The sequence below is a fragment of the Xiphophorus couchianus genome, chromosome 24 (genome assembly GCF_001444195.1).
Source record: "Xiphophorus couchianus chromosome 24, X_couchianus-1.0, whole genome shotgun sequence".
In the NCBI taxonomy this organism is placed as follows: Eukaryota; Metazoa; Chordata; class Actinopteri; order Cyprinodontiformes; family Poeciliidae; genus Xiphophorus; species Xiphophorus couchianus.
Window position 1 is genome coordinate 5380694 of NC_040251.1, and position 130122 is coordinate 5510815.

Here is a 130122-nt window from a genome sequence, read left to right on the forward strand (position 1 = left end):
ACCAGCCAGGTCGGGAGCGTTCAGGCCGATGTACCAATGAGGAGGAAGACGAGGATGGCGATGGCCACCATGAACCAGGTGTTCCCATAGAGCGCCACGGTCTGCACCAGCCGGGACTTGAAGATCCGACTCCACCTGAACGCACCAGGAGGAAAACTGGGTCAGAACCGGGATGAGTCCAGTTCCCGGTTCAGAAAGAAAGAGTAAAGATACCCAGCTCAAATTCTCAGGGTTTCAGTTTCAGACCAGGAGAAACGAACTCAGAGTAACTGAACTCTGAGTCCAGAGAACAGGACGCCCCGACCAATGGCATGCAGATAACGCGATTCACCATGACGACAGCACAAAAGAAACCCGAAAGAGTCGGGTTCCAGCAACCAGCGTTGCTGATGTGCTCAATAGTACTGAAGTCACAATAAATGATCTTCAGTCTGGACTCAACGTCCTCCAGAATCAGAATTATTTTATTAGAGCCATTTTCTCTCTGGAAGCTTCTAGATCAGGGGGGTCCACAGTCGGTCCCGGAGGCCCGACATCCTGCGTGTTCTAGTCTCTCCCTGGTTTAACACACCTGGATCCAGTGACGGCTCCTTAGAGGCCTTGGAGAACCTTGACCTGCTGAGAAGGTTGTTGGTACCAGGGAGAGAATAAAACATGCAGGATGCCGGACCTCCAGGACCCACTTTGGGCTCCACAGTTCTAGATGCAGCAGCAGATCTAGGTGCAGCAGATCTAGGTGACTGACCTCTTAGGTGAGACGAAGGGAATGCAGAGCAGCAGGACGAGGAAGACCTCGGCGTAGAGGAAGGTGGCCACGGCCGTCCACTGGAGACTCATCTGGACTCCTGGACCGGACAGAGACAGACCCATCAGAACCACAACAGAACCACATCAGTCCAGTTGGTTCAGAACCATTCCTGATCTGATCCGATAATCTCTGAGCTTCCTTGTGGAGTTGGACCAGAACCCGATCAGAACGGTTAGTCTGGTCCCGGTCATTCAGACCAAAATCTCCAGGTCAAAGGCCACCACCAGGTGAAGTGGCCTAGCCAAAGTCTGACCTACAAAACCTCTGAGTCTGAATTCAATCAACTCAGCAGGGCAATGGGGGTGTCAAAGGTCATTCTCAGTGACCCTAGATATCCTTTTAGTAGGTTCAGGGTGTAAATACTTTAACAGAGCAAATCAAGGAGGCGCCTGGTGTGAATATTTCTTGTGGTTCTGGAGAATCGGTTCTCCAGGAATGTTCCGGGTCCAGTGGATCATTTCCCGGGAGGTGTGGCAGCCTGAAGGCTTCCTTCAGCTCCAGAACTCCGAGGGAACAAGAACCTGGACTGGTTTCCCGAAGAAGCTTTAAACTGGATCCGGCTCAGTCGATTTCCTGAAAATTAAAGTCAAACTGTCGAGTGATGCTTTAATCAACTGATTCCGTCTATTTGCTGGATCCGGCAACCTTGACAAAACTGGACCTGGCCGTGGAACTCTGAGTAATATTTCCTTCAGCCCTCCTTCAGCGTCCCTGACTCACCTTACAGCGCAGAACCGGGACCAGAACCGGAATCAGAGAGGGAACGAACGGACTGCTGGCTGCTCTATTAGCCGTTAGCTTAACCTGCTATGTCGAGTACTTCCTGGCACGTTTATGCCAGCTCACCCTGGGCGCTGATTGGACAAACCGAGAAAATGGGCGGGTCATAAACAAAAACATTGCAATTAGTTTTATTAGCTTGTTTTGAATTCACGTATTTAATTTAAAATATAATTGAACGTAGATTGAATTAAATTCTCTTTTCTCATTGAAACTGTGGTTTGGTTCTGGTCCAGTTTGGCGAACTGGGTCAGTACCGCTGGCTGTCAAACGGCCCATTAAGACCACGTGTTACCAGCAGCTTCCTGTTTGCTGCTTCCTTCAACCACCAGCAGAGGGAGACACTGACTACAGAAAGCATCGCCGCTTGACCAGAGATGAGCTTAACAACAGCGATGTCTCACTCGGACACATTTATCACAAATCAAAACCCCTCATTATACTGGTCCAGGGGTCTCAAACTCCAGGCGTCGAGGGCCGCAGTCAGTCCTGCAGTTTTTAGATGTGCCACAGGTACAAAACGCTGGAATGAAATGGCTTAATTACCTCCTGCTTGTGTAGATCAGTTCTCCAGAGCCTAGAGACCTAATTATTAGAACAGAATAGAATTACTTTACCCTGCGACAGACTGGCGACCTGTCTAGGGTGTACCCCGCCTCTCGCCTGGAACGTAGCTGGAGATGGGCACCAGCAACCCTCCCGACCCCATTAGGGACAAAGGGTGAACAGAGAATAGATGGATGGATGGATAGAATTACTTTATTCATCCCAGCAGGGAAATTATTCTTTTCAGGTGTGGTGCAGCAGAGGCACGTCTAAAAGTTGCAGGACTGCGGCCCTCGAGGACTGGAGTTTGAGACCCCTGCCGGTAGCAGCTCCGGTTTCTGTGTAATTATCAGCACGGAAGCTGTTCTCCACACCATAATTGTCTTTCTATATTATGAATTGTTATAAAGTCCTGACCCTTAAATTATAGCAATGTAATAATTCACTTAAGTCGTGCTTTTGAGAAACACGAAGTGATTTTTTCTTAACTTATCATACATATCTGAATATGCCAAAATATGTCCCCATCTTCAAAATACACATTGATGTGCAATAGCAGATTGATCCGTCTTATATTTGAAAGCCATGTCTAAACATTAAGCATTGATGATGTAATCTGCACTGGATTATCTCAGTCTCAAAACTGGATTTGTTTATATGAATTTGAGACAATCATTACTTCAGACTTTTTGAAAGATCTACTACAATATACATGTTTGTGGATTAATCAGTACAAGTTTTCTCTTGCATAGTGTCACCAGATGTTCTGTGTGACCCGGTGAAGGTGGAGCTCCCAGCCGCTTCCAGACCTGCAGGACTTTCTCCAGGTCTTGGTCTTGGTTCTGACTTCCAGAAGTTCTGGTTTGGACTTGTTAGGGTCTCATGTCATCAACCTCTAGTCAGTATCTCTTCTGAAATAAAATCACTTAAAAATTAATTAATTCTGAAGCTCATTACCTACATCTGTTGAGTTTTTTTTCTTTTTTGTGGACAATGACCGTTTTTAATATGTTAAGTTCCTGGTATGGGAACTAGTTCTATACCTTTTATTTTAATTCCTCATCTAGCACTGGGCTCCTCAACTCCAGACCTCAGGGGCCGGCAACCTGTAGATGTGTCCCTGGTCCAACACACCTGACTCTAATAGCTGAATCACTTCCTCAGTGCAGTCGGGTTCTCCAGAATAACATCCTCATTACTTGACTTGGGTGTGTTGAAGAAGAGACGCCTCTAACAGCTGCAGGACAGCGGCCCTCCAGGCCTGGATCTGAGGATCTGATCCAGCTGGTAGTTTGCTTTTGTGAAGTCATCAGTTGCAACAAGCTGGAATTGCATAAAGATCATCTCTGTCCTACTCAAAGTCACTGGCATAGATTGGATAGAGCTGTGGCCTGATAAAGAAGGCTGGTTCTGTTCTGGGACGACTGTGGAACCTCTGGAGACAATGGTGCAAAGAAGGATTCTTCATAAAATCAAAGTTATGGACAACCTTGAGCATCCTCCCAACAGCCATCACCATCTTCAATAACTCTGAAGAATCTGAATGAGTTACAACATCATTTCATTTCCCTTTGTGATTGATAAAGTATTTTTGAATTTGAAAGTATTACCACAACCTTTTTTCAGTACTTTCTTCTAAATATTACAGAGTGTGCACACCACCGTTGTGTGTGTGTACTATTATTAGTGCTATGTTAAATTAGCCAGGTTTAGTAAAAATGTACAATTGTTACCCTGAAAAGCATGAAAGCTGGTACAGTTGTAAAAACAAGCACTTTTTCGTAGTGTGTATGCAGCATGATCGTCCTGGTTGATGTAGCCATTTGTTGAAAGCTGTGGTTCTTAACCTCTTTTGAGGTACCGAACCCATCAGTTTCATATGCGCATTCACCGAACCCTTCTTTAGTGATAAATAATTTTTTTTTTTTTCCAAATTCAAGACATACAGTACAGACCAAAAGTTTGGACACACCTTTTAATTCAATGAGTTTCCTTTATTTTCATGACTATTGACATTGTAGATTCACACTGAAGGCATCAAAACTATGAATAACATGTGGAAATATGCACTAAACATCCATCCATCCATCCATCTTCTTCCGCTTATCCGGGGTCGGGTCGCGGGGGTAGCAGCTTCAGAAGGGAGGCCCAGACTTCCCTCTCCCCAGCCACTTCTTCTAGCTCTTCCGGGGGAATCCCGAGGCGTTCCCAGGCCAGCCGAGAGACATAGTCCCTCCAGCGTGTCCTGGGTCTTCCCCGGGGCCTCCTCCCGGTGGGACGTGCCCGGAACACCTCACCAGGGAGGCGTCCAGGAGGCATCCTGACCAGATGCCCAAGCCACCTCAACTGGCTCCTCTCGATGTGAAGGAGCAGCGGCTCTACTCTGAGTCCCTCCCGGATGACTGAGCTTCTCACCCTATCTCTAAGGGAGAGCCCAGCCACCCTACGGAGAAAACCCATTTCGGCCGCTTGTATCCGCGATCTCGTTCTTTCGGTCATGACCCAAAGCTCATGACCATAGATGAGGGTGGGAACGTAGATCGACCGGTAAATCGAGAGCTTCGCTTTTTGGCTCAGCTCTCTCTTCACCACGACGGACCGGTACAGCGCCCGCTTGACAGCAGACGCTGCGCCAATCCGCCTGTCGATCTCCCGCTCCCTTCTTCCCCCATTCGTGAACAAGATCCCGAGATACTTAAACTCCTCCACTTGGGGCAGGACACCCCCCCTGACCCGGAGAAGGCACTCTACCCTTTTCCGGCTCAAGACCATGGCCTCGGATTTGGAGGCACTGATCCCCATCCCGGCCGCTTCACACTCGGCTGCGAACCGATCCAGCGAGAGCTGCAGATCACGATCTGATGAAGCCAAAAGGACCACATCGTCTGCGAAAAGCAGAGATGAGATCCTAAGGCAGGGGTGGGCAACTCCAGGCCTCGAGGGCCGGTCTCCTGCAACTTTTAGATGCATCTCTACTTCCACACACCTGAGTCAAATAATGAGGTCATTAGCAGGACTCTGGAGAACTTGACTGCACTCGTTGAGGTGATTCAGCTGTTGGATTCAAGTGTGTTGGACCAGGGAGACATCTAAGAGTTGCAGGACACCGGCCCTCGAGGACCAGGATTGCCCACCCCTGTCCTAAGGCCACCAAATCGGATCCCCTCAACACCTTGGCTGCGCCTAGAAATTCTGTCCATGAAAGTGATGAACAGAATCGGTGACAAAGGGCAGCCCTGGCGGAGTCCAACTCTCACCGGAAACGAGCCCGACTTACTGCCGGCAATGACTCTGACACCGGTCATACAGGGACCTGACAGCCCGTATCAAAGGGCCCGGTACCCCATACTCCCGGAGAACCCCCCACAGGGCTCCCCGAGGGACACGGTCGAACGCCTTCTCCAAGTCCACAAAACACATGTAGACTGGTTGGGCGAACTCCCATGCACCCTCCAGGACCCTGCTGAGGGTGTAGAGCTGGTCCAGTGTTCCACGACCAGGACGAAAACCACACTGCTCTTCCTGAATCCGAGGTTCGACTGTCCGACGGACCCTCCTCTCCAGGACCCCTGAATAGACCTTGCCAGGGAGGCTTAAGAGTGTGACCCCTCTATAATTGGAGCACACCCTCCGGTCCCCCTTTTTGAACAGGGGGACCACCACCCCAGTCTGCCAATCCAGGCGAACTGCCCCCGATGTCCATGCGATATTGCAGAGTCGCGTCAACCAACACAACCCTACAACATCCAGAGCCTTAAGGAACTCCGGGCGGATCTCATCCACCCCCGGGGCCTTGCCACCGAGGAGCTTTTTAACCACCTCGGCGACCTCGCCCCCAGAGATTGGAGAGCCCAACCCAGAGTCCCCAGGCTCCGCTTCCTCAGTGGAAGGCATGTTGGTGGGATTGAGGAGGTCTTCGAAGTACTCTGCCCACCGGCCCACAACGTCCCGAGTAGAGGTCAGCGGCACACCATCCCCACTATAAACAGTGTTGGTGCTGCACCGCTTCCCCCCCCGAGACGCCGGATGGTGGACCAGAATCGCCTCGAAGCCGTGCGGAAGTCTTTCTCCATGGCCTCTCCAAACTCCTCCCACGCCCGAGTTTTTGCCTCAGCAACCGCCCGAGCCGCATGCCGCTTCGCCCGCCGGTACCCATCAGCTGCTTCCGGAGTCCCACAGGCCAAAAAGGCCCGATAGGACTCCTTCTTCAGCCTGACGGCATCCCTCACCGAAGGTGTCCACCAACGGGTTCGAGGGTTGCCGCCGCGACAGGCACCGACAACCTTGCGGCCACAGCTCCGATCGGCCGCCTCGACAATGGAGGCACGGAACACGGTCCACTCAGACTCCATGTCCCCCACCTCCCCCGGGACGTGTTCGAAGTTTTGCCGAAGATGGGAGTTAAAGCTCCGTCTCACAGGGGATTCCGCCAGACGTTCCCAGTAGACCCTCACAACACGTTTGGGCCTGCCAGGTCTGACCGGCTTTCGCCCCCACCACCGGAGCCAACTCACCACCAGGTAGTGGTCAGTGGACAGCTCCGCACCTCTCTTCACCCGAGTGTCCAAGACATACGGCCGCAGATCCGATGAAACGATGACAAAGTCGATCATCGAACTGCGGCCTAGGGTGTCCTGGTGCCAAGTGCACATATGGACACCCTTATGCTTGAACATGGTGTTCGTTATGGACAATCCATGGCGAGCACAGAAGTCCAGCAACAGAACACCGCTCGAGTTCAGGTCGGGTGGGCCGTTCCTCCCAACCACGCCCCTCCAGGTCTCACTGTCGTTGCCCACGTGAGCGTTGAAATCCCCCAGCAGAACAAGGGAGTCCCCAGGAGGAGCACTCTCCAGTACCCCCTCTAAGGACTCCAAAAAGGGTGGGTAATCTGAACTGTCGTTCGGCCCGTAAGCACAAACGACAGTCAGAACCCGTCCCCCCACCCGTAGGCGGAGGGATCCTACCCTCTCGTTCACCGGGGTAAACCCCAACGTACAGGCGCCGAGATGGGGAGCAACAAGTATGCCCACTCCTGCCCGACGTCTCTCTCCCTGGGCAACTCCAGAGTGGAAGTATGTCCAGCCCCTCTCAAGGAGACTGGTTCCAGAACCAGAGCCATGCGTCGAGGTGAGACCGACTATTTCTAGCCGAAACCTCTCGACCTCACGCACTAGCTCCGGCTCCTTCCCCACCAGAGAGGTGACATTCCACGTCCCAAGAGCCAGTTTCTGCAACCGAGGATCGGACCGCCAGGGTCCCCTCCCTTGGCCGCCACCCATCACACAGTGCACCCGACCCCTTTGGCCCCTCCCACGGGTGGTGGGCCCACCCGTGGGAGGGGCCCACCACTAAACAAAAAAGTGTAAAACAAAACAAAAAATGCACTAAACAAAAAAGTGTAAAACAACTGAAAATAGCCCTTATACTCTAGTTTCTTCAAATTAGCAACCTTTTGCTGTGATTACTGCTTTGCACACACTCTGCATTTTCTTGATGAGCTTCAAGAGGTCGTCACCTGAAATGGTTTTCACTTCATAGGTCAACCTGCCCTGTCAGGTTAATAAGTGGGATTTATTGCCTTATAAATAGTCATGAAAATAAAGAAAACCCATTGAATTAGAAGGTGGGTCCAAACTTTTGGTCTGTACTGTATGTATATGTTTTTTTGCTGGTGCACAAAATGAGCCGTACATGAACGTCACTTTGCTCAAAGAACAAAACCATGAACTCACAGCAAGTTACAGTGTTATTTTATTCTGGCCCCCCAAAAATATTTTGGCTCCATAAAAGAATTTCAGCCCCCAAAAATATTTTTTTACTATTTTACTAATTAAAAATAAATTTGGATTTTTTCAAAGAATTAAATTTTTTTTTAATAACTTAATTTTTATTTTATTTTAAATGTAATTTGTTTTTTGTCGTTTTGAATCCACAAAATACGTTTTTGGGGCCAGAATAAAGTGTTGCACAAATGACATACCTGTAAATCAGTGAGACTCCTGCTGTTGTTTTTGGGAGACCAGTTCAGAGAGGCGTGGCTTCAGAGAGGCGTGGCTTCACCTTGGCAGGTGCGTCTTCAGAGCGAAGTCTGTTCATTTTCTTCTTTTTTTGCTCGACATATTAAGTATGGATTAAAATATTAAGAAAGAAACCACGCGACGTACAACTACGACAGCCGCTGATACTGAGCGCACTAAATGCCCCGCAGCCCTGATTGGCCGAGCAAAGTAACATGATCCTCTGGAGCCAGTGATGGCCAAGAGGGGCGGGGCATCACGACTTTACACAGGTGTGTCTTTACCTCCGCGGCAGAGGCTCCGCCGAACCCCTGAGACCGTCTCATCGAACCCCTGGGGTTCGACCGAACCCAGGTTAAAAACCACTGGTCTAAAGCAATTAATGTTTAAAATACAGGAATTATATTTGAAGCAGTACATCAGTCTTTTATTAAAATGTTCAAAACAATCTGCATATAGGAAGACCTCAAGTTCAAAATCCCAAAAGTTCTGGAAATCCTTTAAAATGGACCTGGTCCATGGAGGACAAAGTCCGGGTGGATCAGGATCTTAGTCCTTCTCACAATCTGAAGGATTTCATGTCTCACTGATTCCTAAGGGACACAAATAAATATTTACTTTTAATCACTTGCTGTTATTTGATTTTTATTATTATATTCAGGGATGCGCGAGGCGTAGCATGTTTTGGCAGATAGCATGTTCATCAGCCTGGTAGGATAAATAAACTAAAAACATCACTTTGTGTTTCTGAAAAGCAAGACTTAAGTGAATTATTACACTGCTATGATAATTCATCAATTAAGGACTAGGGTTTTATAAGATAATATAAAAAGGCTACCTTGAATAAATTCAACTATATATAGAAAGACGCTAGCCTGACGCTATTAGCATGCAGAAGCGCTAGCATAGCTCGGTAGCACAGCTTACTCACTTAGATCGCTAGCTTGTGATGACAGTTGCACAATTAAATCAATTAACATTAATAATGATAACGTGGAGATAAATAGCTAAATACATTAGATAGCTATTTCACTTACAGCTCCTCTGTCCCAGGCTGAGGTCTAAACTGTCGTTGCTTTGTCATAGCTACAGCGCTGTTGGAATGGGTTAATGTGATTGGCTGAAACATAGGTTACCCCAACGTGGGACTTCGTTCATATGATTGGGTGAAACAACTTCAGCTAGCTGATTGGTTGCTGATAATCCAATCAGATATACAATTTATTTTAAAAAAGACATTTGTGGATTGAGATGTCAGGGCAGTCTCAAAATTCACACACAAATGCAGCGAAACTCACAGGCCAGAAACAGCGTGTAAATCAAGATATATTTGTGTTTGCATCAAAAATACAAGTGTGGATCTTGTTCTTTGCATTTGTGAATTTTTTGCATTTGTGAATCTTGGTGTGTGCATTTGTGAATTATGAGACAGTTTTAGCTCCATATAGGTCGGCCCGTTGCTGTGATTTGTCACAGCGTCCGCCATATTGAACGTGGCCTATGTGACAGTAAGCTAACACAAGTAACTGGACCAAACTTCACAAAGTGCTGTTCTACTAAGTATTTTAAGTTAATAAATGTCATTGACACATTTTCTCACACACACTAATATATTTGGTAATCACAGAAATGACTAAAGACAGAGTTTCTAACTTTTAATGTGATTATTTAATTATTTTGGGAGATTTCTGAATAAAGAGCACAATATTTTAATTTGCTAGAAAAGATTCTGATAGTTTTTTTATATTGACATTGATGAACAGACACACTTTCACAGTGTTTTATTCAAGAACATATTTACATGATTTCATAATTTAATGTACATTCAACATTTCAAGAGAAGAAAAAAATTATTTATTTTTTTATATTTTATTGATAAATGACTTTTGATTTATCAGTTATTGTCAAACATTAAACTACATATTTTTCTTACTTTTTTCCAGAAAAAAAATTAGATTATGTCAACTCTGCTATTGACAGCAAAGGGTGAAAAAAAATCTAAGAGTAAATCATTTTTATTTAATTACATAAGCTGTATTAATACACTAACACTTCCGATTGATTTATTTAAAAGTACACAAAACGTGAAAGAGTAAAACATTTATTTATTATACTGGGAACACTGGCCACAGGCAGGGCTTCAGTCTGCTGGTCACACTGGGAGAGGTCCAGTGAGTTCTGAGACGTCCTGGTACTCAGGCTAAAGCCCAGGATAAAAGAGAAATTATCCAAAGGTGTAATAGAAAATACATCTATTTTTCCTTCCCATTCAGAAAAAAGACATTTTTATCGTGTTGGGCTCTGACTCGTAGCATCTTTATAGCTAAAGATGGCGGCGTTGTGAAGCTGAGCTGTGTTAAGGAAAAATGATTATTTTTAGTGCTTAATACAGTTAATCTTACGAATGTGTAAAAGGTATATTCAGCACTCTTATTTGGAACAGTTTTCTGTTGAGCATTTGGGATTGAGCAGATGAGCAGGCATTCAGACAGGCAGGAGCCTCCCCACTGTGAGGCCGGGCCATAGGAGGCCATAAAATTAGCATTCCCGGCAGGGCAGAGAGACTTTAGATTTCACAGGTATCTGTGAGGTCTTATCTCAGGTTGTTCTGTACTCAGAATGACCGTGGGAGCCACGGGGGGTCAGGGCCAGCGATCCTCGCCAGAAGCCAGATGGTCTTTTGATCTTTGCTGTAGATCAGGGGGAGTTTCCAAGTTTCTCTGAGTGCTTATGGGAGTTTCCATTTGGTCAACAGGAGGAACGCCTTGAGTGCATAAATTAAATAGAAAAACACCTCCTTACTATAAGATTACGTGTTAGGAGAAAAAATACAGAGAGCAGCCACCATTTTGCCTTTTTGCATTGGCTCTCTCCAAAGACGCGTCTTTGTCTTTTTTGTTCGTCTTTGTTTTGTGTTTGTCTGTCTTCCCCTTGTCTGTCTTTATTTTTATGAGAAAATGCATATCTCTGTTCCTCTGCAGCTTTGTTGTTGATTGCTTTGTATGAGATTAAACTCTGTGATCTGTGATGTCAACGCGCTTTGTTGTTGTTTCAGTTTAGTAGCACGCCGCCGCCTGCTGAGGATCCGGGACATTAAGGAGGAAAGAGCCAAACGTTTTGTCCAAAGTTAACATTAAATTATCCTCTTTTTTTAATAGCTGTGAAACAGAAGAACAGCAGCTCCAGCTCTGACCCTGACTGACCTTTCCTCTCTAAATCCCCTGGTCTTTAATGCACTTCCTCTTGTTAAGGAAAATGATTATTTTAGTGCTAAAAATACACTTAATCTTATAACATGTGTAAAGGTATATTAAGCACTCTTATTTGAAAAACAGGCTTTGTGTGACCCTTTGAGATGGCCCGATCGAGACAAGCAGGCGCCTATACAAGGGCCATAAAATTAGCATTTCCATGGAAACGGCGCTGGAATGTGGAGGATAGACGTTAGAGTTATCTGGGAAATCTCAAAACAGGGACTCTTCCGCCCGAGATCGCCCGTGCCAGACAGAGATGAGCACGAAGTGGTCCGCCCTCATACTGAGATAAAAACCAGACATCTGAGCTGCAATGAGGGGAGTTTCCAAGTTTCTCTGGGGGGCCGAAACAGGTCTCTGATTGGTTGAACTACGGAACGCCTTCGTTGCATAAATTAAAATACGGAAACACCCCTTTGTATTAAGAGGACATGTAAAGAGAAAGAAAGAGAGTTTTTTCCATCTTTCTCTCCACGTGGGCGCCTTTGTCTGTCTGTGTGTTTCGTGTTTTGTCTTTGTCTGTTGTTATTTTGTGAGAAAATGCATATCTCTGTATCTCTGCAGCTTTGTTGTTCATTGCTTTGTATGGAATTAAACTCTGTGATCTGTGACGTGAACACGCTTTGTTTAGTTTCGTTTTACAGCTGGCCGCTGCTCGCCGAGAAGAACCCGGCTGTGTTAAGGAAGAGACGAGCCAAACGTTTGTTCAAAGTTTTAATAATTCTTCCTTAATACTCTCTAACAGCGGTTTCTCATCAGCTCTCTCTCATTAAAGCAATATGAAAACGTTAGCTACGCTAACAATCAGTGGTTACTTCGGGCTAATTTCTACGGAGCCCTCTAGAGGACATGGGGAACTTTTTTTCTTTTGCGTTCCTTCGCAAAACTTTTGCGTTCCCTCGCAATACTGTACTGGTCAGTTATGCAGCATAATTGAATCCTGTAGCCTTTCTTACGGTGGGCGCCGTACTTTATGCTTTAATAGAAGGTTATGTGAGGTTTTTCCATGAATTTTAATATCTTTTTGTGAAATATCTTTAGTTTTATATCTTTCTTTAGGATAGAAAGGCGCCACAAACCTACGATATAAACAGAAACTTTCCGTAAGTAGGAAAGAAATAAAAACACATTATAATTTGGACTATTTCTGAGTTATTATAGCGGGTAATAAATCATCTGACAGTTTTGATTGTGTCTCTGTTGTTCTAGTCTGAATGGTTTAAAGAGCTGCTTTCAGTTCCATCTTAGCCTTAACAGACATAAACATGCAGGAAAAAATAAATTGATTTTCAATCAATGTTTTGCACCAAACAGTTTTTACTATTAACAAGTTTTTATTATTAAAAACACGACAAACTAATGATGGTAAAGGGATTAACTCTGGGTTAACTTGGGGAATCTAACCTGTCTGTGTATCAATCAACTCCAAACCATTTCTTTGTTCTGTCACAATTATCGATTTATTCCATTTTGATGATCAGGCTCCAAACTTTGCCAGGACTGACCGCCCCGCTCACCGCTTCCTCATACACACAAAGCCAGTTTCCTTCCATTCATACCTGGTGACGTCACTCCCACGTCGACACACCTAAGTGTCAAAGCCTCCTGCTCCTGTCATCAATAATTACTTATTTCATTCATAAGGCTCCTACAGAGCCTCAGTGAAAACTTGTCTATTATTATTAACTGTTTGGTGCAAAACATTGATTGAAAATCAATTTATTTTTTCCTGCATGTTTATGTCTGTTAAGGCTAAGATGGAACTGAAAGCAGCTCTTTAAACCATTCAGACTAGAACAACAGAGACACAATCAAAACTGTCAGATGATTTATTACCCGCTATAATAACTCAGAAATAGTCCAAATTATAATGTGTTTTTATTTCTTTCCTACTTACGGAAAGTTTCTGTTTATATCACAGGTTTGTGGTGCCTTTCTATCCTAAAGAAAGATATAAAACTAAAGATATTTCACAAAAAGATATTAAAATTCATGGAAAAACCTCACATAACCTTATATTAAAGCATAAAGTACGGCGCCCACCGTAAGAAAGGCTACAGGATTCAGTTATGCTGCATAACTGACCAATACAGTGTTGCGAGGGAACGCAAAAGGTTTTGCGAGGGAACGCAAAAGTATTGCGAGGGAACGCAAAAGAAAAAAAATTCCCCATGTCCCCTAGAGGGCTCGGTAACTTCGGGCCAATTTAGCTACATAGGAAATATTTCTCGGTTGTTTAGAAGCGAGTTTCTGGCTGCAAAGTGAAGTAATTCTGCTCTTTCATCCTTACCTGTGAAAGGTAATCCCAATGAATCCAGTTTGTATTGTAAAACGATTGAAACAAGTCCACACAGGACAGGACTTGGAGCTCCGATCGATCTGCTGCCACACACAACATGGCGGCGACGTAACGTAGGACTCAGCGCTCAATGAGGCGTCTACGTATTCATGTCTCTGTTTAAAACAGTCTTTCTCAAACTGTGGTAACACCTGTTAACTGGTAGTCCGCGGGCCCCCTAGCGGTCAGCGAGGTACTGCATGTAAACGACCGTTTATTTTCCGTGACGTCAGCTCAAAGTGCGACGCTACAGCTAACTTAGCAAAAGATTGTATTAGAAATAATAATGGAAAACTGGCTTAAAACCGGGTAACTCAAAAGAAAAGCTGCAGATACCAGTGGAAAGAAAACAACTCCAGGAATATTATATGAGCAGAGGAAGCTGAAGCTGCTTAGTGTCGATGTGTCACTAGCGACTGGATTCCTTTGAACCGGTAGGAATCGACTCAGTTACGGAGTACTGTTCTTTGTTTTTTATGACTTTGCTTGTGTAGCTGAGTTAATTTTATTTATTTATTAATTTTCTTATGAACCTTCTCAAAACACCTTTTTGTTGAATTGACATGTCTGATATCGCTTTTGCACTGCGGCAGGCTATTTCTGTTTTATACTGCTTTTATTTTTGGTTCCTAAATATTGTTCTGGGAGGACGGTTATTAGTGTTGCACAAAGCAAGGTTCTGTGACGTAGATGCAGCAGCCAGGCAGAAGCTGCCTAACTGAGTTGCTGGTAAGATGCGTGCTAATGCTACCTCTCACTCTCAATAATGTTTATATCGTTAAAAATAGTTCTCACAGTTTTTGTGCTGCATAAAAATATAATGTTAACTGTCTAAGTGTTTTAAAAACTTTGGGTTTGGTTAAAATTAAACTGTTACGCTTATAAAGTTTGTCTGAAGTTTTCCCTCCAAAATGTGTTTGTTGGGCCGCAGGGATCAGACTGACTGTGACCAGATGATGGTCCCACACTGAGTCTTATAGGAATAAACCCACGCAGATCCTGATTCCAGTGTTGATCCTTTTAACAACTGTTACACTTGGTAATGAATGATGCTCTGCTTTGAGGTCACCTGACAGCTACTGTAATTTTTATTTAATTAAAAAATATTAAATTGAATTAAATAACAAATAAATACAATTGATAGAAGTGGTTGCTTATTTTTCTTTAATTGTGCTTCTAAATCACAAATAGCCCTAAATGTTATTAATGCACATAACACTTGGTAGTAAAGAACAACTTCTTTTTTATTTCCACGACATCATTGGAAAGCTTAGACACTTTCAGAATCTGTAAATAACTCAAAGTAGACATGTTCATGGCTCTGACGTCACATTTATCAAATAGCACAACTCTTCATTAGGAAGACCTAAGAAAACAACAATACCCGAGTTAAGAGACTGATATTTTCATTTCAGGTTGAATTATATATTAAGTTATGTTATAGAGGGGAGATTTCAGGTTAGGTGATCCATGACTGTTAAATGGAGCAAGTGGTCCTCAGCCTGAAAATGTTTGAGAAACACGGATTTAAAAGACGCATTAGAAATGCAGGATGCTGATGTGCAACCAGCAGCAGCAATGCATTTTTAAATTAAACATGCTGTATGGAAGTAAATATGTGCCATCAGAATTTGAATAAAAAATGCCTCTGAAATTTGAATGTTGAATATTAGTGCTTACTTTTTCAGTGTTAAAATAAATTCAGAATATATTTTTAACCTAAAAAAAAATTCAGTGTCATTATTTATACATGAAAAAAAAATTCGGTGTCATCATTTGTACATGGTTGCAATTTTCATTTATTAAAAAGATTCACATTCCTATTTCAAAGTGATCAAATTTTCAATAAACATATTTTTCACAGTTTAAATTTTCAGTGTTAAAAAATTCAGCATATAAAAAATTTCAACTTTTCAAAATTCAAATGCAATAATTTCAGTGTCCTCCAATTCAACTTGCTCAAATTCGCTGTAAAAATGGCGAGGTTACTTCAGGTCACAGACATTAGCAATGGATGTCAGATTCCAGCTCCCAGCTAATCACATGACACAACCGTCATATTGAAGAAATATGACCCAGGCTGGCGACCATGGAGGCGACCGCAAACCCAACGGTGAGTTTAATGCTTTCATATTTCTGTAGTATATTTTATTTTGCGCATGAAGTTTGATATATTATCTTAAATCTTGATTTAAAACACGGTTTGGGCCGTTGTTAATCTTACACCATGTAGTGCTAGCAGTATTTTGGATGATGTTGTAATGACAATAAATTTCTTAATTAATTCATAAATGAAGTCACCTGAACTATTGTTCAGGTGACTTCATTTAGCTGAACAGAATGGGGTTGTGGTTATAATTAATGTCGGTAGTTATCACAGCCCCTCCTTGAAGCATACAAGGCAGCCATATTAGCTTAGTACATTAGCGGTAGCATCTCCTGAAATATTACACTTTACTAAGACTGCCTGTCTCAGTCTCACCTAAGACAACATCAAACAACCCAGAAAGTCGCCACCCATCAGTTCTCTTTCAAGATTCTAGACTTGGGGCAAGTGGTATTTCTTTTTGAAATAAAACGGAGTAAAGTGGGTGAGGGGCAGCGGGGAGGGGCTGGGGGGGGCTAGTAGGTAGCTAGAGGTAATATGCTAGCACTACATGGTGTAAGATTGGAGGACACTGAAAATATTGCATTTGAATTTTGAAAAGTTGAATTTTTTTATATGCTGAATTTTTTAACACTGAAAATTTAAACTGAAAAATATGTTTATTGAAAATTTGATCACTTTGAAATAGGAATGTGAATCGTTTTAATAAATGAAAATTGCAACCATGTACAAATAATGACACCAATTTTTTTTTTCATGTACAAATAATGACACTGAATTTTTTTTAGGTTAAAAATATATTCTGAATTTATTTTAACACTGAAAAAGTAAGCACTAATATTCAACATTCAAATTTCAGAGGCATTTTTTATTCAAATTCTGATGGCACATATTTACTTCCATAATGCTGTTTATTTTCAAACTATTTTGCTGTTTTTGTCAATAGAAATAGCTCAACATTGTTGCTCCAACCAAAGTCAGAAAGCATTGTTTCCTCATTTCTCAGTCTACAGTATATCAAAACTATATCTTCACACAATGTCAGAAATCCTGTCTAAAATCCCATCTCATTATTGGGGGACCATAAACAGGGACATTTCTTAAGAGCAATTTTGGGGGTGTCGACAAAGTTACAGTAAAATGTGATTTAAAAAACATTGTGTTCAAGCTACAGGAGCAAAAATGACTAGTAAGTATCAATGTATATCAAATGTGTTTTTCTCAGTAAACAACCTTTAGAGAAGTCAAACTAAGATTCTTATGTTTAGATCTGAGTTTGGTTCTGAGTCATTGATCTAATCTCTGCTACACCTTTACAAAAATGTAAGGCTCTGACTAAAAGCAAGTTTTAATGAGTAACTCCACTTAATAAAATTCCTCATAAATATTGATTTATTGCAGTGGCTCTCAATACAAGTTATGTGTTTTTTAAATTATAAAGTTGCTTTAAACCCTTTTTTCATGATGGCTGTGAACTTATAAATATGTAGAAATTGAATATCTGGGAGAATCATAACTGAAACTTAAGGCTCAGCACCAGAGTCTTCTAGAAAAATATTCAAATTTTATTTTGTGGTTTTAAAGGTGTTGAAGAAGATAAGAAATAAAGGCATATTTTATTTTTACCGTCAGCTGCAGTAGCGCCTCTGCTCTCAGCTCCCATACTGAGCTAGCGCTAACGCTCAGCCGCTCCAGTTTCAAACTCTTCTTATTAAAGTTAAACAGCTAAATATAATTGAAATATTGGCTACCTTGGACAGAAAAAGAACTAAGTCTATGAAAGCAATGTAGCAGTTTAGCTAGTTTTGATTTAACGAGCTTAACGAGGCAGTTTATCAAGATTCAGTCAAAGTAATGAAGCAAACTGCAGTCTGATTTTATTGTTCATGTGTTTCTTATTAAGCAGTGGAAGGAAATAAAATGTTTTTCATGTCTTTTGCTGTAAGTATTTACTTACTGGAGGGTTTATGTTTGTGCTGCAGAGCCACAGCTAACAGCTAGCTCCTCTCTTCATCCGGTACCGTTCAGCTGCTCTTGCTCCTCCTACACTTTGGACTGAACCATTGTTCTAATAATGGGGGGACGTAAGAATTCATTCTTATTTTTGTCTTAGATGAAAGGCGGATTTATTTTGTTCTTTTGCTTTTTCATATTGCTATTGTTTAAATACAAGGGTTTCCTTCATGATTTCTTTGGGGGGGGGGGGGCAGTCTGGACTTTTCCAAGATTGGGGAGTTTGGACCCCCCCCCCGGGGGATATACGCCCATGTCTTCACACTAATGGGTGATAAAATATTAAGTATAGAAACTTGTCCTTGTTTAAGTCTGTTTTGCATTCATTAACTCAATGAATACATTCATAATTCTGTATGTTTATTTTATGATGACTGCCCTGTTTAATCTGGCTCTCTCTCATCCTGCTGACTCAGCTTCTTCATCACTTGTGTCCCATCAAGTTGCAATATTGGCCACATCATCAACTCCAAAACTGAAACAGATCAATTAAATCCTCGTCCGTTAAATTTAACTGATTGATTAGGCGCTGTAATGGACGTCAATCTTAACGAGCCATTAGCTAATTGGCTGGAGCTCCGCTGAGGAGTGTGTGTGTGTTCCCATTCAGACTGATGACTTTAATATTTAGTCATCGATCAATGGGAGCAGGCCGTCTGTTTCCAGTGTTCTGACTATCTGTGCTACCTCGTCAGATTTTCCTGCCGTAGCACGGATAGATGGCTATGTCTACCTGTTGGTGCTACCCGTCTAAAACTGCTACATCATGTTTACAAACTAAAACTACAGCAGGTTGTGTTAATGTTAAATATATTGGATAACATTATTTGAGTGACTGAAGTGGAAGCTAAGGAGTTATGGTTAGCTTAGCAGTGGAACAATTTATATCCATGACGAAACCACAAGAAGATCACTTCCTTCATCTGAATATCCTACCCATTTAAAATGGAAAGCTATAGATGTTTGCACTACTTATTAGAATTTGCTACCGTTTTCAAATATTTTAAAAACCGGCGGTGTTTGTAAGCATGAATCAGTAGCAGACAGAGGAAGACGATTTTTATTAAAATTAAAATAAAGATCTGCAAATACAGATCACTGCGACTCCTTTATGCGCATTAATACTTTATATGTCTGTTATCAGCAGCAGCCATAATGTGTCGCTGATGTCATTAAGATACACTAATATTACACGGCTTCAATCCCACATAGTATCGCTACCAAAATCTATGTAGCAAAGTTTAATAAAAAACAGTGTAATTAAACTAAAATATTTTAAAGTACAGGGACAGGGCTACAAATCCAGGTGTAAATAAAATAAATTAAATAAAGCTTACCTTAATCTTCGACGAAATAAAACAGGCGAAACGAAACTTCCATGGAGTTTCGTTTCCATGTCATGTAGGATGACAAGAAATCTGCTGAGTCAGCAGATTGTGACGTAGCATCGATGTGCGCGTCACAAGGCAGGACGGAATGATGGGTAGCACAGATAGTTAGGACACCTGTTGTTGAACGCCAACTGAGTCTAATCCAGGTTTTAGACGCATCCCAGAGTTTCTATCGATCAGACCCTGCAGATTCTCCAACCTGCTGCATCAAGGGGTGCACTTAGTTTTTTTCTTCTGAATTATCTTTTTACACTCCATGTCAGATTAAAATTATTTGCCAATTTTCAGGAGGGTGTACTTTCTTTCTTCCATCACTGAGTCCCATCGCAGAAGCGCTTGCAGGGATGTCGGTTGATTTGGTTTGTCATCTGAGAACAGACGGGTCCAATGAGGGCCTGGGGTGCTGTCTAATCCCTGGATATCTAGTTTTAGCTGTGGAGATGAGCGGAGTCTCTAACAGTCAGCTCTGGGAATGCAAATAAAAACAAACATAATTTCAGTTTGGTTGTTACTGAGGGACTCCAGCGCCATTAAGGGCTGGGTCTAATCCCTGGGTAGGACATCAGGAATTCCAGGACGACGATGAAGATCTGAGTGGAAAGAGATGCTCCTCTTACTGGGAAGAACCCAGTGAAACCTTAACTCCAAACTGGGGACCAGCATGGTCCCCCAGCTGTGTGTTAAAAAGCTTAAAGACGACCATCTTTTATTATCTGTGCCCTGCTGCAGAGCAGTAACTTCAGCATACCAGGACCGATCCGGACCACAAACCAGAAGAAAAACCGTTCACAATGATCCGGTTGGACCCAAACCCAGACAGAACCGGAGGAGGAAGGTAAAAAAAAGAAATGTCCTTTTCTGTCCACAGTGGGAAAATTCAAGGCCATCAGCACCAAGTTCAGTTTATCGTCTCAGGCCATCCATCCATCCATCCATCCATCTTCTTCCGCTTATCCGAGGTCGGGTCGCGGGGGTAGCAGCTTCAGAAGGGAGGCCCAGACTTCCCTCTCCCCAGCCACTTCTTCCAGCTCCTCCGGGGGAATCCCGAGGCGTTCCCAGGCCAGCCGAGAGACATAGTCCCTCCAGCGTGTCCTGGGTCTTCCCCGGGGCCTCCTCCCGGTGGGACGTGCCCGGAACACCTCACCAGGGAGGCGTCCAGGAGGCATCCTGACCAGATGCCCAAGCCACCTCAACTGGCTCCTCTCGATGTGAAGGAGCAGCGGCTCTACTCTGAGTCCCTCCCGGATGACTGAGCTTCTCACCCTATCTCTAAGGGAGAGCCCAGCCACCCTACGGAGAAAACCCATTTCGGCCGCTTGTATCCGCGATCTCGTTCTTTCGGTCATGACCCAAAGCTCATGACCATAGATGAGGGTGGGAACGTAGATCGACCGGTAAATCGAGAGCTTCGCTTTTTGGCTCAGCTCTTTCTTCACCACGACGGACCGGTACAGCGCCCGCTTGACAGCAGACGCTGCGCCAATCCGCCTGTCGATCTCCCGCTCCCTTCTTCCCCCATTCGTGAACAAGATCCCGAGATACTTAAACTCCTCCACTTGGGGCAGGACCCCCCCCTGACCCGGAGAAGGCACTCTACCCTTTTCCGGCTCAAGACCATGGCCTCGGATTTGGAGGCACTGATCCCCATCCCGGCCGCTTCACACTCGGCTGCGAACCGATCCAGCGAGAGCTGCAGATCACGATCTGATGAAGCCAAAAGGACCACATCGTCTGCGAAAAGCAGAGATGAGATCCTGAGGCCACCAAATCGGATCTCCTCAACACCTTGGCTGCGCCTAGAAATTCTGTCCATGAAAGTGATGAACAGAATCGGTGACAAAGGGCAGCCCTGGCGGAGTCCAACTCTCACCGGAAACGAGCCCGACTTACTGCCGGCAATGCGGACCAGACTCTGACACCGGTCATACAGGGACCTGACAGCCCGTATCAAAGGGCCCGGTACCCCATACTCCCGGAGAACCCCCCACAGGGCTCCCCGAGGGACACGGTCGAACGCCTTCTCCAAGTCCACAAAACACATGTAGACTGGTTGGGCGAACTCCCATGCACCCTCCAGGACCCTGCTGAGGGTGTAGAGCTGGTCCAGTGTTCCACGACCAGGACGAAAACCACACTGCTCTTCCTGAATCCGAGGTTCGACTATCCGACGGACCCTCCTCTCCAGGACCCCTGAATAGACCTTGCCAGGGAGGCTTAAGAGTGTGACCCCTCTATAATTGGAGCACACCCTCCGGTCCCCCTTTTTGAACAGGGGGACCACCACCCCAGTCTGCCAATCCAGGGGAACTGCCCCCGATGTCCATGCGATATTGCAGAGTCGCGTCAACCAACACAACCCTACAACATCCAGAGCCTTAAGGAACTCCGGGCGGATCTCATCCACCCCCGGGGCCTTGCCACCGAGGAGCTTTTTAACCACCTCGGCGACCTCGCCCCCAGAGATTGGAGAGCCCAACCCAGAGTCCCCAGGCTCCGCTTCCTCAGTGGAAGGCATGTTGGTGGGATTGAGGAGGTCTTCGAAGTACTCTGCCCACCGGCCCACAACGTCCCGAGTAGAGGTCAGCAGCACACCATCCCCACTATAAACAGTGTTGGTGCTGCACCGCTTCCCCCCCCTGAGACGCCGGATGGTGGACCAGAATCGCCTCGAAGCCGTGCGGAAGTCTTTCTCCATGGCCTCTCCAAACTCCTCCCACACCCGAGTTTTTGCCTCAGCAACCGCCCGAGCCGCATGCCGCTTCGCCCGCCGGTACCCATCAGCTGCTTCCGGAGTCCCACAGGCCAAAAAGGCTCGATAGGACTCCTTCTTCAGCCTGACGGCATCCCTCACCGAAGGTGTCCACCAACGGGTTCGAGGGTTGCCGCCGCGACAGGCACCGACAACCTTGCGGCCACAGCTCCGATCGGCCGCCTCGACAATGGAGGCACGGAACATGGTCCACTCAGACTCCATGTCCCCCACCTCCCCCGGGACGTGTTCGAAGTTTTGCCGGAGATGGGAGTTAAAGCTCCGTCTCACAGGGGATTCCGCCAGACGTTCCCAGCAGACCCTCACAACACGTTTGGGCCTGCCAGGTCTGACCGGCTTTCGCCCCCGCCACCGGAGCCAACTCACCACCAGGTAGTGGTCAGTGGACAGCTCCGCACCTCTCTTCACCCGAGTGTCCAAGACATACGGCCGCAGATCCGATGAAACGATGACAAAGTCGATCATCGAACTGCGGCCTAGGGTGTCCTGGTGCCAAGTGTACATATGGACACCCTTATGCTTGAACATGGTGTTCGTTATGGACAATCCATGGCGAGCACAGAAGTCCAGCAACAGAACACCGCTCGAGTTCAGGTCGGGTGGGCCGTTCCTCCCAACCACGCCCCTCCAGGTCTCACTGTCGTTGCCCACGTGAGCGTTGAAGTCCCCCAGCAGAACAAGGGAGTCCCCAGGAGGAGCACTCTCCAGTACCCCCTCTAAGGACTCCAAAAAGGGTGGGTAATCTGAACTGTCGTTCGGCCCGTAAGCACAAACGACAGTCAGAACCCGTCCCCCCACCCGTAGGCGGAGGGATCCTACCCTCTCGTTCACCGGGGTAAACCCCAACGTACAGGCGCCGAGATGGGGAGCAACAAGTATGCCCACTCCTGCCCGACGTCTCTCTCCCTGGGCAACTCCAGAGTGGAAGTATGTCCAGCCCCTCTCAAGGAGACTGGTTCCAGAACCAGAGCCATGCGTCGAGGTGAGACCGACTATTTCTAGCCGAAACCTCTCGACCTCACGCACTAGCTCCGGCTCCTTCCCCACCAGAGAGGTGACATTCCACGTCCCAAGAGCCAGTTTCTGCAACCGAGGATCGGACCGCCAGGGTCCCCTCCCTTGGCCGCCACCCATCACACAGTGCACCCGACCCCTTTGGCCCCTCCCACGGGTGGTGGGCCCATGGGAGGGGGGGCCCATGTTTCCTCTTCGGGCTGAGCCCGGCCGGGCTCCATGGGTAAAAGCCCGGCCACCAGACGCTCGCCATCGTGCCCCCCCTCCAGGCCTGGCTCCAGAGTGGGGCCCCGGTGACCCGCGTCCGGGCGAGGGAACACCAAGTCCAAGGTTTTCCTTCATCATTGGGGTCTTCGGGCTGCACTTTGTCTGGTCCCTCACCTAGGACCTGTCTGCCTTGGGTGACCCTACCAGGGGCATGAAGCCCCAGACAGCATAGCTCCTAGGATCATTGGGGCACTCAAACCCCTCCACCACGATAAGGTGGCAGCCCATGGAGGAGTCGTCTCAGGCACTTTACAGAAAATCATCCAGTTGTCAGTCAGTGCTTAAAGTTCTGTTTTGAAACAGAAATATTTATTTTCTTGATTTTGGGTTTCTTTTCCTGATGGACATTTCTCAAAATGGCTGCCATGGTTGTACTGGAGAAGATACGTTAGTTATAAAATCAGCAGTAGTTATTACCAGTGGTGTGTTCAGCTAACCTGTTAGGCTACTATGGCGCCCCCTAGCGGACATGAGGTGAAATTTCTTTTGCGTTTCCTCGCAATAAGCAAACACACCCTGGTCTATTTTGTACACAGAGTCACAAATGTCAAATATATACACTTTTAAAGAGCCTCGGTGAAAACATATTTATATATTTGGTTTAAAAAGAACGGCGGCCATCTTGAAAAATGGCCAACACCCTGAAACTGAAGTGGCTGATGGTAAATTTGGAAAACATCCAGCCTGAGGGGTTAGCACGCTAATGTTTACAGTAATTTGCTGAACTATAAAACAAGTTTTAGTTCTCATCCAGTTTATTTGCTGAATTTATAATGAAAATGAATAAATATTATAGTTTCAAACCTTAATGCTCATGTTGAGTTTCTGGTGCTGCAATAAATCACCTTTAAACTTGGACTTTCAGAGCCGGTCCTGTTTGAGGGCTCTATCGTTTAGCATGAACTAAACTCTGTGGTTGCTGTGTTGCCAGCAGCAGGTTGACCATCGGCTGACGTTGCTCCTCAGGTCAACCTCAGCGAACGCTGCTGACCTCCGGCAGGAAACAAGCCGTAATCACTGACAGCGGTCCAGAACAATCCGTCTGATCCAGAGACGCTCCGGAGTCCAAATAAAATAATCTGGACTCACAAACATCAGCAGAAAATGAAACATGCTGACAGCAGAAAAGAGAAATTCAGCACAATGTGTGTGTGTGAGAGAGAGAGCAGCAAAGATGAGGAATCGCATGACTCAGCTCTTCTTATCGTTTATGATTAACAGTTAATTTGGGAGAGTGGCTGAGTGTGTGTGTGTGCGCGCACTCACACACAGCTGTCTGTGGCACTGTGACGTTGGATGGAGCAAAGTGAGAGGAAAAAGCTTTTCTGGGACTTTCTTCATCAGCGGGGTGTCAGAATGTCGGGACATTTCATGATGTCGGGTCACCGTTACATTCCAAATTTGGATCGTCCTTTTGAAAAAGCGGTGAATAAAATCTGAGATCTGGAGGGTTAAGCTTTAAAAAGATTGAACAAAATCGAGGAGCAAATTACCTGAATGCAGCGATGCGAATTGGGAACCAACAGGTCCCAATCCGCAAATCACACTAAAGTTCCTTAGTCTTACTATTTTTGTCATTTTTCTTTCTAAAGAAATGTGCTTTCCTCCTGCGTCTTGGACCTGTGCGACGAGTTTCAGCACGAGGACAACGTTGTAAAACACACCTCAGGCCAGTGGAGACGGGTCTTGGTCTCCAGTCCTACAACAAACCATTAGCAGCGCAGGAAATGGAAATGTTGTAGGACTGAGCTGGAGTCAATATGCAGCTTCAGAAACACTGCAGCAGGAAAACCTTAAGACGACGGATCGGTAACAGAAATAAATCCAGAAGGTTCTGGATGTTCCACCGGGTCAGAACCATCATCACCCTGTTCTGAATATCCTGGAGAAAATCTGGAAAAATTCTTTAAGCTGGGAAGGCATCAGAACTATAACTGGGTCGGGTAGAGTCCAAGGTTCTGTGACTGACTGCGGGTTCTAGTGGACAGGAGGGCCAAACAGGACCGGTTCTCAAATGCAGACCAAAAACTTTGTCTTGATGCGTTGGTTCAGTTCTTCTGCCTCCAGAACCCGGACCTCAAAAACTGCCGAACAACCAGGGGCTCTGGCTAGTTAATGGACGGCATTGGTATCCATTAATTAGCCAGAGCCCTTGGTGGGAGGGGCTAAAGTCATGTGATCTTCTTCTTGTAAGAACATAAACAACCAGACAATTTTCTTCTTTACATTTAGTGAAATCACACAAATATACAAACTGAGCAGAAGGCAATGATAGAAAAACAGACGGTGGCCATTACGAGGCATCGACGTTCAAATCAGCAAAACCACAAGAAAAACAAGGCAATGGCGAATGGAACCAAAGATGGGCCCCGACTACTTCCTGGACTTGGCTGCTCCTCGGGGAATAAAAACGTTCCCAGGAGGAGCGATGGATGGCCTGACGGTGGCGCTGTGACCCGCAGGAGGCCGATCAGGTGCTAGAACCACGTCACCTGATCAATGACATCACAGCAGCCAGGTCAACTGGCTGAAACAGGAGAGGAGGAGCTTCTGATGTCAGAGTTCACCTGAGGGAAATCGACCAATCAAAGGCAGTGCTGCAGCACAGCAGAGGAGGGGGCGGAGCCTGAAAGCTGCGCCGGTTGACCTTTCCCTGACCCAAGACACCAGGCACGGTCTGCTCAGGTGTTCAGATCACCTCTGCCCTCCTCTTCGTCAGGACGAAGAGTCCAAGCGGTTCTGGACATGATGGCGGTCCGTCCCCCAGGTCGGACACGAGATCGCTGCTGACAAATGTCTCCATCCTCCCACAATAAATAAAATCCATCACAAAAATAAATTAAAATAATAAATATCCCACCACTGTGTGGCTGTGCGACTCGGGCCGGGTCTAATTCCCGGTACCAATCCGGTAGTGGGCCATTCATTGGTAGTGGTGTGTTGGCGCAAGGATGCATAAAATCTGGAAGCCCCCGGTGTAGACTCCAGGAATTAGACACGACCCTCCCAGATTGGAATCCCAGCGAATCACTGATCTGCTTTGAAATCTGCTTATGAAAAGAGGCTCATGATTGGTTAGCTCATGGACCTTACCAAGCTCCGCCCACAACCGACCCACGTGACCGCAAGTCTCACAAGCAAAACCTCGCAGCTCGTTGTTTCTATGTAAACATGACTGATTAGTGAATCATTTCTAGCGGATTTTCACAATAAATCAGCTACTAAATGGACAGAGGATCTAACAAGTTCATGTCATCATCTGGGAGGAAGTTACTGGTTTCTCAGTCACAAGCTGGTTGCAAACCTGAGGCCAGCAGGTATCAGTCAGTTATGGTAGATCTGAACTTTGACCTCAATATGAGAAGCTACAGTCTGACAGGAGGAACCAAAGAGCTCTGTAAAGGTAAAGGCAAATCTTCTGAAGTTGGGATATAATTAATTTAATTTCACATAATTACCACAGTAGAAGCCATTTGTTTGTTAAAATTTTATGAAATATATTTGTTCTATTTGATGTTTGTTGTGAATGACGTAAACTCACAAACTAACGAGGTAATTAGTCCAACGTTTAGAAACTACAGTGGCTGTAATGAGCCACAGCAAAGGGAAACAAAGGTAAAATAACCTGAACAGGTGATCAACTCAAAACCACTCCTACCTTTTTACTCTCTCTCTCTCTTTGTAGTTTAAGCTTACCTGTTACCGTGGCAACCGCCTGCGCCCCGCAAGACGAGCAAAGATTAGTTAAAAACATAACATTCAGTCCGTTACAATATCAAGTTTCCAGGCTTGATATTTATTTCTCGATTATTAATCAGAGCTTCCCTGAACACAGCGATGGTTGACTGACTAGCTGTACTTGGTGCTAACATGGCTAACAGGAGTAACAGTTTAGTCCAAAGCCTTTTCTGCTAAAATAAAACCTTTAGTGTATGTCAGATACAGACACATTGCATATTGATCTGTTTAGCTAACGTCAGACTGTGTAGCAGACAGGCTACAAGGTGTACAAGTTGCATCAGTTCTGCCTTTATGCTGTACTTAGCTAACGGGAAGCTAAGTGTGTTTGTGAGACGACCACGTAGAATGGGCATCAGCCAATGAAATGTGGCCCCTCTGGTAAGGTCCATTACCAAGGAGACAGAACCTTTCCTTCGTGAAGTTCAGCACGAAGCTGAGAAGTTTGGTGGAGGAAGATCTCTGAGAAGCTGCATCCATCCATCCTCCTTTCCTCCATCAGGTCTTCAGCTGTGGATCTGATCTCAGATCACAATTTGCTGGTTTAGGCGGAGAAGAACAGGAAGTGGGCGGAGCTACAGATCTGATCAGTGACTAGCTGGTTTGGTCTGCTCAGACACCCAGTGGGGGGCGAACAGTGGTGCTGGTACGCTAGTGGCTTCAGAACCCAACCTCTGCTACCGAAACAACGCAGAACCCGCCCTCCATCTGGTATTTTTGAGCCCACACAGATTAAACGGCTTCAGCCGAGCTGCAACATTTCACGCCAAGCACCTGGAGGCTACGGCCCCGCAGAGGTCAGAGGTCACCTGCTCCACCTGTAGCCGTCTGCAGCTGCTGTTCCCAACCCGACCACCAGGTGGCAGTAGCTGCTGCAAACGAACTTAAACTCCAACATTTATCATCATCCTAATAAATTAAACATTAATGGAAACTTTCGTTTAAATTTTCATCTTTTTTTCCCAAACATCGGTTCTGAAACTCAATGTGGAATCGGACCTGAAGGGAGGAAGTCCACTGGGTTTCTGACCCTAGTGGAAATTATTCAACTGGAACAGAACCGGAACCAGATTCTGGTAGAACCGGCTGTGCTATCTGACGTCGGAGAGGAACCGGACCTCTGAGCGGGCCAGAAGCAGCGCTGTGATGTGTGAATGTTCCAGAACACAGATGGAGCGTTTCCTGCCGAGTCTCAGGCGGTCCAAACCTGGTCCTCGGATCGAGCCATCAAACCCGCTGAGCTCCGGTTCCGCTCGTTAAAAAAGTACCAAAAAGCCCATTTGGATCTGCAGAACAGGATTGTTGTGGCTCGGTCCGGGCCAGTCTGCAGGGTCCTGGGCCTGTCGGTACCATCAGACTCAGATGTAGCGTTCAGCTTTATACAAGTTCTGGTCGGTAAAGTCCAAAAGGTTCTGATTACATTTGAACATTTTTTAGATTTTATCATTTGATCTTCATTTTTTCTTCTTTACAATTATGGCCACGAGTCTCAAAAGTTCTAGGAGTCCGGCCCGGTTCAGCTCCACTCTCTTGGTTCTGGACCGGATTTGGTCCTAGTCCTGTCCAGGGAGTTCTGGTCCGGTCTTTGCATGGCACTAGGTTTGTAGCTCTGCACAGTATTTCCCCATCGGCGCCGTTAGCGTGGCTGTGTGTCCAGTCCAGATCGGTTCCAGATCCCAGGTGGTTCTGGTACTGACCCGGACGGCGTTGCTGTGCTGGAATGTATTCAGAGGTTCTGTCCACAGTCTGGTTGGTCAGGCAGTGCGTCCTCCCGGCCAGCGGACTGACCAATGAGGAGCCGGGGGCGGGGCCAGGGGCGGGGCCGGGGAGCGATCGGGCTCAGTGTGCTGCGCTGATTGTTCACAGAACCGGAACAGAACCGACACCTGACGTTCGTTTTGGCTCCGCCTCCTTTATTAAAGCTTCAAACTGTCCAGAATCCGATACTCGTTCTGGATCAGAACCAGATCGCTGTGAGGTCCAGATGAACCCCGGTTCTCATCTGGAGGGCCGGGACAGGCTTCTGTTACTCTTCACTTTACATTCTGAGCTCAGTCTGTAGCGGTTCCGATCCAAACAGACCCGGTTCTGCTGTAGAGCCTGTTGAGGTCCTGTTGGCTCCATGAGTCTCAGGAAAGGTTCTGCTCCGCTGGGTTCTGGGTCCAATCAATCCATCTGACCAATAAATCAATTGATAGATTGACTGCTGGTGATTCGGCCCGGTCCGGCCATTCAGCAGAACCTCATCCCGCCCAAGCCCCGCCCCCTCATCGGTCCGGCTCTCAGCTGCTGCCGGACATCAGGTTGATGGCTTGGTCCAGTTTGTGTCTCAGCTTGTGTTTCCGACAGTAACCGTCCCGGTCCAACGCCGTCAGGATCTGGAGACGCAGAGGGACGGAGAGACAGAGACAGAAGGACAGAGGGTTAGAGGGTCCAACATGGTGGACCAACCATCTCCTGATTCAACACTGTGATTGTGTCAGGAGGCATCAGAGTCGGTTCTGGTTCTGTTTGACCCGGTTTAAAATCCTGATTACTGGAGCCTTGAGGCCCAGTGAAGAAAACTGGACATCATTTAGATATAAAGTAATGTATAACAGGCTTTAGTTATTAAAATATTCACTCTTATCTTTTCAAAACTAGTTGTAACTCAGCTTCTAAAATATCCAGGAGCAGATAAAAACATCCAAACTGGTCCTTCTGGAGACGCCTTGATATTTCCTCTGGATGAAAGCAGGAAAAGCCTGGAGGGAAGTCCTGAGCTGTGAACACAGAGCGGAACGGACCCAAGTATGCCACCCTGAGGAGCTCCACACGTTCCTGAACTCACGTCTTTCTGCTGCAGGTGACACATCAGGCTCTTTAAGGAAGTTTTGGCAGGAGACCAAAAGCCTCTACATCTACATCTACATTGTACTTTCTTTTTGGAAAGTACAATCATGGAACTGAAGTGTTTCAGGAAATGCTGTGAAACCAAGAACTCCAGGAGAAGGAAAGAACAGCCTCACCTCTTCCTTGTACTTGTTGATGTAGAAGTAGAGTTCATTGAGCGCGCTCAGTGTGTTGAACTCATTGCCATGCAGACGGGACTGCTCCACCAGGTAGGCGTCCATGTCCTGATCGCTGATGCTGGGCATCTTGGAGATGTCCCTGTAGTACCTTCATGACAGACAGACAGGTGAGACCCATCCGGAACCCAAACACCAGCTTCTGGTTCTGGACTGAACAATTTTAGACTTTTCAAATGCCTTTGAGGATTTGTGGACTAATCATAAGACGGGTCTGTTTTGAGATTCTGAAAGTAACGGTGAATTTCTTTTAAGACGCCACATTTTCCAATGAAATCTACAAAAACCCAACAATAATCAGCAGCTTCCAAATATTAGACCACTATGGTTTGAAATCTGATCTGAAAAACTGCTGAAACAAGTCTCAAAGTCTCTTCCTGTCCCCAGTGAAGGTGGGCACTTTTCTCTCTCCTGCCTCTCCCATCTGCACTGCTTTTGCTCTTTGCTATCTTTTTCGGGGCATCTCTTAGCATGACCTCCAAATTGTAAATTATGGATCTGGTCAGCTGGTCTTTCAGCACAGTTGACCAAATTTTCTCAACAAGACCGGTCAAAGCAGAGCCATCTGGTCCGATGGGACCCATGCAGCTGGAAGCACCGTGGACCGGGTGTTTGTCCAGCAGGATTATTATTCTGGCCTAATGAAAGGGCAGCGCCTCGATGATGGCTGCAGCCTCAGGAACCTGTCTACCCATGTTTTATTGTTCTTTGGATGGGCTGTACTCAAACGTGCTTCTTTATACAAGAACAATAAAGGATAATGGTGAAAGTAAAGCCAATGTTGACAATGTTGTTTCAATAAAAAAGAAACTAAATGTGTACATGACCCATCTGGTGACCTCTGATGGTTTGTTACCTAAACTCACGTCTCATCTGGTTGTTATGGAGAAACTATCAATGAAGTGTTTCATCTAATTCTTCTAAAGTTTGGGCTGTGAAACATGTGAAAACCCCAGAGACAGAGACGACCAAGGTAACTGCTTTTCTACCTCTCCACCCAGCTTTTGTAGTTGGGGATGTCTTTAGCATAGAGCAGCTTGTTGGACGGCGAGTCTTTGCCGAGCCGATGTTCGGACGTTGAGCACGAGTCCATGAAGGTCTGCGCCACAACCGACAGGCAGGCGTCTGTGATGCTGCTCTTATGGATGTCGAAGACGAACTGTGGATTCTTAATGACGTTGACCCAGAACCTGAGAGGAAGACTGCACACCGCACAGAAGAGACTTATTCAGACCGGTCCTAGGAAGATGTGCAAGGACAAAATTCATGGGGTCTTGGCTCACCAGTTGCTCTTCCAGGTGTGCCGGACATCTGGGTCAGTGATTGACCGTTTGTCGGCCTGCTCGTCCAAAAAGTCGAACATGTATTTAATCGCCAGCGGCAGTGCAGAGCCACGATGGGCCGTGCTGAACACAGTCTCAAAAAGGTCATCCACAAACTTCTGCAGCGTCCCCTGGTGGTGGAAGGACCAATGTATAATTTAAGAGTCAGAACGATAATGCAATATTTGACATCAAAAGTCAAAATAAATCTAACAAACAGACTAAGAAAAAAATGAATACAGACAAGTTCATGATACCCAGGCAGTTTTTGTGTTTTGGTGGGTTCTTAGGAAAGCTTCTGTGTCTCCAGAAACTAGAGGAAAAACCATCTGTTCTTTTAAATAACGACAGGAACCTTTAAGTAAATCAAATCCAAGTTCTAAAAGTCAAATCAGATGAAGCTTCTACAGCAGGGGTGTCAAACTCCAGTCCTCCAGTCGCTGTCCTGCAGTTTTTAGATGTGCCACAGGTACAAAACGCTAGAATGAAATTGGCTTAATTACTTCCTCCTTGTGTACATCAGTTCTCCAGAGCCTTAATGACCTAATTATTCTATTCAGGTGCTGCAGCAGAGGCACATCTAAAGGTAGCAGGACTGTGGCCCTCGAGGACTGGAGTTTGAGACCCCTGATCTACAGCTTGCAGAGTGATCAATACTCGGACCACAGTCTACCCATCTTCTTATTCCCTTCTTGTTTTCCTGAACTGGAGCATCTCAGGTGGATCTTGAGTCACAACTAGCCCAAATAATCTCTGTGGAGATTCCTGGGTCCGACTCGTTCCAGTGGGAGCAAAGACTCCACTGCAAGTCTTTGGCAAGACTTTCCGACTATGTGGCATAGCTTCTGCAAAAGAGCCAAGAACTCTTCTCTAATCCTAACTCTGGATCTTACACAAACTCTGATGATCATGTCTTACAGTGTTACCTTGGGAACCAGCAGTCTGTTTTAAGGCATTACCTTGGTGGCCAGCAGTCTGGTCAGGTAGATCTCAGAGACCATCTTGCTGCCCCGGTCTCCTTCTCTCTGGTCGCTGTGCTCATGGTTCTTCACCAGGTGCCAGAGTTTAGTTCCTGCAAACAGACAATGATGGAGCGTCACCAGAGGCCAATCCGGATCTCTACTGAGTCAGACCTGGCACCTACAAACACCCATGATGATCTCAGATGTTTCTGCAGTACCTGTCTCCTGGTCTGGGGTGATCATTGGAGCTCTGGATCTCAGGCTGTCGGGACTGCTGGACGTCCGCAGTAAGGACTCTGATGGCGGAGACGAACAGATGAGAACCAAAATATTTATGGTAAATAAAACTACAATCAGTCTGGAAGCATTCAGTTTTCTCCACAGTGAACTGGTTTTAAGGACTGGTAAGGCAGAAGTCCTGGATCTGGACTCTGTAGCTGAAGCCGACCTATTAAACCCGACTGCAGCGACCGGTCCGGCTCACCGTATCTGCTGAGGGATCTGGTGAAGGTGAAGGAGTTGGCGATGTTGTAGGCAGAAACCTGCTTCTGGACCAGCGCCACCAGCGAGCCGTCTGTTACCTAGCAACCAGAACCACACATCAGTTGACGACCCGCTTCACCGGCCAGTTTCCGCCAACAAGATTCTCTGAGCAAGAACCGGGCCTGATCTGGACCCGGTTCTCTTTAACTCGGCACAACATGTACCAGTACAATCCTCTGACCCGGTTGTGGTGGGCCCGGTTCCGTACCTGGTAGTGAGCCAACGTGTTCAGCCTTTTCCAGTCACTCTCTATCTTGGTCGTCACATCTTCGTCCTGCAGGATGATCCGGGTCAGCCGGCCCTGCCGCCATTCTGAGAACACAGAACCATTAACAGAACGGGTCAGAACAGGTCAGACGGGGCCACCAGAACCGGGCTGCGTGGCGGTGCGGTACCAAGGTCCATGTCGTCGGCCTGCGGTCGCTGAGAGAACGGGATTCCTTTGTAGACAGCGTCCAGCAGCTTGTCTTTGACCTGGGTCACCGTGTCACAGTTCAGAACCTTCACCGGTACCTCGGTTCCGGCTTCGCCCTCCGGAGGGATGCACATCAGCGTCTGAGGAAGAGATGCTCCGTTTCTACAAACTCCTGCTCCAGAACCAGCAGCAGAACATCTCTGGATCTGGCCTGCTGCCTGGAAACTCTAAAGGTCCAGTTAAGGAGCCCAGTGGGACCCCAGCCTGATGTCTGACTCAGTTCTGACCCGGTTCTGTCCCAGATCTGGGATCAGCAACCAGAGAGGACTGGGTTCTGGTTGAAGGCTCTAAAACCAGAATGCCGGGTCAGAACTAGTGACGGGATCACTGGGAGTCATGCAACATTTCAGAGTAATGTGTTCTAGGTTCTGATTGGACCGGCAGACTGTCCAAGGCTCTGCATCAGGCAGACCTGATAACGCGTCGATCTGGATTTTCCCAGGATTCATTGCGATAAATGATAATATGCTAAAGGGAAAATCCTGTCAGCGTTCTGAAAATCATTGAACTGGAAAACGTTTTAAATATCCAAAATACATCAACTGGGAACGGAACCAGGACAACCGAAGACCGACTCTACCGAGAGAACCGGCCCGCGACCAGCTGGGCCCGTTAGCTCGGTTCTGAACACCTGGGTTTCTTTGTGAGCTCTTGTCTTTCTGGCGATTTTCGGATTGGTTCCGGATCAGTTCTGTACCGGTTCCTTGTTAATGCAGAAGCACTGAACCTTCAGTCTGCTCCTAATCCGAATGGGAAACCCGTTGCTATGGAAACGGCTCAGCTACCCAGGCTGGATTCAGTAAATAGTAAAATTATTGAGATTCAAAGGTTCGGTTCTGAAAAGTGGACCCTCAGCTCCACTGGGAACCAGAACTAGAACCTTTACCAGCTGCTTGTAGTCAATCTGCTGCCGGATCAGCTTGTCTTCGCTCAGAGAATAGCGCGCCTCTCCGGTGATGGCGTCGATCGGCCCTTTCTCCATCTGCTGCTTGATGGCGCAGTAGAGCATGAAGAGCGGCTCCCCGGCGCACTCCTGGGGGGACAAAGTGGGGAGGGAAGACATACGGGGTGGGGGCCACAGGCCCATCAGCGTCCAACTCTCCTCCTCTGTTCGTCCGCCACAGCAGTGATCTGATTGGCCGGCAGCCCGGGGGCGGGGTTACCTTCAGGAAGCGATGCAGCAGGAAGGTGAACCAGTTGGTCAGCATCTTCTCAGCAACAGACTCTGTTCTAAATAGACAGAGGTCAAAGGTCACATAGGAACCGACTTGGTGTGGTGGTGTGGGCGCCAGAGCGAACCTCCTGAGGAGCAGCTTGGGGTGGTTCCGGTTCTCCAGGTTCTTCTCTATCAGATCTGCCAACAGCTGCTTCAGCACCACAGTGGCGTACTCCATCCGACCCTGAGGAGACAGGTCGGAGGTCACAGGTCAGAATCATAGTCTGGGACTGAATTATGTACGGCGTCCCTCAGGGTTCTGTGGTCGGTCCTCTGTGGTTCAGCTAGTGTCGTAGTACCTGAGACCGGTCTTGGTCGTTGAGAACTCTGGATTTTACTTCAAGGCCAAAACTGTGGAAATGTCCCTGAATTGCCACCATATTGTCCAGTTTATTTGCCAATATCTTTGTTTTCGCTGGATGCTAAACATACATTGCGCCAAGCAATAAAGCGACTTCCTAATTACGTGTTTGTGTTTCGTTCTCGTTTGCGGCGCTCTGACACACGCACAGTTTTCTTGGAGCGGGAGAAGATGTCCATCTAATCATCTGTAATAAATTTCCCTACATGCATGTAATGACGTGTAAATTCAGCAGCGCTTCGCTTTCAGATATAGGGGGACTCTGTCCAAAGAAGCTGAAAAGAAAGTTGAGCTCTGTGAGGTGATGCTGTACAGGGACACATAAGTTGCTCACTTACTGCGCTTGTTGTTGACTGGCGTGCTGCACATGTTGTGATAAAGTCTGTAATATAGCGATGTGACGTTCATGAACGATCTGATTCTTCTGAACTCTTTACTGTGAACGATAGAACTGGAGCCCCACTGAGAGCCGTTCTTTGTTCTTGTAATGCTCTGGTGCACTGCAACAGCTACTCTTATTCTATTTTATTAAGAATATATATTTAATTAATCATTGAATAAATAAAATAAAAGAATGTAAAATCACAAAGAGAATGTTCATTGCTCTTTGATTATTTTGTCACCTATCATCTGTGCTGCCTGGTTTCATGCAGGAGACAGAGCGACAGCAGTCACGGTTCTCCTTGTGCCTGGTTATTTCTTGCTAGTTGCTCCTTGGACAGTGTTCATACAGTAGTTGACTGTTTACCGTTAGTGCGTTCTCATGATTGCTATGTTTAATGGTTCAGACAGTGGTTTCTGACATGGGCCACATGAGCAACCACCCAGGGCGTTATGTTGTTAGGGGCGACATGAGACCTCTGCAGATTGTGGCACAGAGATGGAAGCAAAGCAGAACAAAGAAGAATTTGAATTGATAATTCTAATTTATTTCAGCTCTAAGCAGAGCCAGCCCCAGACCTTTGGGGCGGCATCAGAACTTTGGGCCGGTCCCAGACTTTCGGGTCGGTACCTGCAGAGCGGCCATCAGCAGGGAGGCGACGTTCCCTCGGTCCCGCATGGAGAAGGACCTCTGGGCCTCCAGCGTGTGGATGAAGCTCAGCAGGAACATCTTGTTGTTGAGCAGCTGGCTGAAGAGACGCAGAGCTTTCTCCACGTTGGCAGGAGACTGCAGGGAGAGAGGACCGTTACCGGCCGGGTTCATGTCAGGACCGTCTGGGATCCGAGGCTCGGCCGAAGCGTGGGTTTGGGCCGAACCGGCGGTCGTACGTACGTCAAGCTCCTTGAGCACCGGGTGCTCCTCTATGCCGGGGAACATGACCCTCATGGTGTAGGTCCGATACTCCAGGAAGGGGATCTTGACTCCATCCATGTCGTTGGTCAGCTCCTGGATGTCGGTTTGCAGTTCGGCGAAGGCTGCGGGACGGACAGGAAGTTATATTCACGAGCGGACTGAGGGCGATGGAGCCAAGCGACCACCCACCCTCTTTGCACTCTAGCGCCACCCGGCTCTCCAAGTTGTCCATCTGCAGCTGGAGGCGCTTCAGCGTCCGGTCGGCGTCTCGGGTCTTCCTCTTGTAGGCGATGAGCACGGCAATGATGGCGATGAGCAGAACGCCGCCGCCCGCTCCGATGCCAATGATGGCGGGCAGCGTCAGCGTGTTGTCGGAGTAAATGTGGAGAATCCCCGGGAAGTACTCCAGACCGCCCACCTGGATCTACAAGAGGACACTCAGGTTAGGGTCAAGGGTCATCTGACCAGAGGTTTGGCTGTAAAAAAAAAAAAAAAAAAGAATTATGTTCCATAATTCATTTTATGGAAATATTTTAAATAAATGTTTTTGCTTTTTATTGGCTCTAGTGGCCTTTATTTGATAGTGAATTGACAGGAAAGAGGGTAATGAGAGACGCGCAGCAAAGGTCACCAGGCCGGGAATCGAACCTGCGACGGCCGCGTCGAGGACTGAGGCCTCCATATGTGCACTGTGCTTAACGCCTGCACCACCACAAATTATGTTTATAAACATAACCTTGTTCAAAGTATTAATAATATATCTTGATTAATATGCATGTGTATATATTACCATATGATACGTGTACATATGATGCATTGCATTCATGTGTTATTATTATACGTATAAGTATATTCCTCAGTTATGTTATGTATATTTTCGGCTAATAACTGGAAAAAAAATCACTCATGCAGTAATGAGACGAAAAGAAACAAGATTAAAAACAATAACTAGAACAAAATATAAACATGCTGTTTGCTTTAACTATTAAATTCTCTTTGGATAAAAAATGTAAAATAAATATTCACATAATTAATGACATATGAAAGATTGACGGAGTTTTACAGTTTATAAAACACACACACACACTGTGCTCCTGCTGGTGTTCAGGTGAGTCTCCATCTCAGCTCTAATTAAAGTGCTTCCTGTTTGCAGAGTGAATATTGATCCAGTTTGAACAAACTGATGAGTTAATAACGGCGTTTAATAATCAATGATGTTAATAATAGCTGCTAGCGAAGCCTGACTTCAGGTTCACAATCTGGAATCTGCAGCTCTATAATAACTACCGTGGTTTTCTGGATCTTATTGAGACGTTGAAACTGCGTTCTGTCGTCTGATGGAGAATTCATCTGGCGAGGTTCTGACTTCACCGCAATTAGCTTCAATAGCATCCTTAGCTCCAATTAGCTTCATTAACTCCATCCATCCATTTTCTGTTCACCTTTGTCCCTAATGGGGTCAGGAGGGTTGCTGCTGCCTCTCCAGCTACGTTTCGGGCGAGAGGCGGGGTCACCCTGGACAGGTCGCCAGTCTGTCGCAGGGCAACACAAAGACAGACAGGACAAACAACCATTCATACACACACTCACACCTAGGGAGAATTTAGAGAGACCAATTAACCTGACAGTCATGTTTTTGGACTGTGGGAGGAAGCCGGAGAACCCGGAGAGAACCCACGCATGCACAGGGAGAACATGGAAACTCCATGCAGAAAGACCCCAGCCGGGAATCGAACCCAGGACCTTCTTGCTGCAAGGCAACAGCGCTACCAACTGCGCCACTGTGCAGCCCTCATTATCCCCAATTAGCTTCATTTACTCCAATTAGCCTCACTTGTGGCTGCAGCTAATGACTTTCACCTTTACAGCTCCCTCCTCTTCCTGAAGAAGGACCGACCTGCTTCATGCTGCGGGTCGGGTCCTGACTGTGTGAAGTGATTTTGCGTGGCAGAGAATCCGATGCGGCGCGACGTTTCAGGCTAAACTCAACGTGGAGCGTTTGTGTAAATATGGGATGCCGTGATGATGATGGTTGATTTGCGTCTGCAGATTTTCATCCTGGAGCTCCAAACTGGTCCCAGCGCCACAGAGGAAAACCAGCAGGAGCTGGTGAGGAACCGGTCCCAGTTCAAAGAGAACTGGTCCCAACTGAACCTGCGACGCATCAGGAACGTTCCCAAAAGCTCCAGATGGGCCCGTCCGGACGGAGCCGCACTGTCCCGTGTGGGAACAGTCGGTCCTCGTCCTGGGCGGACCGATCAGAACCAGTCAGGACTCACCGCGACCCGCTGCTCCCCGGTCAGGTCCGGCGAGTCGCAGAGCAGCTGGTTCTCGGAGACGGTGAGCAGGCAGGGCGATTCTCCGATGAGGACGGTGTAGTTCAGCCGGGCGTTGCCGGGCGCCGGCGGTATCAGGTTCTTCCCCTGGAACCAGAACACACCTGGTAAGCCGCAGGTAACCACCGCCACGCCTCGCGCGTCGCCCCCGTGACCTCTGACCTTCAGGATGATGGGGGAGCCCGGCTTGACCTCCAGGATCCCGGTGGGGCCGAGCGGGTCGAAGGTCGGGTTGGGGTAGTGGGTGAAAGGGGTGGAGTTCAGGACTAGCAGAGACGACACCTGGACAGGTGGAGGAGAGAGAGAGCTGGGATGGAGTCCACACACAGAATCTAGTCGGAACCACATCAGAACCCAGCCGGTACCTGGTCCAAAATGAAGCCGAACTCATCGGGCCGCAGCGCCCCCTCTGGCTGGTCGGGCTTGTTGTAGACGAGGCCAGGAGCCAGGCAGGTCATGGTGCTGTCGTTGACCACGGTGCAGTACTGCAGAGGAAGAGGAGGATGAAGAGGACGAAGGATGAAGAGGAGGCGGAGCTCCAGCCGGTGTCTTACATTGCTGGTCTCCACGCCGCCGTACTTGGCCCTGACCTTTGGCTCCTGGATGGTCTGCAGGTTGGTTCCGGTCACCGTGATCAGCGTGCTGCCGCTGGACAAACACACAGGGATGGGGTCAGGGTTCTGGTTCGGTTCTGGTTCTGATGGCTCAGCTCCTGGCTTTGGATCTACAACCGGACATTGATTAATGATCAGCTCCACCAGAGCCCTGATTGGTCCAGATGTTCCTAACATCTAACTTTTGCACACCGCACTTTTCAGTTTTTTATCTGTTTAAATTGTGAATGTTTTCCTTCCCAGTTGTAAACCGTCATGTTGGTTTTCCACAGTAAACTCTAATGACGTCTGTGGTTGTAAGCAGGCAGCCTGATTGCTGTGTTTGTGGCGCAGCAGTGAAACCGATCTCACTTGAAGATGGTCCAGTTGGGCTCGATGCCAGAGACGGTTGGGTCCTCGCTGTAGCCGTAGCTGACCTCAGCGTTGGTCACCTCGGCCCGGTCAATCATCAGACGCACGGGGGCAGGGCCGGCGCCGGATGGCGAGGCAGGTGTTATGCAGACTACCTCCCGATTGGTGCGCCTGCAAGAGGAGAGACGCCGTTAACCTGCCGGCGGTCTGGAGGTTTTCTGGGCCGGCTTCCCGTCTGCTCAAGAACCTGAAGCTTCCTCGATGGACTCACTTCACAAACAGACATTCCTCCTTGTGGACAAACACGGAAACGCCGCTGCCGGAGTCCAGGTGTCGCCCGACCACTGTCAGCCGGGTTCCTCCGGAGACGGGCCCCATCTGGGGACGGATCCGGGTGAAGCTTGGGCTCTGAGGAAACCAAGGAATCAGTTTAACGGATCGGTGGTTCTGACCAGAGTTGTGACCAAGTTTTTGTCTTCTAAACCTAAGAAGCTAACTGAGCTTGCTACATGGAAAGCTAACTGGAACCTGGATTTGAGAAGCTAAGTGGGCCCAGTGGAGACTCACCACAAAGGAGTAGGTCTGGGTGGACAGGGTCCGGTACTCGGCGCTGCACACACCGATGCAGAGCTCCACCGGCCCGCCAGGCGAGTGGGGCAGCAGGGCTTCGGCCATGTCGCACACGATCCTGCAGACAACCCGGCAGAGTCAGAGGTACGCCTGCATAACATGTTTTAGCATGTTTCCTACCATGTTCCTTAGCATGTTTGCTAGTACAGGCTCGCTAATAGGCTAACATCTTTGCTAGCCTGTTTTCTAGCTTGTTGACCCAGACTCGTCACACTGACCTTTCGGCGCTGACGTACAGCGATGGCACCGGGTTGCAGCGGACGCCGGCCACCTGGATGTGGGTGATCTCCTTGACCTGCAGACCCAGGTTCTCGCCCTCAATGGCAACGCGGGTGCCGCCCTCGCGGGGTCCTGTCAGCGGGTCGATCTGCAGGAGACGGCGGGTCAGAAGCGCCCAACAGAACCTGGAGGGGAACGCTGCGGCAGACCCACCTTGGAGATGCGCGGGTGGCTGCAGCGCAGGTTGTGGCCGCCATGGTGCATCCAGTTCTGCTCCGGCGACGGGCAGTGCTGCCGCAGGAGGCACTTCCTGCTCTCCACGCACCACCCGCACTCGAACACAGGGGGCGCTTTGAGGCACTGGCCACAGCTGGAGCGCTGCGCTTCACACTTATACAGCAAAGCTGCGGAGAAGTCCAACAGGCAGAATCAGAACCGACCTCTGGCCCACTGAGGTGGTTCTGGTTATTAATTGTCCCCCAGATTAATAATCACCAATAATTGCCTGAATGATGATGAAGGAGGAATACCTTTCATGAAGGTGGGCTTGTCAATCAGGAAGTTTTCATCCCAGACGATGGAGAAGTCCACCTGGAGGTCTCCAGCCTCATCTCCTTCATACCAGTACTGCAGAACCAGAACCAGAACCTCCTTCAACATCGAGACTTCACATCAGAAAATTACACATGATCATTTACAGTCAGGTGGATGAGCAGAACCAGCAATATTTAGTTGGTTCTGGTTCCACTCCAGCTGAGAGACGGGTCTTTGTTGTGGAGATGGAGCCAGCAGGAATTCTGGGAGTTTACGGCTAAATGGACAATTTCCACCGGGAGCCAAGATTTAATTAAAGACACACAGAGGGTCTGTCTGCAGGCGCAGCATGCTGAGTTTGTGTGTGTGTGTGTGTGTGTGTGTTAGGGGGGCAGCCTTGCTGACAGGAAGAGAGATGAAGGACAGGAAATGAGCAGACGGACGACATTTGGTGTGCATCCTCAGAAAGAGACGGATCTGTGTCGTCGCTCAGAAGACATGTCTTGGTGAAGACCGAGGTCCAGACGGTGGACCGGGATGGGTCCAACAAGGGCCAGTCCAAACTGGTCCAGACAAATCAACAAACAACACCTGGAGACATTTTCAGTCTCTGAAGATCCAGAACCAGGAAACAGAACTCTGCCTGCCTCATCCCTACCGATGGGCAGAACTTGGACAGTGGGTCAGGCTCGGACCGGTTCCTCCTGGGTCAGGCCCGCTTACCGAGGTGTTCTGGCACTGGATGCAGGAGGAGTTGAAGCGCACGGCGGGGATGCGCTGCACCTTGCCCTGGATGCTGAACACGCACTCGTAGTTCTTCTGACCCGACTGCGGCTGCGGCAGGTTCCGGGCCCGCAGCGTGATCGGACGCACCATCCCAGCCGGAACCAGGATGTCGGCGGTGGGGAGGATCTGGGGACAGCCCTGCAGAGACACATACTAAGATTAAGGGGTTCTGTCTTGGTTCTGACCCAGTTTAGAAAATGTCCATCCTGAAACCTCCTGACTGACCCGGTTTCCACAAATCGCAAAACTTTCCTCACGATCCCGTTTCCATGGTAACATCACATTCAACCTCTGATTGTTCCCAACCTTCCCAAACTGTTCCCAAAACGTCCCCACATTTTTTCCAGAATGTTCCCAGAAGAACCTCACCTCCATGCTGCTGACCCGGCCCTCCTGGAAGGAGCAGTCCTTCAGGTTGTTGGTGCAGATGTGGCGAAATTTACACCAGAGGCAGGGAAAGCTGCTGCTGACACAGGAAGTACACCTGGGGAGAGAGGGAGAGGCTCTGATTGGTCCAGCAGGGTCAGCTGTAGGATGGGTACCGAATTTGGTACCTTTATTGGTACTGACCGAATTTTGCTGATACTACCGAGTACCTATTCAAGTAAAATCAAATGGTACAATGTTTCATTATCCAAGCGCATCATTGTGACCGTATGGAGGAAGAGTGGGGCATTTTCCATGCTTGACCTGAACGCAGCATAGCAGAGCTAGAGCGTAACGATGTCAGCAGCCGCTACTTCAGTAAACCAAGTAAGCATAGAAGATAGAAAACGCTCAAAGGTATGGCTCCACTTTTCAAACTGCTATGCAAATTATGCTTATTGCAATATTATTGCTTATTGCTGCATTAGCCTCTGTTAGCTCGCTTGCATCTGTCCACAAGTCTTTATCTGTAGCCATCAACACGGACAAACAAATGTTCAACACATTTGGTGATGGCTACAGTGGCGTTTACGATACAAGTGAGGGGAAATGACAGACAGGATGGAGCTGGATCTTAAAAAGACAAAACAATCCATTTGTTACTCTGAAGAATTTTAGAATTTTGTAACATAGCTGTGATGTTGTCTTGATATATTTGTTAAATTTTATTTATTGAAAAATAAATACGTTAAAAAAATAATAGCATTTGGGCGTGCCGTGGTGGGGGAGGGGTCAGCGCGACCCACATTCAGGCAAAAACGTAGCCTCGACGCAGCTGTCGCAGGTTCGACTCCCGGACCCGACGACGTTTACCGCATGTCTTCCCCCTTTCCTGTCAGCCTACTTTGAAAAAAGGGACACTAGAGCCCACAAAAAAGACCCCTTGCGGGGCGATAAAAAAAATTAAACATGCAAAATATACATACATGCAAAAGTATCGAAAACTGGTAGTGATTCCCAGGTACCAGATATGGGTACCGAGTTTCAAAGGTACCATCAGCTGACATGATGAAGAGGACGAGGAAGAGGAGACTCACGAGCCGAGCACAGAGCAGTTGTAGTAAACCAGGTTGGTGGAGATGAACCGGAGACCCGTCTCCGTGGAGCGCAGGCTGAGCTGGACCGCACGCTTCTCTCCTGGAGGAAACATGGCCGACCGTCATCACACGACCTGCACACGAGTGTGTGTGTGTGAGTGTGTGTGTGTGTCTCACCATAGGGAGGAGCTTGTGCCGGCAGCTCCTCGAGCGACGGCGACATGCACACAACCTGACCTTCTGCCTGCACCTGTCCAGGTGTTTCTGTCAGGTCTTCGAACACACAGGTGACCCCGCCCGAAAGCTCTGGGACGTTCTGCACCCTGATGGTCAGCTGGATGAAAGGAGGAGGAGGCAGAGCTTAGAGCCGACACAGCCCAGGCCGCAGGTGGGTCGGGGTGCGGCCGCTCACCTGAGTGGGAGGAGAGGTGACGGACATGTTGCTAGGGGAAACCGAGATGAACACGCATTGGTCCAGACGGGTGTTGAAGTGCTGAGGCTCCTCCCACCGGTCACATGACTCCTTCCTGGAACACCTGCAAAGGTTAAAGGTCACCACACAGTTAAACCAGCTGACCATCCATCCAACCAACCCTCAATCTGTCTAACCGCCCATCCAACCGTGCATCCATCCGACCAACCATCCATCCAGCCATCCAACGGTCCATCCACCCAACCATCTGTCCATCCATCCAACCATTCGTCCATCCAACCGTCCATTCATCCATTCAATCAACCGTCTGTCCATACATCCATCCGTCCAACCGTTCGTCCATCCATCCAACCGTCCGTCCGTCCAACCGTCTGTCCATCCATCCATTCATCCAACCAACCGTCCGTCCGTCCATCCATCTAATCACCCATCCATCCAACCATCTGTCCGTCCATCCAACCAACCATCCGTCCAACCAACCGTTTGTCCGTACATCCGTCCGTCCATCCAACGATCTATTCATCCATCCAACCATTTTCAGGCTCATCTTTTTTTGATTTTCAGATGATCATCTCAGTTTTTCTGACCCAACTTCCTGTCTCCTGATAAACGACCGAACTACCAAGGAGGCGGCGATGGAGGTGGAGGCTGAGCAGCCGACAGGCGGAGGTGAAATCTGCAGAAAGCAGCAGCTCCAACCTGCAGTGATGATCTGTTTACTTCTAATTACCAGCAGATGGACAGAGAGGAGGAGGAGGAAGAGGAGCAAAGCTGCATACCAGAAGCAGCTACCATCAGAGGAAACTCTGAGCTGGCTCTTTAGCCTGAATAGACGGAGCCTTGAAGGCGACGCTCAGGGTAAAGTGTAAGGGCATCATGTCTTCAATAAACCTTCAAGCTGAGACTTTCCAGTTCATAAAGACAGAAACACTCAGAGACCCATCCAGCCGCCTCCTGGGTCTCATCTCAGCCTTGTGGCTGAGGCTTTTACTTTGAAGGGACAGATGACTGATGGAGCTCTAAACAGGAACTTCCGGCATGGCCTGGATGCTGAACATCAAACATCCTGATGAGAGATTGGAGAATTTATAGCAACTTTAATGACGCCTGAGGGGATCACACTCACACACACACACACACACACACACATGTTTGAGTGGCTATCTTTGTGGGGACTTTCCATTGACTTCCATTCATTCCTCAGTCCTAAATCTGACCCCTGACCCATAAACAGCGTTTTCCCTTGTGGGGCCCAGGTTTCGGATCCACAAGGAGCAGCGGGTCCCCACAGCGTAATATGTGTCAGGAAAATGGTTCCCACAAGGTATTACAAACAAACACACACACACATAGTGGGTCTTTCTATCTTCATGAGGTCTTTGCATTGACTTTTATCCAAAGTAAACAGTCCTACCAGGACCTTCCAGGTCCTCCAGGTCCTCCAGGTGAGCCCCTGTGATGAATCAGTGAGTAGAAGAAGAAGAAGAATGCTCTTACTTGTTGAAGAGGACACACCAGCCGCAGTGCGGGTCTCCTGATCCCAGACAGTCGGAGCAGCTGCTGTACTGCTGGCAGCTCTCCACCGGCAGCCTGGTCACCTGGAGAAAGGACCGGTACCAGAACCTTCAGTTGGGTTCTGCTCTGACCCGATCTGGTGTCAGGTTTCCACTGGCTGTGTTTCAGTACAGACATTGAACCGGGCCAAACCAGGCCTGTTTAGAAGCAAACTGATGTGTTTGTTCAGAAAAGGGTTCGGTGTTTGAGGCTCGTTTTGTTGTTTGGCTTCTGGTCTTTTTCTGGAGGCTTAAAGCTGCAAAACGGCATTTTTACATATTTGTTTAAACCGGTCCGTCACCCTGGTGGCTATGCTAACCAGCTGTAGCATTCAGGATGGCCTCTGTTATGGTTGTAAGGTCAGGTCCGGTTGGAGGTCCGGTTTGTCACAGCAAGCAGAAGTTCTGGACCCGGCCGTTGGTTCTGGGCGGGATCAGAACCGGGCCTTACCTGTCGGTGGCTCAGCAGGTAGATGCTGCGGTGGTCCGGACTGAACACCATGTCCCTCAGGATGGGCTGGCCCTCCGCCACCGCCACCGTCTCATATAGCAAGGCATTCTGGGCCGGCGGCAGCACGCCGTCCACTCGGATCTGAAACACAGAACCAGAACCGTGAGACCGACCCGACAACATGTCTGAGCTGACAACAAAACCACACGATGAAGCAAACAGAACCGGGTCCAGATTCTCCACAGACCCGTTTCTTTGGGTACCAGAACCTTTCAGCAGACCTTGAGATAAAGACTGGATTCACTTCCAGAGTCTGCCCGACGACTTCATCTACATCATCATCATCACCTTCTTGATCTTCATCCTACGATGAAAATCTTCCGTTCCTGCAGCGTAATGGGATTACTTCTGACTGAAGAGGAGGAAGAGGGATGCTGAATACAGCAGGAACCCAGCAAATATGTGGAGCAACTAAAATAAGACCCAAATCCTCCCCTCCCCCCTGACCCAGAAAAACACCATCGAGGAAGAGGAGGAGAGGAAGAGGAGGAAGAAATGGCCAACAAATAAATAGAAGGAAAAAAAGACAAAGAAAATAGAAAAAAATATGGAGGAAGAAAAAATGCAAAAGAAAGAAAGAGAACAAACGATGTAAGAGGGGAAAGTCAGACAAGGGATGAAGGACGAGTGTGTGTAGTTAATTAGCTGTCTGCTCGTTAAGCAGCCCAGCTTAATTAGAGCTGACGAGTTACACACACACACACTTGTACAATCCTGTTTAACGGCGTCGGAGCAGCAGGGAGGAAACGATAAAGTAGGACACTGCAGCAAGAGAGACCGGCAGCAACACGGTTAGAAGGTTCTGGAAAAAGCTTCCAATCCCGAACCGGACCGGAGATGTGAAGACGGACGGGATGAGAGTGAAAGCAGAAGATGAAGGAGAGCTCAGTGATAGAGCGATACAGGAAGTGACCTGTGACCTTTGAACTATGAACCCCGGCTGGCATTCTAACCATCAGCACCTGCTTTGTTTCCGACACACTCGACCCTTCTCCTACACATGACCTCTGACCTCGCAGCCACAGATAAAGAGCACAGCTGTTGGAAAGCTGTCGGTTCTCATAATCATTTCCTATGTTCCTACTTTACCCACCATGTGAGGACCAGACCTCCAGAACCAACACAACCAACAGAATTTCCAGAACCAATGCAAACAACAAATCCTCCAGAGCCAACAGAACAGAACCGACAGATAAAACAGAACCTCCAGAACCAACACAACCTCCAGAACCATGTCGGGGTCATGTGACCTGGACAGTCTCAGCCCTCTTGATTAGCATTAACTTTAGCCTCCTGCAACAGCTGTTTGCATCCGAAACGTGGCTCTTAAACAATCTGTCACTGGGTCGGTTCTGTGGGACCTTTGGAAGGAATACTTAGATTTTTCCTGAAACAGCTTACCTGACCCGTTTCAGAATCAGAACCTATACTGTAAACACTTCAGTTTCATTTCCATAAAGCTGTCACTGGTTCCGTTGGAGTTAAACAAGCTTTTTAATGCTAAGTTTATTCTGCTCAGCTGGTCACATTCTGCTGGAAACATGATGCTGCACACACACACAGACATTCCTGTGTAACGTAATACCTCAGAGTGTGTGTGGGGGTCGGCATGGGGGTGGAACTGGGAGGTCTGGTCTGGTAGTTGGAGTAAAGCTGCAACTCATTTCAGATAAACTGACTCCAGAACTGATAATACCTAGCCTCTGTGTGTGTGTGTTCACTTGATAACACACAGATTCAGTCCTGTTCTGACTAGACTCTACAGCAGATCCACTGAATGAGACATTTATATGGATTTTATCTTGGCATTTCCAAAAACATTATTGTTTTCTGTAATTTTTTAAAAATTGTTTCCGAAGGTTTTACTTGTCTGTATTTGAGGTTGATGTATTAGAGAGACTAAATCTGGGCCAGAAGGCCATTAAAAATGGAAAAATGACAGCAAAACACAGAAACTACAATAAGCTAGTTCTGTTGTATCTTCTGAAGTTGCTCCAAATAGGCTGTTTCCTCCTGATTGTCCGGTCAACCCGGTTCTACTGGAACCAGAACTCCATCATCTGCTCCACCTCCAGCTGCTGTGGTTCTGACCCAAACCAACCTGTTCCCCTCCTGGCCTGTTGGGGCGCTGCACCAAGAACCACTGAAGGAAACAACACAAAAACCTCTGAACCCTTACCCTAACTTCCTTCTTCACCAGATGGAAACAAGATGGAGGCGTCAGATTTTAGTGTTGGAGGATTTCTCTTTAGTCTTTGGCTAAAGACCAGAAGACATTTCTGCTGCTAGCGCTAAGCTAGCATGTTAGCTTTGCCTGTATTTACCCAGAATGCCCTGTGCTGTAGTCCAGTTTCTGCTTTTGGAGCGGTCTCCGGTACGCTTGGTGTTCACATTCAAACCAACCAGAGTTCACTTCAACGGAACCCAGATCGAGGTTTGGAGGACCAGAGGTCAGAGGTCAATTAGGGTTCACACCTCACCTACCGGACTTTATAAGCAAACGAACTGAAGTCGGGTTAAAGCGAACTAGACAGAGCTGGTGGGAATGATGCTGCCTCAGTCTCCATCCAGAGGACTAAGACTGACAAAAGACTGGCTCAGACTTTCTGCCTCTGAAGTTTTCCCTCATTTTGTGTCATGTTTTTTTTTAAAGGGCAGCTTTGTGTTTTCCAGGCACATAGTCCCATTTTATATTATAATCAGCAGCTATTTTGCCTTCAGTTGTTATGACATCTTTTAAATATGACTTTAAATAAATTTGACTTCCTGATGTAACGCCTTGAAATTGGGTCTGTGTCTCTTTAAGATCTGCTCTTTCTGAAGCTCCGCCTCCAGGAAGTCATCCCAACATGGCTCCTCTATTAACCCTTTAACGTCTTTACCAGCATTGCTCTGAGCAGCAGCTCCTATGATGAGCTCAGCTGTTTGCTAATTGCTGCTGGCTAGTCTGAAGGAGCCAAGTGGGGGAGGAGCTGCGCCTCGAAGGCGGGGCTAGGGTCCACCCAGATGTTTTAACAGCTGAATGGTTGCCATGGAGAGTAAAGAAATTCTCCAACATGAAAGAATCAGAGCAACACAGCAGGGAAAACCAGGATGATTTACACAATACCGACCCTTTAAGAACAGACCTTCAGAACTGACCTGGGCTTTCTCCAGGAAACTGGGTTTCATCAGAACCATTAGTATCTGTTAGCCGACCCATTCAGCTCATTCCATCTGTCTGCCTCACACTGCCATTCACAAACACATTAGCAAGGCCTGAAACTCAACACCTGCACCGCTTTCACTGCAACACGAACACACACACACACACCGGGCCGCTCTCGGGTTTCATCCAGCTGCTGCTGCTTCTCTTCTCAATAATGTGGACAAATTAGAAAATTATGCTTTTGGTTCTGAGGACAGGAAGTTCGGCAGAACCACCTGACCTCTTGTAACAACCTTTGACCTCTTCGGGCTCTCAGGACTTTATGTTTTTCCGCTTCAAACCCGGAGTTTTGCCTCATTACCGAGTTTCGGTTCTGGCCTGACGGAACCGGGTCAGATAGAACCGGGTCAGGCAGAGGAGCATGGAGTCCTCTACGTCTGAAACAAAATAAAAACTTTTACTGTTTCAGTTTTAAGCTTTGCTAAGGTAATTTTATTTCTATAGCAACAAGGCAATTCAGAGAGCTTTACATGAATTAGAGGAAACACAGACAAAATGGATGGAAATAACACCACTGGATTCACCGGATCCAGTGGATTCACCGGATCCCTGGATTCACCAGTTCCACCCCAAACTGTTTTCCCTGCAGAAGCCATTGTTGTCGCCATGGAAAAATTAGAGACTATACCATGGAGACTCTCCACGGAGCCGCATGATTCGCTCCTTCCTCCATCGTCTCCATGGCAACCGAATAATAATGAACCCAATGCTTTCTGCACCACAGCGCCTGTGGTGATGCAGCTCAAACAAGGATCTGAGAACCAGAACCTTCCTGTTCCCACCAGATCCAGCTCCTCTTCCTCCGGCCGAAGGTCTGCACTCAGACCGCCTCTGAATGGATCAGCTGTTCATTTATTATTATTACATATTATTGTCATCTTTAGCTCTAATATCACCAATATCTATCACACTTTTCTTCCAACATTATTTATGTTCGTAAACACAGATTAAAACATTGAAAGATATTTGTGAATTTTTAAAGATATTTAGGAATATTTGGAGTTCATTTAGGATTTTGTCCCTGGCTGAAACAAGAAAAGCAAAGATCTGTAATTTGTACTGTAGCTCACATAGAAATCAGATCAGAGATCATAAATGTTTTTATCAGAAGGAAAATATTCAGGATTTTCAGTCCCCCTAAAATCACTTGTTTGATTAAACTGTAACTTTATTGACACAAACATTTATATGTTTGAATTCTTCAGATCTATCATTGTGTCATGTAATTTTTATCAAACATCTTCATACCCTTGGAGTCATTTCATCACGTAAATGTAATTTTGAGGCCACAGATTGAGATCAGATTTATGTGAGCTGAAAAAGAAAAGCTGATAAATCAGATGAGTTCCGGTGAGCTTCACGCCGTCGAACTGGCGCATTGCAAACGTCGGCGATTGGGTCGAATGTAAAATGTTTAGGCCACGCCTCCAGTCGTTTCTCTCTGAGGGTCCGGACAAAGCAAAGTGAAGCGTCACCAGCTGGTTTTTAGCGACTCAACTGCAGTCTGTGCTCGTTTGCTTAATTGGAGACAAGTTTTGATTGGATATTGGCTCCAGAGCCGGTTAGCGGGAATCAGACAGATTCCACAGTTGAGCTGATTAAGGAAACAGGAAGTGACACGTGGTGTTCAGAGGCCAAACCAGGAAAGATGACAGTGAGACCCTGCAGGACGGTTTATGAAGACATCTTCCGTCCTTTCTCTCCAGCCTGATCTGCCACCAGGGGGCAGTTTGGAGCTGGATCTCCTCCTGGAGTTTCCTGATCATGTGAGGGTTAGACCCAAGCTTCTCCAGATTTCCCCCCTCTCAATATTAGATGCTGATATTCCCGTTCCTCCCAGTTTCTGACCCTGAAGGCATCACAACAAACCACAGCTGTATGTTTTCTACCTGTGGCTCAGATTTATTCAGAAACATCCTGGACGAGCGCCCAAAAAGTATTTAGCCTGGTGGGCCTGCCATCAGCCTGGCGGGCCCCTCAAGCTTTACTTGTCCTCTGCCAGACTGAGCCTCGTTCATTTTTCACGCGTTTTTAGATAGCAGAGACAGTGAAGACAGCGTAAGCTAGCCTTATAGCTGACACGTTGATCTGGCCGTTCTGATTGCACCGTTCCTGCAGCTGCCTGTTGGCCTCATGCGCTACCGTTTCCAGATTATGATGCCAAATTATGCAGCTCTAAATTATTGTAACTTTTAACATTTTAACAAGGTGGGCCACTGGTAGACTGCTCTAGCGCCCCCTATGACCAGGCTGAGGTGACCAGCAGGTAGCATCCAACACCCTGGACAACGCCCCCCACCCCACAAAAAAAGTATTAGCACCCAGCCTGCTGTACCACAGGGTAACTTACCAGCAGATGATTACAGCTGACCGCATGCAGCTCTGTCCGTGACTCTGGCCTGATGACCAGGCAACCAAACGCAGCTGGTTCTGAGAGTCAGACCAACAGCAGAACCTCGGTGAGGATAGATGGGGAGCGACGTGCGCGGGAGCGCAAGGACAGATCGATAAGAACAGATAACAGAGCTGACAACCATGAGGAGGTTAGGCACCGATTATTCAGAGATATCAAAGATCTCCTGATCTACAGAGGATCGACTAACGTATTAGAAACTTTTAGTGATGAGTTTTAAAGTACTTTAGCCTTGAACACAAAACTGCTTTCATCAGATCTGATTATTTCTCTGTTCATCTTCAGATTGCACATAGTTACTGGAAAGGACAGTAGGGCGTAAATCCCATCTAATTTTTGGGGGAACCATAAACAACAAAATTTCTTAAGAGCAATATAACATAAAATGTTACATTTCAATGGTGCAGGACCAAAATTGACTAGTAATGCACATCAAACATGTTTTGTTCTCAGTAAACAGCCTGCAGAGAAAACTAAAATTCAAATGTTGCTTAGTCTGACTGATCTAAACTCTGCTGCACCTTTACAAATATTTAAATTTAAGGTTCTAAATAACAAAGTTTTAATGAGTAACTGATCTTAATAAAATTCCTCATAAACATTGATTTATTGAAATGGCTCATAATACAAGTTATGGGCTATTTAAATAATAACTTGTTAAGTTGCTTTATTTTTAAGCCTTTTTTAGTTTTGTCATGTCCTGGATGACTGAGAACCAACAGGTAGATAGAAATGAATATCTGGGGAATATTATAACTTAAACATAACATTTAAAGCAGCAGGGTTTATATAGAAAAATATTCAGATTTTATTTTGTGGTTTTAAAGGCTCTGCATTGAGGACAGTGAGAAATAAAGTTATAACTTTTAGTTTTCTCTCTGTTCTGGGTTCCCACTCTGAGCTGCTCCACCTGCTCAGCCCCTCCCTCCCGTTTCAAACTCTTCTAATTTACTAAAAGTTAAAGAGCTAAATATGAATTAGATGTTTGCTACCGTTGACAAAAAAGCTGAAGTCTATGAAAACAGTGTAGCAGTTCTGCTAATAAGGCAGCTTATCATGATTCAGTCAAAGTAATAAAATAACGAACTGCAGTCTGATCTTTATTAATGTGTTTCTTCTTATTGAGCAGTGAAAATAAATAAAATGTTTACATGTCTTTTGCTGTAAGTATTTACTTACTGGAGGTTTTTTTTTATTTATGCTGCAAAGCTAACAGCTAGCAGCTAGCTCCTCACTCCAGCGGTTCTAACGGAGCCGGTGCCGTTCAGCTGCTGTTGCTCCTCCTACACTTTGGACTGAACCTAATAATGGAGGAGGGACCTGAAAATTTATTCTTATTATTTTCTGAGATAAATGGCAGATTTATTGTTTTTTGTTTCTTTTGCCTTTTCATATTGATATTATTTAAATGCAAATGTTTCTTCAATAATTTTTGGGGGGGGACAATTCTAGACTTTTCCAAGATTGGGGGGGTCCGGACCCCCCGCCCTCCCAGGATTTACGCCTATGGCTGTAAATCCTGAATATGGCAACAGTAAGCCTGAAAAATCACAATATACATCATACAGAAAGGCCAAGACTGCAGTAAATATCAGATAATCATCTGCACTCAGGCTCTGTGCAGAGAAACAGCACATCTATTTTCATGTCTCTTCAAAAATTCAACATGATAAACATCAGATGATTTCCTAATATCCTGCTGCTCTTAAGAACAGGTTGGTTTGACCCAAAACCATTTCAGTTCAGAGTAATTATCGTCCCAAACAATTTAATTAACTCACTTTCACATTAGTCAATATATATGCACATAATTAATAATACTGTTGTTTTACATTGATTCTTAGCTAAATGTTTGAAAAAGTATGTCGCAATAAAAACTGCTTTGCTACTAATAAAGTAACTGAAGAAATCAGTTATATCTGAAGGAGGCTGACAGGAACCATTAGTCATTTAACAGATATAATTTAAATACACACACTGTTTTTCATTCAGGGTTACATAAATAAAAATCCGTCGCTGTTCTTTACGGAGTAGAGGCATAATTGCTATGGAGAACCTCGCCGAGCGGAATAGCGGCATTGTTTACACGCGTGAACGGCTGATTGCGCTGTGTGGGCCTCTGCTGCTGCCCGGAGACGGGCCTGTGGTCCCAGAGGAGCTACGGAGGAGACGACGGGGCTGCAGGTCTGGAGTTAAACAGAGGGAGAAGAGGAGACGGCACAAACCGGCGATTATTGTGGGGAACGTGAGGTCTATGGGGAATAAGACAGATGAAATCACGGTGCTGGTTAGGACCCAGAAGGAGTACTGGGACTAGGCCTGTCACGATAGCAAATTTTGCTGAGCGATTAATTGTCTCAAAAATTATTGCGATAAATGATAATATTGTTTGCAGATCTTTTTACACTGATTTAATGGAAATGATGTAATAATTCATGTGATTTCCTGCCAAAGTTAGATACACTTTATTTTCAAAAGAATATTTAACACTGGAACTGATAAACAAAAAAAACTAAACAACCAAAAACAAAAATAAAATGGATTCTCAGTCTCCATTAACAAAAAACTCACTTGAAAAAAAAAAACTAAACATAAAGCCAAAGTGGAAATAAATACTGCATTCAACCAAAAGATTATGAAGTCTGTATATTATGTTGCCCTTCAGTAATAATTAGATTTAAATAGAGAAGATGGGCACATCGACTACCTGATGCAATAGTTCACACTACATGATTTTTTGCTCCTATTTTTCCCCATACAACAATCTTAGATCGTTGGTCGTTCTAACATTGTGTGGTGTGTTACGGTAGATCGTTGTTGCCGCTCCGATCTAAATCAGGGTTTTTCCCAACTGGGATCTTAACTCAACCTGTTGAATGTGACAGGCAGCCAATCAGAAAGCGAGGATTCTCCTCCGTGTTGTCTGCGCGAAATTATGGAGGGGAATCCCAAACAGCTGACACGGGGCAACCCGAAGTCCAGCCGACATTGGAGATGATATGTGGAAACAACATTAATGTTTATTCAACATGCAAAGAATATAGAAATGACAAGAGGAGGAGTTGGAGCGAAATTGCTACTGCAGTTGATAAACCCGGTAACTGTTCAGCTGTTCTTCGTTAACGTGACATAAACAGGTTATAATGATTTTCATTCAGTCAGGACTTTACGCTGACACTAGCCACATGCATTGCAGGTAGATTGTAGTAAAGCATTGATTAATGAGTGATTTTAAAATTAGTTCACTGGACTTGTAGCCATTATTTTGTGCCCATTGTTGGACACCACACGGCAGGAATGAACCCGATCGAACCGTTAAACCTAGGATTTCTGTCGGCTAATGTTTGGTCTGTCAGGTTTTGAAAATGGGCCGACAATCGGCCGACAGGTCTAAGATCGTGTCGTCTGCGCTGGGCTTTACACTAAGAAAATGAGGAAGGAGGGTCAGTGGAGCGCACCGGAGTTGAGCCTTTTTTCATTCGGTGTCATCAACAGAAAGAGAAAAAGGTCGGAAGAGACGATAATGCCGATAATTAAAATGACGTCGATAGTTTTAATTTATCATACGATTAATCGATTTATCGTTTATCGCGACAGGGCTAACTGGGAGTGCAGTATCTTCTGCTTCACGGAAACCTGGCTGCACTCGCTTATTCCGGAATACAGCGTGGAGGTTCCTGGATTTTCCTTGGTGCGCAGGGACAGGGACTTTTCCAAGAATCGGAAGAAGAGGGGCGGCGGGATTGCACTTTATGTGAGTGAGAGGTGGTGTAATCCCGGCCATGTTAACGTGAAGGAACAGATTGCCGTATTATTTACCGAGGGAGTTTATGTCCGCCATTTTGATCGCTGTTTACATTCCCCCATCAGCTGATGCAGCAGTGGCCTGTGACGTCATCAGCTCTGCCACAGCCAAACTCCAGACTAAACACCCGGACGCCTTCATGGTCATCACAGGTGACTTTAACCATGCCTCATTGGACAAAGCGCTACACAACTTCCAGCAGTATGTTGACTGTCCCACCAGGGAAAACAAAATGCTGGATCTCCTGTATGCTAATGCCAAAGATGCATACAGCGCCACAGCCCTGCCCCCCCTTGGCAGGTCGGACCACATCTTGGTAAGGATGACTCCCAAGTATGTCCCTCGACTGAGTAGGCAGCCTGTGCGCATCAGGACGGTGAGGAGGTGGACACAGGAGGCAGCTGAGGCACTGCAGGACTGCTTTGGGTCGACAGACTGGGATGTGCTCTGTGGGCCTCATGGGGAGGACATCGACAACATGTCTGACTGCATCACTGAATACATCAGATTCTGTGAGGACACTGTCATGCCAGCCCGGACCGTGCGCTGCTTCTCCAACAACAAACCCTGGATTACCAGCGACCTGAAGGCACTTCTAAACAAAAAGAAGATGGCTTTCAGGTCTGGAGATAAGGAGGAGCAGAGGAGAGTCCAGCGTGAACTCAGAGAGACACTGAGGACATGCAAGGACAACTACAGGAGGAAGCTTGAGTCCAAACTCGAGCAGAACAGTGTGAGAGATGTGTGGAAAGGAATTAAGAACATCACTGGAATGAAGGGGAAGGACACACAGACATCTGGGAGCCTGGATAGAGCAAACCAGTTCAACCAGTTTTTCAACAGGTTCAGCTCACCTCCTGCTACTCCCCTACCACCACCAGCCCCCCACACATCCACACTGCCCCAAGTCGTTCAATCCACCTACCGGCATTCTCCAGCACACCACCTCTCCTTCAGCCCCCCATCCTCCCTCCTCCCCCATCTCCACTGCAGACAACAACACCTACCCCCAGCTAACGGTGACTACAGGCCAGGTTGAGAGACAGTTGGAGCGATTACACCAGGGTAAGGCTGCAGGACCTGATGGCATTACACCACGGATCCTGAAGACCTGCTCCATCCAGCTGGCCCCTGGACTGGCACACATGTACAACCTGAGCTTGAGGCTGGAGAGAGTCCCACTGCAGTGGAAGACATCACATGTGGTTCCTGTTCCCAAGAAGCCAAGGCCAGCCGACCCAGAGGACTACAGACCAGTCGCTCTCACATCTCATGTGATGAAGGTCATGGAGAGACTGGTCCTGGCCCAGCTGAGGCCTCCGGTGAGGACGTTTCTAGACCCCCTGCAATTTGCCTACCAGCCCCACTTAGGAGTTGACGATGCCGTCATCTTCCTGCTGCAACTTCCTGAGCACTGTCGCACCTGGATGGTGGAGGAGACACTGTGAGAATCACATTCTTTGATTTCTCCAGTGCCTTCAACACCATCCAGCCTCTGCTGCTGGGTGAGAAGCTGCGGAGGATGGGTGTCAACGACTCAGTGATCTCCTGGGTGACTGACTACTTGACAGGCAGGCCACAGTTTGTCCGTCTGGGCAGTGTCCTGTCTGATGTGGTGGTCAGTGACATAGGAGCTCCACAGGGAACTGTGCTTTCTCCCTTTCTCTTCACCTTGTACACCACTGATTTCCAGTACAACTCTGAGTCATGTCACCTACAGAAGTTTTCTGATGACTCAGCGGTTGTCGGGTGTATAGGGGATGGAGGGGAGGGGGAGTACAGGACACTGGTGGACGGCTTTGTGGAGTGGTCTGACCAGAATCACCTCAGGCTCAACATTAGTAAGACCAGAGAGATGGTGATTGACTTCAGAAGGAAGAAGACATCTTCACGGCCACTAAAGGTCAAAGGGGAAGTGGTGGAGGAGGTGGAGGATTACAAATACCTGGGAGTTGTAATCGGCAACAGACTGGACTGGGCATCTAACACTGACGCTGTGTGCAGGAAGGGGATGAGCAGACTCTATTTTTTAAGGAAGCTGAGATCCTTCAATGTGTGCAGCAAGATGTTGGAGACCTTTTATCACAGTGTTGTTGCCGGCGCCATCTTCTTTGCTGCTGTGTGTTGGGGAAGCAGCATCAGAGCCAGCGACTCTAATAGACTAGACAAAATCATCAGGAAAGCTGGCTCTGTACTGGGACTAAGGCTGGAGTCCCTGGAAACTGTGGTGGAGAGGAGGACACTGAAGAAGGTTCTGTCTATTATGGACAATAAACAGCAGCCTCTCCACCACATAGTGGACAGACAGCGGAGCACCTTCTCACATAGGCTGCTCCAGCTCCGCTGTCGTAGGGACAGATACAGGAAGTCCTTCCTGCCACTGTACAATAAAAGCTAAATCATTGTTCTGCACTAATCAGTCCAATTTGCACAACTGCACTGTGGCACACTGCTGTACATATATTTACATATACATATCTGCATTTTGAATCTTTGCAAGGACTGCTCTAAGCTGCTTTTTATATTAACAGCATGTTATATTTTATTCTATTTTATCTTGTCTACTTTGCTACTCAGTGGTGGTTGTTATTGTGTCTTGTCTCTATGCTGTAACTGCGAAATAATTTCCCTGCTGGGATGAATAAAGTACTTCTATTCTAAAACAGTTTTATACTTTAAATCAGCTGAAATGTCCTGGTTTTTGTTCTTCAATTTTCTTGCAAAACAAACCTAGAAATAATTTACCATTAAAATCCCATTTCCACCTTTCAGTAATTATGAAGAACTCACTAATTTGCTTGACTTGCTGTGACACCAGAAGCCCCCCCTCACACACACACACATTTGCGTGGCTATCTTTGTGGAGACTTTCCATTGACTTCCATTCATTTCTACCTTATCCTAACCCTAACCAACCAAAACTCAATTCACACCTTAGTCCTAAATCTGACCCCTGACCCATAAACAGTGTTTCCCTTGTGGGGCCCAGGCTTCGTCCCACAAGGAGCAGTGGGTCCCCACAATGTAGTGTGTCAGGAAAATGGTCCACCACAAGGTATTAGAAATAAAAACAGACACACACACATCAGTCTTTGCTTCCAGAGGATTTCTGCTGGCGGGGATTCTGTGGGGAATTTCTCAACAGGAAGTGAATGAGTGAAATTTGGAGACTGAAGGTGAAAGCGGTGACACTGTGCAGCGGTTTTCTGCACATGCTCCGATTTATCGGGTGTGGCCGTTTAAATCTTTCCCAGGTTTAACAACCACCTGCAGTCTTTCCATCCAGGCCACATGGTTTTAATGTGTCTCTATTTGTGTCTGACGTCAAGCTGAAATGCCTCCTAGGAGACCATCTTTATGGATTTATCTCTAAAACAAAGTCAATAATAAGGGCTGGGGTCTGGGAGGTGGGGAGGGGCCGCCAGGCGGGGGGATGACAGAAAGAGATGAAGTCATTTCCCAAGGTGAAACAGGAGGATGAACACATCCTTAGAAAGCACCAAGCATTTCACTGAAATAGGCTTCCCTACTCTGGATAATATTCCAGAGATTTTGTCTGATTTAAATTCATTTAAACAAATAACAGGTATGTTAGGAAACCGCCTCCAGCAGCAGCTGGCGTGATCTCTGTTACGGTGATAACGGCAGCTGCAGGACATGAAGTAGGCGACATGGTGGCACTCGGATGGAAAACGAACCATGAACCTTTCTACACATCTTCTTTCATCCATAACTCTCAACTGCTTCATTCACCAAAAATATTTGCATGTAAAGACAAAAAGGAAGCAAATCTTTTAAAAACATCCATGTCTGAGTTGTTCTGTAATTTGTTGATAGATTAAAGAAGACAATTATGTTGATTAAAGTAGCCAGATATGGTGACACTTTCCAGTAACAGCCATGTGAAATCTGTAGGTAGTCACAGTGAATGAGTTGGGTCTTAAAATCTGTTAAATTTAAAAATATTACATTATTTGACTAAACATTTGCTTCACTTGGGGGGGGGGGAAGAAAAGATAACAGAAAGCTTGACTTCAGGACTGAAGCAAAGTCACTTTTAGCTGCACGTGGATGTAAAACAACTTTTGGATCAAATGGGTAAAGTTAACTGATAGTCCAGAAGCAGATGGAAAGATTGTAACTTGACTGCATTAAAATGTTTAATCAAGTTTACTGCAGGGTCTGTAACTAATCTCATTTTAATAAAAAAAACATTCATCAACAAAATTAGCAACATTCTAATTTGAAAACACTTTATTGCTGCTAAATTATTGAAAAAATATCCATCAGAGTTCAATGACAAACATATTTATAGTTTTTAATCTATACTTCAGGTTCTTCAACCTTTGGATTGGAGTGATGTGTTTTCATATTAACTAGTTGAAGTCCTGGCTCTGGAAAGAATACTAGAAATGTTCTTTACCAGTTGAGTCTATTTATCTGATTATTATCAGAATATAAACAATAAAAAACAAAATTCACTGTTCAGTGCTTCTCATCCTGAACTAAACCAGGTCGAATGAAAATGTCCCCGTATCCACAGGAGTCCTCATATTATCTATTAATTACTGCGATCTTCGAATAGGCGCATTTACAAGTACATGCACACACACACACATGTATCTCTAATCATAATAAATATTACTACTGACTTCCACTCGTTTCAGAAACTCCATCTGGGCCTAACTAGAACCAGTGTCAATACAGTCCCGACCCAAATCTGATCCACTTGACGGAACCAGAACCTGAGAAATGGGACTTTGCTACATAAACGTCAGGTTTTTCTCTGGTTCCAAAGGCTCAGCTGCCTTCAGGAGATAACTGATTCTAGCAGAAAAGGTACTAATGAACAACATGACTACACACACACACACACACACACACACGTAGGCATTTAAAGGTGCCTCAAAAACGCCTCTATTTATTACTGTGGCAGCTGCAGCAAAAAAGGAAAACAGAGTAACAAGCCGCTGCATTAAATAATTACTGGAAACATACACAAACAGAACCGCAGCAGAAAGAGCCTGGCAGCCAGCCAGCCACACACACACACACACACACACACACACACACACACACACACACACACACACACACACACACACACTCTGGGGGGTCAAACAGTCAAATAAACAGAGTAAATCACTGCGGCGCACACTGACAGCTCCAGAGCCGTTAGCTAACAGCGGAGACGCTTACAGGGACAGATGATGAGACAAAGATCTTCCACCCTGCAGAGATGAGCCACTCGCTCGCCTTTTTAGGCAGCGTTAACAGTTTAACAACAGGCTGTCAGGACTTCAGGTTTACTCTGTCCAAAACAGGAAATGGATCAAAAGCATCTGTTCACTTCTAACACCAGCCATCGGAGAAACGACCTCCATCAGGACGGCTGGAGCTTTCAGTGCAGAGTGAGAGCCAGTACCAGTCATACCAGTATGGGACCAAAACACAGACGATATTTTTATTTAGATCCGTCTATTGATGTAGATCTGAGAAGTTTTATTGCATAGAAATTACAAATAAAGCCAGCACTAAATCCAATCCACATGATTCAAATTCAAAATATCTTGGAGCAGACCTGGAGAACATCAACACTTCTTCTTGTCTCGGACGCAACAAAACAATGAACAGCAGCGGGTCCAACAGAACCAGAGCCACACAGGAACAGCTTCTTCTCCAATGTTTAGATTTCATTTTCTTGTTAATTTGCAGAAGGACGTTTTCTGCCTCAGTGCCGGATTTTTACAGAACCGACACAAACTTGGACCGGACCAGTCAACCCAGGGTTAGGGTGGGTTACGGATGATTGCTCTGTTGCCACGGCAACAGCAAATCGTCTCTAATCTAATTTAGATACAATCAAAACAAAAACACCAGCTGGTCCTCAACGGAGGCAGAGCAGAGACAGCTTCCTGTTCAGTGTGTGTGTGTGTGTGTGTGTGTGTGTGTGTGTGTGTGTGTGTGTGTGTGTGTGTGTGTCAGAGCCCAGGTGTGCAGCTTCCTGCTGCAATAAGACCAATCAGAGCGGGTTTATGTCAAAGCACCGAGTCTGGCTTCTTCGGCTGCAGCCCTGCTCCTGGTTTCGGATCAGAACCAGAACAGACTCAGATCTCAGATGATTCTACTCCACAGGTTCTCACATCTACCTATAAAAGCGGCACCAACCAATCACAGCGAGCGGACGCAGCGGGTCCATGATGAAGATGATGACTGTGAGGATGATGATGAAGAGAAAGATTCTGGTTCTGGACCTGCAGAGGTTCTTCCAGCCTCTGAGTGGAGCTGTAGCTCCGATCAGAACCGCACCAGGCCCAATCAGACCTCCTGTCTGAGGTTCTGTTCGTCTCCAGCTCGGCGCCAGAAGAAGACTGGCCGCAGCAAGCGGGACCCGCTTTGAGCCATTTCCATGGAGACATGAGAAGTGGACCGGTAGTGTTGGCTGATCTGACAGCTGATTGGTCAGGCAGGGTGATGTCACAGGATGGGAGGGGCAGGAAGCCCGGGCGTCCCAGGAGGAAGAGTGTAAGGACGGTCTTTGTTCTGCTGCCAGACCCGGCGGGCCGCAGGGACCCGAGACACGCTGCGGTGCCGCCTGGCTGATCAGAGCCGGACCCGGGTTCTGTAGGACTCCTGAACAGCTTTTGGGCTGCTGCACCTCTAAGGCTGCTGATATAGTTCCAGAACCTCCAGAACTTCCTCAGCCGAACATCGTCACCATCTGATGTGGAACCAGAACCAGAATCTGGGTGAGCTGCTGAGGGTCTCCTGGCACATCAGAGGTTTGAGCAGGACTCAGCAGCAGCTGGAGGAAACAGACCTGGAACCTGAAGATGTCGAGCCGCTTGGTTCGGCGACCAGCTTGACGCAGATAAACCACCCGACCTGATCCAACTGGAACAGAACCTTCGAGTCTGCCCAACCTGATTCAGCGAGGAGGGAACTTCTCTTTCCGCTAGAATCAGTTAGCTTATCTCTCGGCTAGCTTCTCCCCCGTTTAGCATCACCCTCGGCTAGATTCAGCTATCTTCTCCCTCAGCTAGCGTCTCCTTGACATTTCTCCAGGACCACAAGTCTAAAACGCAGCAGGAAGACATTAATCCTGCTCCATCCCTCCATGCCTACCTTCTTCAGCTGTCCGCTTCGGGTTCCCACGAACACCACGGTGTCGTCTCCGTAGGTGTAGGCAGCCACGGCGCCCATGCCCTCGGTCCTGTCCTCGTACAGCGGCTGTCCCTCGATCACTCTCAGGCCTCCCAGCGGCTGGTTCAGCACCAGGCCGCAGAAATCATCCCCGATCTGCTTTGGCTGTGGAGACATGAGGACAGAGAAACCAGGATCAGATGTTAGGAGGAGTCATGGTGACGCCCATGTAGGCTGAGAGACCCTCCCCCTCCTGCCACCATTACCAATAAATCAATCAATGGCATGACAAATTCATACAAGCTCCATGATTAAAGCGATGCTCCCATTTAAAAATAAAAAGCCGCCATTTTGAAAAATGCTGCTCAAAGTGAGTTTGCACTACCTGCCCCTTTTGCCTGTCTTCCCTGTCCTGGCTGAATGATGATGTTTTTAAAACAAAATTTTGTTTACACAAACTTCATAATCTATTTTAATTATTGTTGTTTCAGTTTTGGTTTATTTATTTTGAATATTTAAAATGTTTTCCATGTCCAGAGTTAAATGTTTAAGTTTTTGATTTCAGAGAATTTCTGTCTCACTTTTCCAGAAATCCAGGAGACTCTGGGAATGCCAGACTGATTTTAGTACAAACATCAGTTTAAATATGAAGCAACTGCATGAAACATCAGGAACCAGTGGAGCTCCAGGAATCTCCAGGTCCCTCCAGGTCCCTGCAGCTTCATGTTCATGAGTCAAGCAGCGAAGCAAAGTCCATCTTTTCTAAGCCAACATCCAGAGATGATCCTGCTTCTCCGCAGGCGGAGCTGGAGGTCCATGTCAGGAACAGGCTGATGACATTCCTGGTAAATTTCAGGTTTCCTTCCACAGTTCAGAGAGAATGAAGCAGGGAGGAGACGAGTTATTAAAGGCAGTGCAGACCCAGCTAGAGGTCGGCTAACACCCTGTCATTACCGAGTTAAAGCAGCGCTGCACCAAACAGGAAACTCTGAACCTTAGCAACAGCTCTTCTTCTTCTTCTTCCACAGAGAACCTTCAGTAACTTCCTCAGTTCAACCAGAAACACATTAAAACAAGAATAAATCCAGAAGCTACAGCAGCTGCTTTCAGGTCCGATCCACTCAGTTTCATCACATGATCGCTGACTGTTCATTTCAGTTACATTGTACCTATATTTATTGATATTAATGAAAAATAGGTTGAAGATGTTATGATAAGTTTTTAAAGCTTAAAGGGATCCACAATTAGTTCAACTTTATTTGGGAGATATTTATTTTAGATGTAAAAACAATACCAGAGTTTCCACCAGTAAACCTGCTCAGTGTTTTTGGGTGAAAGATGTTAATTAGACAGGAAATGTCAAAATATTACTGGGTAATTAAATGTTACTGGAAAACATGGCCAGTGAAACTATTTAAACCCACAACCAGGCTGAAAAACAACAAATAAAAAATACGATTAAAATGAATATCAATTATTTTCACTTCTGTTTAAACCAAATGAAGTCAGCGGCTCCATCAGGGCTTCAGGGGCCATAAATGATCATATTTTAACACAGATGCATAAATGTAACATTTGTTTATTGAGATGATCGATGCTGCTAAATTTGATTTAATGGTTTCATCATAAATAAATTAAAAGATTTAAATTGTTTAACATTTAAATTTAGGATTTTAAGGAGCTAGCAAGTTTACTTTGTAAAAGTTCAAAGAACAATACTCATAGATTGTTTTGTTACCGTAGCAACAATCTGATGCTGTGACTTTGAGCTGTTTGTTCACAAATACAAATTAATAAACTGCAATTATAACTGATTGTTTTTAGGTTGGCCAGTTAATCTACTCTCTCTCTCCCAGATTAAATAAACCCAGAAGCTGTTAGAGGTGCTGATGGTTTTAGCAGCAAGAGGGGCCCCTAGGTCAGATTCTGCCCCAGGCCTCATGCAGCCTTGGACCGGCCCTGCAGGATGAGTTCAATCTGCTGCACTGAGCAGAGATGAGCAACAAACGGAGATTTAATTCAATGCTGCTAATGTGGCTTTAGCAGCTCTAACATTTCTGTCTGTTGAGTTTTAATAAGAGCCACAGAAACTGTTTTGGTTGCTCAACTTTAAGGGATGAGATTTTCAGATCTCACATTAACTCTGACTAAGTGGACAAAGCATTTGATATGGTTTGTTGCATTATGTACCTGGAAAAATAAAACTAAAAATAATATAAAACCAGCATGAAGCGTGACTACGAGGCGAGCGTGAAAGCTCCTCACCGACTGAACCTGCACGATGAGGTTAGCGCTGGTTCGTTAACCGCTAACGCTCCGACCAACCGGAACACAGACGTGAACTTTACTGGGAAGACAGCGCCACACGCTGGGCAGCACGTTGAGATGTGAAGGTCGTACACAAAGATAAATCATTCTCACTGCTCCTAAACGCACCTCTGACAACGACTACAAGTTATTCCTACGTTCACATAGAGCTGTGCAACCAGAGCTAACACGGTGTGTTTAAACTCCTACCTTGATGTAAAGTTCTCCAAAGAAACATGATTCCTCACAGGAAGTTGATGTAAATATCCATACAGGTCAGCCTGCGTCCAGTTTGAGAGAAAGAAGGCGTAGGTGATCTGCGCTGAGGTAACGTTTATCAAGCAGCAGCAGTGCGCAAGGCGCCGAGGCGCCAGCTGTGTTGTTGGTTCGCTCTCCGTCTTTAAATGCATAAAGTATAAACTTATCTTCTATAAAACTATATTTTAGGAATAAATCTACGCCACCAGTGAAAAGCTCAGCGCAACGAAGACACTTGCAATCCGGCTTTAAAAAAATGTAATTAAATTAAGCGATTTTTAAAAGAATTATTAATTTCCTAAAAACATAAACAAGCAACGCTTAGCCTGGTGGAGGTCCTAGTAAAGCATGGCGGGCCACCAGGCTTATAATCAGTGATGGAATAGTTACTTTGAAAAAGTAACTTTAATCAGATTACTGATTACTTGATTTAGAAAGTAACTAAATTGCATTAAAAGTAACTTTTTTAGTTTCTTTCAGCAGCTGCTAACAACAACACTGTGAAAATGACATTGATCTTTGCCAATATTTAATTGTAAGCTATTTTATAACAGTAACATCAACAATGTGTCTCCACTTATAAGGTTGAACTGAAGGGGAGATTTTTTAATGGTTACAATAAAAAACAACATTAGTAATTTGTGCAGTTTTTGTGTTTTCCACTATTGTCTGGAAAACTCTAAGGATTTTAACCCCCAGCCTCCAGGTTGTGTGTTTGGTGTCAGAGGTCAGAGGTCAGAGCTCCTCCTGCGGCTCCACAGTTCAGATGGCTGCTGCACAGATTAGAGACTTTTATCTTAATATTAATAATTATAATGGTGTTTAGTTGCACAACTTTACAGACTCGTTCATTCGTGGCTGTTTTCACGTTTATTGCTCTGTTCATATTAGTCTCCATGTTTCCAATGTTCTGGACATCTGGACGTCATTCACAGGTAATATATTAACTTTAACAGAGACGCAGCGGGACGGATCATCCTGGAAATGATGGACAGGGAGAGTCTGACTAAAACTAGCTGGAGGTCAGACACATTCTGGGGTTTCTGTCTGTTTATTTCCAAGCCCAAATGAACAACTTCACCTTCAAAAACCAGCCCAGAAAGCGACTCATTAAATTTGCTAGCAACTTTAAAAAAAAAAAAAAAAAAACACATAGCCGCTTATAATAATCGAACTTGGCGACAGAAACTCAAAATAGCTCCCATCTCCCTCTTCCCTCCATTGTTTACGTTTCTGTCGCTGCGGATACTGTTGCATAGAAACGGCGATCACTCGACAAGACGAGTAGAGGAAATAAAACTAAATTCCAAAACAAAATAGTAACGTAAAATGATTTTGATAAGTAACTGTAGTCTGACTACTGGATATGAAATAGCAACGCGTTAGATTACTGGTTACTGAAAAAAGTGGTCTGATGTCAGTAACGTCTAGATGTCTAATCTAGACATCACTGCCTAGATTAGCTCTTCTTGGCTCATGTTAGCCTCGTAACAAATAAAGAAATCGTTTTTTAGTGTTTCTAATCAATTAGTTTTGTTTTAGAATATTTCAACGTCATAACTAAGCAGTTAATTGTTATTACATTGTTGCCTGGTCATGACAACAATAAATATGTATTTGCGTATTTATTAACTAGCTAAAGAAATGTTTATCTCCAGCACCAGTAAACCTGTAACCTGCTCTCTGATCTGATGTAGTGGATTAATATCGTTAAATAAGAGCAGGAAACTCTGATGACTTCTTTATTCTGGTTCTTTAAGCACATGATCATCACCGTATGTTTATGTTTCCTGGACGTCTCGTGGTTTCCCTCGTCTCAGCAAACAGACTCAGAGAACCGACTGAAAATGAATGAAAAGCAGACAAGAAAAATCCAAAAACCTTTCAGTAAACTGCTGACGGTGACCTTTGAACCATAAAGAAATGAACTGGAGTTTAACTTTAATGCCAGCAGTTGATCCTGATCTGACGGAGGCGAACAGGAAGTCCAGACAGCGCCGGATTCTCCCTGAAGCGAATCCTCACAACCAGAAGAGGCACAGACACACAGCAGACACAGCGAGGACAGACGTGACCTGCTGCAGACATTTAGTGAAGAATGGGCCTTTCACACACACACACACACACACACACACACACACCGCTGCTGTTGATAAAGGAAGCGGGTCAGACGGGCCGTAAGCCCCGCCCCCAGCGCTCAGCCCCGGTTCTGATGTTTTATGGCTTTCATCAGCGTGAGGCTGATTGGCTGGTTCTGCTTCCCCCATTGCACCCAAAAACCGGGCCGGCCCAGATCGCCGCTCCTGCCAGAGTCTCCCTGCCCGGTTGCCATGGTAACAACTGCAGGCCATTACCGCCGTGAATACGAACATCATCTACCCCCGACCTGAAATAACCCCACTGCAGCTCACACTGAGACACATTTCCTTCTGCTCCGTTCTTCATTCCTCGCCTACAAAGGAGCCGAGTTCAGAACCCTGCAGAGCGGATCCGGAACAATCTGGGAATCTGATTGGACTCCAAGCTCAGAGAAACGCCACCATCAGACCCTGAAGCTATGAGACGAACGCCACAGCACGATGGAGGCGCCGTCTTGCTGCGTCAGGCCAGAAATGATGGAAAACAGGAAACAATCCCATAAAGCATCAACGTTACGCTAAAAAGAAACTTTGTGAAAACTGCAGCGCCAGGTCTCGCCTGAAAAAGACGTTTTTGATCTCAGTGACGCATTCTGCCGACGACTCACAGTGTGGATGCAGCGCAGCTCTTTGTTGAGTAACCATGGCAACGTAAGGTGTCCCTCTCCGCGGTAACAGGAGCTGATGCGCTCCCTCATGGCCAGGTTGATGTCATGTAGGGTGAACAGACACAGCACCGTCTCTCTGGGCGGGTTGGAGCGGTTCTTCTGACCCTGCACACAGAAACAGCAGCCCAGTCAGAGTTGCCGGTTCCACGCCCGCGCTGCGGCATGCCAACACAGGAAGAGACGCAGGGAGCTCACCTGTGAGAAGACCACAAACAGGACGTCGTCGTCCGGACCCAGGCCGAGCGCCTGGGCCAGCCGCCGGCCCGGCTTTTGCCTGTAGGCGGCCTGGACCAGCCGGTACTCCACGCCGTCCTTGGTGCAGCCCAGAGGAAACTCCACGTATGAGTAGAACTCGGTGTCGTTGGAGCACATCCTCACGATCTTGGAGGTGAAGAACTTCTCCCCGCCGGCCTCCATCTGGGTCAGCTGGGTGTCCAGCTGCAGCGTCAGGAAGTAAACGTAGGTCCGGCTGGAGAAGCCGTACACGTAGTAGATGTCGAAGGCCGGGTAGGTGGACAGCGTGTCTGACGGGATCTTGATCTGTGACGACACAAATTCGTCCTGGTAGACCAGCGAGAACATGTCGTTGTTCTCCTCGTCGGCCACCAGTTTCCTGCTCGACAGCGTGGGGAAGTACTCCGACTTCCCGTCGATGGCGGCGCCGATGAACAGCCGGCTGCTGCCTTTCACCGGCTTCTTCCTCCTGGACTCCGCCGTCCAATCATCTTCCCCGACGACCACACCTGAAGAGGGAGAGGAAAAGGAGTTAGAGAACCTCCAGGCCTCCAGGGGGCGCCAACTCGGCTGGTCAGGAGGAGACGCTGGGATACGGCCGCAGCTCAGCGACTGGAAGCAAATGTTTGAGCGTTGAAACGCCCATCTGACGAGAAGAGTTCACGATATCGCCGTCATTCTGGAAGGTTGCCGGTTTGGATCCAGAGGATGGGTTTCCCAGGCTGCTTCAGATAACCCAGCGTGTCGCCCCGCCCCTCGGCCCCCTACCTGCCATGCCGTCGGGCTCCTTGGCGCCGGACAGGTAATGCTCCTTGCGGTGATGCGGCTCTCCCAGCTTGAAGAGGTCGTCGAGCCGCAGGAACTGACAGACGCCCTGCCAGATGGAGCCGCAGGCCACCAGTCTGCTCCCAGTATAATCTACCAGCAGCAGCTTGTTCACATTGTCCGTGCTCTCCAGCCTGGGGGCACAGAGGTCAGAGGTCAGAGGGCAAGGCAGGCCGGCGACGGCAGCGACGGGTCGGGGACCGACCGGTGGGCGCAGGCGCGGACGCTGGGGGGCGGGTAGCAGCGGGCGTTGTCCTCCACCGGGCCGGTCACATGACTCTTCAGCTCCAGCAGGGCGGCGCTCAGCTTCACCACCCGGTTCACGGCGCCCACGAAAACCTCGCCTGTCCGTCGGTGCACCGCCAGATGGGTGAAGGACGTGTCGGGCGGCCGGTACTCGGCCCGGCCCGACGGCGGGGAGGGGGGGGCCGGGAGGAAGAGGTGGGACGGGAGAAGGAAGAGGAGCAGAAGGAGAGGAAGAGGAGAGGACAGAGAGGAGGGGAGCATGGTGGAGCGAGAGAGGAAGAGGAGGAGGTGCTGCGGGTGCGATGAAGATCCACTTCACTGATCCATGACTGCAGAAACACAGAGAGAGACCGGGTCAGAACCAGAACTAGAACATATATGACTCCAGAACCGGTTCAGGTTTGGTTGCTGCACTTTCAGTAATGCTAGCAGAGCTAATATCTAGCTTAGCGGCTTAGCTAACTGAATGAAGGGCCAATCAGAATCAAATCCTTCCCATTTCTGTTACCAGAACCTCGAACACCGCTGGAGTTTGTTCACGCTGTTGAAACCAATTAGCACATTACGCTAATCTGCTAACAGCAGAGCTAGCATCTAGATTAGCGCATTGTGATAACTTTGAAAACATTTAGCACGCTTAGCTTACCCTGTTCCTGTTAGTTTCTGTTATCGACTGCTGAGAAATCTTCAAACAGTTGGACAATATTCAGACTCTTATTTTGAAGGGGCAGAAGTTTGTTTGTTGTTTAGTATATGCAATATATTTTCATAAAATGAAGTGTATAACACCAAAACTTAAATCTGAAATTTCCATGTACCTCTATGTGGATTTTGTGCATTATCAGCATTTTTTTAAAAATGGAAACAAAAAACAGGAAAATGTAACAAAAAGAAAATGAACTTGAGTTTCTCTGAAACAAACTAAAATAATTTCCTGCACCACTTAAAACAATTCAGGCACCAAGAGTAAACATTAACCAAGGACGAAGGCAGCGCACCATCCTCATCCTCAGCGCCGGCTGCCCCACAGCAGATCCCACTCAGAGGATTTGTTCCTGAACGTCACATGACTACGATGATGTCACTGCTTTAGCACTCTAGCATTAGCTTCTGCTAAATATCATCCTGGTGCTTTAGCGTTAGCGAGCGGTACCGACCTTCGGGTTTCCTTCAGTCTGGGTCTGGTAGAGCTGACGGACTTGATCCGGACCGGATTTCCTGCTAACCCCCAACAGAACCAATCAACCCTTTGGTTCCTCTTATGATGGACCCAAATCAACAGAGTCCTGACCCAGAACCGTCAGCAGCATAGTTCTGGCACTGGGGGTTTAAATGGGTCAAAGTGGACAGAACCGGAACTGATCCGGTACCACCCGGGATCCAGAAAACCCAAACCCAAATCCTGATCTGAGAGTAAAACGATCCGAGATGAATCTGGGTTTTTAAAGCTGCAGACAGTTTTATCTACCAGCAGAGAGTCTCGTGTGTGTGTGTGTGTGTGTGTGTGTTTGTTTTTAATACCTTGTGAGGACCATTTTCCTAACACATACGCTGTGGGGACCCACTGCTCCTTGTGGGAGCAAGGGGAATCACTGTTTGTGGGTCAGGGGTCAGATTTAGGACTAAGGTGTGAACTGAGTTTTGGATAGGGTCAGGGTTAGGTATGTAATGGTTAGGGATAAGATAAGGTGCGTAGCTGACAGTCGGTGATCGGACCCGGGTCAGGTTTCCTTCAGCTTAATTAGATAATCAGACGGAAACTGATCAATATCTCAATCTGCGTCTCACACACACATTTGTCTCTCTATCTTTGTGAGGACTTTCCATTGACTTCCATTCATTTCTACACCCTAACCTTTAACCCCTTACCTCTGACCAAAACCAAAACCCAATTCACACCTTTGTCCTAAACCACTAACCTAAAAACAGTGTTAACCCTCGTGGGGGCTTTGGCCCCCACAAGCAGCAGTGGGTCTGGAAAACGTCTCCAACATACCCGGCTGAAACCCGCTCAGAAATATAAAATCACAGCAGAACCTGCTGATTCTGACCAAAACAGAACCAGAACAGGGCAGTAGTAAAGTTCTCAGCCCCGCAGAGAGACGCACAGGAAAGTACGTTCAACAATTAACCCTGTGACACACACACACACACACACACAGCCAGCGGTCCATCTGTTGACCTCTCCCCTTCAGCTCAGCAGGCTAATTAACTAATGTGCTGATCTTTCACTGCCTCTTTGTCCCTGTGTGTGTGTGTGTGTGTGTGTGTGTGTGTGTGTGTGTGTGTGTGTGTGTGTGTGTGTGTCACAGGGAGCTGGCCACAGTAAGGACACAGAGAGTTTCTCTGACTGTGCTGGGTTTCAGAGAATCATCCCCCGTCCAGATCTCCCCATGTTCTGGTCCAGATGTTCTGGTCAGCAGGAGCCTTCAGTGGATCACCTGTTCCTGAACATCTCATGTTCCTGAAATCCTGGACCTTCTGCAGGTGAAGTCAGGGTTAGTTAACCTTCATGGTTCTGGCTGAGGGTGTAACCACCTGGAACCAACTGCAGCTTCTAAGGTCCAATAAAGCCCAGAACCAGGCACACACAAACATCAGCTAATCGGATTTTTTCTACCGTCTCTGAACAACAAATGGGCTGGAAAATCAGCAAACAGAATAAACGGAGCCATCTCTTTAGCTCAGTATCTTTAAAAAAAAGACCAAACAACAGGAGAGAAACCATCCAGTGTGAGGAAACATAAAAGCCCAAAGCAGGTCGTTCAGAACCACAGAGACACTGGAGAACTGCAGCCTCCACCCAGCCGGCCTCTGTAATTTCCAACCTCGGCTGCTAATAGTTAATGCTCCAGAGAATCGCGATGCCTTCGCTGTAGGGCTGTATCGAGTATACTCGACGTATCGCGATATTTTAAATTTACAATAGCTAAAATTTCTATATCGCAAGCATCAAGTATAAATTGTCGTTCAAATAATAAACTTCTGCCGTCAACTTCACTGCGAGTATGATTTATCCGATACCCTATGAATGCATCACTAGTCCCTCCCACTCCCAACCTGAAAATTTTCTACCAATCAGGCTGCGTGGAGAAAACAAACAACATGGCGACAGCGAGAGTTTGAGGCGAGCCGTGAATGAGACGGAAACTGAACAGATGAACTGTGTAGTTCCGAAGAGAAACAGCTGGATCAATAATTTGGCAGTGGTTTGGATTTTATATGGAGGATGTCGAACAAAATAAGGTAATTTGCGAAACATGCTATAAAACTATTGAAAGAAAAGGTTGAACCACAGATTTATTCCCCCCTAATCAGATTATTCTTTAATCTGAACTGGTAGAACCGGTCCGTTAAAGTGAAACCTGGAGACGTAGCTATGATTCATTTAGTGCTATGCAATGAGAAAAATAACTCAAAACTACTCGTTCTTTTTTTCCTCGCTCTCTGTCGGCTTTACACGTAGTCTCGTTGCCATAGCAACTGACAACAACACATCTTTACGTATCAGGATTCAGCACCAAAAACACTCAAACATTTTCCCCACATAGGGCAAAACATTCAGTTCATTACAGTTTTATGCTTTTAGACTTGATGTGTATTTTGCGATTATTAATAAGTGATCGCTGTGGTAGATTAGCCACCGCTGCTATTAGCCACGCTAACACAGCTGTGGTAGATTAGCCACCGCTGCTATTAGCCACGCTAACACAGCTGTGGTAGATTAGCCACCGCTGCTATTAGCCACGCTGACACAGCTGTGGTAGATTAGCCACCGCTGCTATTAGCCACGCTGACACAGCTGTGGTAGATTAGCCACCGCTGCTATTAGCCACGCTGACACAGCTGTGGTAGATTAGCCACCGCTGCTATTAGCCACGCTGACACAGCTGTGGTAGATTAGCCACCGCTGCTATTAGCCACGCTGACACAGCTGTGGTAGATTAGCCACCGCTGCTATTAGCCACGCTGACACAGCTGTGGTAGATTAGCCACCGCTGCTATTAGCCACGCTGACACAGCTGTGGTAGATTAGCCACCGCTGCTATTAGCCACGCTGACACAGCTGTGGTAGATTAGCCACCGCTGCTATTAGCCACGCTGACACAGCTGTGGTACATTAGCCACCGCTGTTATTAGCCACGCTAACACAGCTGTGGTAGATTAGCCACCGCTGCTATTAGCCACGCTAACACAGCTGTGGTAGATTAGCCACCGCTGCTATTAGCCACGCTAACACAGCTGTGGTAGATTAGCCACCACTGCTATTAGCCAAGCTAACACAGCTGTGGTAGATTAGCCACCACTGCTATTAGCCAAGCTAACACAGCAATAGTTAATTAGCTAATTTAAACACCTGCTTTACTGATGATGTGTCAGTTTGTGTAGGTCGCCTTTTTATTTTTAAGCTGAACCAAAACACACTTTATTCCACAGCTCATCTATTTAAGTTTGTCAAAGTCAAGCATAACTGACCTACTTCCTTCTCCCTTGCTATTTGTTTTCTTAGTTAAAACTTATTTCTGACCTTGTTATCTAATCTTACAGAGTGTAAACAGTTCATAGCAAAACACAGCATCCCTTTTTATATGAGATTACATTTGAGTCTAGCAGGGAAATGGGGGAACTTGGTTGGATGACATCATGCTGCAAGGAGTCTAGTTTAAAATAACATTGGAGCTCATTTAAGAATATCGTGATATATATCGTGCATCATAATATTGCAAAAATTTATCAGGATATTAGATTTTCCTCATATCCCTCAGCCCTACTTCACTGTCTGAATGAAAACCAGAGTGCTGCTGATCCTAGAGCTCAGTCACAGCTGGAATCTCTTTTCTGACCAGAACCACTGGTCCCGGGCTGATCTGGTTCTGGATTTACTGCAAAACCACAGAGAAAAAGTCCAGAGGGACTTTTCATCTATCAATGACCGCAGGGTGAGCAGCAAACGTCTACCTGGAGAAACAGACATCGCTATTTCACCTGAGGGACCTTCCGTGTTAGGTTAGCACCTCACTGAACAGTTCTCTCTATCACTGAACAGTTCTCCATCTCACTGAACTGTTCTCTCTCTGCTGGGAGGGACGACATAGTCCTTCTGGACAGAGTTGGTTTAGCTAAACTCTCATGGCAACGTGGTTGCCGTGGTAACTGCTCAGGGTCAGACATGTTTAGATGTTCAGAGACTCTGGTTTCCATCAGCTGCTTCATTAAAGCTGCATCCTGGTTTCCCGCTAATGAAATAGCAGCAGGATGCGTGTAGCCTCAGATGTGTGGTAATAACGGCGCTAATGGAGCTGCTAACAGAAGCTGATCTGCTAAAAACACTGAAATCAAAATTATTTATTACTTTAAAATATTTGAAGAAAAATCATCCGACTACAGAGAGAATCACAACAGAACAAACAGGAAGGCTAGCTGCTCAGATAGCCACAGCTAACTGCCGCCTGTCCTGATTATCATACATTTTGTCATACTTAATCAGGCAACAGAGCTAATCAGGAGGATTTAAAAAGAAAAGCTAAAGTCTAAGATGTAGGTTAAAGCAGCGTTTCCCAACCCTGGCCCTCAAGGCACACTGTCCTACATGTTTTAGAAGGTTCCCTGCTTTAATGTGCCTGATTCAACTGATTGCAGTTCAACAAACGCCTGTTAATCAGTCATCAATTGAAATCAGCTGGACTGAAGCAAGGAAATACCTAAAACATGCAGGGCAGTGAGTCTGGAGGACCAGGGTTGGGAAACACTGGGTTAAAGGCTAGCTGCTCAGCTAGCTAATCGGACAGAACTACAGATTTTCTCTTGTAGGCTGAAAATTACATATAATACTAAATATATATCACTTTTTGCTCACTTTAATATAAGACAAAGCCCAGCAGAAGCATTTGGATTTATTACTTATTCTGAGCTAGTATTAGCTACTTCAGTTAACTCAGTGTTCCTGTTTGCTTGCAGATGTAAAATCTTTGCTGTTTCAGGATGAATCTGACAGTCGGTTTACGTTTAAATATATAACCTATGCAGTGACGTGCAGTTAGGGAGGCAGGTGAGGCTGCAAAATAATACGTAATGATAAAATTATTTAAATTGCAATATTTGCCCAGGGGTTTGTACTATGAATAATTTATAGTACTTAATAGTACATAGGTGAAGCTAGTATTTAGCTTTACTAATTTGCATAATTTTTCTTTAAAATTGCTGCATTTTTAGCAATTTCCTATTCAAATGCTGGGAAGTGAAGCGGGTGAGGCAGCAGGGATCTGAGCCTGAGCCTCTGGCTAACTGCACTGGCTGCTATTCCATGCTCCTCCTGTCTGAACGTCGCCAATAAAATGGTTAAAAACATTTAATATATAAACTGATTTTCCATAATTTAGCTAATATACATAATGTTCAGTGTTTTTGTCACCAGCTGTGTGTGACGTGTTTCTGTGCTGAGCAGCGATCAGAAACCAGAGAACAGATTGGAGGTGAGGCAGGCAGTTCTCTGGCCTCATGGCAGGGGGCGCTCATGATCCCAGACATTCAGTAAGTAAAGTGCAGTGATATATTCATTATCGCCTCTTTCAATGTCAACATGGATGACTACATTTCTATACTATCAGCTGTTCCTGATGCGACAAAGCTGCTCCAGCTAGTTGTCATTGTTTCAGCTAACGATGTCAGAGAAGCTCGGCACCGAAAAGACTCAAAACAAACAGCTGGAGCTTCCCTGACAGCAATCTCTGCCGAGACAGAGAGACCTTTAAAGCTGAAGGGAAATAAGGAGGACTTTTACTAGAAATATTTTTGCGCATGAGTTTATTAGTTTTCTAATGAAATGTGTGTTTTGTGGCTACAGCTGATATGTGTAAAAAAATGTAGAAAAGAAATCTAACCAGCAAACTGCTATGTTAACTTAGCTAATAGCAGCGGTAGCTACAATCTACCACAGCTATGTTAGCTTAGCTAATAGCAGCGGTAGCTACAATCTACCACAGCGACCACTTATTAATAATCACTAAGCCTAATGTTTAAGCCTAATTAACCCAGACTGAATGTTTTATGCTGAGTTAGAAATATTTGAGTGTTTTTTTCTTGCTGGATTTAGAAACATAAAGCGGTGTTGTTATCAGTTGCCACGGAAACGAGTCTGCGTGTAGGGTAGCTGACACAGCAGGCGAGAAGAAGCGGTTTTGAGTTGTACTTCAACAGTTTTTCTGATTCATTTTGTCTTTGCTGTGGAGCATAGCACTAAATTAATAAAACCTACATTTCCAAGTTTCATTGAGTTAAATGAATTGTTCTGCCGCCGTTATGGCCCGGCCCGTATGAGCTGGGTGCAACATTCGACCTTTGGGGTCCACTCTGTGTCTGGGTGTGGTGCTCTGCTGCCACTGAAACTGACTTTCACAATCCAATAAATATTCCTTTTGCTGCACCTTAACCACTTTTTGTTACGACACGGATAAAACATTTTGTGTAAAAGTGTTTCTATGCGCTAAGTCTGCGAATGAAAACAACATGGAGGGGTTTAAATAAATATGATTACGCCAGAGCCTCATTGCACATCACTGGATCTATAAATATGGAATCAGAGATTATCACTAACTGGGATTTTTCAAACATGTTGGATTTTATCCAGTGGAAAAGTGAAATTTTCCTTGTTTTTTAGCAGCCGGCTGAAAGGCCACGTCTAGTTTTAATTTATTTTATCTGCCAAGAAATCATGACATCCAGCTTCAGGTCAGGAAACCACGGCAACAAGAGACTTTGACCTGTGACCTCTGCCGCCTGCTGCAGGGCCTTTAATGAAATGAAGTTATGACGTCAGAACCACCGGGACGTTTTCCACAACTTATCTTCTGGACCCGGCTGGGCCCAGACAGAACCACAGATACGGACTATACTGGTCAGACACGACCTTTGACCTCAACACTTACTCCTTGTTGGGCTGCCTGATAATATAACAGGTAGCAGTTATATTAACCCGATTTACCGGACCGACCAGAACCGATCGGACCGCTGTGTTGATCCCAAAGAGAAATTAAATGGAGTAAATCATTAATTTTCCAGGTGGGTCTCCTGTAGCAGTCTGTGTTACAGCCAATCTGAAGGAGCCTCTGACTGAAGACGATCTGATGAAGAGGATGATGGTCTTCATCTTCACCGGATTACTGTGGCCAGAACTTCCACAGTAATCCCCAGAACCGGCCTCCAGGTGTTGGGCCTCTTCAGGTCCCTGGTTCTGGTTCTATTCTTTCCAGATGAATTTTTCTTTTGCTCCACTTCTTCTCCGTGATGGAAACAGGATTTGACCTTTAGCCCTGTTCTAATGAAGTCATCTCCTTCGTTTTGTTTCCATCCCAGATGATTTGATTGTTCCCTCCATGCCAACAAGCCCCTCCTCCTCCTCCAATCCGCCTGGAGACTGCTGAGTCATCAGACTGTTTCTGTTCATGAATTTGAACAGTGAGAAGGAACCACGAGTCCAGTGGAACCGGGTTCGGTTCTGAAGCGGTACCGGGCAACGGCCGCCTCAAAGCAACTTCTCAGTTAGAAGAATCAGATCGCAGAGCGATTGAAAGAGCGACGGAGAGTGACGTCATGGAGAGAGACGGAGAGCATTGGAGAGTGACGGGATGGAGAGCGACGGAGAGCGACGCGATGGAGAGTGTTGGAGAGCGACGGGACGGAGAGCGACGGGACGGAGAGCGTTATGAGAGCGACGCGACGGAGAGCGACGCGACGGAGAGCGACGGGACAGAGAGCGACGGGATGGAGAGCGTTGGAGAGCGACGCGATGGAGAGCGTTGGAGAGCGACGCGATGGAGAGCGTTGGAGAGCGACGGGATGGAGAGAGACGGGATGGAGAGCGTTGGAGAGCGACGCGATGGAGAGCGTTGGAGAGTGACGGGATGGAGAGAGACGGGATGGAGAGCGTTGGAGAGCGACGCGATGGAGAGCGTTGGAGAGCGACGGGATGGAGAGCGTTGGAGAGCGACGCGATGGAGAGAGACGGGATGGAGAGCGTTGGAGAGCGACGCGATGGAGAGCGTTGGAGAGCGACGGGATGGAGAGAGACGGGATGGAGAGCGTTGGAGAGCGACGCGATGGAGAGCGTTGGAGAGTGACGGGATGGAGAGAGACAGGATGGAGAGCGACGCGATGGAGAGAGACGGGATGGAGAGCGTTGGAGAGCGACGCGATGGAGAGCGTTGGAGAGCGACGGGATGGAGAGAGACGGGATGGAGAGCGTTGGAGAGCGACGCGATGGAGAGCGTTGGAGAGTGACGGGATGGAGAGAGACAGGATGGAGAGCGACGCGATGGAGAGAGACGGGATGGAGAGCGTTGGAGAGCGACGCGATGGAGAGCGTTGGAGAGCGACGCGATGGAGAGCGTTGGAGAGCGACGCGATGGAGAGCGACGCGATGGAGAGCGTTGGAGAGCGACGGGATGGAGAGAGACGGGATGGAGAGCGTTGGAGAGCGACGCGATGGAGAGCGTTGGAGAGCGACGGGATGGAGAGAGACGGGATGGAGAGCGTTGGAGAGCGACGCGATGGAGAGCGACGCGATGGAGAGCGTTGGAGAGCGACGGGATGGAGAGAGACGGGATGGAGAGCGACGCGATGGAGAGAGACGGGATGGAGAGCGTTGGAGAGCGACGCGATGGAGAGCGTTGGAGAGCGACGCGATGGAGAGCGTTGGAGAGCGACGGGATGGAGAGAGACGGGATGGAGAGCGACGCGATGGAGAGAGACGGGATGGAGAGCGACGCGATGGAGAGAGACGGGATGGAGAGCGTTGGAGAGCGTTGGAGAGCGACGCGATGGAGAGCGTTGGAGAGCGACGGGATGGAGAGCGACGGAGAGCGACGCGACGGAGAGAGACGGGATGGAGAGCAACGCGATGGAGAGAGACGAGATGGAGAGCGACGCGATGGAGAGAGACGGGATGGAGAGAGACGGGATGGAGAGCGACGGGATGGAGAGAGACGGGATGGAGAGCGACGGAGAGCGACGCGATGGAGAGCGACGGGACGGAGAGCGACGCGATGGAGAGTGTTATGAGAGCGACGCGATGGAGAGCGACGTGATGGAGAGCGACGGGATGGAGAGCGTTGGAGAGCGACGCGATGGAGAGCGTTGGAGAGCGACGGGATGGAGAGAGACGGGATGGAGAGCGCTGGAGAGCGACGGGATGGAGAGCGTTGGAGAGACGGGATGGAGAGAGACGGGATGGAGAGCGTTGGAGAGCGACGCGATGGAGAGCGTTGGAGAGCGACGCGACGGAGAGCAACGCGATGGAGAGCGTTGGAGAGCGACGGGATGGAGAGAGACGGGATGGAGAGCGACGGGATGGAGAGAGACGGGATGAGAGCGACGGGTTGGAGAGAGACGGGATGGAGAGAGACGGGATGGAGAGAGACGGGATGGAGAGCGTTGGAGAGCGACGCGATGGAGAGCAACGTGACGGAGAGCGACGGAGAGCGACGCGACGGAGAGCGACGCGATGGAGAGCGTTGGAGAGCAACCTGATGGAGAGCGACGGGATGGAGAGCGACGCGACGGAGAGCGACGGGATGGAGAGCGTTGGAGAGCGACGCGATGGAGAGCGTTGGAGAGCGACGCGATGGAGAGAGACGCGACGGAGAGAGACGGGATGGAGAGCGTTGGAGAGCGACGCGATGGAGAGAGACGGGATGGAGAGCGACGGGATGGAGAGAGACGGGACGGAGAGCGACGCGATGGAGAGAGACGGGATGGAGAGAGACGGGATGGAGAGCAATGCGATGGAGAGAGACGGGATGGAGAGAGACGGGATGGAGAGCGTTGGAGAGCGACGCGATGGAGAGCGTTGGAGAGCAACCTGATGGAGAGCGACGGGATGGAGAGCGACGCGACGGAGAGCGATGGGATGGAGAGCGAGAGCGACGTGATGGAGAGCGACGGAGAGCGACGCGACGGAGAGCGACGCGATGGAGAGCGTTGGAGAGCAACCTGATGGAGAGCGACGGGATGGAGAGCGACGCGACGGAGAGCGACGGGATGGAGAGCGTTGGAGAGCGACGCGATGGAGAGAGACGGGATGGAGAGCGACGCGATGGAGAGAGACGGGATGGAGAGCGTTGGAGAGCGACGCGATGGAGAGTGTTGGAGAGCGACGCGAGGGAGAGCGACGCGATGGAGAGCGACGGGATGGAGAGTGTTGGAGAGCGACGTGATGGAGAGTGTTGGAGAGCGACGCGAGGGAGAGCGACGCGATGGAGAGCGACGGGATGGAGAGCGACGCGATGGAGAGAGACGGGATGGAGAGCGACGCGATGGAGAGCGACGGGATGGAGAGCGTTGGAGAGCGACGTGATGGAGAGTGTTGGAGAGCGACGCGAGGGAGAGCGACGCGATGGAGAGCGACGGGATGGAGAGCGACGGGATGGAGAGCGACGCGATGGAGAGAGACGGGATGGAGAGCGACGCGATGGAGAGAGACGGGATGGAGAGCGTTGGAGAGCGACGCGATGGAGAGCGACGGAGAGCGACGCGACGGAGAGCGACGCGACGGAGAGCGACGCGACGGAGAGCGACGCGACGGAGAGCGTTGGAGAGCAACCTGATGGAGAGCGACGGGATGGAGAGCGACGTGACGGAGAGCGACGGGATGGAGAGCGACGCGACGGAGAGCGACGCGACGGAGAGCGACGCGATGGAGAGCGTTGGAGAGCGACGCGATGGAGAGAGACGGGATGGAGAGCGTTGGAGAGCGACGCGATGGAGAGCGTTGGAGAGCGACGGGATGGAGAGAGACGGGATGGAGAGCGTTGGAGAGCGACGCGATGGAGAGCGTTGGAGAGCGACGGGATGGAGAGCGACGGAGAGCGACGCGACGGAGAGCGACGCGACGGAGAGCGACGCGACGGAGAGCGTTGGAGAGCAACCTGATGGAGAGCGACGCGATGGAGAGCGATGGAGAGCGACGCGACGGAGAGCGACGCGACGGAGAGCGACGGGATGAGAGCGGCGCGACGGAGAGCGACGGGATGGAGAGAGACGGGATGGAGAGAGACGGGATGGAGAGCGACGGGATGGAGAGAGACGGGATGGAGAGAGACGGGATGGAGAGAGACGGGACGGAGAGCGACGCGATGGAGAGCGAGAGAGACGCGACGGAGAGCGATGAGAGCATTGGAGAGCAACACGACGGAGAACGATGGAGAGCGACGCGACTGGACGGGGAGCAAAAGAGCTGCAGCCGCTTCAGACAGGAAGGACACACACACACACTCAGAGAGAGAGCGACTCGCTCGTCCAGCTGCTGGAGGTGAAGAGAGTTACTGGATTGTTTCCTCATCCTGAGTCTGTCAGGAAACCCGGAGGACACTGTCCAGTCGTCCAGCTGGACCCGGATCTCGCTGCTCTCATTGGTCCCAGGCAGAAGCTCAATCTGCCCGTCTGTTCTTAAAGGGCCGGTAACGTGTAAATCAGGGTGTCAAACTCCAGAACCGGAGGTTCGCTGCCCTGCAACGTTTAGATGAGCCTCTGCTGCAGCATCTGAATAGAATAATGAGGTCATTAAGGCTCTGGAGAATGGATCTAGACAAGGAGGAGGAAATTAAACCATTTCATTCCAGGGTTTTGTAGCTGTGGCTCATCTAAAACCTGCAGGACTGCGACTGCAGTTTGATACTTGTGGTGTAAATCATCCTGGTTTTCCCTGCTGTGTTGCTCTGATTCTTTCATGTTGGAGAATTTCTTTACTCTCCATGGCAACCATTCAGCTGTTAAAACATCTGGGTGGACTCTAGCCCCGCCTTCGAGGCGCAGCTCCTCCCCCACTTGGCTCCTTCAGACTAGCCAGCAGCAATTAGCAAACAGCTGAGCTCATCATAGGAGCTGCTGCTCAGAGCAATGCTGGTAAAGACGTTAAAGGGTTAATAGAGGAGCCATGTTGGGATGACTTCCTGGAGGTGGAGCTTCAGAAAGAGCAATTCTTAAAGAGACAGACCCAATTTCAAGGCGTTACATCAGGAAGTCAAATTTATTTAAAGTCATATTTGATATATAAAAGATTTCAGAACAACTGAAGGTAAAATAGCTGCTGATTATAAATGGAAAACAGATGATACCGGCCCTTTAAAGGTTCTGCAGGTGGTCAGGTTTGGAACCTGAACAGCTCAGAATCAAACAGAACCAGAACCAGAGATGTTGTCTGATTGGCTGGCAGACCCTGGCCTACCTGCTACACACACAGTGACACACTGATGGGTCCCCAATAACACCATGAAGATCCACGGCTTTTACCAGGACAACCAGGAGGCGGGACCAGCAGAGAGATCTGCTTCTCATTGGCTGCAGAACCAGAACCAGCGTTTCAGGTAACTGGTTTGACTGTAATGTCCCGATCCAGTTTTGACCAGCTCATGCAGACTGACCCCTGACCTCCAGCCCAGCATGCACTGCAGTGCTGACCTCCTCAGCGTGGCTCCAATCAACACAGGTTGAGGGTTAAACTCTGGCCCAAACCCAGAAGCTCTGCAACAAGCCGGGCTTTATGGAGAACTGGGTCACTGAACTGAGAGCCTTCAGATCCACATAAATCCCCAGTGGGCCTTCTAGCAGCTGCAGAACATTTCCAGAACCAGAGACTAAAGTCTCGGATCAGAGAAACTCATCCAGGCTTTAGTTTCTCTTTAGTGGCTTTGATTCCTGCAGCAGCGTCTTCACAGGTCTGATTGACAACCCAACGGTCCAGAACGCTGCTGCTGGACCAGAACCTGCTGCTGGAGTTCTGACTAGAACCAGGAGGATAGAGACACCACCTGGTTCTGCACCACCCAGTTCTACTGGTAGTTTATAAATCACTGAACGGATTAAAGATCTGCTGCTGGATCAACCTGCTGGTTCCGGTTCTGGTTCTGGTCTGCATCAGAACCAGAACCAAACATGGAGAAGCAGCATTCAGCTTCTACTCACTATAGATCTGGAACAAACTTCCAGAAAACTGCAAACCAGCTGAAACCCTGAGTTCCTTTAAATCCAGACTGAAAGCTGGTTGGAGCTGATCTGATCAATAACTGGAACATCGATCAATTATCTGATGATTATTGGTGCTGATTGGTTCTGATCAACTGGACCTGATCAGAACCATCAGATCATCAAAACTGAACATGTTCCTGATCTGGATTTGGACCTCCCGACCCGACTTGTCCCGGTCCCATGAGAACCGGAACGTGGGTCCGCTTCAAACCCCTCATCGGCCTCAGGCCCGGCCCGGCCCGGCCCAAAAGAACCTGCAGCTGCTCACGTGCTCAGTGCTTCACCGACAGGACCCGATTCTGGTTCTGGAGGTTCTGGTCCAAAGCATGCAGCTGCAACAGCACCATTTGTGAACCAGAACCGAACCGGAACCAGAACCGAAAAATCAGAACTGAGACCTGAACAGATTCAGTTTGTTACCAAAAGAATCGGAATCTGTTCGTTTTCCTAAAGAATGGATCTATGTTGGTCCTGATGAACCAAACCGCTGATCAGAACCGATCAGTTAGTTATTGAGCAGCTGGAACTCCTCCTCCTCTGATGAAGATCATTGATTATCGATTATTGATGGATCGATTCTGAGCTTCAGAACCAGTTGCGATCGGTCTGGATGTGACGTGATCAGCTCATCTTGATCAAGGATTGGTCAGCTGCTTCTGGACGATCAATGACTTCCGGTTGATTCAAACTGATTCGGTACTTGAGAACTAATCGGATCATTGATCCGGACTGAATCGATCAGGTTTATCTGACTGAACAGGATCAATGAGCAGATATCCTCGATCCGGTCCGGTCCGGCTGCGGCGCTGAGGACCAGAACCAGAATCTGGAGCAGAAAACGGCTCGGTTCGGTGTCGGTTTTGATCCAGCAGAGCCAGAGTTCCGACCCGTCCCGGGGTTCGGCCCGGTTCGGCCCGCTGAGCTAAAGCTGCTCCCCCCTTTGTTCTCCTTAATGGAGCCGCGGACCCCTCCCCCACAAAAACACGCTCAGCCTGAAACCCCGAACCCGGTACCGAACCCCGGCCGGTTCTGAGTCCACAGAGGGAGGGGGCAGCATCCCCCCTCCACCCCCCACTGAGGAAAACAGGAGGAAATTTCCACGCAGCAGAAACGGAGCGAGGCGTTTTCCCCCAAACCCCCCCCCCCCCCCCCCCCCTTTCCTGCCCTCAGCACACCGGTCCCGGTACCAATCCCGGTCCACTCCCCCCGAAACCGACCATCTCCCCCATGCGCGGACTTACCTGGACGTGCACGCGCAGAAACGTCCAATCAGGTATTTAAATCCAAAGAGGCGCGCGCCTCCGCCGCCGCTTTCTTTTTCTACCTCAGCCGCGCGGTTCCGGTCTGGGCGGACTGAGGTTCGGGTGGTCCGGACCGGCAGAACCTGGTACCAGAGCGGTAATAATCCAGCCTCGGGGTTCGGTGCTGCGGCTCTCTCAGCCTGGCTCGGCTCGGCTCAGACACGGACAGCCCCCAGTTGGACAGAACCACTCTGGACCGAACCGCGGGGTGGCGCGTGCACAAGTCGCGGCCTAAACCATTCACCCCATGCTAATTAGCCTGGAGGGCGGGCTTGAAACAGCGGGGGCACGTACAGACGGCTGGTTAAATAAACTGTGACACGAAACGAGGTGCGTGCACGTGTCATTAAAGACCAACGCACGCGCATACACACCCCTAGCAGGAGCTGCGTGGTTCAGTCCAACTTAATCTGAGGCTGAGGAGACACAGAGAAAAACAGATGGTTGGATGGATGGATGGATGGATGGTCAGATGGTTGGATGGATGGATGGATAGATGGATGGTTGGATGGATGGATAGATGGATGGATGGATGGTTGGATGGATGGATGAAGGATGGATGTCATGTTTTTCTATAAGAAATGTTCTCTCTCTCCATCAAGAAGACAATTCAACAGAGGCTGTGATGTCATCAGTTTTCATAGAACAGTGATGACATCACAGTTTTAAGGGGGAAATCATGTTTTATTAAAACAGAAGTAATGAACTCAAACACAGATGAAAATATGCTGATGATATCTAAAAGAGGTGAATCATTTTAGCTGCAGGTTCCAGGACTAAGAGAGCTTGATCAATCTGTGACACATGAATCATGAACAGGTTTTGGGTCCATCCATCCATCCATCCATCTTCTTCCGCTTATCCGAGGTCGGGTCGCGGGGGTAGCAGCTTCAGAAGGGAGGCCCAGACTTCCCTCTCCCCAGCCACTTCTTCTAGCTCCTCCGGGGGAATCCCGAGGCGTTCCCAGGCCAGCCGAGAGCCATAGTCCCTCCAGCGTGTCCTGGGTCTTCCCCGGGGCCTCCTCCCGGTGGGACGTGCCCGGAACACCTCACCAGGGAGGCGTCCAGGAGGCATCCTGACCAGATGCCCAAGCCACCTCAACTGGCTCCTCTCGATGTGAAGGAGCAGCGGCTCTACTCTGAGTCCCTCCCGGATGACTGAGCTTCTCACCCTATCTCTAAGGGAGAGCCCAGCCACCCTACGGAGAAAACCCATTTCGGCCGCTTGTATCCGCGATCTCGTTCTTTCGGTCATGACCCAAAGCTCATGACCATAGATGAGGGTGGGAACGTAGATCGACCGGTAAATCGAGAGCTTCGCTTTTTGGCTCAGCTCTCTCTTCACCACGACGGACCGGTACAGCGCCCGCTTGACAGCAGACGCTGCGCCAATCCGCCTGTCGATCTCCCGCTCCCTTCTTCCCCCATTCGTGAACAAGATCCCGAGATACTTAAACTCCTCCACTTGGGGCAGGACACCCCCCCTGACCCGGAGAAGGCACTCTACCCTTTTCCGGCTCAAGACCATGGCCTCGGATTTGGAGGCACTGATCCCCATCCCGGCCGCTTCACACTCGGCTGCGAACCGATCCAGCGAGAGCTGCAGATCACGATCTGATGAAGCCAAAAGGACCACATCGTCTGCAAAAAGTAGAGATGAGATCCTAAGGCCACCAAATCGGATCCTCTCAACACCTTGGCTGCGCCTAGAAATTCTGTCCATGAAAGTGATGAACAGAATCGGTGACAAAGGGCAGCCCTGGCGGAGTCCAACTCTCACCGGAAACGAGTCCGACTTACTGCCGGCAATGCGGACCAGACTCTGACACCGGTCATACAGGGACCTGACAGCCCGTATCAAAGGGCCCGGTACCCCATACTCCCGGAGAACCCCCCACAGGGCTCCCCGAGGGACACGGTCGAACGCCTTCTCCAAGTCCACAAAACACATGTAGACTGGTTGGGCGAACTCCCATGCACCCTCCAGGACCCTGCTGAGGGTGTAGAGCTGGTCCAGTGTTCCACGACCAGGACGAAAACCACACTGCTCTTCCTGAATCCGAGGTTCGACTATCCGACGGACCCTCCTCTCCAGGACCCCTGAATAGACCTTGCCAGGGAGGCTTAAGAGTGTGACCCCTCTATAATTGGAGCACACCCTCCGGTCCCCCTTTTTGAACAGGGGGACCACCACCCCAGTCTGCCAGTCCAGGGGAACTGCCCCCGATGTCCATGCGATATTGCAGAGTCGCGTCAACCAACACAACCCTACAACATCCAGAGCCTTAAGGAACTCCGGGCGGATCTCATCCACCCCCGGGGCCTTGCCACCGAGGAGCTTTTTAACCACCTCGGCGACCTCGTCCCCAGAGATTGGAGAGCCCAACCCAGAGTCCCCAGGCTCCGCTTCCTCAGTGGAAGGCATGTTGGTGGGATTGAGGAGGTCTTCGAAGTACTCTGCCCACCGGCCCACAACGTCCCGAGTAGAGGTCAGCAGCACACCATCCCCACTATAAACAGTGTTGGTGCTGCACCGCTTCCCCCCCCGAGACGCCGGATGGCGGACCAGAATCGCCTCGAAGCCATGCGGAAGTCTTTCTCCATGGCCTCTCCAAACTCCTCCCACGCCCGAGGTTTTGCCTCAGCAACCCCCCGAGTCGCATGCCGCTTCGCCCGCCGGTACCCATCAGCTGCTTCCGGAGTCCCACAGGCCAAAAAGGCCCGATAGGACTCCTTCTTCAGCCTGACGGCATCCCTCACCGAAGGTGTCCACCAACGGGTTCGAGGGTTGCCGCCGCGACAGGCACCGACAACCTTGCGGCCACAGCTCCGATCGGCCGCCTCGACAATGGAGGCACGGAACACGGTCCACTCAGACTCCATGTCCCCCACCTCCCCCGGGACGTGTTCGAAGTTTTTGGGTATTTGGGTATTGATTATTATTTGGTTTTGGGTATTGGGTATAGGTATTGGGTATTGGGTATTGGGTATAGGTTTTGGGTATTGATTATTATTTGGGGTCGTTGATTCTGCTGAGCTCAACTCACGACGTCACAATTAATCTGTTAATGATCACTTTTATCACCCGAAGAGCATTTCTCAGTCTGGGAACTGAAAGTACAAAGACTGAACCACCAGGAAAACAGAACAGCAGCAACGACTAAATATGTGTACAATTACAGGTGAGTCACATCCTGAGTATGAAAGTCAGTGGTCTCCACCATGAGCCAAGCAGGACCAAAGGAGCTAAAGGAGCTAAACTAGCTAACGGAGCTAAACTAGCTAACGGAGCTAAACTAGCTAGCGGAGCTAAACTAGCTAACGCAGCTAAACTAGCTAAAGGAGCTAAACTAGCTAGCAGAGCTAAACTAGCTAACGGAGCTAAACTAGCTAACGGAGCTAAAGGAGCTAAACTAGCTAACGGAGCTAAACTAGCTAACGGAGCTAAACTAGCTAACGGAGCTAAAGGAGCTAAACTAGCTAACGGAGCTAAACTAGCTAACGGAGCTAACAGAGCTTTCTTTGATTAAAGGGGAATAAAGTACAAAGTTTTACAAAATGATAAGTAATAATAAACCTAAAGAGAGAAAAGAAACAAGAGGAGCTGAAAGAACTGTATCAACAAGAGTTCAAAGGTTACAGAAGGGCAACTGTTGCTGGGCAACAAGGCAATTGCAATTCTGAAGCAGGAGCCAGTTTGGAGAAGCGGTCCAGAACCCGATGAATGGAAACTGTTTGGGTTTCTGAGGGGGATCATCTGGCTCCAGCGATCCATCAGAATCCATCTTTCATCAAACAGCCTGGATATGAGAACCGCTGCTGGTAGAACCGGGTCGGGTTCTGCTGGAAGGTGAGCTGTCAGCAGGAAACAGTGAGACGTGGTGAGGTGGCAGCGAGCGGCAGCCAGACGAGCCCAGAATAACTCGGGCCGGTCCAGGTTCAGGTTTAGACTAGGCCGCCCTGTAATCAGCCGCCGCCATCGCCGCTCCTCTCTCATTTCCCTCATAGAAACCAGGCGAGGGTCTCCGCCCGCAGGCCGCCTCACAGGGTTCCTCTGTCCTTAGCCCCCATCTCCCTCTTTCCCTCCCTGTTTGAGCAGTTTGTGAGTTTTTCTGGAGATTTAAATCAGATTTCAGATGGGAGGTTCAGTTGTGACAGTGGGGGTTTCCTGGTCCCCCCCTCAGTCAATGTTTGCTGCTCTGTATCTTGCTACGTTGGTGTGAACATGACCTGCAGCGCAGCAGTTTCCATCCAGCACATCTGGAGCGGCTGGCGGTTAAATCTGGAGCGAGTTTATGAGGGCGAAGCCGCAGCGCTGCCGCTCCGCCTACAGTTGCTCTGATATCCACACATCTGCTTCTGTCTCAGTGTGTTTATGTGACGCCGCTGCTGAGACGGAGGCCGCTGTCTCTGCTGCAACAGCAAAACCAAAACAGGAGCGACAGAAACTAGGAACCTGCTCTGGGTTGATGAGTTGCTGTTGGTGTCTGTGGCAGAAATCGGAGCTCTGAGACCTCCAGGTGGCCTAGCGCCCCCTAGTGAACCCTAGTGCCATCTGGCGCCCCCTAGTGAACCCTAGTGCCATCTGGCGCCCCCTAGTGAACCCTAGTGCCATCTGGCGCCCCCTAGTGCCCCTAACAGTTTTTAGCGCTGCGTTGAGCCCATCTAGCGCCCCCGGGGGCCAGTGCCGCGCTGCATGACCTCAGACTGGACTGACCTTGCTTGCGATGGCCGTCAGGCGTGGTGCAAAGCCGGTTGCTATGGTTACTGCTGTGACCTGATTGTTAGAAAAAAAACAATAAGGGGAAACTTCAAAGAGGGCTGCTCAGTTGCCTAGCAACAAGGCAGGCCTGCTCCCCCACCATGCTTCCCTGGTTTCATCCCTCCATCCTGCCTCTCATCTCTGCGTTTATCCCGACCATCAGAACCTTTCAGTACCAAGTGGACCGACCCGTTCAGCACATCTCATCGTGCTGACGGTTCCCTCCTTGCCTTCTTCCACTGGTTCTGGTTCTGGTTCCAGATTAGAACCTCCTCATTTTCCTGTCTATTCAGCAGCTGATCTAGAGCTTTAGGGAAGTGCCTGACCTCTGACCCCCGCTCTGTTAGCCACTGTGTTAGCTGCATGGTTAGTGGCTCTTTTAGCCTGTTAGCCGCTCTGCTAGCTACTGTGATAGCTGCTTGGTTAGTGGCTCTTTTAGCCTTTTAGCCGCTCTGCTAGCTACTGTGTTAGCTGCTTGGTTAGTGGCTCTTTTAGCCAGTTGGTGCTCTTTTAGCCTGTTAGCCGCTATGCTAGCTACTCGGTTAGCTGCTTGGTTAGTGGCTCTTTTAGCCTGTTAGCCGCTCTGTTAGCTACTGTGTTAGCTGCTCGGTTAGTGGCTCTTTTGGCCTGTTAGCCGCTCTGTTAGCCACTGTGTTAGCTGATTGGTTAGTGGCTCTTTTAGCCTGTTAGCCATTCTGTTAGCTACTGTGTTAGCTGCTCGGTTAGTGGCTCTTTTAGCCTGTTAGCTGCTCTGTTAGCTACTGTGTTAGCAGCTCGGTTATTGGCTTTTTTAGCCTGTTAGCTGCTCTTTTTTCCTGTTAGCCGCTCTGCTAGCTACTGTGTTAGCTGCTGGCTTAGTGACTCTTTTAGCCTGTTAGCCGCTATGCCAGCTACTGTGTTAGCTGCTTGTTTTGTGGCTGTTTTAGCCTGTTATTCGCTCTTTTAGCCTGTTAGCCATTCTGTTACCTACTATGTTAGCTGCTCGGTTAGTGGCTCTTTTAGCCACTAAAAGAGCCACTAACTCTGTTAGCCGCTTTTTTAGTTTGTTAACCGCTCTGCTAGCTACTCTGTTAGCTACTCTGTTAGCTGCTCGGTTAGTGGCTCTTTTGGCCTGTTAGCCGCTATGTTAGCTACTGTGTTAGCTGCTCGGTTAGTGGCTCTTTTGGCCTGTTAGCCGCTATGTTAGCTACTGTGTTAGCTGCTCGGTTAGTGGCTCTTTTAGCATGTTATCCGCTCTGCTAGCTACTGTGTTAGCTGCTCGGTTAGTGGCTCTTTTGGCCTGTTAGCCGCTATGTTAGCTACTGTGCTAGCTGCTCGGTTAGTGGGTCTTTTGGCCTGTTAGCCGCTATGTTAGCTACTGTGTTAGCTGCTCGGTTAGTGGCTCTTTTGGCCTGTTAGCCGCTATGTTAGCTGCTCGGTTAGTGGCTCTTTTAGCATGTTATCCGCTATGTTAGCTACTGTGTTATCTGCTCGGTTAGTGGCTCTTTTGGCCTGTTAGCCGCTCTGTTAGCTACTGTGTTAGCTGCTCGGTTAGTGGCTCTTTTGGCCTGTTAGCCGCTATGTTAGCTGCTCGGTTAGTGGCTCTTTTGGCCTGTTAGCCGCTATGTTAGCTACTGTGTTAGCTGCTCAGTTAGTGGCTCTTTTAGCCTCATAGCCGGTGTTTTAGCCTGTTAGTCGCTCTGTTAGCTACTGTGTTAGCTGCTCGGTTAGTGACTCTTTTGGCCTGTTAGCCGCTATGTTAGCTACTGTGTTAGCTGCTCGGTTAGTGTCTCTTTTGGCCTGTTAGCCGCTCTGTTAGCTACTGTGTTAGCTGCTCGGTTAGTGGCTCTTTTAGCCTCTTAGCCGCTGTTTTAGCCTGTTAGCCGCTCTGTTAGCCACTGTGTTAGCTGCTCGGTTAGTGGCTCTTTTAGCCTGTTAGCCATTCTGTTAGCCACTGTGTTAGGTGCTCGGATAGTGGCTCTTTTAGCCTGTTCGCCGCTCTGCTAGCTACTGTGTTAGCTGCTCGGTTAGTGGCTCTTTTGCCTGTTAGCCGCTGTTTTAGCCTGTTAGCCTCTCTGTTACCCACTGTGTTTGCTGCTCAGTTAGTGGCTCTTTTAGCCTGTTAGCTACTGTGTTAGCTGCTTGTTTAGTGGCTGTTTTAGCCTGTTATTCGCTCTTTTAGCCTGTTAGCCATTCTGTTAGCTACTGTGTTAGCTGCTCGGTTAGTGGCTCTTTTAGCCTGTGAGCTGCTCTGTTAGCTACTGTGTTAGCTGCTCGGTTAGTGGCTCTTTTAGCCTGTTAGCTGCTCTTTTTTCCTGTTAGCCGGTCTGCTAGCTACTGTGTTAGCTGCTGGCTTCGTGACTCTTTTAGCCTGTTAGCCGCTATGCCAGCTACTGTGTTCGCTGCTTGTCTTGTGGCTGTCTTAGCCTGTTATTCGCTCTTTTAGCCTGTTAGCCATTCTGTTAGCTACTATGTTAGCTGCTCGGTTAGTGGCTCTTTTAGCCACTAAAAGAGCCACTAACTCTGTTAGCCGCTTTTTTAGTTTGTTAACCGCTCTGCTAGGTACTCTGTTAGCTGCTCGGTTAGTGGCTCTTTTGGCCTGTTAGCCGCTATGTTAGCTACTGTGTTAGCTGCTCGGTTAGTGGCTCTTTTGGCCTGTTAGCCGCTATGTTAGCTACTGTGTTAGCTGCTTGGTTAGTGGCTCTTTTAGCATGTTATCCGCTATGTTAGCTACTGTGTTAGCTGCTCGGTTAGTGGCTCTTTTGGCCTGTTAGCCGCTATGTTAGCTACTGTGTTAGCTGCTCGGTTAGTGGCTCTTTTAGCCTGTTAGCCGCTTTTTTAGTTTGTTAGCCGCTCTGCTAGCTACTCTGTTAGCTGCTCGGTTAGTGGCTTTTGGATGGAAGGATCCAATTTATTACCTGATTATCTCTACTGTTTGTTACACATTTATGAGGACATGACATCACATTAGTTTCAGATTTTTATCATGGATCAAACTTTTTTCAGAAATGTAATCTCTGATTCTGGACTCAGATTTCCAAAAATATTTCATGATTTACATCTCTCTCTTATGCACACGCAAAATTCTGGTTCTTCTCTCAGGTTTCCGCTCCTACACTTCATGCTTCTTTGCTTCCACCTGGTGGCAAGCTGAGGAACTGCGTGACTCACCTGCAGAAACCAGGACCAATAGTTCCACACACACCTGTGAGATGAGCTCTGCTTTACCTGGGAGGTAAAATACACACCAATGGGAACCAGAGTTTCTTGTTGACTTGTATCTGCTGCTCAGATAATTTATGTTGCTTTGTTTCTGCTTTTACATCCATCAAACATTTTGTGGACATTATGAATGTTTTTGTTCTCTCATTTGGTGTTTGTTTTCTTACTGGATTATTGTGTCTCATCACGTGACCTGTCTAATTTAACACATTGGTGCAAAAAAAAAGTGTGTGACCTTCAAACAAAGGAGGAACACGAAGCCAAACTGTCACGTTGAGCGCTGAGCCAAAAAGTGATTCTGCTTACACATTTTCTCACCATATGTTTTACTTTTAGCATGTTTGAAATGATCCAATTAACACGTAAAATTTAACAATACATAGTTATCTAAAGTTTATATTGTCTTACTCTTAGTTTGAACTGATTGTGGTTTTGATGCCCAGACCAGCAGTCTCTTTATTATGCCCAACAGTGAAGGCCTATTCAAAGTAAAACACCTGAGTATCATGCAGCAGATAGATAAAACTGGACCATTTTTCCTGACAGTTTTTACAAAATGACGGTAATTTCTCAGTTGGCTGATAAACTCAGGAAGGAAACAACCACAGCTAATGACTTTGATTGGGTAAGATGTATTGCATCACTTCCTGTTCTCCTACTTTGTAGAGCTGTTTGAGTCTTTCTTGAGTTAATGTAGTTAATATTTTAACACATATTTTTGTTGCTACATTTGGCTGGTAAAGCTTTATGTTTCAGTTTTTTTCAGCCTATAAGAGCTAGTTAGCTTGGTTAGCCTAGCACTAGCTTAGCATCAGCGACGCTATCACTACATCTCCTCTTGTCTGTTGCAGATTGTGAGTTGTCCCCTGCTTCCGTTAGTGATAATGCTGTAATAAATGTAATGTTTTTGTAAGATTGGAGGCTCGGCCATCTTGAGAAGGCAGCAGATAGCGTAATGCCCTTAGCCAGCATAGCGCCCTTAGTCAGCGTAGCACCCTTAGCCAGCATAGCGCCCTTAGCCAGCGTAGCGCCCTTAGCCAACGTAGCGTCCTTAGCCAACATAGCGTCCTTAGCCAGCGTAACGCCCATAGTCAGCGTAGCACCCTTAGCCAACGTAGCGTCCTTAGCCAACATAGCGTCCTTAGCCAGCGTAACGCCCATAGTAAGCGTAGCGCCCTTAGCCAGCGTAGCGCCCTTAGCCGACGTAGCTTCCTTAGCCGACGTAGCGTCCTTAGCCAGCGTAACACCCTTAGTCAGCATAGCGTCCTTAGCCAGCGTAGCGCCCTTAGCCAACATAGCGTCCGACGTAGTGTCCTTAGCCAACGTAGCGTCCTTAGCCAACATAGCGTCCTTAGCCAGCGTAAATCCCTTAGTAAGCGTAGCGCCCTTAGCCAGCGTAGTGTCCTTAGCCAACGTAGCGTCCTTAGCCAACATAGCGTCCTTAGCCAGCGTAAATCCCTTAGTCAGCGTAGCGCCCTTAGCCAACGTAGCGTCCTTAGCCAACATAGCGTCCTTAGCCAGCGTAACGCCCATAGTCAGCGTAGCGCCCTTAGCCAGCGTAGCGCCCTTAGCCGACGTAGCTTCCTTAGCCGACGTAGCGTCCTTAGCCAGCGTAACACCCTTAGTCAGCATAGCGTCCTTAGCCAGCGTAGCGCCCTTAGCCGACGTAGTGTCCTTAGCCAACGTAGCGTCCTTAGCCAACATAGCGTCCTTAGCCAGCGTAAATCCCTTAGTCAGCGTAGCGCCCTTAGCCAGCGTAGCGCCCTTAGCCGACGTAGCGTCCTTAGCCAACGTAGCGCCCTTAGCCAGCGGCTCCTCAGTACAGTCGGAGCAACCACAGGTCAAGCTGTCTGATCTGACACAGATCTATAGAAGTACACACCACAGATGCTGTTACCGTTTTTATTGAAGCTGAAGCCACATCGGAAAATATTTTGAATTATGAGCCAAAAACTCTGTGTACAAATTCTGCAGATAATCTCCAGGCAAATTAGATAAAAATTTAGCTTAGTTAAATTTGATATATTTCAGTTAAATCATGAACAAATTGAAGCTCTTTGGCTAATTTTAAAACAAGAACTTATCAGAGTGTTGAGAAGATTACAGTAACTGAACAAATCACAGTGAAGTCGGTCGGCTAAATGCTGACCACTCCGGCTGTTTGGAGTGATTCCAGATGGGTAACCGGTCCAGTTCAACCAGTTCACCTCTCCATCCGCCCCCAGGCCGCTGGAGGATCTCTGGGTCCTTTCGGCTTCTGGATGCGACAGTTAAAACCTGACAGAAACCAGAACAAAACGCTACTTTTACTAGAAACCCAACGGCACCGTCTAATTCCTGAAGACAAAAACACTTCATGTATTTCTCCTGACTGTGCGACGCGAGGCACAGACTAAAAGCAGTCGAGTTATCTACAAAATAAACCGGGTGCCTAATTCAGTTTATATAAATATAAATAACTTAATGAGAAACCAATTCTAATGTGAGAAGAAAGAAAAGAGGAGAGGACTGAAGATAACAGCCTGATCTGTTTCTACACCTGCAGAAAGAGAGAAAAACAGAGAAACCATGGCAACAAACATCTGCTTAACGACAACAATGTCACTGAGAAGCACAGGGCGCTGCTTAACACGCTTAGTGGCAACTGCAGCCAAGCAGAGAGAATCTGAAAACACAAGATCTGTGTAAAGTTTGTCCGTGCGCGCTGAGCAGCAGGTGAGCCACAGAGCCCATCTGCTCCAGGTGAACTGACCGATGCCTCCAGGTGTGAAGAAGCTGCTGACATCTGAGGCAGGAGAGGAAACGTCTTCATAGTCGTTATCTGGTTCTGCTGGGAAACACAAGTCACATGGTCACGCCTTCAGCCCCGCCCCTGCAGACACCTGGCCGCCGCCGCCGCCGCAGGGACTGACCTGGCACCAGGTGAAGGTCCTCCCTCTGATTGGTCGGGGCGGCCATGTCATAAATGGGCGAGGCTGAGGGGAGCGAGGTCAGCAGCTTGACCTTGGGCTTCACAGTGCTGTAGATGGGAGCTGCAGACGCTGCGCTGAAGTCGTTGTCATAGTGATGGGATGGCGGCAGGGTTCTGGAAGGAGGAAGGAGCTGATTAAAGATGGAGGAAACGTTTCCATGCCCTCCCGGTACTAACTGCAAGCAACACACCATGCTACTACCTTTGCAAAAAAAACATTAACTTCTGGAACATTTTCCTCACTTTTATTCATGATTCAGCAATTTTTACATTAGCTTAGCATAAATGCTCCTCTAACCTTCTGCTTCGAGGATGCTGTAGCTCCTCAAGCTAGCGGAGCTTGGGGAGCTACAGCATCTGAATTAGACTGGCAGCCAAACAGAAAAATCTGAGTGGAAAAATAACATTTTATTTATTTAAACTTAGATTTCATAATAAGGACTAGGTTAGATTAAAAAACCTGGTGGATTAAATCTTATTTTTGACCTTTTTTCCATCTCAGTTCTCCCTCGGCGCCCCCGGTGGCCTCCTAGAGCACTGCAGCCCCCCCACTTTGAAAATCTTTGGTTTCATTGGTCCAAAGGACCTGGAGGCCGCAGCTTTACCAGCACTGAACTTTAACCTTTCGCTCCCTGCAGACCGCATGGAGACACTTCCATCCATGGACTGCAACCGGACCAGAACCTCAGTCCTGGTCCTGCAGGGAACCGTCAAACAGTACGAGGACTGCAGGTCCGTGGAACCGACTGGGTCTGAGGTTCTGGGTGCTGGACCGGACGTCTACCTGGTTCCTGGGTTGGACCTGGGCGTGACCACGGAGGAGTAGGACGGTTCTGATGTGGTCCGGTGCGGCTGCTTGGCCTTGTTGACCACAGCGTAGGTGTCATTCATGGCGGATGAACTGTGGACAGACAGAAGACGGGTCAGAGACAAACGGACCGGGACGAGGACAGACTGGCGCCTTAGAGCTCCAACATTAGGACATAAACGCAGCAAAGATGTTCTTTAGTTAAGAGGATCCGGGTTCAATCACTGGTTCTGGTTCTGAAACTGACTTCAGTACCATAAACTCCAGAATATATTCAACCTGGATCCACCAGCCAGTAACCAGTAACCAGTAACCATCATGGAGGATCTGATGGTTCATCGTCTTCTGATCAGAGAATCTCCACCAGCTGAATATTTACGTTTCTACAGGAAGTTCATCTGCTCTCCACTTCCTCATCCAGCTGTGTGGTCGTCATGGTTATGCTAAATTTCCTCTTAAGGAAGACCTGCCTAATTCCCTTTCTCCTCTCCAGCGCTCCTCGATTCCTAATTCCATCTTTTATTGACCTTCCTCCTCCTCCTCCTCCTGTGCCTGGTTGCCACGGTAACATGGCAACATATGGAGATGGTGGGATAGCGACGAACAGAAGAGGTGAGAAAGTGTTAATTCAACACCTTGGGGTGAAACATCCTGTCTGTCTCTGTGGAGCGCAGGAGCACACACACACCTAAACACACACACACACACCTAAACACACACACACACACACACCTAAACACACACACCCCAACACACACGCACACACACCTAAATACACAAACTGGTTTCTACCTGTTGACGGATGAAGATGCAGCTGCTGAGGTTTTCTTCTCTCGTTTTTTCACCTGTAGACAGGAAACGATTTGAATCAGTGCAGGGTTCTGGAAGGTTCTGGAAGGTCCTGGAAGGTTCTGGAAGGTCCTGGAAGGTCCTGGAAGGTTCTGCAAAACTGCCTCATTGAAAAACCATTTGTTCCAGAAACAAAAACATGAATCTCATCCAGATGTTTTCTGATTAGCATCTGGAGGAAGAACAAGACTTTCATGTGAAACGCCTGACAACACGGATCAGGGTCGGCTCACGTTTCAGCCGCCGGGCGTCACAGAGTCTCCTCTGCAGACCAATGAAAGTGCAGCTGCTGCAAGATGGCCTAGTCAAAGTCAGACTGAAGTGCTGTAGCGGGACCTCTGAGTAGACAAATTCAGACTGAAGGAAACTCCACCGTCTCCATCTGGGTCAGAGGTTCATGCTGAAGGAGCAGGCAGAGGGGTCAAGAGGTCAGGAGGCGGCAGCCCTCAGTAGGGTCCGCCTCCAGCCGCCGGTCGCCCTCATTAATGAACCGACGCTCCACAAAGACATCAGTTGGTATCTGAGTTTGAATAAAACTGTTATTACCTTTGGCCTATCAGACCGAACGGTGCGAAGCCACGCCGGCTCTTTGACAGAGTTTCCTGTCTGAACGGGGAAGGAGAAGATATTCAACCCCGATCAGCTGAAGAGTCAAGCGAAGAGGAGACCTGAGCCCGGCTGAGTCATCAAGCTATCAGGGGAGAGCAGATCAAGCGATCGGCCGCCGTCCTCCTGGACCCCGATTCTGTCTGTGATCTCAGCCGCTTGTTGTCAAGCTGCTGCTCTAATTTTCATACAGGAAGTCAGTACACCACTTCCTCTTTCTGCAGTGCTTTGAGAGGACTTCCTCCAGCGTTGCACACTAGAATCTATTTGTTGAGCGGTAGAGCCCAGAGGGCGGCGGCGGCGGCGTTACCTCCGGCAGGTTGCTGTAGAGCGGGTCCTCAGGCGTCTGCAGGAAACGCTCCAACATGCCGGCGGCTGCGCTGAAGATGAACCCGTACTGGTCCTGGAAACACAACCGCAGTCAGAAACACTCCCTGGGTCGCCTCTGCTGGTGGAGGTGGGGCCGTGGTCTGGGCCGGGCCGTCTGCTGCCTTCAGGCCCGGTCCAACTCCCAGACCCGGCTGTCCAGCTCTGGACCGAGCCATCCCAGGAGAGACAGCTGGAGACAACCGAGACCTGAAGGGAGCGAAGACGTCCCAGTGCCATTTAGGACACCTGAAGACGGGTCCGGACGTTCTCGTCAGGGAGATGCTGCTGCTGACCAGAACCGACGTGGAGTCCTACCTTGGTCTGGACTGCCGAGGGTCTCTGTCTCCGCAGCTCCAGGACGAGGTCCAGGACGCTGAAGTCCTTGGTGATCTTCTGCAGGACGGAAGAAACCGTCACCATTCTGAAGCCTTGCAGAACCAGAACCAGAACTAGAACCATGTGATGAAGCTCACAGGTCTCCTCCAGGTAAACTATGGGATGGAGTCCAGGTGGTCGGTGACAAAACTTCCAGGTTTTTCCCTCTGACCTCTGTCTGACCTCCTGGAAGTGATGTCACCGACCAGCTGGGCTCCTGCTGGGGGAAGCCTGCTCTGTTGTCATGGGTTACCTTGGTAACCAGAAGGTCATGGATGTAGTCCAGAGCGCAGATGACTCCTGTCCTCCCACAGCCTGCACTGAAACACACACACACACACACACACACACACACACACACACAGAGACACACACTTAGCAGATGATCATGTCCATTGTGCCATCGATAGCAGGTGTTACCTGCTGCATATTCACAGCCTCCTGCTCTGTGTGTGTGTGTGTGTGTGTGTGTGTGTGTGTGTGTGTGTGCGTGTGTGTGTGTGTGTGTGTCTTGTTGAATGTTAATGACCAGCTGACCTGTGATCAGCCTGTTGGCACAAACAAGCTGCAGAGATGATATGAAGTTTAGCACTGATCAGAGGACAACACAACGTCTCACTATGTCTCTGTCTGTCTGTCTCTCTGTGTACCTGCAGTGGACCAGGACAGGAGAGCGTTCGGCTCCCTGGCTGCTCCTGGCTCGGTCCAGCAGGTCCAGAATCCCGGTTGTCTCATAGGGGACGTCGTGGTCCGGCCAGGACAGGTACTGGAACTGGACCAGCGAGTGGACGTCCTGCGGGAGAGGAAGAGGAGCGAGGAAGGTGTAACCTGAGCCGGGGGCCAGCAAGGTGAGCGCCTACCTGCTGGTAGCAGACCACCAGGGTTCGCACCACCACGTCCTGGTTGGGCCGTGACTCCACCTGCTGGACGTTCAGAGGAACAACACGTCACATTCGGCCCGCAGGACGCGGAGGACGTAGAGGACCGGGCCGTTACCGTGGTGACGGTGAAAGGTCCAAACGCCGCAGACTGATGAGGAGCTGCCCAGTAGCACTCACATTTCCTCTGCAGAACCAGAACCAAACCTCTGTCTCATGTTTTATACACATCAGCCGTAAATGTCTCAACAGGAAAAAAAAATTAACATTTGAAATAATTTGAATAAAAATAAGAAAATGAAACGATACCTTTCCCATCTCGATCTCCCTGCAGGCCATGACTATGACCTGAAACACAGAGCCAGAAGTTAGTCTGACCCCTGAGGACAAATGTGGACAGGTGCAGCAGGTGAACTGTCTCTGGCAGGTAAAGCTGCTGTCCTAATGTTGGTTAACCTTCCTGGTGGCTAAACGAGTCTGTCAGATGTAGAAGTTATTGGTCTATCAGCCAATCAGTGGCCTTCTCTCCCTGCTGCAATGGCCGCCACCAGGAGATGATTTAGGCTGCATTCAGACCAACCAGGATTAGATTCCTGAATCAGAAAGTTCGAGTTTTTGGGGAGGTCTGAATGCAAATTTGAATTCCTAAACGGACTAAAAAACCAAACTTTGATCCGCCTATAAACCTCGGTCTGGGTCCGGTTGAACTCTAAGTGAAGTGAACTCTAAAACGGTAGAAAACCTGTCTGAATGCAACCTGACTAGAAACAGTTCTGGACATTCTGGTCATTTATTGCTCTCTGCTCTGCGGGTTAAAGAAGATGTTGTCATGTCAACAGGTCTGCATGCCGACACTAAGCAAGGAAAAGCAGAATATAAATGGTTTAGGTTGTTTTACAACTTTTTATCAGCTTATTGTCCCGTTGCCGTGGCGCTCTGCAGCTGCTGTGATTTTTTTTTTACCCCTCCAGGGGTCTTTTTGTGGCTCTAGTGTCCCTTATGACAGCAGGCTGACAGGAAGCGGGGGAAGACATGCGGCAAATGTCGTCGGGTCCGGGAGTCGAACCCGCGACTAGGACTCAAGGCCTCCAAATACGGGTCGCGCTAACCGCTAAGCCACCACGGCACGCCCCACTGCTGTTATTTTTAAACCTGTAATAAATGATAAAAACTGAACCAATTGCCTCGTTTGTTTAAACATAATCATCGAATAGGATGGAGGAATTTGCTTAGTCTTCTCTTGCATCTTGACAGAAACCAAACTGTTTATAGATTTATATCCAGGGAGAAAACTTACAAACATCAGCAAATTTCTCTGCTTTAATTTAAGCCATATTTATAGAAATCGGGTAAGAAATAAAGGCGCTGAGATCATTTTGTGATTCCTGCTCATCCCGCGTTGGAACAGCCTGGTTTAGTGGACAGGAGCGCCGCTAGCATTAGCGGCTAACAGGCCGCTAGCATTAGCGGCTAACAGACGATGTCCAGACTAGTAATGGAGATCAATGAAGAAATCCTACAACCGCTAAAATGTGACACTGCTCCTTTTTGTTTACTTTTTGAGAAGAAGGAAGTTGCTGCTCTTCTTCAGAGGTTTTGTGTCGATTCCTTCAGTAGTTCTTGGTGCAGCGCCCCCACAGGGGGAACAGGTTTTCAGTTAGTTTTAGTTTGTTTGACTCACTGCAGTGTGAATGAGAACTAGAGTTCTGAAAATGTAACAGATGTTGCAATTTAGTTCCTAATCGGACTATCCGGTCTGAATGCACCCTAAAGTGCAGCTCTGAGCTTAAATTAGGAAATACATTCTAATAAATCTTATAGAAGTTGTTTTATTGTTTTATGCTCCTTGAGATCAGGAGGAAGGCGATGATGAAGCTTTTTGTCTCAGTCTAATTTCTGGTTCGTTTTTCAGGTTTGATCTGAAATAGGTTCATCTTGAAACTGTGACTGCACCAACCAGCCGGCAGTGCCCTTTGACCCCTGGAGCACCAGGTCCCAGAATGTGTGTGCAGGTGTTATGAACTCTGCTGAACACATCAGTTTCATCTTCCTTCTGATTGGTCCTGTGGCTTTGGTACGGGGTCAGAGGCCAAACTGCTCTCTGACAGGAACCAGAACCAGTTCAGCTGGCGAATAATTAACTTCTCTGCAACAGTTTCCTCTAACTGAAGGAGGAGCGCCATGTTGGAGCTGGGGACCAGACTACTTCCTGGGGATCCGCTCTTCCTGCTAGTATGCTGACCTTGATTTTGTGCTGCCAGATCATCCTCCAGAAGTCAGTCAGAGTGGAACTGAGGGGAGCCTGGGAGGCGATGTATCTGCAGTCACCTGTCGCCCCCTGCAGGACAAACAGTGCTGTTACAACGAGAGATTTCTCACAGCAGCAGGAGACACCTGAGTGGTGAGCTGCATCACCTGGACGAAGCTGGCGTTGATGTAGTCGGAGTCAGAACCTGAAGTCTGCAGAGACAGAACCACCCGGGTCTGATCATCTGGATGGAGAGACGGGGTCAAAGGGCAGAGAGGCGTTAGAGCTGAGCAGGAAAATACAACACACTTCTACTGGGCAGAGAAAAGAGACGACGAGGACGGAGGGACAGCGTCTTTATACATGGTAGGATGTCCTTATATCGGTTCTTCTTGGCGTTCTCCTTTAGGGATCCAACCTCTGTGGTCAAACTGTGATCTTTCTTTAACTGGAGCGACTGGGAACGCACCACCTGCACGCACACACACACAAACACACACACAAACACACACACACACACACAGGCAGCAGGTAGGTCAGGTGTGTAACAGATCCAGGTGTGTGAACTGATTTCTGAACATTTTCATTAAAGATTTTCTCTGATCTTTGTTTTTTAATAATTGCTTCCCTTTATTATTTGTTTTTTGTTCTTTAAATCATGTTTTATTTTTGTCATTTTTACTCTGATTTGTAACTGAATTGATTGTTGTTTAATTAACCAAGTATTTCAAACTGGTTTTCTTACCTGGGACTTAGTTTACTGGAAAGAGCATTACCAGTGAGATTTATAAACTCTGCTACGTGTTGCGCTAGCAAAGATCAGTCAGGACCAATAAACACTGAAGGGTCCAGTAAGGGACTGGGACCATCTGGTCAGAGCTGGGAGCAGAACTGGGAACAGAACTGGTTCCCCTCCTGTATGACCGGTTCACAATGAACCGGCAGAAACCGAACGAGGAAGCAGAACTTCCTGTGGCTCAGAAACCAGAAGCAGAAACCCGGTTCAGGGAGTCAGAACCTCCGAACCAACAGGGACCAATGTGGACCAGTAGGGACCAATACGGAGTAATGTGGACCAGTAGGGACCAATGGGGACCAGTAGGACTGAAAGGGACCAACCTGATCCAATCAGATCTGCTAGAACTCAACAGCCGCTCCGAGTCGCTTGACGCTGTGGAGTGGTTTTGGGTCACAGGAAGTAAAACCAGAACCTCTCACTCTGATGAAGGTTTGACCGTCGTGTGCAGAATTACGGCTGGAGAAAGCCCAAGTCAACATACCCCGACCCTTGACCTCTGACTTTCAGGCACGGTGGAGGAGGGATGGTGCTGTGAGCCTGTTCTGCAGCCACAGGCTCTGGTTCCATGATTTGATTGGATGAATCATGAACTGCTGTGGGTTCTGTCTGTTCAGTCCAAACCAGTCCAATCTGGATCCAGTTTGGATTCAAGTTGGATTCAAGTTGTTAGAAAGTTTCTCTGGTCGCTGTGATGAGTTCAGACGTGTGAAGCAGAGGAATAGCAGAGCGACACTGTGAGTGTTAAAACCACGGCGCTGTTAGCGGTTAGCTAGCCAACCTCTGAACAAACAAGTCGCCGCGGCAACAGGGGATGTGGTGAGACTGAGGACAAGCTCGTCTAAAGATGGGACAGGACAGAAACATCTCTGTGTTTAAAGGTTGCTGGTTCAGATCTCAGATCTGCTGAACTCGACATGATGGCTTCTCATCTACAGACGGCTAAAGGAGGACTTCCAGGAGGTCAGAGGTCAGACTGCAAGGAGTCAGAAGGGTTTCTCTCTGCTGCCGGCTCTCCGGTCCCCAGAGAGCCTCTGAAGAAGAATAGAGAGTTGGTAGAGGTGGTATCATGCTGTGGGGTGTTGAGCTGGAAGCAGCAGAGGAAGACAAAGCAGAGCTTCACCTGTCAGTTCCTCCTCTTCAGGTAGAGACTTTCTGCTGACCTTTGACCCCTGGCTGGTACCTGCTTGTGTTTCCGCTTTGCCTGGTAGTAGGAAGGTTGTTGGTTTGAATTCCGGCCAAGTCGTTCTCCCTGAGCCTGTGTGTTTCTCTCCAGGTACTCCTCCAGCAGCATGCTGGTTGTACCGCGCCTCTTCCCCGACCCCTGACCTCTGACCCCCAGCAGGATGTAGCTGCAGAAGATGTGTGCGGAGGTTTCTGTGATAAACTGATAAGTCAGTAGATTTTAATTCAGCTTTAATCCTCTAGGAGTTTCCACACCTTCCTGTAAATACTGCAGAAATCCCAGGGAACCCAGAACGGTTCCTGGTGGAACCCCAACCTGAACGACTAGGCAGTGAAACAGTGAAATGTTTAGAAAGTGCCTGCATAGTTTAACCAAATGAAGCCAGCAGCAGCTTTCTGCTGGTTTGAATAACCGGCTCAGAGAAACGCTGAAACACTGGCAGCTTTTTCCAGGAAAGTTTCCCTCTGAGGCGAGCAGGAAGAGAACAAACCGTCTCCCTGGCGCTCCAGGCCCGGCGGTGCTGCCGTTGGGAGTTAAAACCGTTTCCCAGCGGTGACACTGACCTGGTACTCCCGCTCCACGGCGGCCGGGTCCACGGCCCTCAGGGCAGACAGCAGGAGATCCATGGCCGGCTCCGGTCGGCAGCTCACTCTCACTCTGACTGCGTCTCAGTTCTGCCTCTGACTTTAACCGTCAGTTAATAATTTAGCTCCTCTCTCAGCTCACAACCAGGAAGTGAGGAACCTGAATGAAACAAACCGCTCCGGACTGATTACCTCACTGGCTGTTATTGTGTCACTTCATCGCAGGAGGAAACACACAGCTGCTCTCTCACTGTGGAGCCACGTTTTCACCTGCAGCCGGTCAGAACCGGGCCAGTTGCAGAACCAGAACCCTCCTTAACGACGGCAAACGGAAACAGACCTTTCAGCCAAACACCGGCAGACAGAAAACTACTGCAAACCTTTCAGAGGAGAAGAGAAAGAAGAAGCCAGACGGCAGAAACTACCATGAAGAAGAACCGAGAGGCCAGCGGCCAAAAACACAACAATCTAATAAAAACATGAGAAAAAGCACCAAAGATGTAAATTAATGTCACCATTTTAAGAAATCTCCAAGATACAATCAGCTAATTTACCCATTTCAAATTTATCAGGAAATTCTATCATTGATTCAATTATGAATTTAGCTGAAATTTGAATGATAATTTTAATTTGTCATTACATGTTCAAAGCCTGTAGTGATATAAAGTAAATATGTTAGCTATTTCTAGCAAACTGAATTTCTCATTGTTAGTGGGCGGGGCTAACACTGCTCAATGGTGATTGGTCGGCAGATAGAGGATTTTTACAGGTTTTATGGTGAACAGAAAATGTTCACCATAAATCATTTGAAGATATAATTAGTACAATTGACCTTGATAATTACATATTTAATCACGTGATTGGGTGTTTGGCACAGTTATACAAATAGATACGATGCTCTTATTCAAGCTATCGATGACTGGATGCAAAAAGCGGCCAAAGTCCAAAGAAACCTCTTCAGGAGACGAGTCGATCCGGTTTTAGCCGACTACGGGAGCCTGGCTGTTGGAATGAGCTCAGAAACAAAGTGGGCTCTGAGTTGCGTCTCAGTGTCAGAGTGAGACCTCTGTCCTCTCTGCCCATCTTCGCCGCTGCTAGCCTGCTAGCTAGCAGCTCTCCGGGAACATGGCGGCGTCGCAGGCTCTGTCCGAGGAGGAGTTCCACCGGATGCAGGTGAGAAGGAGCGGCTGGAGGCTCCTCGTTGGTCAGCAGGGTGACTGTCAGGTAGCAGGCACACCCGAAGGGAGCGACGGCTAGGCGGGGCGTCGCTGCCGGAGGACGTTAGCGCTCCGTGCTAACCTGTAACCTGTAACCCTCTGGAGCGGGTAACGGAGCTAGCTGGTCGGGTCTGTGGGGCTGAGGATGCGGGGTTGGAGGGTTAAATGCGTTTATCTGGGGTTGTAATGGCCAGAGGTCTCAGACTGAGCCGGGACACCTCTCAGAATGATGAACACTTTCTATTAGCTGTCAGCTAGCTAGCCTCTGTGCTACTAACCGTTAGGTCTCTGTCAGCTGACAGTCACCGGGTCTGAGGGACGCAGCTGGCCGCGTTCAGGTTCAGCTGCCTCGGCCACAGGTGGAGCCAAGAGCCGCTGATGTCAGCATGAGCCGGACCGAGGAGGTGATGGTGTTTAAAGACAAACAGTCATCAGAGTATTTAGTTCCAGAAAAAAGTGAGTCATCAGTCAGGTGATGGTGGATGACCCGACCAGGACATCCGGGTTCAGACGCAATTAGGAGCAAAGTTCACTTTCTCCATCAGCCCTCACATGTTGGACGTTTCAGGAAAAGAAAAGTCAGTGGAAGGTAGACAGACAGAAGAGCTGAAGGTGATTCGTTCAAGTACCTGCAATCAGAGGGTCACTCCAGGTTGGAGACCTGAGGAAAGCCAGATCTAGAAACGGAGGAGGATTGTAGGGAGAAATGGAGACAGGTGATCCAACATGGAGGTCCCTGAATGGAGCAGAAGAAGATGGATATTTAATGTGCTCAAATGGGTGATTGTAGGTTTCTTAGCAAACATTTTAGTTTCTGGATGAAAATAAATAGAGTTTGAAAGAGCTGCAGAAGCTCTCCAGAGGTCCTGGTGAAGAATGTTTTCAGGTCTGAAGCTCTGGGATAGTTAAAGTCTTTAACATCCAAAGACTTTAGATGTTAGTGCAGCACATTATTTAACATTTCATTAAAATCTACAACATGCAAATACAAGAATCTAACTTTTCACAGATGTTCCTGGGGCCTTGGTGTTAAGAAAACCCCCAAATCTTTAGTCACTGGAAGATTAAAGATGTCTGCTGTAGCAGTGGTCCACAACCTTTTTACCAAAGCCTTGGCAATTTTACTGCAACCCCCTCCCCGTCTGATTGTCGCAGATTGTTACTTGCGATAATTGTAACCGATCCTCCTGTACTGTGAGGTGTGTCACCTGGTCCAGTTGGTAGAACGTCGGGACGGCTCCGATCTAAAATTGGGCATAATCATCATTGTCTCGGCCCAATTATCGCAGCCTGTGGGGTTTTTACTGACTGGGAGCGAAACGCAGCCTGTTGAATGTGACAGGTAGCCAATCAGAAAGCGCGGTGACGTAAGAACGGAGGGGATCCCAGACCGTTGACATGGCAACTCAGAGTCCGGTGTTCTGGCTATCAGAATATCGTACATGCTATTCTGTCACTGTTTCTACATCGTCATTCATCCGAGTTTGATTATTCTACATTCATGTTTGGTCTGTTGGGGTTTTACTGGATTTTCTTCTGGAATCGGTTCTGTGGTGTGTTGCTGCTGGACTCACGGACCGACCGAACCTGTTGGACTTTTATCGGCTCTGTGGTCACAGAGGTTTGGAAAATCGGCCCACAATCCTTAAATGGTGTGAACCAGACCTAAAACTCACAAGCTCCTCTCCTCTCGTCTCTCCACTGCCCTAACGCTCTCTGACTCTGGTCGCTATGGTAACATTTACATATCCCTTCAAAATAAGATACAGATGCGCCACAAAAACGAACATTTTACTTTGGTGAAAACTTTAACTCAGGATAACGACTAATGGAGCCCTGAGCTTGTTTCTCTGCAACCAGACGGTCCATCTGGGAGAGACGAGAGACAATGAGACCGGAAGTGTTGCTGATGCTCCGGGTTCTTGGTCTCTAGTGGAGAAGCAGCTTGAAGCTTCATTGCCTCATTAACATCCGGTCACCATATCATGCAGAGCTTGGACTGTGGGAATCACCTGCTGGGATAAATCCCTCCTCCTGGCTCTTCTCTGGGCCTTTTCCCTTCACAAAGAAACTTTCCAAACAATCTGATCCGTTTCTGACTCATTTTGCTGCTTGTGGCTCCATGTTGGCGGCAAGACGGAACCGAGAGAGTCCGGTTAAAGGATTTACAAAATAAGAGATGTTTCAGACTCAGATAATACATAAAACGGAAATATTTAATTATTTCTGGCGCAGCCCGGTACCAATTGGTCCACGGACCGGGGGTTGAGGACCACTGTGCTATAGTTTTCAAGGAAAATTTATTTCTGCATTAAATTTGCCAATATTAGTCACAGATGAATACTTTTTGTGTCAAATCATACATTATTGGGCTCATAGAAGTTAAATTTACTCATAATTGTTTAGAAAATTCAAGATGGCGGTCATGGAAAATTTCCTTTAGCACTAAAATTGCCAATTACCGTATTTTCCGCACTATAAGGCTCACCTTCAATGAATGGCCCATTTTAAAACTTTTTTTATATATAAGGCGCATAGAATAGCCGCTACAGTAGAGGCTGCGGTTACGTTATGCATCCACTAGATGGAGCTGCGCTAAAGGGAATGTCAACAAAACAGTCTGATAGGTCAGTCAAACTTTATTAATAGATTACAAACCAGCGTCCTGAAAACTCCCTTCATTCCCAAAATGAATAAACAGCTGTTGCTTCCTCCACTTCCACTATAACCATTGATTGGTTCATGTTAAATTCTCTGGCTGCTGCTCTGTTCCCGTGTTTCTACTGCGTCACTGATCGCCTGGAGCTTAAACTCTGCGTCGTCAGCTCGTCTCTTAATAGGAGCCATTTTGGGGTCTTTACACAAAACCCAGCCTGCACCGCTGGCTGCGCTTCTTCTTCTACGGGGAAAATGAAGTCGGCGGCTGCTTACCGTAGTTGTGAGACCAGTTGTGGCTCAATATTGGTCCATATATAAGGCGCAGTTGGTTATAAGGCGCAGTTGGTTATAAGGCGCAGTTGGTTATAAGGCGCAGTTGGTTATAAGGCGCAGTTGGTTATAAGGCGCAGTTGGTTATAAGGCGCACTGTCGGCTTATTGAAGGTTTTTAGGTGCAACTTATAGTGTGGAAAATACGGTATATGAATGAGTTGCTGTCAGTCATAGCCTACAGAATTTGAACCATATATATACATATGTATATATCTATATACAGTATATATAGACTGATTTCATCTTTGGTTCCAAGAAGAGCAGAGTCAGAGTTTATCACCATGGTAACAGACTCCTCTATTGATGATGTGTCAGTGTGTTGCCAGGTTAACTAACTCAGGGTCGGATGAACCTGATATCGACTGGTGAACAGTGATGCTGCGGGCCGCCATGTTTCACTGCATCATGTTAAAGACTCCAGTTATTCCAGAGCTTCAGACTGACCAGCAGGGGGAGCTGGTTCCCGTTAGCTAACCTCTCTCTGTGTGTGTGTGTTTTTCAGGCTCAGTTGCTGGAGCTGCGGACTCAGAACTACCAGCTGTCTGATGACCTCAGGAAGAACTCTGCAGGTAAAACACCAAGGCTGCCGCTCCAGCCCACAGGATCACTCCTCCTCCACCATGCCAGTACCGGTACAAATTAACTTCTGCTTCTGTTTCAGAGCTGAACGCTGTCCGCCTGAAGCTCAGCGTTCTGGAGAGAGACCTAGTCAAAGCTCAGAAGGTGATTGGCTGGTTACTGGTTGGTTCCTGGCTGGTTGCTTGGTGGTTTCTGGTTGGTTCCCAGCTGGTTGGTATCCTTCGGCCTCTACTGATTTCTGTCTCTTTTTTTCTTCAGGCTTTAAACAAGAGTAAAAAGGCTCAGGTGAGTTCCCCTCTTGGTTGCTATGGTTACCAGGCGGCGTGACCCCGTCCTGACCAGGGGTGTGTCACTGCAGGAGGTGGAGGCTCTGCTGAGTGAGAACGAGATGCTGCAGGGGAAGCTGCACAGCCAGGAAGACGACTTCCGGCTGCAGAACAGCACGCTGATGGCCGAGCTGTCCAAGGTAGGGCGACCTCTGGGCGACCTCTGGGCGACCTGAGGTCACCCCAGCCTGACCCGTGTCCCTCAGCTCTGCACGCAGATCGAGCAGCTGGAGACGGAGAACCGGCGCCTGCAGGAAGGGGGCGGAGCCTCTGGGCCCCCTGCTGACTCCGCCCACGGCCCCGCGGACGGAGAGCTGCTGCGGCTGCAGGCCGAAAACGCCGCGCTGCACAAGAAGCTAAGGGGTGAGTCTGATGGGAAGGTTCTGGAGGTCCGGTCCGGTCCAGACCAGGCGGGTTCTTTTTGGTTCGGTCCGGTCCGTTTCTGACATGTGCTTCAGTCGCTCCTCTTCTCCTGCAGCTCTCCAAGAGCGTTTCGATGGGGAGCTGCAGAGGCCGCCTGTTGCCCACGGTGACCAGAGCGTTGCCACGGAGACAGATGGGCCAGCTGGCACCAACAGAGTCTCTCATGTGGCAGGGGGCGGGGCGGGGGCGGGGCCAGAGGGAACCAATCAGAGGGAGGAACAGGTGAGTCCCTGCAGCAAAGCTGGGCTGGACCACAGAGTTCTGTTCAGTCCGACCCAGTTCTGACCCGGTTCTGTCACTCAGACTGAGAGCGGCCTGCAGCAGTCAGAGCAGCAGCGTCACGGTGAGTCCCTCTGCATTGCTACATGAGTTAATTTTTATTGACAGCTCATATCAATATTTAATAATATCTCATCAATATTCATATCTAATAGTAATTTGATAATCAATATTTCCTGTATGGTTTGTTGTTAAACTCCTCCGTCTCAATTTAAATATTTTCATTTATTTTTCCAGAACCGGGCTTAGTTCTGGTCCTGAACAAAGCCCTCTTCTGGTTGGTTGGTTCTGGCTGACCCAGAACCACGCTGAGCGGTTCTGGTTCCAACTCGCTGCTCATGATGCTGAGACTCCAGATGTTTCCATGGAAACAGATGATTCAATAAACAGAACCAGCTGATCCATTCATCGGTCAGGAACTGATGAATGGACTCCAGAACCTCTCCAGGTCCGGTCTGAGCAGCGAGTCGGGTCGGCAGAGTTTCCACCAGTAAACCTGCTCAGTGTTTTTGGGTGAAAGATGTTAATTAGACAGGAAATGTCAAAATATTACTGGGTAATTAAATGTTACTGGAAAACATGGCCAGTGAAACTATTTAAACCCACAATCAGGCTGAAAAACAACAAATAAAAAATACGATTAAAATGAATATCAATTATTTTCACTTCTGTTTAAACCAAATGAAGTCAGCGGCTCCATCAGGGCTTCAGGGGCCATAAATGATCATATTTTAACACAGATGCATAAATGTAACATTTGTTTATTGAGATGATCGATGCTGCTAAATTTGATTTAATGGTTTCATCATAAATAAATTAAAAGATTTAAATTGTTTAACATTTAAATTTAGGATTTTAAGGAGCTAGCAAGTTTACTTTGTAAAAGTTCAAAGAACAATACTCATAGATTGTTTTGTTACCGTAGCAACAATCTGATGCTGTGACTTTGAGCTGTTTGTTCACAAATACAAATTAATAAACTGCAATTATAACTGATTGTTTTTAGGTTGGCCAGTTAATCTACTCTCCCTCTCCCAGATTAAATAAACCCAGAAGCTGTTAGAGGTGCTGATGGTTTTAGCAGCAAGAGGGGCCCCTAGGTCAGATTCTGCCCCAGGCCTCATGCAGCCTTGGACCGGCCCTGCAGGATGAGTTCAATCTGCTGCACTGAGCAGAGATGAGCAACAAACGGAGATTTAATTCAATGCTGCTAATGTGGCTTTAGCAGCTCTAACATTTCTGTCTGTTGAGTTTTAATAAGAGCCACAGAAACTGTTTTGGTTGCTCAACTTTAAGGGATGAGATTTTCAGATCTCACATTAACTCTGACTAAGTGGACAAAGCATTTGATATGGTTTGTTGCATTATGTACCTGGAAAAATAAAACTAAAAATAATATAAAACCAGCATGAAGCGTGACTACGAGGCGAGCGTGAAAGCTCCTCACCGACTGAACCTGCACGATGAGGTTAGCGCTGGTTCGTTAACCGCTAACGCTCCGACCAACCGGAACACAGACGTGAACTTTACTGGGAAGACAGCGCCACACGCTGGGCAGCACGTTGAGATGTGAAGGTCGTACACAAAGATAAATCATTCTCACTGCTCCTAAACGCACCTCTGACAACGACTACAAGTTATTCCTACGTTCACATAGAGCTGTGCAACCAGAGCTAACACGGTGTGTTTAAACTCCTACCTTGATGTAAAGTTCTCCAAAGAAACATGATTCCTCACAGGAAGTTGATGTAAATATCCATACAGGTCAGCCTGCGTCCAGTTTGAGAGAAAGAAGGCGTAGGTGATCTGCGCTGAGGTAACTTAAGAGATCAAGCAGTGGCCGCGCGCTGAGGTGCCAGTTGAGTGATTGGGCTGCTCTCCCTGCTTTGAATTCATCAACTATAAACTTATCTTTTAGGAATAAATCTGCCCAGCCAGGGAAACGCTCAGAGCAACGCTTGCAATCCGGATTTTAACAAAAAACAAAAAAAGTGATTTTTTAAAATTATTATTATTTAATTAATTTAAAAAACTAGCAGCGCTTGGCCTGGCGGGGGGCTAGTAAAGCCTGGTGGACCGCCAGGCTTATAATACAACGGCGACCTCTCCTGGTCGGTTCTAACTCTCTGTTTGTTCCAGAGCTGCAGATGGAGATGGAGCTGAACACACAGACAGAGGAGAAGAGGCTGCTGAGGGAGCAGCTGCTGGCCCTGGAGGTACACACACTGAGAGAGACACACTGAGACACACTGAGACACACACTGAGAGACACACACGGAGACACACACACTGAGACACACACTGAGAGACACACACGGAGACACACACACTGAGACACACACACGGAGACACACACACGGAGACACACACACTGAGACACACTGAGACACACACTGAGAGACACACACGGAGACACACACACTGAGACACACACTGAGAGACACACACGGAGACACACACACGGAGACACACACACTGAGACACACACACTGAGACACACTGAGAGAGACACACTGAGACACACACACTGAGAGAGACACACACTGAGAGACACACACACTGAGAGCTGCAGCAGGGTAACCCCCCCGTCCTTCCTTCTGCCTCCCCCCAAGGCGTCCCGGTTGGCCGACGTCTCCAGGCTGCAGGATGACATCATCAAGGTGAGTCCTGGCTGCAGCGAGTCACCTGGAGGTCAGGAGGTCACGATAAGTAATGGCTGCTGTTTCTGTTTCAGTTGACGGACAAGATCAAGAAGAAGCAGGAGAGGTGAGGAGCCAGGGGGCCAAAGAGGGCGATGAGGGGCCCAGGTTAGCTTCACATTGTGGGAACAAATCTGTTGATCACCTTTAGCATCCAGTTATAATCAATAATTACTCCAGCTGATCTGCTGTTCAGTTTATTAGAAACATTGAAACGTTTTAATCTTCAGAAAGTCAAAATAGATCAGCTCCAGTTCAGAAACACTAAAGCTTCTAGTCCATCAGGGTCAGAGGTCATGACGATGGAGAGTCTGAGGAGAGCGTCATCAACACCACCGTGTGTCAGAGCAGAAATGCTTCAAGGCTTTTTTTCTCCAGCAGGGGGCAGCCAAGCTCCAGAAGCCCAGAAATAAACTCAACTGAGCTTCTCTTCCTGAAGTTGCTCTGTGATTGCTGAAGTTGCTGTAACTGTTGCGTTGCCTTGCAGCTTCCAGCGCCTGCAGACGGAGAAGGAGGGTCTGTACAACGACAGCAGGTCAGAACCGGAGCGGTGCCTGATGGGAGAATAATCTCTGGATCAGTGACATCACTTCCTGTTTACTTTCTCTGATGATATCATCAATTATTGTGAAAGCTGAGAGTTAGATCTGCATATTAATTAATTTGATCATATATTTAATATTAATGAGCATTTATTGTTTTTATATTCTCTGCTTTAGAAGGAAGCGTCCAATCAGAACACAGTATTCTCTGAAAACGGGTTACAGAACCGGGACCAGTCCTACCCGGATAAACAGAATAAACAGAACCGGTCTGACCCTCTGTGTCTGTGTTCAGGACGAAGATCGACGAGATCAACCAGAGGAGAGAAGAAGAAGTGAAGGCGGCCAACCTGCGGCTGCAGAAGCTGCAGTCAGACCTGACAGCAGCCAATCAGGTGGGAGCTCAGACTCATCAGCGACTTTATCAACCCATCCGTTAGCAACAAGCGGTTAGCAACAAGCGGTTAGCAACAGGCGGTTAGCAACAGGTGGTTCGCAACAGGCTGTTAGCAGCAAGTGGTTAGCAACAAGCGGTTAGCAACAAGCGGTTAGCAACAAGCGGTTAGCAACAGGCGGTTAGCAACAGGTGGTTCGCAACAGGCTGTTAGCAGCAAGTGGTTAGCAACAAGCGGTTAGCAACAAGCGGTTAGCAACAGGCGGTTCGCAACAGGCGGTTCGCAACAGGAGGTTAGCAGCAGGAGGTTAGCAACAGGCGGTTCGCAGCAGGCGGTTAGCAACAAACAGTTAGCAACAGGAGGTTAGCAACAGGAGGTTAGCAGCAGGAGGTTAGCAGCAGGAGGTTAGCAACAGGCGGTTAGCAGCAAGCGGTTAGCAGCAAGCGGTTAGCAACAGGCGGTTAGCAGCAGGAGGTTAGCAACAGGCGGTTAGCAACAAACGGTTAGCAACAGGCGGTTAGCAGCAGGAGGTTAGCAACAGGCGGTTAGCAACAAACGGTTAGCAACAGGCGGTTAGCAGCAAGTGGTTAGCAGCAAGCGGTTCGCAGCAGGCGGTTAGCAACAGGCAGTTAGCAGCAGGAGGTTAGCAGCAGGCGGTTAGCAACAGGCGGTTAGCAACAAACGGTTAGCAGCAGGCGGTTAGCAACAAACGGTTAGCAACAGGCGCTTAGCAGCAGGCGGTTAGCAACAAACAGCCTCCATCTTTGTTCAGGTGGCAGTGGAGCTGAAGGAGCAGCTGGAGAGCAAAGAGACGCAGCACCAGGCGGCTCTGCAGGCCCTGAAGGACCAGGTAACTACTGTCCCCCAGAGTCCAGGGAACTGCCTCGCTGTCGGCCTTTCTGCTTTTTGCCTCTAGTGAATAATATCTCTCCACTTTTGAGGAGGAACTGAACCAGGTTCTGGTTCTGCTTTCTGACTTGCTCTGCTCCTTGTTCTGGCATGCTTCCTCTCTGCATTCACTCTTCTTCTCCTTTCCTTGGCTTCCCTCTCTCTGCCGCCCCCTTCCTGCGGTCCTGCAGGCGGCCAATCAGAGCGCGCTCAGTCAGGAGCAGGTGGACGGCGTCTTGCAGGAGAACGAAGCTCTGAGGACGAACCTGGCCGCTCTGGAACAGGTAACAGAGCGCCACCCGCAGGAAAGCTGCCGTCACTGCAGAACGCCCAGAACCCTCTGTCCTCCATTCAGCGGCCCGGTCCCTGCAGAACCTTCAGGGTACTGACCGCTGCTAACCTGTGTCCAGATCCAGACTTCCAAGACGCAGGAGCTGAACCTGCTGAGGGAGCAGCAGGAGGCGCTGGCGGTGGAGCTGCAGCAGAGGAGGGCGGAGCAGGAGGGCCTGCTGGCGCAGAGGGACGACCTCAGCTCCCAGCTGCAGGTAGCGCCAGGCAGGTTCTGACCCGCCGGCGCCGCTAACCGGCTCCTCGTGGCTGACCCGACCCGCCTCTGTTCCCCCGCAGGAGTCCAGCTTCGCCAACAGGAAGCTGCTGGAGCAGCTGACGGAGGAGACGCAGGAGAAGGAGCAGCTGCTGGCGGAGCTGGAGGAGGCCAGGAAGGTAGGAAAGACACACACCTCACACACACTATACACACACCTCACAGACTGTCCGCAACACACACTTTCCCCCACTCCCTCCCAGACGGCGGAGAAGCGGAAGGCCATGTTGGACGATATGGCGTCTCAGCTGAACCAGGTGAAGTCTGACCATAAGGAGGCGCTGTCTGACCTCAGGCTGCTGCATGAGAAGGAGGTGAGAGCAGAGCTGCAGGTTTCTGGCCTCTAAGGTCCAAACATTACTTTGACTGGGCCGCCTGAAGCTGATTGATGCGTCTCGCCCCTCAGGTCCTCGGCGTGAGAGCTCGCTATGAGAAGGAACTGCGGGTTCTCCACGAGGAGAAGAACCGCTCCGAGGAGGAGATCCGGCAACAGCTCAAGGAGGAGAAGGTTCTGGTTCTGGTTCTGGAGCAGCGGACCCGTCCGGGCCGGAAGTCTGACGTCCGGTTTGTGTTTCAGGGCCGGACCAGAGAGCTGCAGGGCCTGCAGCAGCAGCTGGAGGACCTGCAGCAGCAGCTCCAGGCCATGGAGGGAACCAGGGGCTGGTTCGAGAGGCGGCTGAAGGAGGCCGAGGTGGGTCCGGCGCCAGCCCTGAACCGGTACCGGTGGGCTCGGCTAGCAGAACCGCGGCCTGATTGCTATCTCTGTGTGAGCAGGAGAACCTGGAGACGAATGGCGAGCGGCACCGGCAGGAAGTCCAGACGCTGCAGGAGGAACACGGCCAGCAGCTGCAGGTAGCCGGGGTCAGGGGTCGGTTCTGTCTGGGATAACAGGGAGCATCACTGGTGGAGGAAAGGTCAGGGGTCAACAGTAACTAACAGCAGAAGGTCAGAGGTCGGTGACTGATCTTATTTGAATAAATCAGAGCGCTGTCATCGACCAGCGGGGGGCGCATCAAAGCTCCCACCCTGATGGTGGTCCTTGACTAGACCCTTTTTGAGCCGATCCCAGATCAGCGGAACATGAATAACTCTTCGTAGGTGTGCTGATTGGACACGCTTCTAGTTAGAGTTGCTGTCTCCATGGCAACAGAGAGGTAACACCGTTCCAACAGCCAATCAGAGCAGGAGCTTCCCTAAATCTGTCAGATCCTGCTGCTGTGGCGGCCAGCAGGGGGCGATGCTGGCGGGAAACCAGCTGGGACACAGAGAGACACTTCCTGACACCTGATGAGTCTGACCGGGCCACGGGGAGGACGGTGTTAGCAGGTCCGTGTCGCTCCCAGAACCATCATAGAAGTTCTGGATGACCCGGTCTAACAGTACATGGACTGAGTTCAGCTGGATGTCTTATTTTCACACCTGGACATAGATGGTGGTTCTGGATGGATTCTCTGTGGGTTCTGGGTGAGTTCTGGATGGTTTTGGATGGGTTCTGAATAGTTCTGGGTGAGTTCTGGGTGGTCCTGGATGGGTTCTGGGTAGGTTCTGGATGGATCTGGGTGGATATGGGTGGGTTCTGGATGGTTTTGGGTGGGTTCCCGATGGGTTCTGGGTGGGTTTTGGATGGGTTTTTGGGTGGTTTTGGGTGGGTTCTGGATGGTTATGGGTGGTTTTAATGGGTTCTGGATGGTTCTGGGTGGTTTTGGATGGGTTCTGAATAGTTCTGGGTGGGTTCTGGGTGGTTTTGGATGATTCTGGATTTTTCTGGATGGTTCTCGGTGGGTTTTGGGGGGGTTCTGGATGGTTGTGGGTAGGTTCTGGGTGGTTTTGGATGGGTTCTGAATATTTCTGGGTGGGTTCTGGATGGTTTTGGAAAGGTTCTGGATGGTACTGGGTGGGTTCCTTAATAGTTCTGGGTGGTTTTGGATAATTCTGGACTTTTCTGGATGGTTCTCAATGGGTTCTGGATGGTTTTGGATGGGTACTGGATGGTTCTGGGTGGGTTCTGGATTTTTCTGGGTGGTTTCGGATGGTTCTGGATGGGTACTGGATGGTTCTCAATGGGTTCTGGGTGGTTTTGAATGGTTCTGGATGGTTCTCGATGGGTTCTGGGTGGGTTCCGGTTGGTTTTGGATGGGTTCTGGATGGTTTTGGGTGGGTTCTGGATGGTTCAGGGTGGTTTTGGATGATTCTGGATTTTTCTGGATGTTCTCTATGGGTTCTGGATGGTTCTGGGCGGGTTCTGGCTGGTTTTGGGTGTGCTTCTGGGTGGGCTCTGGGTGGTTTTGGATGGGTTCTGGATGGTTCTCTGCAGGCTCTGGATGGTTCAGGGTGGGTTCTGGAAGGTTCTGGGTGGTTTTGGATGGGTTCTGGGTAGCTTCTGGATGGGTTCTTTATGGTTATGGGTTGTTTCGGATGATTCTGCATAGGTTCTGGATGGTTCTGGGTGGTTTTAAATGGTTCTGGGTGGGTTCTGGATAGTTCTCTATGGGTTCAGGATGGTTTTGGATGGGTTCTTTGTGGTTCTGGGTGGGTTTTGGATGTTCTCGATGTATTCTGGGTCGTTCTGGGTGGTGCTGGAAGGTTCTGGGTAGGTTCTGGGTGGTTTTGGATGGATTCTGGATAGTTCTGGGTGGGTTCTGGATGGTTTTGGATGGGTTCTGGGTGGTTTTGAATGGTGTTGGGTGGTTCTGGATGGGTTCTGAATAGTTCTGTGTGGTTTCTGGATGGTTCTGGGTGGGTTCTGGATGGTTCTCAATGGGTTCTGGCTGGTTTTGGGTGGGTTCTGGATGGTTCTCGGCAGGTTTTGGATGATTCTGAATTTTTCTTAATGGTTCTGGATGGTTCTGTTCGATCCTCTCTGTTCTGCGGTTTTTCTTTAATCGATTTAATTAGAGGGAATGAAATCCTGGCGGTTTATTTATGCCAGGTGTTTGTTTCCTGCAGGAGAAACGAGCTGAGATGGAGGGATGGAAGCAGCGGCTGGTGGAGGTGGAGAAAGAGAGAGATGAAGACAGAGAGACGATCAGGAAGCTCAGACAGGTGAGATCATCAGGTTCTCACTGACAGCCACTAGCTTCAGCATGGTGCCGAAGCTGCCAGCAGCGCCGCACCACCACCGTCGCTGACACGCATTTCCACATTATTCCACTAGGAGGCACAGTTGAGGTGCTTTTCCACTCCCAGTGCCCACCAACCGGTTAATGTGCGGTTCAGTTCTGCCCGGGTAGTGAGCTTTTCCACCACGTGCTCTGTTCCTCGCTGTTGGGAGGAACGTAGCGGCTGCTGTGGTCAACTCTCTGCTGCCGCGACACTCTGTATCGGAGAACGTCCAGGTTCTGGTTCCGATGGACCCAAATAAGCCCAGATATTTAATAGTCTTATAGAAATTCATTTCTGGCCCAAACATAATGATGAAGACTCATATCAGCTGATTATTTCACTGTGCATGTAAATATAATTGCAACCTTTTGTATTTAGGCGATACAGTCAAAAGATGAGAGAAAGATGCGTTTCTCTCTTTAATCTGTATTTCAGAGCAGCTAGCGGCTAGCAGCTAGCGACTAATTCGCCGTCATTCTGCTGATGAACAGATCAAAGTCCTCCATGCTGAGCAGCTCTGATAGCAGGAAAACTTAACGCTCAATGCGGTCAGCAGCCAATCAGATGGTTTTGGTGCTGGGCCGAGCCGGATCTGCTCTGGTCGAGGAGAACCGGACAGAACCGGTCTTTGGTGAAACTTCCAAATTACCTTCAGTCTTAAAAGTTTGGTGCAGACTGGGTTCTGGTCCATTCAGTGGGTAATCTTGGTCCTGCTCCAGGAGCTGAAGGACACGGTGGACGGCCAGCGGATCCTGGAGAAGAAGGGCAGCTCTGCGGTGAGTACCAGCCGGCCCGCAGCAGGTGAGAGTCGTGCGGCGCAGACTAACGCTGGGCGTCTCTGCAGCTGAAGGACCTGAAGCGGCAGCTGCAGCTGGAGAGGAGGCGGGCCGACAAACTGCAGGAGCGGCTGCAGGACATCCTGACCAACAGCAGGACCAGGACAGGTAAACGCACCTAAGGCAGTGATGTCATCACCTGCTGGGCTCACCGGCCTTCAGAACCAGAACCTGGTGCAGTTCTGCCCAGCTCTGTTGGTTCTGTCCAACTGTTTGTCCTTCAGGTCTGGAGGAGCTGGTCCTGTCTGAGATCAGCAGTCCCAGCCGGACTCAGCAGACCGGAGACTCGTCCTCCGTGTCCTCGTTCTCCTACAGAGACGTGATGAAGGAGGCGCAGCCGGCCAACCAGAACAGGGTGGGTCAACTTCAGCTGCGGCTTCTTTTACCAAAACTTTCTGAGCTGCAGAGAGAATCCATGTTGAAACTCGTATCATCTGAGCTTCTTAAGAGACGTCTTGTCCGAACTGATGGGTTCCTGTAGCAGTCAGTAACTACAGTGGCTCTCGGAAAGCCTCTGACTGCAGGTCCAGAGTAGCATGCTGCCTGCTCCTGTGATTGGCTCCCTGTCTGCTGGAAGTTCATCCCGAGCTCTGGCCTGGCTAACCACTTGGGATTCGGGGTCACAGCTACCCCCAGACGACGGGTCTGGTTGCTATGGTTATGCCTCATTACGGCAGTCCTCAGGTAAGAAGAAGACCAAAGGACCAGAGACGAGGAAAGAAGATTTTAGCTGCTCCCTCCAGCAGGGCGCCATCTTGATACAAATAAATAATAATAAAGCAAACCGGTTGGCCGGAGAGAAACGTCAACGCATCACCAGCTTCCAGGTCTTTTCCAGGTGTTTCCCATGTATCAGGTGTCTCCATCAGGAGTTGGTGTAGAGCAGGTGAGTGTTGGTAGGTGTAGGTGACCTCTGACCCCAGCGTGTCTCCTTCCAGTCCGGCGCCGGCAGCCCGCAGTCACAGCGACCCGCCGAGCTTTCTGATGACGAGGTCGGGGAACTGTTCCAGCGGCTGGCCGAGGTCCAACAGGAGAAATGGATGCTGGAGGAGAAGGTGAGCTGTTGCCGTGGTTACCGTGGTAACCGGATCCAATGAGCCGTTGCCATGATAATCATGTTCCCCGGTACCGACGCTGCTCTACCTGGTGCAGGTGAAGCACCTGGAGGTGAGCTGCTCGTCGATGGCCGAGGACATCTGCAGGAAGAGCGCAATCATCGAGACCTATGTGATGGACAGCCGCAGAGGTGAGAACGCCAGAACCAGAACCGGGCCGGGTCTGCTTCCCAGTTACAGCCTCCTTCACGGTTACTATCCAGAATCTTCCGGTCTCATCCTGACCTCTGACCTCTCCTCAGACGTGTCGGGCGGCACATTTTCAGCTCACGGAGGCTCCCAGGGAGACAGAGGAGGTTTGGGCTCGGTGCTCAGAGATCTGGTGAAACCCGGAGACGAGAACCTGAGGGAGATGAACAAGAAGCTGCAGAACATGCTGGAGGAGCAGCTGACCAAGAATATGCACTTGCAGAAGGTAGCTACGCTAAGCATGCTAAACAGCTGAGCATGCTAAACCGGCTGTGCACGCTGAACAAGCTTAGCACGCTAACAATGCTAAACAAGTTTATCAAGCTAAACACGCTAAGCATGCTAAACAAGCTTAGCATGTTAAACCCCCTGTGGACGCTAAGCAAACTTAGCATGATAAACATGCTAAACTCGCCAAGCATGTTAAACACGCTATGCACGCTAAACAAGCTTAGCATGCTAAACACACTATGCATGCTAAACACAACATAGAGTTTTCCAGTTACATAGTTCCGTTTGTTGTCATAATCAGCATCTGTTACCTGTTATCTGTTGCTATGAGATCTTATATATATCAAATATTTATTTGACTTCCTGAAATTGGGTCTCTGAAGCTCCGCCTCCAGGAAGTTGTTCCAACATGGCTCCTCTATTAAACTTTTAACATTTTTACCAGCGCTGCTATGAGCAGCAGCTCCTATAATGACCTCAACTGTTTGCTAATTTCTACTGGCTAGTCTGAAGGAGCTGGGTGGGGGAGGAGCTGCGCCTCTAAAGCGGGGCTAGGTCCACCCAGGCGTTTTAGCATATGTTAGCATCGTGTGCGTATCGCTGTTCAAACATGCATGAAAAAAATCTAAGCAACACTCCAGGTTGTTTCTGAGCGAAAAACATCAAAAAGTCGATACCGCTTCTTTAAAATATAGTTTTTCTGATTTTTAAAAATTGGTTTATTTGTTTATTTGCATCAGATGCAAATCTGCAGAAAGTGTTGTGGAGTGGAGTGACCTGAAGGTTCTGACCCAAACCTCCGTGTCTCCCTGCAGGACCTGGAACTACTGTCCCAGGAATTAGTCCGGCTCAGTAAAGAGGGCGGTCCGGGTGTTAGCGGCACCGCCGGTTCTGGATGAGACTATAATGTGGATCCATCCTGCTTGCTTCCTTCCTCCTCACTCGCTGCATTCACAACCTGCTGGGGTCTGTCTACTTTCTGGAGCCGGTGTGGGCTCTGGTCTGGTTCGTGTCCATCTGGACCAGAAGGTCTCGGGGACGGAGGACGAGGAGCTCTGAAACACTTGGTCTCATTTCATTTGTTGAATGTACTGTAATTAGACTGCACCGCTCACCTCTCTGGGCCCTGGCTATGACCTGGAGAACTCTGTGTTTATCTTACAGCATGCTGACCCCTGACCTCATCAGTTCTTGTCTGGGACCTGACTAAGACCTGGACTCTGTCTGAAACAGTCACCATGACAACTGAGCACAGACTGACAGCCAATCAGTGAGCTCGCTTTCCGGTTGCTATGGTTACCGTTTTGGTTTCGCTCACCTGGAAACACGACACTGAACTTTACTACAAAATGTTCTGAAGACGGAACCAAAGATTCTATCGGATCCGCCCGTCACTACAGACGAACTGGACCGCTTTCTGCCACCAGGTGGCACCAGAACCTTCAGGCAGCAGCTCGCGTTGACCCATAGCAGGAGGTCCGACTGGGTCTGGTTCTGAAAGGCTTGTCTGCTACAATAAACAGAACCATACAGTCCAGATGTTCCTGACCGGGTCACAAAGTATTTGAGTTAAGGCCGGTTCTGGACGTGTTCCAGAATGAGACCAGATTCTGCAGAAGGAAAACAGAAACATCCAACTGGTTCTGACCCAAACCAGTTGACTGTGAACCTATTCTGGTCCAGGCATGTTTTGGGTTCTGTTAAACCGGAACCGGTTCTGTCCTGAATAGATCGATTCCTATGTTATACCTTCAGAACCGGCCTGATGAGCCTGTTGGTGGAAAACAAAAGGTTCTGTTGACTTTCACACAGAACCAGCTGATGTTCTGGCCCAGAGTAGAACGGACCAGCAGGTTGGGGTTCTGCTGTCTGCTAAGTTCTGTAGCGCCTCTGATGCAGAACCGGACCCGCAGGCAATTAATGACTAACACTCCAAGGGTTAGACTACTTCCTGGATTCCCTCCAGGACAGAACCAAAGTTCTGCAGCCGGTTCTGGTTTTGGCTCTCTTCTGGGCTGTGTCTACTTCCTGGATTACCTAGAAACATTTTCTCTGCTATTCTACATGCGGGGTCCAGATCAGTCTATTTCCTGCAGAATTCACGTTTCCATTACGAGTTTGAACTTATGACTTACTGACCACTGGGCTCTGACTACATGCTGACGTCTCGGCCCGTTTTGGGTGGAACCGGCTCCGTTTTCTGTGCAGCTTCAGGAAGTTTGAGTTTTATCATCTGAAACATCTAATCTGAACAGGTTTTGTGTGCTGTTTGGATCAGAACCATGTTTGTACCGTGTGGTTCTGTAAATAATCGCTGTGATTTAAAGAATAAACTATTTATGTCTGATCATCATGACGCTAATTACTGTATCCATGAAGAGAAATAAAGTCCTGTCTGGACCAGCGCCGCTTTCAGGAGTCATTTCTTGACCAGATGTCGCCTTAATGAAATATATTCCATTTTTGACCGTTTCTTTTTTCTGTTCTGTTTTGTTTTTTTTAAACGACGGGAAAGTTGATCACCTGTTCAGGTTATTTTACCTTTGTTTCCCTTTGCTGTGGCTCATTACAGCCGCTGTAGTTTCTAAACGTTGGACTAATTACCTCGTTAGTTTGTGAGTTTACGTCATTCACAACAAACATCAAATATATTTCATAAAATTTTAACAAACAAATGGCTTCTACCGCGGTAATTATGTGAAATTAAATTAATTATATCCCAACTTCAGAAGATTTGCCTTTACCTTTACAGAGCTCTTTGGTTCCTCCTATCAGTCTGTAGCTTCTCATATTGAGGTCAAAGTTCAGATCTACCATAACTGACTGACACCTGCTGGCCTCAGGTTTGCAACCAGCTTGTGACTGAGAAACCAGTAACCTCCTCCCAGTTGATGACATGAACTTGTTAGTTCCTCTGTCCATTTAGCAGCTGATTTATTGTGAAAATCCGCTAGAAATGATTCACTAATCAGTCATGTTACCTAGAAACAACCAGGCTTTGTTTGTGAGACTTGCGGTCACGTGGGTCGGTTGTGGGCGGAGCTTGGTAAGGTCCATAGTTAGTAGTTTAGGTAAATTAAAGCTGGTGACGTCCTAGTCCAAGTTAGACGACAACACAACAGGACAAGAACCGATGGAAATGAAATGTGGGTCACGAAAAGAGCCGAAGGGACGAAGGCTGCTAACGTGTTGCTAGCTGCTGGTAAGTTTGCTTCAAAATGCTAATTATCTTTGTTTAATTATAAATAGTGCAGTAAAGATATAGACAAAGTTACGTTGGTTTCAGAAATAATTACTTTATCAATTTTATTGTGACTTTTATGATTCTTACTGTAACAATCATTCAGCTTCATGTTCTAACTGTATGGAGGCTGTTTGTTGCCACTTGATCTAGTTTTCTTCATAAACTTAACCTGCTTTTAATTAAGCTCAGTTTGACAAAGACACTTTGATATTGTGAGGCTGTTATAACTCCTTCATCATTGTTTTATCTTCAACATATTTTTTCAGTCTAAGCAGATGAAGATGAAAGAGGGATTAGAAAACCTAAAGACTTCCTGTCTCAGCAGAGGCTCTGGCTCCACCAGATCACCAGATCCACCAGATCACCAACCAGCTCTGAGGATGAAGCTGCACATCGTCTTCATGGTGGAAGGATTGTGATTTTTCCTGAGCAGCTGGTTCCAGTTTAACAGCAGAACCTGCTGTGTTTCCAACACTAAGTGCTTAATAAACATGATTTCATTTGAAAATAACTGGACAGAATTTATTCCCCTTGTTAATCTGCCATTTCTCTTTCATACATTTTATTCACTGTTGGCTTTCAGAGCCTGTGACGGACCGGTGACCTGTCCAGGGTGAACCGGCTGCAGACGGGCCCCACCGGCCCCCTCACCACCTTGCAGGGACCAACGTGTTCAGATCATGGATGAAAGATTTAAGGTAGTTTGTCTCCCTTCAGTTCACATTTAAAACAGCTTCTTATTTAATGAACATCAACTGATTTTATGATTTTACTGACTATTTTTCTACTTCTAACATAAACAGGTAAATTAAAGACCCAGAAATGTTTTTCCATCCGGTCCAATCATCTTCAGTTCTGATGATGTCTCATACATATCGAGTCCAAAACGTCCTAATATTGTAAGTCTTATTTTTTTCTTTGCCATTTTTCTGTGCTCTTTAAAAAACAAGATCTTTCTGTGTTGAACTGCCGTGTTGTTCTGTTTGGTCGGTAAAGTCCAGTAAAGTCCAGTAAAGTCCAGTAAAGTCCAGTGAACAGGAAAGTTCTGCTGATCCTCACTGACCTGAGGAAGGACAAACGTCACTTTGTCTGCAGTAACACTGGAATTTATTGGGCTCATTTTCATAAGCATGTTGTTGGTAAACTTTGAATGTATTGACAATTTGTACAATTCTGTGATAATATATTAACCAGGAACTCTTGAAAAATGTGGCTGAGACTTTATTTAATTTAACAGGATTTTTATGAAACTGACATGATTTTATCATAAACAAAACATTAATAGGAACAAACAGGAAGTAAATTATGACCCTTTAATGAGGAGCTGCTTTAACAGCTGGATGACAGAGTTATGTTTGTGACAGTGTTATGTTTGTGACAGAGTTATGTTTATGACAGAGTTATGTTTATGACAGAGTTATGTTTATGACAGAGTTATGTTTATGACAGAGTTATGTTTATGACAGAGTTATGTTTATGACAGTGTTATGTTTGTGACAGAGTTATGTTTATGACAGAGTTATGTTTATGACAGTGTTATGTTTGTGACAGAGTTATGTTTGTGACAGAGTTATGTCTGTGACAGAGTTATGTTTGTGACAGAATTATGTTTATGACAGAGTTATGTTTGTGACAGAGTTATGTTTATGACAGAGTTATGTTTATGACAGAGTTATGTTTATGACAGTGTTATGTTTGTGACAGAGTTATGTTTATGACAGAGTTATGTTTATGACAGAGTTATGTTTATGACAGAGTTATGTTTATGACAGAGTTATGTTTATGACAGTGTTATGTTTGTGACAGAGTTATGTTTATGACAGAGTTATGTTTATGACAGAGTTATGTTTGTGTGTTATGTCTGTGACAGAGTTATGTTTATGACAGTGTTATGTTTATGACAGAGTTATGTTTATGACAGAGTTATGTTTATGACAGAATTATGTTTGTGACAGAGTTATGTCTATGACAGAGTTATGTTTATGACAGAGTTATGTTTGTGACAGAGTTATGTTTGTGACACAGTTATGTTTATGACAGTGTTATGTTTATGACAGAATTATGTTTATGACAGAGTTATGTTTGTGACAGAGTTATGTTTATGACAGAGTTATGTTTATGACAGAATTATGTTTATGACAGTGTTATGTTTATGACATAATTATGTTTATGACAGAATTATGTCTGTGACAGAGTTATGTTTGTGACAGAGTTATGTTTATGACAGAGTTATGTTTATGACAGAATTATGTTTATGACAGTGTTATGTTTATGACATAATTATGTTTATGACAGAATTATGTCTGTGACAGAGTTATGTTTGTGACAGAGTTATGTTTATGACAGAGTTATGTTTATGACAGAATTATGTTTATGACAGTGTTATGTTTATGACATAATTATGTTTATGACAGAGTTATGTTTGTGTGTTATGTCTGTGACAGAGTTATGTTTATGACAGAATTATGTTTGTGACAGAGTTATGTTTGTGACAGAATTATGTCTGTGACAGAGTTATGTTTGTGACAGAGTTATGTTTATGACAGAGTTATGTTTATGACAGAGTTATGTTTGTGACAGAGTTATGTTTATGACAGTGTTATGTTTATGACAGAATTATGTTTATGACAGAATTATGTCTGTGACAGAGTTATGTTTATGACAGAGTTATGTTTATGACAGAATTATGTCTGTGACAGAGTTATGTTTATGACAGAGTTATGTTTATGACAGTGTTATGTTTGTGACAGTGTTATGTTTATGACAGTGTTATGTTTATGACAGAATTATGTTTATGACAGTGTTATGTCTGTGACAGAGTTATGTTTGTGACAGAGTTATGTTTGTGACAGAGTTATGTTTATGACAGAGTTATGTTTATGACAGAATGATGTTTGTGACAGAGTTATGTTTGTGACAGAGTTATGTTTATGACAGAGTTATGTCTATGACAGAGTTATGTTTATGACAGAGTTATGTTTGTGACAGAGTTATGTTTGTGACACAGTTATGTTTATGACAGAATTATGTTTATGACAGAGTTATGTTTGTGACAGAGTTATGTTTATGACAGAGTTATGTTTATGACAGAATTATGTTTGTGACAGAATTATGTTTATGACAGAGTTATGTTTATGACAGAGTTATGTTTGTGTGTTATGTCTGTGACAGAGTTATGTTTATGACAGAATTATGTTTATGACAGAGTTATGTTTGTGACAGAGTTATGTTTATGACAGAGTTATGTTTGTGACAGAGTTATGTTTATGACAGTGTTATGTTTGTGACAGAGTTATGTTTGTGACACAGTTATGTTTATGACAGTGTTATGTTTGTGACAGAGTTATGTTTGTGACACAGTTATGTTTATGACAGAATTATGTTTATGACAGAGTTATGTTTGTGACAGTGTTATGTTTGTGACAGTGTTATGTTTGTGACAGTGTTATGTTTATGACAGAGTTATGTTTATGACAGTGTTATGTTTATGACAGAATTATGTTTATGACAGAGTTATGTCTGTGACAGAGTTATGTTTGTGACAGAGTTATGTTTGTGACAGAGTTATGTTTATGACAGAGTTATGTTTATGACAGAATGATGTTTGTGACAGAGTTATGTTTGTGACAGAGTTATGTTTATGACAGAGTTATGTCTATGACAGAGTTATGTTTATGACAGAGTTATGTTTGTGACAGAGTTATGTTTGTGACACAGTTATGTTTATGACAGTGTTATGTTTATGACAGAATTATGTTTATGACAGAGTTATGTTTGTGACAGAGTTATGTTTATGACAGAGTTATGTTTATGACAGAATTATGTTTGTGACAGAATTATGTTTATGACAGAGTTATGTTTATGACAGAGTTATGTTTGTGTGTTATGTCTGTGACAGAGTTATGTTTATGACAGAATTATGTTTATGACAGAGTTATGTTTGTGACAGAGTTATGTTTATGACAGAGTTATGTTTGTGACAGAGTTATGTTTGTGACACAGTTATGTTTATGACAGTGTTATGTTTATGACAGAATTATGTTTATGACAGAGTTATGTTTGTGACAGTGTTATGTTTGTGACAGTGTTATGTTTGTGACAGTGTTATGTTTATGACAGAGTTATGTTTATGACAGAATTATGTTTATGACAGAGTTATGTCTGTGACAGAGTTATGTTTGTGACAGAGTTATGTTTATGACAGAGTTATGTTTATGACAGAGTTATGTTTGTGACAGAGTTATGTTTGTGACAGAGTTATGTTTATGACAGAGTTATGTTTGTGACAGAATTATGTTTATGACAGAGTTATGTTTATGACAGAGTTATGTTTATGACAGAGTTATGTTTGTGACAGAATTATGTTTATGACAGAGTTATGTTTGTGACAGAATTATGTTTGTGACAGAGTTATGTTTATGACAGAGTTATGTTTATGACAGAGTTATGTTTGTGACAGAATTATGTTTATGACAGAGTTATGTTTATGACAGAGTTATGTTTGTGACAGAGTTATGTTTGTGACAGAATTATGTTTATGACAGAGTTATGTTTGTGACAGAATTATGTTTGTGACAGAGTTATGTTTATGACAGAGTTATGTTTATGACAGAGTTATGTTTGTGACAGAATTATGTTTATGACAGAGTTATGTTTATGACAGTGTTATGTTTGTGACAGAGTTATGTTTATGACAGAGTTATGTTTATGACAGAGTTATGTTTGTGACAGAGTTATGTTTGTGACAGAGTTATGTTTGTGACAGAGTTATGTTTGTGACAGAGTTATGTTTATGACAGAGTTATGTTTGTGACAGAGTTATGTTTGTGACAGAGTTATGTTTATGACAGAGTTATGTTTGTGACAGAGTTATGTTTGTGACAGAGTTATGTTTATGACAGAGTTATGTTTGTGACAGAATTATGTTTATGACAGAGTTATGTTTATGACAGAGTTATGTTTATGACAGAGTTATGTTTGTGACAGAATTATGTTTATGACAGAGTTATGTTTGTGACAGAATTATGTTTGTGACAGAGTTATGTTTATGACAGAGTTATGTTTATGACAGAGTTATGTTTGTGACAGAATTATGTTTATGACAGAGTTATGTTTATGACAGAGTTATGTTTGTGACAGAGTTATGTTTGTGACAGAATTATGTTTATGACAGAGTTATGTTTGTGACAGAATTATGTTTGTGACAGAGTTATGTTTATGACAGAGTTATGTTTATGACAGAGTTATGTTTGTGACAGAATTATGTTTATGACAGAGTTATGTTTATGACAGAGTTATGTTTGTGACAGTGTTATGTTTGTGACAGAGTTATGTTTATGACAGAGTTATGTTTGTGACAGAGTTATGTTTGTGACAGAGTTATGTTTGTGACAGAGTTATGTTTATGACAGAGTTATGTTTGTGACAGAGTTATGTTTATGACAGAGTTATGTCTATGACAGAGTTATGTTTATGACAGAGTTATGTTTATGACAGAGTTATGTCTATGACAGAGTTATGTTTATGACAGAGTTATGTCTATGACAGAGTTATGTTTATGACAGAGTTATGTCTATGACAGAGTTATGTTTATGACAGAGTTATGTTTGTGACAGAGTTATGTTTGTGACAGAGTTATGTTTATGACAGAGTTATGTCTATGACAGAGTTATGTTTATGACACAGTTATGTTTATGACAGAGTTATGTTTGTGACAGAATTATGTTTATGACAGAGTTATGTTTATGACAGAGTTATGTTTGTGACAGTGTTATGTTTGTGACAGAGTTATGTTTATGACAGAGTTATGTCTATGACAGAGTTATGTTTATGACAGAGTTATGTCTATGACAGAGTTATGTTTATGACAGAGTTATGTCTATGACAGAGTTATGTCTATGACAGAGTTATGTTTATGACAGAGTTATGTCTGTGACAGAGTTATGTTTATGACAGAGTTATGTTTGTGACAGAGTTATGTCTGTGACAGAGTTATGTTTATGACAGAGTTATGTTTATGACAGAGTTATGTTTATGACAGAGTTATGTTTGTGACAGAGTTATGTTTATGACAGAGTTATGTTTATGACAGAGTTATGTTTATGACAGAGTTATGTCTATGACAGAGTTATGTTTATGACAGAGTTATGTCTGTGACAGAGTTATGTTTATGACAGAGTTATGTTTATGACAGAGTTATGTTTATGACAGAGTTATGTTTGTGACAGAGTTATGTCTGTGACAGAGTTATGTTTATGACAGAGTTATGTTTATGACAGAGTTATGTTTATGACAGAGTTATGTTTATGAGTGTTATGTCGGTCCTATGCAAACCCCATCAAATAATTGTTACCAAAATGATAATATATTGGAAGCATAAATTAATTAGTTTTACCTGTAAAGTTTGTTAAATGATCTTTCTGTTTTCTGGGAGTTTTAATTGTTTGCATTGCTATATTGTATATGAAGCATTAATGTACAAATTGGCAAAGCAGAATAATGAAAGACATTAAGTAACTAAAAAGTTACTTCATTAGCAATTATAATAAA

The 130122-nt window shown here is 47.4% G+C and overlaps 5 protein-coding genes and 1 long non-coding RNA gene across 12 annotated transcripts in view; 2 read left to right on the forward strand and 4 right to left on the reverse strand.

Moving 5' to 3' along the window:
• The window catches only part of bcap31 (B cell receptor associated protein 31), a 4620-nt gene extending 2942 nt beyond the window's left edge, over positions 1-1678 (reverse strand). The window contains exons 1-3 of the mRNA XM_028011300.1: positions 1529-1678; positions 746-845; positions 35-135 (exon numbers count right to left, since the gene is read on the reverse strand). Coding sequence (XP_027867101.1) covers positions 35-135; positions 746-837 — 193 coding nt within the window. The 5' untranslated portion in view covers positions 838-845; positions 1529-1678. The remainder of the gene's footprint in view (positions 1-34; positions 136-745; positions 846-1528) is intronic.
• Positions 1679-28510: 26832 nt separating this feature from the next.
• Positions 28511-84709, reverse strand: plxna3 (plexin A3). Its single transcript, XM_028010996.1, has 38 exons — positions 84223-84709; positions 68922-69291; positions 68660-68850; positions 67853-68400; positions 67598-67762; positions 62269-62451; positions 45658-45798; positions 45151-45251; positions 43633-43756; positions 43398-43554; positions 43221-43320; positions 42127-42241; positions 41695-41895; positions 40968-41064; positions 40651-40841; positions 40437-40585; positions 40156-40276; positions 39860-39996; positions 39589-39759; positions 39178-39271; positions 38989-39108; positions 38786-38905; positions 38567-38710; positions 36477-36711; positions 36267-36409; positions 36006-36161; positions 34716-34816; positions 34580-34646; positions 34303-34449; positions 33337-33496; positions 33150-33253; positions 32883-32979; positions 32617-32694; positions 32396-32508; positions 31398-31567; positions 31104-31316; positions 30055-30205; positions 28511-29424 (listed from the first exon to the last, which is right to left on the reverse strand). The coding sequence occupies exons 2-38, from the start codon at positions 69221-69223 to the stop codon at positions 29329-29331; spliced, it is 5703 nt and encodes a 1900-aa protein (XP_027866797.1). The 5' UTR covers positions 69224-69291; positions 84223-84709; the 3' UTR covers positions 28511-29328.
• Positions 74657-84531, reverse strand: LOC114141181 (serine/arginine repetitive matrix protein 2-like). Its single transcript, XM_028011662.1, has 5 exons — positions 84527-84531; positions 84306-84473; positions 82385-82477; positions 80604-81402; positions 74657-80558 (listed from the first exon to the last, which is right to left on the reverse strand). The coding sequence occupies exons 1-5, from the start codon at positions 84529-84531 to the stop codon at positions 77550-77552; spliced, it is 4074 nt and encodes a 1357-aa protein (XP_027867463.1). The 3' UTR covers positions 74657-77549.
• Positions 84710-94132: 9423 nt separating the features above from the next.
• On the reverse strand, positions 94133-104618 carry ptpn18 (protein tyrosine phosphatase non-receptor type 18). 2 transcript variants are annotated; one of them, XM_028011002.1, is made up of 16 exons: positions 103894-104618; positions 101712-101820; positions 101516-101592; positions 101343-101438; positions 99410-99448; positions 99219-99287; positions 99083-99142; positions 98873-99015; positions 98476-98542; positions 98163-98240; positions 97789-97881; positions 96816-96868; positions 96000-96116; positions 95157-95329; positions 94997-95074; positions 94133-94521 (listed from the first exon to the last, which is right to left on the reverse strand). In XM_028011002.1, exons 1-16 carry the CDS (start codon positions 103954-103956, stop codon positions 94448-94450), a joined length of 1389 nt encoding a protein of 462 aa, XP_027866803.1. In that variant the 5' UTR covers positions 103957-104618; the 3' UTR covers positions 94133-94447. The 2 variants fall into 2 exon arrangements, with proteins under 2 accessions (XP_027866803.1, XP_027866802.1); XM_028011001.1 differs by having other exon boundaries at positions 99083-99145.
• A 272-nt stretch (positions 104619-104890) lies between these two features.
• On the forward strand, positions 104891-122734 carry gripap1 (GRIP1 associated protein 1). Of its 4 annotated transcripts, none has more exons than XM_028010997.1 (29): positions 104891-105087; positions 108624-108690; positions 108783-108844; positions 108959-108985; positions 109059-109166; positions 109233-109389; positions 109505-109671; positions 109753-109792; positions 111868-111944; positions 112341-112388; positions 112463-112494; positions 112915-112962; positions 113265-113364; positions 114137-114214; positions 114444-114536; positions 114663-114797; positions 114880-114975; positions 115060-115170; positions 115263-115364; positions 115434-115547; positions 115631-115708; positions 117803-117898; positions 118678-118734; positions 118803-118902; positions 119019-119149; positions 119733-119849; positions 119947-120040; positions 120152-120324; positions 121145-122734. In XM_028010997.1, the coding sequence occupies exons 1-29, from the start codon at positions 105040-105042 to the stop codon at positions 121226-121228; spliced, it is 2640 nt and encodes an 879-aa protein (XP_027866798.1). In that variant the 5' UTR covers positions 104891-105039; the 3' UTR covers positions 121229-122734. The 4 variants fall into 4 exon arrangements, with proteins under 4 accessions (XP_027866798.1, XP_027866799.1, XP_027866801.1 ...); XM_028010998.1 differs by having other exon boundaries at positions 109505-109662; XM_028010999.1 differs by lacking the exon at positions 104891-105087 and adding an exon at positions 105170-105535.
• LOC114140791 (uncharacterized) lies at positions 115715-117796 on the forward strand. Of its 3 annotated transcripts, none has more exons than XR_003594683.1 (3): positions 115715-116387; positions 116578-117305; positions 117451-117796. It is a non-coding gene; the product is annotated as an uncharacterized LOC114140791 (long non-coding RNA). The 3 variants fall into 3 exon arrangements; XR_003594685.1 differs by having other exon boundaries at positions 116578-117295; XR_003594684.1 differs by lacking the exon at positions 117451-117796 and having other exon boundaries at positions 116578-116858; positions 117202-117442.
• Positions 122735-130122: the final 7388 nt, after the last annotated feature.

Excerpts from the sequence above, each read along its gene's own strand:
- plxna3 (XM_028010996.1), bottom strand. The coding sequence starts at position 69,223 with ATGCTCCCCTCCTCTCTGTCCTCTCCTCTTCCTCTCCTTCTGCTCCTC. Across the intron at positions 43,757-45,150 it reads TGGTGTGTCCTCTTCAACAA|GTGTTCCAGGAAGGAGTCAT; the intron begins GTAAGAGCATTC and ends TAACCTTTGCAG. Across the intron at positions 29,425-30,054 it reads TCAACAAGTACAAGGAAGAG|ATCCTGACGGCGTTGGACCG; the intron begins GTGAGGCTGTTC and ends CTGCGTCTCCAG.
- LOC114141181 (XM_028011662.1), bottom strand. Across the intron at positions 82,478-84,305 it reads ACCGGAACCGCGCGGCTGAG|AGCTTCTGGGTTTGGGCCAG; the intron begins GTAGAAAAAGAA and ends GGCTTGTTGCAG. Across the intron at positions 80,559-80,603 it reads GTCGCGTCGCTCTCCATCCC|GTTGCTCTCCAACGCTCTCC; the intron begins GTCGCTCTCCGT and ends GCTCTCCATCAG.
- ptpn18 (XM_028011001.1), bottom strand. The coding sequence starts at position 103,956 with ATGGATCTCCTGCTGTCTGCCCTGAGGGCCGTGGACCCGGCCGCCGTG. Across the intron at positions 101,439-101,515 it reads TCAACGCCAGCTTCGTCCAG|GGGGCGACAGGTGACTGCAG; the intron begins GTGATGCAGCTC and ends TTTGTCCTGCAG. Across the intron at positions 95,330-95,999 it reads AGGTCCAACCCAGGAACCAG|AACCCTGCCGCCATCCCATC; the intron begins GTAGACGTCCGG and ends TCCTCCTTCCAG.
- gripap1 (XM_028010997.1), top strand. The coding sequence starts at position 105,040 with ATGGCGGCGTCGCAGGCTCTGTCCGAGGAGGAGTTCCACCGGATGCAG. Across the intron at positions 108,986-109,058 it reads ACAAGAGTAAAAAGGCTCAG|GAGGTGGAGGCTCTGCTGAG; the intron begins GTGAGTTCCCCT and ends GTGTCACTGCAG. Across the intron at positions 112,963-113,264 it reads GGTCTGTACAACGACAGCAG|GACGAAGATCGACGAGATCA; the intron begins GTCAGAACCGGA and ends GTCTGTGTTCAG.